Genomic DNA, 144,179 nt, shown 5'->3' with positions numbered 1-144,179 from the left:
CCGTATGCTTCATTTATCATGAAGACCTAGTGTTCGAGGATTAGTAACTATCAGTCTGGAATCTTCTTTTTTTTTTTATGATAGTCACACACACACACACACACACACACACACACAGAGAGAGAGAGAGAGAGAGAGAGAGGCAGAGACACAGGCAGAGGGAGAAGCAGGCTCCATGCACCGGGAGCCCGACGTGGGATTTGATCTCGGGTCTCCAGGATCGCGCCCTGGGCCAAAGGCAGGCGCCAAACCGCTGCGCCACCCAGGGATCCCAAACCATGTTTCAATGATTAATTTCATTAATTAATTCTTAACTGAGGCATAAAATCAAGTTTAAGCTTAACACTCGTAGAGAAATACTGGTGTTGAGGGGCTGTCCTGCTATCTTCTATTTAAAGACAGCACTGCCTTTTAGTAGAAAATTGGAGCTATTCTCCATGCCACATGTGATCACCAAGTGGTCTTCAAGTGTTCTTTAGAATCACAACTCTCTGTGATACAAATTGAAAGTGTGCTGGATACCTTATGAAGCTGAGGGTCAATATACTTCCTCAGAAATCTAAAAATTAAATCCTCCTAATAAACTGAGAAATCACTTCTGTTATAAGTCATAACTTAAGACATTACATAAAAATACAATACCATGCCAGGTTCTCAAACATTTCTATAATACCAAAATTAAACTTGTCTCCAGGATACATATTAAATATAATAAGGCAATGTTGTGTTTCACAAAAAATATGAAATATTAGAGAGCTGTGCATGTGAATTACTACAAAGATAAATAGTACTGAAATTTGAATTCTTGCTTGTAATATAGAACAAAATAGAACCCAACCCTATCCTTTTTGTCTCATACCAGAAAAAAATTTTATTTCATTATGACATAGAGGTATAGAGAAGGTATAAATGATCCACCAGAATATGTTAACATTTGACTCTAATAATATTTGCTAAACTATTAGTATCAGAAGATCAAGTTAAAATGTAATGTTTTGTATCTCAGAGTAAAATTATACTTATTTTTAGTTCTGTTCATATATTTAAATGAGAAATATATTGGGAAATAATTTTGTATATTCTATTTTAATAAGGAAATTATACATGATGAACATGGTTAATATTTTCCACTTTTTGTCAGTAAATAGAGTTTCCATTTATTTCATCAGAGGTTAGCGGAGGGCATTCGATTAGCTTATAATGCAGAAATGAAAAGTAGAATATAATTTGATCTTCTGAAGTTCATATATAACTTGTAAAGTTACAAAGTATAATACTTTTTAAAATTATTTTATTTATTTATTTGAGAGAGGAGAGCACAAGCTGGGGAGAGGCACAAGGAGAGGGAGATGGAGGCTCCCCTCTGAGCAGGGGAGCCCAATGTGGAGTTAGATCCCAGGACTCTGGCAGAAGCTTAACAGACTGAACCACCCAGGCACCCCACAAAGTATAATTATGTGTAATACAGCCAAAAACATTTGTTTCCTTCTTCAAAGAAATTGATGTTAAAATCAGGCTTCTAAAAATCAATTACCATTTTATATCTTGTATTCAAAACTATAATTTCCAAACAATTAAAAAATTCCATTTGTTTACATTTTACTCAGATATTAACGATTATTATATTATCAGGTACAGAAATTCAAAGTCTTAATGAATTGCCAAAATATGTAAATATTTGGATATTAAAAAGTTATATGCAACTGCTGCTGGGAATACACAATGGGGCAGCTGCTTTGAAAAACTGTCTGGCAGTTCCTCAAAAGGTTAAACAGAATTACCACAGAAGCCAGCAGTTCCACCCCTGGGTATCTTCTCAAGAGAAATGAAAACATGTTCATGCAAAAATTTGTATATGAATGTTCACATCAGCATTTTTCATAATAGCCAAAAAGTGGAAATAACCCAAATGTCCATCAAAGGATGAATGGATAAACAAAATGTGGTGTGTCCACACAAAGGAATATTATTTGGTGATAAGAATAAATGTGATACTGTTGCATACTATAACATGGATGAAACTTGAAAACAAGCCAGGTGAAAAAAAAAATGAGTCACAAGGACCACCTATTGTCTGATTCCATTTGTATGAAATGTCTAGTTTGGGCAAATGTATAGCAACAGAAAGGATTATTTGTGACTGCCTAGGGCTAGGTAGAGAGAAGTATAGGGACAAATGGTGAATGACTGCTAATGGGTCTGAGATTTCTTCTTCTGGTGACAAAAATGCCCTAAAATTGGTCTTGAATATGACCATATAATTGAATATACCAAAAATCATATAGTTGTTTTTTCTTTTTTTAAAGGAGGGCAGTAGCAATCTCTCAAAAACTAACCAGTTCATGCAAGTAAATCATGTTTCTTTTTTTTAATTTTTATTTATTTATGATAGTCACACACACAGAGAGAGAGAGAGGCAGAGACATAGGCAGAGGAAGAAGCAGGCTCCATGCACCGGGAGCCCGACGTAGGATTCGATCCCGGGTCTCCAGGATCGCGCCCTGGGCCAAAGGCAGGCGCCAAACCGCTGCGCCACCCAGGGATCCCAAACCATGTTTCTTTTTAAAAAGCCTTACACACTCAGATACAAGGATCTCTAGCACATTCAGGGTGGTGAAAAACAAAACAAACACAAAACAGTTTGCAATACTCCACTTCTCCAGGATAGTTGTACAGGCTACCATTCACGGTGTGTTCAGAAAAACAGACATTTGACTGAATTCTTTATAGTTCTTTTACTCTGAAAGGCCCATATGATCTGGCTTTAATAGATCTTGAGTTTTTGTATCAAAATATCTGGTCATCTGAAGAGTGATTGACCGACAAGGAACTAATGAGCATGTACTAGCTTCAGTTACATACGCAAGACTTCCCACATCAACAGAATGCATTTGAGGGTTCAGTTTAGGATTGGGTCCACTACGTGTTTTCATCTCACAGATAATCCATTCCAAATAAAGTATAAAAATTGCACTGCTACAACATCAAAGAAGAGGACTAAACAAAGATTAAATGGAGGTATTTGGCAATCCACTGTGCCAGGAGATGGAGACACAGATCTTAGTTTTGGCAGCTGTGTTTGTATACATTCTAATCCAGGCTGAACATTCAGACTCCTTACCAAGCTGAACACTCATGTGACTGGTAAGACTTTGGCATAAACACAGACAGTGTTATGTATATGAATTCCTTCTGCAGCCTGATATTTATGTCTTGGAAATTAAGCATGCATGTGTACGAAGGCAGAGTATATCTGCACATACATACAATATTTATAGAGTCTCTTCTTGCCAGCACTGGGCTAGGCTCTGGGGAAATGAGATGCATATTGATACCTATTTATAAAAAAAAAAAAACAAACCATGTGAAACATACAAGATGTTCTTTAACCATTGTTGTAATAGATCTCACCACGTATTCTTTTCCTTCATGATTTTAGTGCTAAGCACACTATAAATTATTTAATCAAATGCACAGAACACTAAACTCTAAATTTGCTCAGTTTTCATCTGTGCCTCTTCTACAGACGTAACTTTAGGTGACTAAAAGAGACCAGGGCACCAGATTTCTCTTTTGCCATGCTGAGGAGCTCTGACAATAAAATGTTTCACACGTGGGAGGAAGAAACTTTTGGCTCATTCTCAGATTTTTAAGGTATCTGAAATGATCTACTAGAGCAACTTTGGAGACTCTTTTGAGATGACGGAACTTTCTGCAGTATCCGCTGATATTCTGGAATCACAGCCCTCACTGAGATAAGAATTAAAGGTGATTGTATCAGAAATTCATATTTTTTTCCAGGAAACCCTCAATTCCAACAGTTTGGTCTGCAGCAGCAGTTGAGGTTCCAAGCTGCCAACAAATGAAATCAGTTCCACTTAGTGAAGCAGAAAGGGAACATATAAAAATGTCAGAGAGCTCTTTGAATCTGTGGGAGAGCCAGAGACCCAGGCTTAGCGGCTGCACGGCCAAAACCCATGCCAAACTTCTTTCAAGAAATTTCCTGTACCAGGTCTTTCTATGATGTCACCTCACACTCCCTCCTCAGCCCCTGAGCTCCCACGGTAACTGCTCTCACAGACCTCTGCAAAGACTGTTGGAGCTGCATCTGACAGGTGGTGCTTGGGTTTTATCCTCAGTCACTCAGCAACTTTGAGACTGAAGACACCTCTTTCCCCCAGATTTCTCAGATATCACAGTCTTGTGTTCCTCTCCCGCCTTCTTTGGCCTTTTCTTTTGAGTGCCCTCAGAAGGCTTTATTTTCCCTCCAGTATTTCTTAAATGTTATTATTTCCCAGCCTCTGACCTTGACCTCACCTCTTCTTTCTCCAAATACCTCTTAGGGCTTCTGCATTTCCTCTCATGGTTCTGAAAATCATCTAAATGATGACAACTCCCAGATCTGTATCTTAGAGATACAGCCTAAGCTCCTGATCTGTGTGGCCAACATTCACACTCGCATGGATGGCCTCATGGACATCACAGACTCAAAATCCTCAAAACCAAGTTCATAGTCCTCCCTCAAGGTTTGCCTGTTTCCACACTCTGTCTCTCTCCCATGAAATGACAACACCACTCTCTCAGCTGACTGGGCCAGAAAACTGCCATCGCCTTTGCTCATCTATTTGTCTCACCCTTTATGTCCGTCTGTATGCAGAGTTCTCCCTATTGATTTGCTACTTCAGTATCTTTCAAAACTGCTCACTTCTCTCCATCCTTGACGTGACTACTCTAGTTTATACCGTTACTGTCTCATGATTGGATGGCTGCCAGCCTCAGTGGCTGTCCTGCCTCCATTCTCGCCCCTTCCAGTACATTCTCTACACTGCAGCCAAGGGAACTTTCTATTATGCAAATTTGGCTACTGGCTTCTTTTTCTAAAATCTTTTAGTGCTGTCCCAAAGGTTCCAAGGATAAAGTCCAAACTCTTTAACATGTTTTAAGGTCTTTCACTGATCTTGTTTCTGCTTGCTCGTCAGCCTTAATCTTCACACACAATGCACCAGCCGTCTGCACTAGATGAGATTACATCCAGCTATATGTAAACACTGACCCAAATAACTGAAATTGGGGGGGGTGTCTGTTATTATTATTTTTTACCATATCAAGAAATTCAAGGGTAGACAGTTCAGGGCTAGAACAGTGACACCATGATATCATCAACCACCTGAGCTTCTTGTTATATCTTTCAACAACAACACCCACAGCTTGGGCTTTCCTCCTTATGGTTACTTCAAGGTTTCAAAATGGCTGCTCCACCTCTAGAAGTACATCCATATTCCAGAGAGGAGATAAGAGAGAAAGCAACAGGGAAAAAGAGATAGCACCTCTGTCAAGAGAGCAAAACCTACTCATAAATCACCTAAACGTCTGCTGATATGTCATTCATTGGCCAGAACTCTGCAAATGGCCCTTAATTCTACATCAAGCAAAAACAAGTAGGTTTTTGTTTTTGTTTTTGGTGTTTGTTTTTTATATCTTTTAACCTAGATGTTTTTCTCCTTTGAATAAAATCAGAGTTCGGTTCATAAGAAAGAAGTAAAAAATTACATATGGACTAAATAATAGCATTTACCACAGGAGCTTTCTCTGAATTCCTGAAATATGAAACATTCTCTGGAAGATCCTTTGGTCGTTGTCTCTGTTCTCTTTCCCCTGGAAGAGTTTTCCATGACACTTATTTGCCTGGCTAACATCTACTTATTCTTCAGGTCTAGCTTAAATGTCATTTCTTGTAAAATATCTACTTTGAGGCCCTCTTATTCTACTATCCCTCATATTCCAGACTAGCCTTCCTACTATTCTTAGCATGATTGACTTATTAAAATGTGTTATAATTTTCTCTTTAATGCTCCAACTTTTCCACTAGACTGTGCCTATTTTGATCACCACTGCATGTTTGTAGCACATAGTATATATACTCAATATAAATTATTGAATAGATACAAAATAAACATGAATAGGATAGTGACTGAAAAGATACATATACATTATACATTATAATATGTTTATATAGTCAACATTGTATAAAGACATCCAAAAAATTAGAACATGCTTGAAAATAAATATAGGGTGAATCCTATGAGATGGGTTAATTTTATTTGCAATTAGTAATACGCCCCTCTGCCCTCTGTCATGGTGCTAGGATTATCCTTCCCTGGGCTACTGGCTTATTTCTCTAAGAGGTATCATACTCAGGTGTTAGTACATTTAAAACAGATCAATGAGATTCAAAGGAGCTAGTTACTTTGAAGAAATGAACAACTACTATAAAGATCAGGATTAAAGAATATATCAGGTAATGGGTCAAAGGGGAGATTCTAATATTTCTCTCTCACTTAGGCAATGAACGCTTTCTAACTAGAACAAAATAGCTTTATTTCCACTTTGTGAATCCTTACTCAACTTTTAAACAATCAACTTTCAAATGTTATGCATCCTCTCACATTTGCCAATATCTTAGCACATACTAAATAAATATTTTTTGGATAAAATATGTACCAGGAAAGTGACATTTTCCTCATATTAGGAGAAAAATAATGGAGATTTATAAAACTTAGCTTAGAAATGCTTGTCTAGGGATTTTCATATGATATCATGCAAAATGCTAAGACTCCAGGCAGGCTTCTTAGGCTTAATTTTTTCTCAGGGCAGAATTTAATACTTCTTTGCTAATCACTCCTTATGATCTATACTGATGATTTAATACAGAAATCCTCCCTTTTGGCTAATCATGGGCTCAAAATCTAGATAAAGTACTAATGAATTAACGCTTTCTGAAAATTAAAGAAAAATTAAAATATAAACTGAAAAGTAAGATTCAGGACATGTTTATCTTTACTAGCCTCATTCTAATTGGGACAGCCATCAGAGAATAGGCTTTGGGAAAACAAGCCTCAGCTCTGAATCAAATAAACAATTTAACTCTAAACTTTCACTAATATGAATTACGTAAGGCACTAAAGTGATGAGATCTGGGCGAAACATTTGTATTTTCAATGAGCTATCATAAAGCCGTGAACACATGATGAAAACAATTAAATAAAGAATAATTTGAAGGTATAAGTGAGGTCAAAAGTCAACTTGTAAATAAACCATTTCTTATGCATTTTATATATCTTCATCTGAATTTCTCACATGCTGTAATATGAGGGGTTTCTTGGATTTTTCTGGGCAAATGTTTGTTACCAAACCTCAAACCAGTATTTCCCCATTTTTTTCTCTCTTATTCCATTTTTCCCCTAATCTTTATTCAGGTATAATTGGTACATGATATTGTGTAGGTTTAAGATGTACGTGTTGCTTGAAATACTTATATATTGCAAAATGATTACCACCTTTTTTTGTGGTGAGAACTTTTAAGATCTACTCTCTTAGCAACATTCAATTATCTACTACAGTATTATTAGCTACGATCCCCAAGCTAAATATTAGATCCTCTGAACTTTTTGTTTCCAACTCATTTCAGTGGGCTGCCACCAAAAGCTCAGAGCCCTTGTCAGCTCCCCTGGCTATTGGAAGGTCTACCTCCATGCACAACATTGCTTCCCATAGAACTTGCCAGACTCTGCCAGGGGAATTATTTTTTGTACTTTTATTGTTCTTTAATCAATTCTTTGTTTTGGATTCTGCTCATTCTCTTAGCCTGTTTTTCAGCTTTAATTTTAATTTATCCTCTAATTATGCTTATGACACTTCCAACTCAACTTCCGTGCTCGGCTGTGCTTCTCAAGTGCAACTGGTTCAGGGAATGAAGAACTTCAACTTTAGTTTCCTATCCTTATACTATTATACTGCCTGGTGTCTTAAAAAGGGTGCAGAGGTTAGTAGAACCTTGCTCAATATTTGTTAACAGGAGACCAAACTATTGGTACTTTCTCCCACTCACTATCCAAAATGTTTTACCTTTTCCAGTCCAAATAAACCCTTTCTCTTATTACTGAATCTCCCTCAGGAAAAAAAAAAAAAACAACTAAAAAGATCTTCCCACTAATAACACACAAGAGCCTTCTTCCCTCTTTAGATGTTCTTGCCTTATAAATATATCACTCAGGCTTGTCTTTGGAGAAGTCAAAGTGATACATGATAGTCCTGCTTCACCCAGACTGATTACTGGTCAGCAACAGCCCTGGCCTCTCAGAATCACTGAGCCGTGTTCGACGACACATGAACACCAAAGTGCTAAAGGATGCCAAGCCATACTCACCCCTCACCTTGTCCAGTCTCCTTTCTTAGAAGTTTTCAAGAACATTTTTCATGTTGAGCTGTTACATGGTCACAGTCTTCCTAACTTCTGAGAAATAAATGTATGGATGGTACATTGCTGATGTGCTCAGGATTTCTCAAGGTGCTTAAGCAAATCCCTTCCTCCTGACAAAGGCGGGGATAGGACAGTGGTACAAACTTAGTTGTGTCTATTGAAACTATCTTGATATAGGAAGACACTCCCATTTTTCCTGCTCTGAACTATATTCTGCATTTCAATTGTAGAAAAGGTGCTCCAATTTCTAGTGTAGGTCTGGGTAGTGGGGAGGTTTCATTACCAGGTAGAAGCACTGAGACTTTCATGGGTATTGGCTAATGCCAGGGCATAGAAGTCAGAAGTGTACGCTCTGTGTTCAAGTCATAGCTCAGCCAGTTTTACTAGGCTATGTGTTGGACATTATCAAGGAAGATAACAGGAAAAGACCTATGTCCATCTAGGCTTTTACTCTCTGCTTATTTATACAAGAAAAGTTAAGTTGTTGTATTCATTTGTACCTGTGAATGTGCCCTCTTCCTAAAAGGGTTCTTACAGATGTAACTAAGGCTCTTGAAATTGGATCATCCCGAATTAACTGGGTGCACCCTAAACCCAATGACAGGTGTCCTTACAAGAAGAAAAGACACAGTGAAGGAGGCCTTGTGAAGGATTGGCGATGAGCCAAGCAACACCTGGACCTTCCAGAATCCAAAAGAGGAAAGATTCTGCCCTAAAGTCTTCATAGTGACCATGACCCAGAGGACACCTTGATTTTGGATTTCTGCTTCCAGAACTGTGAGAGAATAGATTTCTGTTGTCTTAAGCCACCAAGTTTGTCATAATTTGTGATGGCCACCTTAGGAAACAACATACAATTTGTGAGAGTAATGAAATACAGTTGAATCATAAGATTTGCAATCCTCCCAACGCACCCTCCCTCCCAAGGAGGCAAGTGTCTTGTGTGAGCTATTATTTGCTCGTTTGTTTTCATTGTTTTGTGCTTGATTATGCTGAAGGGTAAAAAGGAGAGTAATGTTAAGAGTAGGAATTGGGCTAATGGCGGAGGACAGGGAGGGTGGGAAGTGAGAAATACAGCAGCTTCTGCGAAGAGCAGATTTGGGAGAAGGCCTGCTCTATGTTCTACTATATTAACCCCCTTTTTGTGGCCTTCTCAAGAGAACTGCAACAAACCCTAAAACTACTTCAAAGGCTTCCTGGAGCTGGGTCTTTGTCTCTTTAGGTTGTATTTCTACACTGAGATTAGTGTGGTGGTGAGGGGCACTTACATTAGGTTACATTTTTATAACCAGAAAATAAAGGTAATTTCTCTTTGACAAAACAAAATGTGTGTGTGTGTGTATGTGTGTGTGGTGTGTGTGTGTGTGTGGTGTGTGTGAACACCAGGGTATTCTTGATATCTTATATTAGAGATGGCTACAGATGTTCAAGAAAAGAAAAGATTCCTTTACTTCTACCCCGACCAGGATGCCCTGACCCATACAGACTGACACAGCCAGGATCTATGCCTCTAATTGAACAACAGATGTTTTCTGCTAGTCTTGAGAGCTTCTATCCCTGCATGATTTGCCTGGGAAACTGACCCTGAAAGTATTTTTCAGGGTGTGTTTCCTTATCTAAAAATGGAAATTGTGTTTCAGGGTGTGTTTCCTTATCTAAAAATGGAAATTGCTTGTCAAATCTGCCTTCTGGGCTCTGTATCACTAATTTAGTTATAACCTGCTGTAGCCTTGAGCAGCTGCAAATAGGCTCCCAAACTCCTTCTTTGGCCCCATAGCCTGAATACTTTAGCACTTCAAATGTGCCATAATCTACATGCAGGGTATCTCCCCAGTATTAGTAATATTATGGAATGGCAATATTACAGAACCCCTTAAGCCCCAGTAGCCAATGTACAGATGAGGCCCAAACATGAGACTACCCCTGCTCTGAACACTTTGCTTTTGCTAATTGCCATTTGATCTTGAACGAGTAAGGCCGTTGTGTTTACCAAATACTTACGTAGAGTAGGCTGCATACATAAAAATTCCAAGGCTAAGTGTGGAGCGACCTGTATAAAGTGGGGGACTGTATATTTTGCATGGGGCAACCTAGGGCCAGGATTTGCCACTGTGCCATTTTAGCCAACCACTGTATTAAATATATTAAGTGTGGTTTAGAATAAGAACAGTGATTTGTATTATGTGTACTCATGATATCTGACTACGGGTCAAGTAGTGCTAAAATAGATTATTTAAACCATTTTCTTCCCCTAAGTGACCATAGAGACACTTATTCTGGATTTTATCTCCTTCATTAATACAAAGCTATCATGGTGATGTTATATATTCACACTAAAATGGCACATGATCTCTAGCACACCACTTATCTCCACTCCAGACATCGCCTGTTCAGAGAATCTCCTGACTCCATGGAGAAGTCTAGCTATCTGATGTATAACTTCTGATTTTTAGAGGTGTTGTTCAGATACAGTCAAATCTGTATTTACCTGTCTACTGTTTCCCATCCATAGAGAAGTGCATAGACAAATAAGTCAGTAACTGTGCTCTCAAAAAGCATATGTAGAGGTACTGTGGTCTACATCCACCCACCCTTGAGTTAAAAAAGACAGGCACTTCACCCAGAGTGGGTTAGGCTCTACAGCAATTACAATGTCTTATTTCTCATATTCCATGAATTCTCCAGCTTCGCTGATGCCCTGAGGTAATTTGTATCTAAAAGAAATGATAGGATTGATATAAATACCTCCAGGACTTCTTCCCAAAGGCAAAGGGCACAGAAAAGAAGCAAGCTAGAGATGGATCATATAAATGAGCCTTGGCATCAGCTTTCGTCACAATCACCCTTTCCAAGCATCGGGTCCTTCTAAAATGAGGGAGACAGCCTCACTTCAATTGCCTGCCTGCCTTTTTTCATCTTATTCCCTGAACTCTATCTGATATGAGCTCTGTTATGCATAACAAACACCTAAACTGTTTTCCAGGAGATATATTGTTACTGAAGACTCCATATTCAGCTGCTATTTCCAGTTCATTGGAAAAGGAAGAGGTCAGGAGGGATTTCTACTTGTGTAGCATCTTTGGTGGGTCAATGTTCCATTGAAGACATGTCCCCATTCATCTCTCCCTTTGATGGTTCTAGGGAGTTGAGGGCCATCCCCCACTGTTCTTCCTCCATTGCAGGGATCATCCGTCCTCTGTGAGGAAATATATTATAAAATATATTCCAGCTACAGATCTAGCACAAGCCAATGCCAATGTCAGATAATTAGGAAAATTGAAATAATCTCATTCTTGTTTATTTGTTTATTTGGGAGTTGACATTAGCCAGAATAATTTGGATAACATCAACATTAATCTTAATTCATGAATTATTAAAACCTTAGACTGTGTCACAGTAAATTTGCAGGAATAATATTTTAATTCAGTACAGTTTGCAATCAGTATGGAAATGCATTTTATGATGAAGCATTTTTAATAAAGGTGTCATTTTTATCATAACAACATTAAACATTATCCTCCTAAAGAAAATGGACTTTGTCATAGTAACTAAATCAAAAAACTTGTTTTTTCAGAGGTTCTAGAAAACATTAGGACTGCTGAATTCTTATTCTGGTATTAGGAGAAAAATGTATTGGAAATTATAATTCTGAAGAGATGGAGACGGAATGAAATACATGCAAATACCATAGTCCTTTCTGTGCTGAACATGACATCTTAATACAGGACTGTTATTGTCAAATAAGACAGCTGATGTCAGTATGAAAGAGAAAAACACAACACAAGTTGCAAAGCACAAAGCAAATAAGACCTCTGATTTGCCTTCCATCGATTGCATTATACAAGGAAATTGCTAATCAGTAATTTCATTTCTTTGCTAATGCGAAAAAATAAATTTATCACTTAAAAATTCAGTTATATCTTTTGGTGCACTTTTGTATGCATTTCCGTTGGGTATATACCATGGAGTGAAATTTCTGGGTCCTGGAGTATGTATGTATACGCTCATTTTAATCGAAAGCAAAAGTTTTTCAAAACCAATGTATCAACTGAAACTTGAACGAGCAGTGGATGAGAGTTCTAGGTGCACCATACCCTCGCTAGTATTTTTACTTGGCATTGCCAAGTAAAAAATACTTGATTTCAGCCATTCCCTAATGAATACTGAAGTTGAAGCACTTTTTGTAGATGTAATGGCTTTCTTTATATTATTTTTTGTGAAGTGCATTTATAAGCCTCTCCCCCAACCCCGCAGGTTGTTTGTCTTACCCAGGGACAACACAGCCAACTGGAATGAATGGTCATTCTCCATATGCTGGGCATATGTAGGTCTTTGAATTCAAACTCTGTTCAAATCCATTGGGCTTAAAATAAATGTTAGGGTTTTTTCCCTTCTAATTCAAAGTAAGGTTCAACTTGATATTTTTAGTAGAAGCGTTGGTTGCTCTATACAACAGTATATGTTTACAGCTTGGAGTTCTGGGATATGGCTGGCAGGAAAACTGCTGCATGGCTGAATGATGAGTCTGCTGGACAGATGCTTAATGTTTGAATCTATAGTGGGTTTCTAACCATTACTGGAGGCCAAATGTTGCTAAAAATACAATATGGGGGCAATTTTCCTTACCAGGACTGTTAGAAGTAGGTGGTGTGAAGAATAATTCAATAAGCTACCGAGATAGGAGATGGAAGTATCAAGAATTATGCTTGAGTAAGTACAGATGATCTCAAAGTGACTCTCCAAGGCAGATGACTTCTAATCAACTGTATTTTCTGGTAGGAAACTGTATCATATTTTTTTCTTTTATGCTTTCTGAGAGCATATGTTTTTGCTCTGATGCATTCAGAAACCATACAGCTGTGCTTTCTTCTTTCTCCTTTTTTTTTTAACATTTTATTATTTATTAGAGAGAGTGAGAGAACCAGTGGTGGAGAGGGGCAGAGGGAGAGAGAGAGAAAGAGAGAGAGAGAGAAGCAGGCTCCTTGCTCAGCAGGAATCCCAACTCAGGGCCCCAACCCAGGACCCTGAGATCATGACCTGAGGCAAAAGCAGATGCTTAACCAACTGAGTCACCCAGGCACTCCTCTTCTCCTTCTTTTGGGCAGGCTACAACTCCACAACAAAACTGAATAATCATTTTAGGCTTTCACAACCTTGTAATCTTACTACCTCTCCCATCTAAGTTTACCATTCAATAGATATTAACTGAAATCCTTCTATATGGCTAGAAATCAGAGATAAGAAAAAAAACCACGAGATAAGCTACAGACCATAGTCAAATACAATTCACATTGAGTCACTAATCTTGCTCTTTATTAATTTTGTGAAAAAGTACTCTTTATATTTCTTTCTCACCAGCCTTAAGTATATTAAGCTTGCCTGATAAGATATTTATTTTTTAAAAGACTTTATTTATTTGGCAGAGAGAGGGAGAGAGAGCACATGCACACAGAATCAGGGGGAGTGGGAGAGGGAGAAGCAGACTCCTTGCTGAACAGGGAGCCCTACATTGGGCTCAAACCCAAGACTCCGGAATTATGACCTGAGCCAAAGGCAGACATTTAACAGTACTGAGCCACCCAGGCGCCCCTGATAAGATACTTATAAATACATTTTTTTATTATTTTTCATTCCATTATTATTCCTAGAAATAGTTAAATGCCTTCCTATAATATTTTTGTCAAATGCTCAAGTACTATCTTCATTAGTATATAGGTTAAGTTAAGCTTCTGTAGCAAGAAGATTCCTTTTTAGGTAAACATCCATTGGTAAACATCAGTAATGAGCCATGTGGCCACAATGCACTTCTAGTAAGGCTGAGAAACTTTAGTTTTATCTGGCCAGCCATGTATTTGCTAAAATTTGAGTCAGTTCCATGATTAGAAGGCATTAAGGGATAATGAATACTAAGTGGCTTCTACCATGACCTATTTGTATGGTAACTAAGTTATCTCCTGTCTCTTTTATCTCACAGACATCTTTTCCAAGAGTGAACAAGGTAAGAGTCCAATCCAGTTTAGCTCAAAATCTAGAATGTCTATGTTTCAGGATTTTTTTGTCCCTTAGTGCTGGTGGTTCTTGGTCATGCCACTTGAAAGAATGAAGAGACAGACCAGTTGAAGAGTGGTGGGCCACAAATCAAAGTTTGTTGAGTGATAGTACAAAGCTCCTGAAGAGGGAGGGCACCCAAGAGGGTTGCTGTTGGACTTTCTAAGTCTAGAGGTTTTTATGAGATTGTTGGTGGGGTGCTTTAATCTGATAAACCCTCCTCCCTGCACCTGTCACTCAATCAGGCTTTTGTCCACCTGCTCATCTACCTATCAGGGAGTTGTTCACATGGGAAACGGTGGAGGGATCCTTCTTGGGTGGTGTAGAATAACAGGATGGGGTCTTTTTCCTTTTAAGGGTAGTTTCCTCTTAGGAAGGAGGGCCCCTTGCCCTGCCTGCCTTTTCCAACTCTTCTCCATTATCTAGGTGATGCAAAATTATTTCCATGCACCCCAATGAGGCTTTGTCTGGTTCCTGTGACCCAGAAAGTAGTAGATACTCTCACTGTCATGCCTCCAGCACCCAAGTTGCCACTCACAAGTGCAAATACCCTGACCTAACGCGATGAAATAAAACCAGGAAAACTGCAAGAAAAATTCCTACTTGGATGTGCAGAGAATGGGAAACATACAGAATCACTTGTCTAGAGCAATGCTGAAATCTTGCTGGGCAGAAAGCATGAAGATTACCGTTATTCCTTAATGAAATCCTGCTCTGCTCTCTGAAAAAAGTCTCTTGTCCATTGTTTTCTTGGTCTCCAGGCTTCCTTCTGTGGGAAATTCTCCTCTGGCCATAATCCCCTGGGACACAACTACCATGCATATTGGAGAGCATACTTTCTTTTCCACTCTAAATGGGGTAATAGACAAGGGGTTCTAGGTTTTGAGCACGAGTATACAAGTTTCTGAGCTCTCTGCTGAGAGGATCTCAGGAGGTGCTTTATGGTTAAATAATCACAAGTGTGTGTGTACCAGACTTGTAAGTTCTTTAGTGGCATAATTGGCTCAAAACCAGAATTGACTCCTTGTCTACTTGGTTCCAGGTAGTTGTAAATGAAAGAAACCACAAGCAGAGGCTTTATCTGAATACCACCCTAATAGTGGTATCATCCCTCTCTCCCTTACATTTAAGAGCAGCTACATTGAGTGGAAAAACCCCCTTAATCTGATTTTGGATTGGCTCCCATTCCTGGTTGAGAACACTTAAAGGAAGGCTCTTGAATAAGGTCCTGAGTGACAACTTTATCTACTGTTATTTTGTTTATAGAAACAGTTGGCTTTTCCAAGTTACTAATCCCTTAGTCAATTTAGATTAAAGGCCACCTGCTGAGAAGAGAGCCGATTTAGCTCCCCTTTCATTTCTGCTCTAAACTGATTAATTCTTGCCTGACTTCATGTCTCTTAGAGCACATTGCTAAAAACTGCAAGGAACAGCCAACACACATTAACATTCTGCATTTTCTCAACCTTAGCAGGCATCTGATCTGCCTTCTTAGTTACCACTGGTAACAGTTTTATTTAATGTTTTAGCATATAAAGGATTATGGGCTTCTCAGCCTACAATATGTACTACTCCTAGCAAACGTTTTTGTTGTTGGTGGTGGTGGTGCCTTTTTTTTTTATTTTTTTAAAATTTTTTAAATATTTATTTATTTATTTATTTATTTATTTATTTATTTATTTATTTATTTTAGAAAGAGAACAGAGAGTGAGAGAGAGAGAGCATGAGGGGGGTCCGGTAGTGGGCAGAGGGAGAGGGAGAAGCAGAATCCTTGCGGAGTAGGGAGCCTGATGTGGGGGCTGGATCCCAGGACTATGGGATCATGACCTGAGCTGAAGCCAGATGTTTAATCAAGTGAGCCACTCAGGTGCCCTAGCAAGTCTATCATTAAAGCAGGATGCCATATGTTAGAACATTTTTATGAAAAACTACACTTCTAATAGAGGTTTTTATATTAATTAGAGTACAAGCTGAACTGTCCTATAGAGACTGCACAGTACAGTGGCTCGCCTATGACACAATGTTCTTTCTTTTTATCTATCAATCTTAAAATAAGTAGATCCAAGTCATAGTAGAGAAGGTCTGTCATCCACTACATGTGGCTTCTGTCTCTGGGCCCAAGGTAACCATTTAAGCTCTCATCACTTTCCAACTAGCGGGAAGGGGACTAGAAAAGTGGAGGACTAAGAACTTCCTTTTTAGGAATTGACTAGAAACCTGCCCATATAACTCAAAGAACTTAGGAGCATATGTCATTGGCCAGAATCTAGTCAGATGACAACACCTTGCTACTGGAAATGAGAAGACTGTGAACTATGAAGACATGTAGGTAGGTTTCTATTACTCAAAGGAAAAAGAGAAAAATGGATAATACGGACCAATTAGTGAATACAAATATCACATTAATATGTTTAGTTCCTCCTTTTCTTCTGTTTTTGACATCACTTTGAGGGAAATAGCTCACATATTTAGAAACAGTATTTTTAGCTCCCAAGTTATATACAAAATTATATATTTTCAATCTAGATTTCATATCCTTTGGATATTCAGGCGGTCTATCAGCACCAAATCACTATCAATAAAAGGTTTTTATTTGCAATACGCTCTGCTTTTTTGTTCTTTGTCCTTCAAGTTACACTCAATTTTTTTCAGAGCTAAAGAGAACACCTCTCAAAACTTCTACTTTCTGAATGTTCAATATAATTGCAATGTCTTACTGATGTGCTTGATGGGAGAAGACTGTTTCTGGGAAATGCAAAATGTGAGTGGATATATAAAATGGTTATTAACACTCCAACATGAGGTGGATATTTTTCTTCCAAAAAAATCCTTCCAAAAATACTCCTGTAAATGAAGGAATATTCCCTATCTTCTGCATAGGTATTTAATTTTTTACTTTTCACCTTTGCATCTGTAACAAATCTTATTGAGCACAAGGTACTTCAGATCAGTAAGAGTTTCACGCATTCACCTTTCTTTTTCTTCACCATCACCCCACCCTCCTCACCATTATTGTTTTATTTATTCTACTCTATCCTTCAGCTTCTGCCAACATCCCCTCCTTTTGACTTCTGGCAGTCAGCAGCCACACTCACCAGGGAAGGCTGTTTTCTATGTGGATTGTAAGGTGACTAGGCAAACAAATGCATACTCACCTACTAGAGAAACTGAGGTTAAAAAGTCATTAAGCGATTTATCTAATATACCTATCCCACTAGTAATGATAGAGCCAGGGTCCTTCCCAAGGTCTCTTTTAGTTAAAGCACCTATCAAGACCCAATGTAGTGTTCTTTAGTGTGGTGTTGGTGTTACAACCAATGACACTGCCTTCTGACAAAACAAAGGAAGTCTAATAGATCAGATTTATATTATGTATCATCGTAGGGATGCCCAGGAGGGAATCTGGTTCTGCTGAGACTGAGTAGTTTCTTTTCTGTGGGGAAAAAACATGCCTGGAATGAAATTATACCTTTTCCTTTTTGGTCTCATGTAATGATCATCCTTAAAGTCAACAAGCACTAAATACATTTAAAAAATTAAAACCCATAGAGCTAGAAATTTTAGGATCATAGAATATTTTAACTACAGAGTACCTGTAATCCTTACTAGGAAATAGAACATAATAAGTTTGCTATTAGTGTTTTTTCATTAAAAGCTGTGGAATCATTATTTTGTGGCTATTTTTGAGCTTGTGGCTACACATTCTTTTGAGCTTGTGGCAGGTTTGGTACTAGAATATGAAGTGATTCGCTCCTCTGCAACATTTACAAAATTCCTTGAGAAATATATTGTGTTTGGCTGCAGCCTCTTTTCCTAAGGAATATCATCATGGGAGCAAAAAGAAGAGGGTTATGTGGATTCTGTAGGGATGGTTAGGCATTACATAAATTTTCCGCTTTGAGTAACTGATGACCTCTTGGGGTCTAAAACATTACAAAGGCAAGTATCAAATACAGACTTAAATGAGCAGCTGATTCAAGGATTGTAAAAACAGATGTTATCTATAGTGCCCTTGTAAAGGCTCATGTAAAATAATACTTGACCTAATAAAAATATGACCTTTTTTGAAGTACTTTTATATTCAGAAGTCAAAATTTCAAATAATGATTCTTCTCGTTCGAACCTGGGTTGAATATTATGCACCATTAGAAGTCTGTTGGCTAACCTTGCTGATGACCTGCTGAGACTATTATCATTCTAGCAGTGTCTCTACTGTATCTTCAAATACAGGAAATTCACTGATATCCTGTGCCTGAGAATAGAAAAATACCATTCTCAAAAACCAAAGCTCAAAAATCTCTTATGAAATTAGATCCTTAGTTGTTTAAATATTTTTTTTGTGGCTAAACCTCAGTGATACCTTCTCCCTTGTCTCCATAATTGTCCCATATTTACTTTTGTCTTTCAAGTACTGTTACTATAATTGTACGGACAGTCCCCAGGATGAGGGATTGATTTCTTTCTGCCTCCATTTATAAGATTTCTCCATTTACAAAGGTACTGTTGGAGCAAGAACAGCAACTTTGCAAGAATTAGAAAAGAGAAGAAATGCTGACTAGATTTCCCTCCAACTACAATTATATTTATTTTCTATTTAGGAGGTGAGGGTCTAGGTTGAAGGTGGAACAGATGGAAGGGAGTCAGAATGGATGGAAGGTAGTCAGAAAATCTATCAGTTCCTCAGTTTTCCCCCAATATGCCAAGTGATTGGAATACTGATTTCATTTTATATCGTTCTACCCAGTGTAGTAGGTGGAATAACAAACCCTCCAAGATGACCACATCTGTCTGGAACCTGTGGATATATTATCTTACATGGCAAAAGGACTGTAGATGTGATTAAATTAAGGGTCTTGAAATGGAGAGACTATCCAGGAGAACCCAATGTAATTAGAAAGATCCTTATAACTGTAAGAAGGAGTGGAAGTAGGAAAGTCAGTCAGAGAATGGGATGCAGAGGTCAGGAAGGGAGAGAGAGAGAAAGGTTTTTTTTGAAAATGCTACACTGTCAGCTTTAAAGATGGCAGAAGTGGCCACGGGCCAAGGGATGCATGAGGCCATTAGGGACTGGAAGAGGCAAGGAGAGGGATTCTCCCCCCAGAGCCTCCAGAAGGATCACAACACTGATGATTCATTTTGTAATTCTGAGCTCCAGAGCTGGAAGACAATATATCTGTGTTGTTTTAGCCATGAAATTCAGGATAATTTGTAACAGAAGCAATAGGAAATGAATATACCATGATTCAGCAACATCAATTTTAAATATAGAATATCAAATTTAGTGTTTAAAACTAAAAAAATTATATACACATGTACTTGTATCCATATATTTCAGTATCTGCTAAATAATGAAGTCTTAGGTACAAGGTCTCTACGTCATGATGATAAGAATATGGCAAATTTAGTTAATTAATCTGAAGGTCTTATTTGTCCTTTATGGTGAAACATCATGTTAAAAAAAGAATGCAGCTATCTTATCATGTGACAATATCTCATTTTAGCTGACTTCCTTAAGTTTCTCTGTAGTAACACACTACTTTTTTTCCACTTTGAAATGTAGCTCTTCTAGGTTTGGGATTCTTGACCTTGGCAATGTTGACAGGTTGGACTAAATAATCCTTTGTTGTGAGGGGCTCTCCTGTGCTTTAGGATGTGTGGTGGCATCCCTGGGTTCCAACCACTAGATGCGAGTAGCGCTTGATGTTCCCTCGCTGTGACAGCCAAAAACGTCACCAGACATTGACAAGTGTCCGCTGGAGAGCAAAATTAGCTCTAGTTGAAAGTCACTGCTTCAGGTAGTACACAATTGTGGGCGGCCATCGATTAGCTGGAGTAACTAAACCAAACCAGGTCCGGACTTGCGTCCCTCATTCACTCAAAAGGCTCGGGAGCCTAAAGGGTGAATAGTTGGTTGACGCTTGAGAAAGGGCTTGAGCAATGGTTTTCAGAGCTTGCTTTTACGTGATTGCCCACATAGATACAATTTATTCTGGCCTGGTCATAAACTTAAATAAGGGTCTGTGCTGTCCTTATATAATGTCTGTTAACCATATATAATGTTCCTTCGAGGAATATACACCTGGAGCAACAAGCTTATCTATTGACCAGGACCCTAAATCTTCTGGTGCCTGTGGGTCTGTCTTGCATGCTGATAAAGGGAAAGCTTGGAGGGATTCACAAATATGCTAAGAATGGACCCTTCCTTATCTTTGTTTTGCTTATGCTATATAACATTGTAGAACCTTGAATAAAGCTGACACTGCTTGGACATCATCCACTGTGTCCCTCCTGTCCCATCTCTTTGCTTTTCCTTTTTTTTTTTTTTGCTTTTCTTTTATTTCCCCACCCCCTTACCCTCAGGACCCTGAGCATGTTGCCACAGAGCATGCAACACACAATTTGATGATGAATACCCCTTAAGCATCCACTAGAACATTCACAAGTATATGATTATATTGTTGGAATATTATCAGAAAGGCACAGGCTGTTGTGTGACTAAAGAAGGCCAACATCCTCACCAAAGCATTCTTATCATGGACACCCTTGGATTTCTTGCCTCACTGAGATCTTTTTCTCATCCTCTTTGCTGCCCCTCCCCATCTCTCGGGCTTCTGCATGATGGAATATCCTGGGACTCGGTTATCCTGTCAGATGCCTTCTTTATCTACACTCATACTCCATGTCATCATGTCTGCTCTCACATCTTTAAATGTATCCATACACTGACTCACAACAAATATATGTCCCTGGCCATGAATTCTCTATTGAACTTGAATAGCTTACCTGACAACTACATTGACAGCCCAGTAGGATAAGCATCTCAAAAGGAACATGTTCAACTCCTGTTTCCCAGTCAAGCTTCTCCTCCCACAGCATTTCTCAGCTCAGTAAATGGCAAGTCCTCTGAGAATCGTTTTCTCTCATTTTCTCACACCATTATCAAATCCATTATCTTCTTATCGGCTATATATTCCAGACATGTCAGAATCCAGTCCCCTCCTTACCAACTCCCATCAGCTCTGGCCTGGATTATAATCAAAGGCTCTTCACTGGCCTCTCCTTCCAGGCTCACCAACCTCACTCTCTTCTTGACTCAGCAGCCAAAGCAATCCTCTTTAAATGTGAGACAAATCATGTTACTCCAACATATCTCACCCAGAGGGAAAATTAAAATACCACAATTTCTATGTGATCTGTGCTTCTACTACCTTTCTGCCTCATCTCCCACATTTCCCCATCCCTCTGTAGCCACACGGGTTTCCTTACAGTGCCTTGAACAAGCCAAGCAGCTTCTTTTCCCTCTGCATGAAAGACTCTGCTGGATCTGCCCAGAGGTACGTCCACGGTATTAGTCATTAGCTATGATTCTCCAGAGAAAAAAATCCAATAGGAGGGATGTATGTATATGTGCATGTGTATAATTGAGAATTATTTTCAAGAAATTTGCTCCAGTGATTATGAAAGCTGTGAAGGCCCCTGATATGTTGTCTACAAGCTGGAGACCCAGGAAAACTGGTGGTATAAATTCCCGTCTGAGTACAAAGTCCTGAAAACCAATAGAGCCGATGCTGTAAATCATCATCCTAGGGCAGCAAACTGATATTTCAACTCAAGTAGTTAGAGCCAATTCAACCTTCTGCCATCTTTTTTTTTCTATTCAGGCCCTCCACAGATTGGATGAAGGGCCATCTGCTTTACCCAGTCTACTGGTTCGAATGCTAATCCCTTTGAGAAACACCTCCACGGACACACTCAGAAACAATGTTTAACCAGATATCTGGGCATTTCATGGCTGGGTCACAAAGTTAACCATCACAGACTTATTCTCTTACTTTCTTTAGGTCTCTGATCAAATGTCGTCTTAGAAAGGCCTTTCCTGTTCGCTCCATCTACAATAGAATCCCTCATCCCACAAATGCTATCCTCTCTGGCTTTATTTTCTTTATAACACTTAGTGCCGTACAGCAAGCACAATACATATTTGGTTATTTACTTCTTTTCTGTCTCCACCCACTAAACTGTAGCTCCATTGAGGACAGGGTATCCTTAATTATCTGCCCTGTGCTGTATCACCAGTTCAAGGATGTATACCATACACACACACACACACACACACACACACACACACAGCCTGGCATGTAGCAAATATATTATAAAAATCAATATGTGATTGCACTCTGTTGAACCTCAAATTTAGATGTCAGTATAAAATATTTTTTGAGTGAGAACACAGCCACATTTGACCTGCCTAGAAGCACCATTCTCTTTCAATATAAAACAGAAGTAAATATGACTGTATTTCTGTGTTTTTTTTTACAAACGAGTAAAGCCCATCTTTATTAACGTGGAGAAAGAGTGCCCTCTACTGTGCTGTTTAGATGTACACAGTTCTGAAGTTTTAAAACGTGCCCTGATTTTTGTTTTAATCAGGTGGTAGATCATTGTTTTAACGAATTTGAAAAGAGTTACAAATAGATAACATCCATTCTTATTGTTTTAAAGTAAAAATAGTTTTCTAGGATAAACAGAAAATAAATTTTAAGCTGTTGGAGTGTAGATTTTTTATAATGGAGCATTGACTGCCTCAAATTTGATTTGAGACTAGAATAGGACATGGATAGAAATTTTAAGGCCAAGGGATATTTGCTAGTTATCAAATACGTGTTTAAAAGACAAATAATTATAGTTTTCACTATTCCTGCATATGAAAATAATTTAAGTATGCTCCCTGTTTAATGAAGAGGGTTCTGGAGCTGGAGACAGCTGTATTTGATTTGCAGAGAGTTAGGGTTAGACTAGGTTTCTATCTTTGCTGCATATTACGATCACCTGGGAACATTTAAAGGCTATTAATACCCAGATAACTTTCACAAGGAATATTTCTTCCTTTTCAATCTTTGAGTCTTTTAGTTCTTTCTCTTATCTTATTGAAGTAGTTCTCCATGGAGGGGCCATTGTGCTTCTGTTTCCCCAGGGACATTTGGAAATGTCTGGAAGCATTTCCAATTGGTATACTGTGGGTAGAGGAGAGTGCTACTGGTATTGGGTAAGCAGAGGCCAGAGATGATACTAATCATCCTGTAATGTACAGGACAGCCCCCTTAAAACAAAGAGGTATCAAAATGCCAATATTGCCAAGGTTTAGAAACCCTGCCTTATTACCTCCAGTATGACCTCCAGTAAAATATGGAATAGAAAAAATAAGCACAAACAACTGTATTTTGCTTCAGATCCGAGTGGGAAACATTTGTTTCCCACTTTCAGATAGGATGCACTTTCTTTTCTTCTTTTCTTTTTTTCTTTTTTTTTTTTTTTTTTGCAAAAACCCCTTTTAAAATCGAGGAACTTCCATTGTATTTCTAGTTTGCTGAGAGTTTTTGTTATGAATGGTTATTGAATTTTATTAAATGCTTTGCTGCATTAATTCAAATGTTCATATGGTTTTCCCTTTGTAGTCTCAATAAAGAGAATTCTTGACAAATTTTTAAATGTTAAAATGTATTCCATGGATAAACTCCTTTGCTTTTGTCATACTGTTGAATTTGATTTGTTATACTTTAAAAGATTTTTAATCTATGTCTTGAGAAAGGCTGGTATGTAGTTTTTCTTTCTTATAATCTGCTTCTTTTTGATATCAGGGTATACTGGCTTCATAAATGAGTCAGGACATTTTTTTTTTAATCATCATCTTCTATTATGTGGAAGAGTCTGTATAGAACTGGTTTTGTTGCTTTCTTAAATGCTTGACAGAGGTCACCAGTGCAGTCCAGTTAAGCCTAGACTTTGCTAGGATATATAACTATGAATTCAATTTCTTTGGTATGCACACGTTTTGCTACTCAGGTGGCAAAATAAGGTGCTCCTTATTGAGTTAGCATTATTAGTCTCTGTCTTCCAAGGAATCTGCCTGTTAGTGTTAAATTTATAAGCATAAAATTATGTTTCTTATTTTTTTAGTGTCTACAGGTTCTATGGTAATAGAACCTCTTTTTTTCTGATTTTAGTAATTCATATTTCTTTCCTTTTCCTGGATGAGTCTGTACTAATCATTCCATCTCTCTTTGAGCTGTTTGCTGTTCCTTCAGTTTCTTAAGGTTGAAGCTTACATCATTGACTTAAGGCCTTTCCATTTATTCTGTTAACATTTACTGTTTTCAAGTTTCTTTTAAATACTGAGTTAGCCATGCTTTTGATATGCTGCATTCCAATTTTCACTGAAATAAAAATATTTTCTCATTTCCCTTGGGATCTCTCCTTTTATCCAAAGATTTGGAGATTAGCCAGATATCTCCCTGTCATTCACACGTAGTTTAACTCCACTATGGTTAGAAACCATTGTATGATTTTTCGATACTTTACACTTGTTGAAATTTGTTTTATGCCCCAGAGTATTTGGTGACTATTTTAAATGCTCTTAAAGAGCAAATATGTATATTTCTATTACTGGTGGAGTATTCAGTACCTATCAAGCAGGTTAAGCTGGTTGAGAACATTGTTTGAGATCTCTAGGTTCTTACTGATTTTCTTCTCATTGTACCAGCTATTGAGTGATGGATTTCCCTATTCAGATGTAATTCTGTTTTCTTCTATTATTTTCATAGTTTCCCTTTCACTTTAACTTTTTGAACTATGTAAACTTTATCTAGGTACATATACTAAAATGTTGATCCAACCTTTTCTTTTTCTTCTCCCAACACCAAAGCAGCTCACCATTAATATTTTAGGTAGTATGGTAAGGATGGTATTTCAGAGAAAATTATTTTAGAAAATTTGTAAAATACACAGCATACATTAAAAATATCTAATGTAAGTCTTTAAAACTAAAAGGGAAGAAATCATAGTGGAGAAAACATAAGACAGCAAGAGTTTTGATAACTCATTTTTGAACTACAACATATGTATCCTGTATCTATAGATATAGTTATATAATGAATATTATTCTTTTACTTTGACCAGAATTTCATCCCTCTGAATAATGTCCCTTGTAGAAGTTATTTTTGAAGCCACTTCTCTAGTAAACTGCAAAATAACACAAAAAATGGTAAGACAAAACAATAGTTCACTTTACATAGATTCCTTGTTTCCTGGTCTTTTACTCAGTTAATATCACTATCTGATTTCTTATTTAAAATTCCTGAGATTGGGGTGCCTGTGTGCCTCAGTTGGTTAAGTGTTTGCATTCAGCTCAGGTCATGGATCCAGTTGGTTAAGTGTCTGCATTCGGCTCTGGTCATGGATCTCAGGATCCTGGGACAGATATCCACAGAGACTAATATGTGGCTCCCTGCTCAGCGGGGAGTCTGCTTCACCTTCTCCCTCTGTCCCTCACCACTCATGCTCTCAAATAAATAAAATAAAATAAAAATTCCTGAGAATTCTACTTCTGACTAGAATACTTATTTCTGGTTAGCACTTCGGTTTCCTGGATTCACTAAATTTTCTTTTCTAGCCATACATTTCATACAAAAATGAGTGTGCTCTATTATCTGAAGCAAGGAAAGGTCCGTAAAAGCACTAGTATCTGAAAACCAACTATATTCGTTTCAGGTTTTTTTAAGATTTTATTTATTTATTTATGAAAGACGCAGAGAAAGAGAGGCACAGACACAGGCAGAGGGAGCCTGATGCAGGACTTGAACCCAGGACCCTTGGATCATGCTCTAAGCCGAAGGCAGAAGCTCAACCACTGAGCCACCCAGGAGTTCCTCGTTTCGGTTTCTCATCCCAAAAGTCTTTGAGGAAAATCAAAGAGAAGAAATAAATCTAAGGTTCATATTAAAAATTAATAAGCAATAGCTCTGTTCAAGAAAAATAGAAAGTTATAAAACTTTTACATCAATTAGGCTGTCTGAAACTGCATTTTAAATCCAGAAGGCTAATTTCTATGGAGGTTCACATATAATTTGAGTTTTAAGACTATCATATCATAGAACAACGATCCTTTTATAATCCACCAATCACCTTTTTGGAAGTAGATGGGTTTCCCTCCCCCTCATAATGATTTAATCTGATTTGCAGGTGTTTCTCCAAGCCATAGCAGATATTGGTGTGAAACTCCAAAAACAGCAACTCTCTAGCTTCCTTCCAGGTAATTTTTCTAAATCCTCTTTTTCCCATCTCTCCACCAGCTGCCCTCCACTTGACTAAATGTAGGGCTTCTAAGTCTTCTTGGTATAGCAGCTGCAGTTGCTGGTAATTTCTGGGGCCACCTCCAGGGTTCCAGCTGGGCACTGCTGCCCAGTAGACACATCCCCCACACAGGGCTTGCGCTGACGAGTGGCTGCCTCCTTTGGTGTCACCATTCCTGCCTCTGAGTACTTGGGTTTGGAGTTTAGGAAAGCAATCCTTTCACAGCTCAGGCTTAAAGCAGCTGTTCTGCTTAAGATGAATTGGTTCTAGTCCAGTGGTGATAGGAGAGAACCCTAAGGAGTCTCCCTGCTTCTTTAGAATTCAGGCACGCGAGAATGAAGCCGTGCCATCGGGCACACTCCCGCCTCTGCGCCTCGCACGATCACAGGCCCATTCCTTCCCCAAGTCTACGTTTCAACGTCATCTACCCAACAAGACCTTCTGTGACGACCCTATTCAAATTGCACTCCGCCTCACTCTCACGTATTATTTTCCTGTCCTCCTTCCCTATGTGTCTTTCCTCCATAGAACTTACATTCTAATACATTTTAAAATATAGTGTAGTCCCCATTATCCATGGGGGATACATTCTGAGATCCCTGGTGGATGCTTGAAACTAAGGTTAGTACAGAACCCTATATATACATTTTTTCCTATACATACATAGCTCTTGATAACTTTTTTTTTAAGATTTTATTTATTCATGAGAGAGAGAGAGAGAGAGAGAGAGAGAGAGAGAGGCAGAGACACAGGCAGAGGGAGAAGCAGGCTCCATGCAGGGAGCCCGACGTGGGACTCGATCCTGGGCCTCCAGGATCACACCCTGGGCTGAAGGCAGTGCTAAACCGCTGAGCCACCTGGGCTGCCCTGGATAACGTTTAATTTATAAATTAGCTCTTACAAGAGTTTAACAACAATGAACTAGAACAATTATAACTATATACTGCAATAAAAGTTATGTGAATGTGGGCTTTCTCTCTCTCAAAATATCTTATTGCACTGTACTTACCCTTTCTCCTGTGATGAGGTGAGATGGTAAGATGCCTACGTGATGCAGTGAAGTAAATGTCATAGCCCTTGTGTCGTAGCGTTAGGCTCCCATTGACCCTCTGAGTATAAGTCGGGAGGATCATCTGCTACAGAGCAGACCACAGCTGACCACGGTTAACTGAAACCATGGAAGGCAAGACTGAGGGTTAAGTGGGGACCACTGTACCACTCAGTGCCTGTGTTTTTGTTAGCTTCTTCCCTGGAATATAAACTCCATGACTGTTTGGGTTTTGTTTATTTCGTTCATGTTGGATTCAAAGATCTGAGACCCAGTAGATGCCTATTATAAAAAAAATATTTACTGACTGAAGGAATAGTCCCTGGAAGTGCAGCTTTTCAGGGCTTCCTCATCACTCATATAAGCTGCAGGTCCCCACAAGACCATTCACTTTCCGGCTATAATGATACTGGGCTCACTTCTCCATGCCAGGACCCAGTCTGAAACACATAACACCATTCATTTCCCCCAGAGAGATTATGAGAATTCCTCAGATCGCTCTTTGGCTACGAATCCCCTTTCCATGGAAATGTAGCTCCTGCTCCTCAACAAGCCACTTCCTAGCCTCCTGCCAAAGTTGGTTTTTGCTTTACTGGAGCTCCACCTTCTGCCCTGACTCCTGTTTTCTGGGGTCTGTTAAATTATTTGAACAGGAGGCCGGGAGACTGATGTGGCTCTAATACTCTGGAGACCTATGTAAGCAAACCAAAGTCTAAACCTATAAATGCCCCAAGGTTGCAAAATAAAAACCTGAGGACAACCAAGCACAAATAGCCAACTGGGCTTTAAGCCCAGCCAATCAACAATTTCCTTAATTTGCTTTACTTTTTCTCTATAAAAGTCTTTCCCTGAGCTCTGCCCAATCCAAACTGATTTTTGCTCAAATAAATTCTTGAGGTGTTTAATATGCCTCAGTTTATCTTTTAATGGGGCCCAACTTTCATATGCACCGGTATTTAAAATCTTTCATAATTATGTAACCTTGGAAAAGTTGTTTAATTTTGACTACTTAATGAGGATGAATTAAGAAATATTAAATTCGTATTTATTTATGCAAAAAAGTATTTAACCTTAAAACTAATTGTGTCATTAACTCGCACGTCATATTTAAATAAAATGTCACAACAAAAAACCTTTCCAAAAAAGAGATGCATTTTAATGATGAAAGACAGCATTAGTGAATTTTTTCGTACATAACCTTTGTGGTGTTAAACATGTACTGTCAAATACATATATCTAACCGGATAAGACTATAATTATTTTGTCATGAAAAAGCTGTGATTTCAAAGGCTTTTAAAAAGGCAAAAATGGTAAAGTTACTCTTAGAAATGACACTTAGGAGTCAATGATATCAGAGTCAGATTGGCTGAAGAAGGAAAATAACAACAAACTTTTAACCCTTCTTAACATAAACCCCACTGCAAATACACAATTCTTCACAACACATAGGAAAGTGAATAACCTCAAGAGGCATTATGGCTTAGTTCTCTCCTGTATTAACAAACTTGGCTAAAGGCTCCTGAATTATAAAATCCTCTGACAAATTCCCCCTAGATTATATGCAGCTTTTCACTTTTAAAAGGTCATATAAAAAGATATAAATCAGTTTCCAGCAGAGCTAATATTGGTTCAAAATATTACAAAATATTACAAAAATTTATTTAGGTTATTTTAAAATACTAATGTAAGAAAATTCTAGTTTTAAAAAAATTTCAAACCAATCCTAGGCATTAAAAAATAGCTATATGGCTGGCTGAGGTTAATTTTCTAAAGCCAAGCAAACAAAAAAACCCCTTTCTTCCCCTCAAAACAGCAATGAGACACTTGCTCCATAATATTTGTTTGTTTGTTTTCCTACAAAAACCAGTTTACCATTTTCTGTAATCCCAGCCTAGGAACCAGCCTGTGAATGTGGGTGGTTCATGGCCCTGTTTTACAATGACAATTGGCGTCCTCTTGTCTCTTCCAGAAGGGTCGGTCTCAAGATACATTTTGGCTATAAAGGATTGAAAGATAAACACATCACTAGTTGTTGGTTTTTAAATTTATTTAAATTCAATTTAATTAACATATATTGTATTATTAATTTCAGAGGTGGAATGTAGTGATTCATCAGTTGCATACAACTCCCAGTGACACTACATCAACTGCCCTCCTTACTGTCCATCACCCAGTTACCCCATCCCCCAACTCCCCTCCCCTCCAGCAACCCTCAATTTGTTCCCTAGAGTTAAAGGTCTCGTATGGTTTGCTTCCCTCTCTGTTTTCCTTATTTTATTTTTTTCCCTTTCCCTATGTTCATGTGTTTTGTTTCTTAAATTCTACATGAGTGAAATCACATGGTATTTGTCTTTCTCTGACTTATTTCACTTAGCAGAATACACTCTAGCTCCAACCACATCATTGCAAATGGCAAGATTTCATTCTTTTTGATGGCAAAGTAATATTCTATTACACACACACATGTGTGTGTGTGTGTGTGTGTGTGTGTGTGTGTATCCATTCATCTGTTGAGGGACATCTGGCTCTTTCCATACTTTGGCTTTTGTGGACATTGCTGCTATAAACATTGCAGTGCATGTGCCCCCTCAAATCACTATGTTTGTATTCTCTGGATAAATACCTAGTAGTGCAATTGCTGGGTTGTAGAGTCAGTTTTTTTTTAAATTTTTATTTATTTATGATAGTCACACAGAGCGAGAGAGAGAGAGAGAGAGAGAGAGGGGGCAGAGACACAGGCAGAGGGAGAAGCAGGCTCCATGCACTGAGAGCCTGACGTGGGACTCGATCCCGGGTCTCCAGGATCGCGCCCTGGGCCAAAGGCAGGCACCAAACTGCTGCACCACCCAGGGATCCCTGTAGAGTCAGTTTTGATTAAACTAAAATATTATAGAATGAAAAGTATTCCAATAAAAGTAATGAATCAAATTTCCATTGCCCCAAAGTAGCCAAATACTGTTCCATATGAACAATTCCTTATTGATTTATCTCCTTGCACATGACAGTCTAATGATTGCCTAAAAAATTTCAAACTTTATAGAACTATCCTTATGGCATAATTATTCTTGTACTTTTCAAAAATTAAAACAAAAAACTGTGCCAAAAAGAAGAGTACTACTCAAAAAGAATTTTTAAAAATCTAGGTTATGATAGTGATAGAGGTCTTACTATTTCTATAACAAAATAAATAAAATAAAATACTGTTAATTGAATTTAAAGTTTTCAGAATTAATTAATCATGTTCTAAATTAGATAACAAAACATTTTTCTTATTCTTATTATGAAATGCTTCAGTTAAAAAAAAATCCATTACTCTTTAGTTCTGAAAGTGAAAGCTTACTAGATTCCTCTCAGTTTTAATATGTAGTTTTGAAGAATGTGGTGAAAAGAACAGTCAAGAACTTAGTAATAACCACTCAGTGTAAATGTCATCACTGTTCATGGGGTCTCGCTTACCAGACTTCAGAGACTCTGTTCTCTCGACTTCATTGGCATCTTTGCCAACCCAAATAAAAATCTGAAAAATGAAACAATAATTATATGTACCGTTTGGGGAGTATCAGCTTGGTGTAAGCCCTATGCAAAGTGCCTTTACACATCGCTTATTTCATCTTCACAGCAAGTCCTGAAGTTAGGGATCCTCGTGGAGAAGGAGGTGCAGAGAAGTTCCATCATTTTCCCAATGTTTGCACTTATTAGGAGACACTCTAAATTGATAGCCAGCCAGTGACTCCAGAATTCAAATTCTGGTATTTCAGGTTTATATAGTATTTTCTAGTTTATCGACTTTCTCAAAACAACATATTGGCTGTTTTCTGCAGGCACCCCTTGGGGTTGTAAGGCAGTCTTGATCCCCATATTATTATTATCTTGGGGGGACCACACTTAGCTTGTTTGTGGGGACCTCAGACTCCCTTGCAAAACCTCTGTCTTAAGCCTGTAGTATACACCTAAAACTGTATCCTCTAACACTTTGGTGTAAGTGCTATAATGATTAGTTTTTAAATACTGAGGTTTTTTTTTAACTGATATAATTACATATTCTGTATGTATTCTTCTTGTCAAATGTGTAGGTTGTGAACTTCAATACTGAAATATCTCTATTACCTTATATTTAAATCACTTTAAAATAACTTGTTGGCAGACAAATTTTGACCCAATTAGTTTTGATTGTATTCTAATTCATACTGAAAGCACTGAAATATTTACTTGCAGGGCACAGAACAAACCATAACAGCACAGTTATAAAAATGAAAAATATGATTTAAAAAATGAAATGGAGTAAGGGAAATCATCTCAAGTATCTATGACTATAGAACTGACTACAAACGGAAATAATTAAATTCTCCTGATTAAGGAAATGCCATTCTTATTTTATAATTCTTAATAAAGAAAAGGTGTTTTATTGACATGACATTTTAAATTTCCTATCTACAAATAAGTGATCCATTCACCTGGAGAGAATCTATGACTAATTCCAAATTCACATATGGTGATTCTAGACCAAGAAGCCAAGGAGTAGTAATATGATCAAATGACTTTAGCAATTAAGAACAGACCCAGAATTAACAATTACTGGTGTTGACTCTAAGATGAGGCCTAATTCAGATATGGGTTTCTTTTTTTTATATATATATTTTATTTATTCGTTCATGAGAGACACAGAGAGAGAAAGAGAGGCAGAGACACAGGCAGAGGGAGAAACAGGCTCCATGCAGGGAGCCTGACGTGGGACTCGATCCCAGATCTCCATAATCACACTCTGGACCGAAGGCGGCACTAAACCACTGAGCCACCCATGCTGCCCCAAATTATAGTTCTTAATTCTTTTCTCCTTCCCTCTGCTGTGTAATTGTTCTATACAATTTAGTTCCTAATATATTTACTTTTCCCTTTCACTATTATCAGCTTACACAAAGGTTAAAACAATAACAAAAAAATCCAACTATCAGGCACAGCATGCCAAATCACCATTCATTTTCTCCCAAATAAAGATACACACAACAGTAACATATTTTACTGTTTAGATTCAAAACTATTCTGCGTCTGCTTCTTCCCCAGAGCAGAGGTCCCCTATGATGACTTCTTGTTAGATTTTAAGAAAAATTCTAAATCTTTCAGTCTTCCCCATGGCACTATACCCCTATGGCATTGCACCCACTAGTGCGTTTACTAGTTAAATGAATGGATGAATGCATGAATAAATTGGGAATGAATGAATTTTAGAAATAAATGAAAAATAGAAGTTTTTTGCCTAAAACTATACACCCACAGATGGTAGCCATAGAAATTTTCCACATTAAGAAATCAATTTGCTATATGTATTAGTTTTATTTTTTTGCCAAACTATGTTGTCTTTTTAAAATACAGCCTAAATCTATTTATTATTAGTCTTGTCATTTTTCAAAGTTGGTTTTGTCAGCTCCCAAGTATAAGCACAGCAAATATAGTTTTACCTGTTCCCAAGCATCTAGTAACATGACATCCTCTTCTGCTAAATCATCCTGGGTGAACTCTCCTGGAACCTCTTCAATCTGAAATGTATGAAAAAGTTTTATGATCAAACAGTGAAGCAATAACTTTTCTAATACACGGGTTACAAACACACTGTATTTTTTGGAGCACCACAAAAATAAAGCCTGATAGTCATTTTTTGGGTTCTTTTTGGATAATAAAGGTTTAGATAATTGTTTATCTGTTTACTCATGTATCACAAACTGATGGAATCTTATCTGGGAAGCACAGTGCTTAATATAAACACTGCACCAGAATGCCTTAGGTAGGCTATCGCCCATTTGTGACAAGCTGTTTCACAGATTTCCATTGACTTTCTAGTCCCTAAAGACACTGGAGTTTATGGTCTAAGTATTAAATTTGTCTTTTACTTTGTAGGTCAAGGTTATTATCATTATTTTTTAAAGGTTTATTCATTTATTTAAGAGAGAGAGACCACAAGCAGGGGGAGGAGCAGAGGGAAAGGGTGAAACTTCAGACTCACCACTGAGCACAGAGCCCTACTTGGGGCTTCATCCCAGGGCCCTGAGATCATGACCTGAGCCCAAATCAAGAGTCAGTTGCTTAACCAACCAAGCCACCCAGGAGCCTGGTCAGGAATATTGTAATAAGATCAATAGGTCTGGTCACTTTCTAAACCAACAATTTTTGCCAAGATGATATAATATTCCATATGCGAAGCTTTATTATAATTATTTTAAATGGTTAAATTGTGTTCTCTGTAGTTGACATTAAAGGTTACTGGGAAGGGTTAGTTTAATGCACCCACTACGAGTGGCAGATATTTATCTGAAGTCCAAAATTTTTAAAGGATTCTGGATAATGAACCCCCTGATTTTTAGGAAGATGTAGCAGATCAGATTACAGTTCTTAATTCTTTTCTCCTTCCCTCTGCTGTGTGACTCTGTAGTACAGTTGAGTAAGTGGAGGTGCCCTCAGCCTTGGCCATGTCATATTAGCAAATGTGACTCATCAGAGGCCCTCCTGCACTCCTGGGCTCAGTCACTGGAAAAACAGGCATGAATCCAACCTGTAGCCCAAAGGAGAACCTCCCAGCTGGGCCTGGCCCAGATAAATTTGGTCCCAGGCAACCTGCAGCTTCATATTTGTTGTAATCTGATAAAGCTTTGAGACTGTTATACAGAAAACAAACAAAAACTACTTACAGAAGGCAAAAACTTAGTTTGTATTATCTTTTTTATGGAATATTTACAAATCACAGAGTGATTTAAAAAAGCAAAAACTTTAAATATCACTCCATATAAAGCATTATTCTAAAATCTTTTATATGAACAACTAATTTCATATTCACACAACTGAATGAAGTGGGTACTAGGACTTTCCCCACTTTACAGATGAGAATACTACAGCACAGAAGAGGGTAAGTAACCAGCCTAAGGTCACATAGCCAGTAAGTAGTATCACCAAGTAAGTGATACTGCACAGGCAGATGGGATCTAAAACCTGTGCTTTTAACCCATAGGCTCTGCTGTCTTGTGTGAATCAATATGTCTAAAGTCTACTTTCTGATTATGATAGCCAGATCAAATACTTGTTAATGACATTTTTCCTTAAATTGTGAAGGGAATGGTCAGAGTTACAAATATCAAACAAGAAAATGAATAGGTGTAGGGAAAAGTATATTTCCCTTAAATATATTCATGACAAAAACAAAGACTAATAGATTTTTTTGAACCTGACTGAGAACAAAGCCTAGGTATTATTTTTGTAAAACCTATCTTCATTGGAAACAAGCATGTCATTTACAGCAATATTAGTATATAATACTAATAAGAAATTACAGAATGATTAGTTGAAAAAGAAGTTGTTTGGATGTCGTATCAAATTAACAGTTAAAATAGTAAAATAACATTATTTCTAACAAGTTTCTAAAATTCAGCGATTTCCTAGGAAGTAGTGAGCATAGTGAGCAATTGTGGTGCCCGGCAACCAAATATTTATCACAATTCAAATCTTTAATTTAAATCTTAATTTTTAGGTCAAATCACTTATAATCTTCAAATGTGGTTTAAACATGAGCAGTTTCTTCCTCAAAAAACCTAGCATGTCAAACAGAAAACAGAATTTTTATGGTTAAAGTGAGATGAGAGGGCTGTACTCCAGGATATCTTGGAGCCCAGGATAAAATCAGTCCTGTACACCAGATACTTCAAAATGTCTGGAATTCAAAGCCTGTGTGTGAATAACTATAAAATAGAATATTCTTGCTGATTTCAGTATATTTGCAGGTGTGTACGTAGCTTTCAGTGATTCTGCCCAATGATCATAATATTTTCATAATATTTCTAGGCAGTCAACGTGGTGAAACTTTTTATTCCCTGGGAAACTGAAGTGTAAAACTGACACAGTTTGATCAGAAACTACCATGGTTTCCCACAGAAAGTGTCAAATTATTAAATCAGTAAATCCAACCACATGCATATTCATACAGCAACAACCTCATGCTGACACAGGTGCAAAGTAGCTGCTATTTTTAAAAGCAGGTTTATTTATATAGTACTTTACAGTATTCCTACGTTTTGACATCCGTTACACCATTGACTCCTTTCCTGTGTATGTGTGTTCCTCCCTCTTTTATTGTAGTTAAATACATATAACATAAAAATTATAATTTTAATCATTTTCAAGTGTGTATGTATATATTCACATATTCTATAGCATCCACCTCCATTTTCATCTTCCCAAACTGATTTCCACACCTACTAAACATTAACTCCCCATACTTACTTCCCCTCACTTCTTTCTTCTTTTTTTGAAAACAGGCATTTATCTAATTTCAGAATTACATGTAAGATAGACCTGTTTCAGTTCTTTCCACAGTTTTGCTTTATTGCTTACCTGTTTTCCTATTTTGTTTAGGTATCTCATACATTTTTATTTTATTTCAATTCTATTTAAATTCAATTAATTAACATCTAATGTATTGTTGGTTTCAGAGGCAGAGATGATTCATCAGTCTTATATATACCCACTGCTCATTACATCACGTGTCCTCCTTAATGCCCATCACCCAGTTACCCTCCCCCCACTCTCCTCGAGCAACCCTCAGTTTGTTTCCTATGATTAAGAGTCTCTTATGGTTTGTCACTCTCTCTAATTTCATCTTGTTTTATTTTTTCCTCTCTTCCCCTAAGCTCCTCTGCTTTGTTTCTTAAATTTCACATAGGATTTTTTTTTTTAATTCTTATTTATTTATGATAGTCACAGAGAGAGAAAGAGAGAGAGGCAGAGACATAGGCAGAGGGAGAAGCAGGCTCCATGCATGGGAGCCCGATGTGGGATTCGATCCCGGGTCTCCAGGATCGCACCCTGGGCCAAAGGCAGGTGCCAAACCGCTGCGCCACCCAGGGATCCCTTCACATAGGATTAAGATCATATGATAATTGTCTTTCTCTGATTGACTTACTTCACTTAGCCTAATATCCTCTAGTTCCATCCATGTCATTGCAAATGGTAAGATTTCATTTTTTTGATGGCTGAGTAGTAGTCCTATACATATACGATGGAATACTACTCAGACGTCATTGACTCTTAAAACCACCGTCTGTAGAGCTAAGATTATCAACTGCCGTTTCCAGATAAGAGGGCTAAAACTGAGAATCACAGCAATGACATGGCTGAAAAGTGTTAGAGCCACACCAGAATGCCTCTCCTAATGTTGTTTGGTTCTACCCCAGTATTTCGCAAGATACTCACGACAAATCTTCCAGTTTTATTAGAGCAGCCATAAAGCCGAGGTGGGTGGTCTTCAGCCTGTGTTTCTAGCAGTGGAGAGGTCTGGTAGTCTTTTTTCCCTCCAAGGGAATTCCAAAATTCCTCTGTGAAAAACACAATGCGTTATCCATTGCATTTCCAGGAGCAGAGAGTTGGTCTTGCCTTATTTTTTTTAATAATAAATTTATTTTTTATTGGTGTTCAATTTGCCAACATACAGAATAACACCCAGTGCTCATCCCATCAAGTGCCCCCCTCAGTGCCCACCACCCAGTCACCCCCACCCCCCGCCCTCCTCCCCTTCCACCACCCCTAGTTCATTTCCCAGAGTTAGGAGCCTTCATGTTCTGTCTCCCTTTCTGATATTTCTCACACATTTCTTCTCCCTTCCCTTCTATTCCCTTTCACTATTATTTATATTCCCCAAATAAATGAGAACATATAATGTTTGTCCTTCTCTGATTGACTTATTTCACTCAGCATAATACCCTCCAGTTCCATCCACGTTGAAGCAAATGGTGGGTATTTGTCATTTCTAATGGCTGAGTAATATTCCATTGTATACATAATTGGTCTTGCCTTATATTAACAAATGATATTATTTCACCTTGACCTTAATGTCAAGAAACTACTTAAATATAGCAGGTATCTTCACCCACTTTTGCAACTAATGGAAGGATTTGTAATGCCCTATAACTGCTTTGAAGGTCTTATTTATGAAAATAATGAATTATATGATAAGCAATTGTACCAAACAGAAGTCCTGGCTAGTGTCCTTGACACTGCAGTACACACCTGGTTCCTTGCCTTCCTGAATCCTTGTGGTTTTGCATTTGAGGACACTTGCCACATACTCAGCTCCTTTCTCCTCCTCCTGGCTAGCGCCTTTTCCTATCCAGATGTAGCCATTGTTTTGTCTCAGTTTCAAGACAAAAACATCATTGGAATTCAAAGACTGTGCATCAATATCTACCTAGAATATAAAGAAAAATGACACAGTGGTTCAAATTCATTGCGACTCCCTCAATAAACATGTCTGAGAAACTGTGACCGGGACAAACTATCCATCGCCTTCTGTCCTGATCCCAGGGTGGCACTGGGACACCACTATGGCCTTAGAAATACCAGTAGCACTTTGCTCTGTATCACTTTAATGCTCAACTGCCTGCAGAGAGCAGCACAGGGCTCTAAGAATAAAAGTAGCCAAACTTAAGTAACAAGTAACAAAGATAATATTCAAAGAAACCATAAGAACAAGTATGGGCTATGATTGATGTTTTGAAAGTGGGGGTAATATGCATAAATGATATACATAAAGCAAAGATGTTCAGTTCTTCTCTCCTGAAGAAAGTTTTCCAAATAACCAAAGCGACACCTACCCAAAGCAATCTACAGATTCAATGCAATCCCTATGAAAATACCAACAGCATTTTCCCACAGAAGTAGAACAAACAATCCTAAAATTTGTGTTGAACTACAAAATACCCTGAATAGCTGAAGGAATCTTGAAAAAGAAAAACAAAACTAGAGGTATCACAATTCCAAACTTCCAAGGTATACTACAAAGCTGTAGTGATCAAAACAGTATGGTACGGTACAAAAATAGACACAAAGATAAGTGGAACAGAATACAAAGTCCAGTAATAAAGCCACACTTATATGGTCAATTAATCTTTGACAAAGAAGGCAAGATTATGCAATGGAAAAAAGTCTCTTCAACATGTGGTATTGGGAAAACTGGAGAGCTAAATGCAAAAGAATGAAATTGAACCACTTTCTTACACCACACAAAAAAATTAACTCAAAATGGATTAAAGACCTAAATGGGAGACCTGAACTACAAAATTCTTAAAAGACAGCACAGCTGGTCATTTCTCTGACATCGGCCATAACAGCATCTTCCTAGATATGTCTCCTGAGGCAAGAGAAACAAAAGCAAAAATAAACTATTGACACTGCATCAAAACAAAACAAACTTCTGCACAGCAAAGGAAATAACCAACTAAACTAAAAGACACCCTACTGAATGGGAGAAGATATTTGCAAGTGATAAATCTGAAAAAAGGTTAGTATCGAAAATATTTAAAGAACTTAAATAACTCAACACAAAAGAACAAATAATCCAATTAAAATTGGGCAGAAGACATGAACAGACATGTCTCCAAAGAAGACATCCAGATGGCCAACAGACACATGAAAAGATGCTCAACATCACTCATCATCAGGGAAATGCAAATTAAAACCACAATGAGGGATCACCTCACACCTGTCAGAAGGGTTAAAATCAAAAACACAACCGTTGTGCACTGTTGGTGGGAATGCAAACTTGTGCAGCCACTGTGGAAGACAGTATGGAGGTTCTTCAAAAAGCTAAAAATAGAACTACACTATGATCCAGTACCAGCATGACTGGGTATTTACCCAAAGAATCTGAGAACACAAATTTGAAAGGATTTATGTGCCTGTGTTTATTGAAGCATTATTTACAACAGCCAAATGATGGAAGCAGCCCAAGTGTCCAAAGATGGGTAAATGGATAAAGAAGAAGTGGGATATATATATATATCATTCAGCCATAAAAAGCAAGGAGATCTTGCCATTTGACAACATACATGATCTACAGAGTATAATATTAAGTGAAACAAGACAGAGAAAAACAAATACCATATAACTTCACTCATATGTGGAATTTAAGAAACAAAGCAAATGAACAAGGGGAAAAAAAAAGAGACAAACCAAAACAGATCCCTAACTATACAGAACAAACAGGGCTACCAGAGGAGAGGTGAGGGGATGAGTGAAATACACGAAGGGGATTAAGAGTACACCTATTACCATGAGTACCTAGTAATGTATAGAATTGTTGAATCACCATATTGTACACCTGAAAATAATATAATACTGTATATTAACTACTCTGAAATTTTTTTAAAGCTACCAAGGGACACCTAAAAAATCATAAAACAGGGACTGGAGTCCAATGTCGGCAAAGAAATAACAATGCAAATTCACTTAAGGGTTCTCTGGGCTCTGATAAATTGTAACTCAAATTGTGTAAGACTTTAGCAGATTAGTAACACAGCACTGATATGTCCCTTTTTTTCAACCAAGAAGCTGTGGCCACTGTCTGAGATCAGCTAGATTAGCATAGTTCTGCTCTCTATGGTCACAGAGAAATGAGAAGGACCTACTTGGGCCCAGGCTTTGGCCTGAAGGGGAGGCTGAAAGTGGAACATCAGGGCAGGGCAAGCATGTACAGTCACAGGCCAAAGGTCCTATGATGGCCCTGTGCCTTCATGCCTATAAACTTGTGATTCTGTGACTCTGTGTCAGACTCTGTGAGGACCTCTCTCTGACCACATGACTATGTGACTATGACAGTATATGAATGACTTTCTGCACCATTGAGGGACTCAAAGTGATGAAGAAGAATCAGTGAGCAAGCCTGAAATGCAGCAGCCATGAGAGAGGAACAAAATCAAGGGTGGGAAAAAAAAAAAATCAAGGGTGGTGTTCTGAGGCCAAGGGCAGAGGGCTTTTCAAGAAGGAAGTGATGCTGAGGTGCCCAATGATGGTGTTTGGTCAACTGAGTTGAGCTGCCATTAATTACGTGGACAGCTGGATTTCACCAAGTTCATCAGGACCCTATTCCCAGAAAGATCACTAAAGGAGGAAGAAATAGATACTGGAAGTTTTATTTTTATTAATTTTTTTATTAAAGTATACTTGACATACAATCTGTTGGAAATGTTAAAGATGTGTTCCAAGGGTTGATTACAATCATCCCTTTTTTGTAGGAACAAAGCCTTTTGGACTAAGAGTCAAAGGAATCTACCAGATGTGATGATGGAGACTAATAGGAACCAGGATTGCCAATTTCTCATCCAAATGTCTCCTTATTGCCACAGAGTGAAGAGCTTGGATGATAGACAGGGGACAATAGGCCCCGACACAGAGCAGTGTGACATCAGGAAGGTAGTTCCAAAATAGAACATTATAAAGCTTTAGCTTCCCAAGAGATGAAAATAGAAAGCTTTACAAACAATGATTCTGATGAGCACATTTCAGACAGGAGGGGAATGTGAAGGACAGTTTGAGAGGCAGCAAGCAAACAAAGGAACCACATCATAAGCAGCTCACATGTCTCATAAAAACATGCATGCCAGAAGAGACCAGGAATGCAAGGATTCTCACTGACTCTTCCATCTAAAATCAGCTGAGAGTGCCTGCAGAGGAGAGCTTAATGGTTGTGACAGATTAAAAATATATATATATATATATCATAATTGAACACATGGGAATCTGTGTACAGAATGTTCTAGATGAGGTCAATACATATGACAGCATTTAAATGATATGACTGAATGAGAATGCCATGGAGACGGCCAAGACTGAGCGTTGGGGGTTTGGAAGACACACAGAGGAGGAGAAGCAGAAACTGGATTGGCGTGAGAAGTGGAGTGAAAACACTCTTCAGAAGTTTGGAGGAAATCTTGATAAGTGTGGTGCTTCAAAGGTCTTAGAGAAAAAAACAAAAAACAGTGTTTCAAGAAGCTAGGGAAGAATGATTACGGCAAAGGCCATTGGAAGCTTAAGGAAAGAGGTCAGAAAGAGGTTTGACTCCGTTAAAGGCAGGCATGAGGTAACAGGCCATCAGTGGCCAGAATGAGAGGAGAAGGGACTTAACCATGAAGGGACAGGGAGTGAGTGAGGACAATGCTTTGAGGGCCTGTGCTCTTAAGCAGGACAGAGAAAACAACATGGCAGCTGGGAAGATCAGGGGTAAGAGAGTTTTTAAAGGAAGACAGGAGTGTTTTAAAGGCAAGCTTGCATTCTGAAGTAAATGATCCAGAGAGGAAGAATGTGCTGCTGATACAGAAGAGTAAGGAGATCACTGCCCACCATAATGATGAACTGGAAGTGAGGTAAGAACATGGGACCAAGGGAAATTCAGGAAAGCCCTTAGGAAGGCAAGAAGGCAGGGGTTATGGACAGAAGTTGGAGGTTCTGTCCTCAGCGAGACAATGGCTGAAGCCACCATAGAATAAGAGAGGAAGGACTGGCAGCTCCATGGATGGCGGCACCAGGAAGCTAAGGGAGGAAGAGTCTGATAAGAAGGACAAAAGTCAAAGAGGCAAGAGTGAGCAAGGGGAGTACCCCACCCACACCCCTACCTGGTAAGAGGACATTGGGGAAAAACAACTATAGAGGGCTGCATGAGACTCTGTGTCCTCAGAGGACAGTCACAGAGCAAGAAGGTAATGAGGGAGGCTGGTTTAGAGAAGAGGTTGCAGGTGGAGGGTATGCCATGACCTGCCCAGTGTCAAGGGCTTGGCTGAATGGATTGTGTGAAGGGGAAGGGTTGGCGGGTGGGTTCGAATGTGGGGGTTACAGAATGTGTACGGCAGTTTAGGTATGACTGGAGAGCCTTGAGATTTCTTTTTTTTTTTTTAAATAAATTTATTTTTTATTGGTGTTCAATTTACCAACATACAGAATAACACCCAGTGCTCATGCCGTCAAGTGCCCCCCTCAGTGCCTTGAGATTTCATTGGTGACTGAGGTGTCTGGGTCATGAAAGGTGATGGATTATCTAGAGGTCAAAACACTCAGCCATTTAAACACCTGGGCCTACTGGCTTGTCCATACCTGGAGGTCTTCTTGTCTTCTGACCTGTGATATGGGGTTTGAGTTCTTTGACAGCTGCTGTCAGAGACAGCTTATTTGGCTGGTTGAGTAATGGCTCTGGCCCAATATAGGGAAGCTTGCCTTCTGCATTTGTTACAGTTGTACCAAGAAGGGTTTTCCCTCTCAAATTTTCTCTGTGTGACCACCTGACCATCACCTGCCATCCATCTTCCTCCAGGCCTTTCAAGATAAAGCTTCAATTGCCTCAGGCCCTTGACCATTTGATCTGTTACATTATTCCTAAAATTCATTTGTTTTGATACAATGCAACTGAAAAGTGTGAGAGGCCTGGTCTCTACAGTTAACTTTTTACTTGGTTCTCCTGCTTTTGTTTTTTTGTTTTGTTTTGTTTTTGTTCTTATGAGAATAATGGATTAATTTTCAAAAGACAGAGAGTTTACTTAACAATTTTTTGAAGACTCATATTTGTTAATGGCTCAGGTCCACTGGGAAGTCCATAAATAGAGCACGTTTTATTGAATGCATGACATTACCTCCATGATTCTGGTGATGGATGCCAGGTTTCTCCGGACTTGAAAGAGGCGTGTAGGGGGAGCAGGTGCCTGACCTCCTTTCTTTGATGTTCCATTCTTGTAAATAATGAGCGGTTTGTCTTTGAACAAACTCAGCAGGTGAGCAGGCTCTTTGCCTTGGGAGACTCGGATCTGGGAGGGTGGTGGATAAAAGAAATGTGATGAAGGGCACAACGAAGGAGGGCTCTATTTCCACATGTGTTATTTTCCTTTTAGAAAACAAAACAAAAAATAAATAAATAATCCAGAGCAGGAGGCATGATGATTATCAGATAATATAGGTTAATGCTAATCAGGCACAGTGTTCTTTACTTGAGTCTTCGACTCCAGACACAGTACGCTGAGCCATTTCTTGTAGGAGGAAACATCACCCTACTGCACCACTTCCTGCATCCAGAAAGTATAAAGTCGTGAGTGTGTTCATGGCCATCTTCAAAAGAGAAAAAACAACAAAGTGCTGATGTAAGTCACTGTAAAAATTACTTTCTTCAAGAGCACCCACATTTGATAGCTGTGTAGTGACACTCTTGTTTCTGAAATGTTTTGGATCTTGTTCAGAAGATAAAGAGATGTGCATTTAAATGCTTCCAAAAATAAGATGACACCAAAGCACACTCATTACTTGTACATATCTACAACTATGAAATGAAAAATTATGATAACATAGCCTCTAAGCATCAAAATCTGGCAAAAATAAATACAATATGTTTTCTACTTTTTATTCATAGAAATGGTAATAGATTTGCTTAATACAAGCCCACTTTAAAAATATGTAATATAAGGACTTTTCAGGATAAGAAAATTGAAAAAAGTAAATGGTAAATTATTTAATTTCACCTATTAGCTTAACACCAGATATTGGATTAGAAATGAGTTTCCTATTTCTTTTTTTTTTTTAAAGATTTTATGTATTTATTCATGAGAGATGCAGAGAGAGAGAGAGAGAGAGAGAGAGAGAGAGGCAGAGACACAGGCAGAGGGAGAAGCAGGCTCCATGGACTCGATCCAGGGTCTCCAGGATCATGCCCTGGGCTGAAGGCAAGCACTAAACCGCTGAGCCACCCAAGCTGCCCGAGTTTCCTATTTCTTACATAAATTATTGATGCAATTGTTTACATAGTTCAACTTTTGTGTCAGTTCTCTATATTTTTTCAATTATTTTGCCCTATGCTAAAAATGAACTTACACACCTAGTGTGTCTTTTTCTAGAAGCCAAGTAAATGAGAATGCTGATGCACATACCATAGCAGAGAGGTCTAAAGAATGTTGAAAATAATTAACTTTCTTTCTTATTTTATTAAAAAAAAAATTTAAGTAAATTCTATCCCAATGTGGGGCTTGAGCTCACAACTGCAAGATCAAGATTCACATGCTCTACTGACTGAACCAGCCAGGCACCCCTTACAGATATCTTCCAATTAGTAGACATTCAAATAAGCAAGTAGTAACTTATGAAAATGTCTTTTAAGTCACAAGGTTAGCTAGGATTACATAAAAAACTGTTGTTGGCTTGGCATTTCCTGTAACAGTGAGAAAATCTCAACTGCCAACATAAAAAAAAAAAAAAAAGATGGCCAAAAAAAAAAAAGAAAAAAAAAGATGGCCCCTGATTAAGACCCATTTTCCACTGCTAAATTAAAATAAAAGAGATAAAAAGTAAGTTGAAAAACTTTCACTACTGCTAATATACACTACAAAGAATTTTAAAACAGCAGTACAGCACTGGAGCTGCTTATGCATTACTGTAAACTACTGCCATCTAGTGATTAAACTAAACGTTACCATTTCATTGTGAATTTAGGATTCAGTGGGCTAATTTTTTTTTCCCCCCAGTGGGCTAATAATTAATGGAAATTCATTCACTGGGCGTACCAAATATTTTACTACAAAAGACAGAATTTATAATGCACAATGCAGATCTTCAAAGTTTTTGCATATTTTGGTAAGGAACACTTTATTTTTATTTATTTATTTATTTTTTTTAAGGAACACTTTAAAGATCAATTACATGACACTGGTGTCAGTTCTTAACTAGAAATATTTCTTCAAGGGGATCCCTGGGTGGCTCAGTGGTTTAGCACCTGCCTTCAGCCCAGGGTGTGATCCTGGAGTCCTGGGATCGAGTTCCCATCGGGATCCCTGCATGGAGCCTGCTTCTCCCTCTGCCTGTGTCTCTGCCTCTCTCTCTCTCTCTCTCTCGTTCTCTGTGTGTCTCTTATGAATAAATAAAATCTTTTAAAAAAAATTTCTTCAAGAAGTGAATGTAACAGTTCATGGGAAAGTAGAGTTCAGTACATTTTAAAAATTCAGTCATCTTGCTAATTTATTAAAAAAAATAAAAAGTTTATATGAACATTTACATTTAAATTTAAATTGCTTTATATATCCATTAACAAGCACCAAGACAGGAAAGAAACCAGCCAGAAGACCAAATTTAGCGTCCACATCTTAGATTCTCTGTACTAAAATATTTGACTTACCTCCCTATTTAATTATTACCCTTTAAGAAGTAAAGACACATTTACAATGATTTGAAAACTGGAAAGTGATCACCTGGAAATAATAACTTGGGTAGAATAGTTTAATGTCAACTGTCAATTCTTTGGGTTCCTTAGATCTATTAATAGCTTTTTGTTTTTGTTTTTAGTTTTGTTTGCTCTCTCTTTTCCAGAATCTGAGTTGCAAAATGAAAAAGATGCAATATTTAGAAAATGTCAAATTCCCATCCCAACTTGAGAGGAAGGCTTTAACGAATCATCTGGCTAGCAAAACTTTAACTTGCGTGTACTCTGGGAGTAAAACTATCCCAACCTGCACAGCCTGTCCTCTGAGGGACCTATCCAACTGAACTGTCAGGAATGCAGATGTTGTCAGTTCGTCTCGTGTGGCATTCGCTCCTTGCCTGGAGGAACCAAAGTAAAATAAATTAGTTTGTATTTACGTTTTAAGACTTTCTAATGTAGGCATTTCAGAGACTTAAGTCATTATGAAAGATAAAGATGAAACCGTTTTGATGTGATATACCCACAGAAGCTATTGTTTTTTGAAAGTACTAACACTGAGCCATGGACTGCCCTGTGTGGTGCCTAGGACCACACATGATAATTATATTTCTGTCCTCATTTTATAGAAAAAAATATTGAGGCTTACCTCTTTACATAACATAGCTAAGTAATCAGGGCAGTCTCATTTCAAGTTGGAGCTGCCTATTTTGGGAAACCATCTCCACAGTAAAAATAATACATTTGAGTAGAATATGAGCCTCATCTGTTAGGCGGATATTAGAAGCGTCCTATCATTACATGAATATTTGGTGACCATAGTAACAAATGTCTGGACCCAGAAAAATCAAGAAAATAATCATCAGAAGTAGGTAGTGGAGTGGCCCTGTTTTGTCATTCTAGCGATTCTTTAAAGGAATTATCAGTAAAATCATAAAAGTGGCTGAGTTCTACCGGAGACCCAGATAATAAGGGCCAATAAATCAGTTCATTCAGTTCATTTCCAATTTCTCTTTCTAAGGTAGCTTGTGATTATATCTCCAAACTCTAGCTTAACCTGTAAAGCAACCTTTGGGAGATCTGCTTGTTTGATGACTTTGGGGGGGTCGGGAGGGAAGCCAAAGCATTGAGCAGTTTCTTTCTAGCCTATTTTCTCATCTCTGTCTCCTAGGGGTTAGCAGGAGAAACACTAATCCTGGAAATGGATTTGAGAAATTAACCAAGGCACCCAGGTGGCTTAGATGGTTTGGCATCCAACTCTTGATTTCAGCTTGGGTCATGATCTCAAGGTCATGAGATCAATCCCCACATTGGGGGCTTGAGAATTTCTGTCTCCTTCTGCCCCTCTCCCCCCACTTGCACACATGCTCTCTCTTTCTAAAATAAATAAATAAATCTTTTTTTTTTTTAAAGAAGTTAACCATATCTTTTCTTCTGAAATTTTAAGAGTGACCTACTTGTCCAATACCCAGAACAGATTAGCAATAACCTCCCATTCTGGGCAACACACACATATACATACACACACCCCAAAACACTGGGTACAGGAAACATGCTTTGTTTATTTCAGAATATTTCATTGCACCAACAGGGTGAAATGATATAAAAATGTTCACAATAGTGGGTGGGGGCAAAAAATAAGGGACATGCTCACATGAAGCACATATTTGAAAGAAAATAAAAAATGTTTTCCCTAATAAAGACACACTCATGAAAATATAGTCCTTTAATGCTAATAGCCTAAATTTTCAAGGAGCCTATAATGTGAATAAACACTTCTGTGAACCACCAGGACCACAGAGTGGGGAGTAACAGAGCTGTGGGTGACAGCTGGATCTGTTACCACTTGTCATTTCTCTGACACATCTGCAATTCCCTGACTTCTCCGTTTCCTCTTTTTTTCTGTAGAAAAACACTCAACTGACTATAGACAGTATCACCAAATTTTTGTTTCAATTCCCATTTTTTTTTACCTCTGAAGTATTTCAATAAGCAAACCTGGAAAGCCTCACCAAACTTCCACCTTTGGACACTCTCAATAAATTTTTCACTACTTGGAGCACCTGGGTGGTTCAGTGCTTGAGTGTCTGCCTTTGGCTCAGGGCATGATCCCAGGGTCCTGGGACTGAGTCCCGCATTGAGCTCCCCATGAGGAGCCTGCTTCTCCCTCTACCTATGTCACTGCCTCTGTGTGTCTCTCATGAATGAATAAAATTTTAAAAAAGTTTTTCTTCACTATTTACCTCTTCTACTCCATGGCAAAGTGACCCATGCACCCAACCACACAGATTCAGACCAGTTTGCTTTATGGATCTCTGATGCAGGGGGTTAAATACGCTACTGCAACTAATACATAATAAAGTTGCTCTTTGTCTCTAGCTTTGAAAATCTATGTTTGGGCGCTGGGGGTGGGGAGGAACAGTCTACTTTGGCATGATTTCTTCTTTATAAACTTTTGGCGCTTGTTACAAATTAAAAATAAATGCTGCATGAAAATGGAATGTATTGCTTTGAGAGATTCATCATTGCCATTGTTCAACAATATTTGTTTAATTTCAATTACCTGACATTCCAGAGAAAAGATCACTGCTGAAATGTTTTTTCACCCTACCACTTTAGAATATAAGTGGTTTCAGGAATAAAAACAATAACATATATGTGTGTTCAGTAGTTAATTCCAGTCCTTCACCTTCTGCTGTGCCTCCTGGACTTAAACATTTGCACCCCTGCACCAAAATTATCACATTAACTGTGAAGTTATTTAGTTTGAAAGATAATCTTCAAGAGATCTGCTTATTTTCTAAATATCTCTTCACTGTTCTCATAGAAGCTTTGAAGTCCTACAAACCATACAATGTTAACAAACTTCTGTATTTAACATCCATGATATTAAATGGCAAAGACTCTCAAAAGGACTCTCAGGTATCTAACTTATATTCTTGATATTTAATAAAAATCAATTCTCATCATAGAAAACCCAAACACATAAAATTGAAAAGAACAAATTAAATGATCTCTCCCTCCATTCTTGTCCCATCCCAAAGAGAGTAACTATTAAGAGTGTGGCATATTCTCAACTTTTCCCTTTGAATTTTTTACAGTGAGGGCCAAACCTGCTCTCCTCCTAAGTTTTCTATCTCAGTGAATGAAACACTACCCACTTGTGCACGGACTAGAAATCTGGGGTCACCCTTGATGTGGTCATCTTGTTTCCCATAGCCAGTCGTTCAGATGCCAACACCTTAATACCACACGTTGGTATTAAGTTCTCTCCCTGATGCTTTTAACACTCAGTTCTGGCCACATTCTCATTCAGCTGGATGGCTGCAACACATTCCCAATGGCCTCCCCTGCCAACGATCTTCTCCTATCAGGCCATTCTCATAGAGATGTCAACCAGAATAACTTCTCTAAGAGGAAAGCCAATCATACTACTGCCCTGAGCAAACTCTTTGGTTTCCAATGCCCTGAAAATAAAGTTCATGCTCCCCAGACACTTACTGGTTGGCTCCTTCTGATTTCTCCGATTTTATCTTTTGCTCCCTAACTTTGCATGTTACTAGTAGATGAGAGCATACTTTCTCTGCATTGCTTAGAAAAACCTCTCTATTTGCTGGCCTGCCTCGCTGCTACTTCTGCTTCTACTTTTAGATGGCCCTTCTTCTAGGAGCCCTAGGAGTGGGCTTAGAGGTCTTGTCTTGAGTTTCCCAAAGATAAGCTTGGTTTTATCTTAAAATACTTCATACTTTATTGAAGTGCCTAATCACCTGCTTCCTTTCAAAGTGTAAATTCTTGAAACACAGGTCATATATTTTTTTAACCACTCTATCTTTAGTATGTATCTAGCACAGTGCTTGCCACATAGAAAGTGTTCAGTGAATACTTTCAAATAATTTGAGAAATAGTAACTGCATTTAACATTGATCATCTGATTTCATCTGTTTTAGTTATATTCACATAGTTATGTAATTTACATAGATTGCAAATTGTTAATTTTTCAAAATGGTCTTTTGAATTCCTTGTTTAGTCTTTCTTGTTTGATCTAAGTGCCACGATCAATTATATTTTTCATATACAAAAGAGACTTAAGGGACACCTGGGTGGCTCAGCAGTTGGGCACCTGCCTTCCGCTCAGGTCATGATCCTGGGATCCGGGATCGAGTCCCACATCAGGCTCCCTGCAAGGAGCCTGCTTCTCCCTCTGCCTATATCTCTGCCTCTCTCTCTCAGTCTGTTTCTCTCATGAATAAATAAATAAATCTTAAAAAAAAAAAAGTTAAGACGAAGACTAAGAAACAGAATGTAAAAGAAAAGCTGACTGAGAACAACTGATTATCCCTACAAATGCCATGCTTTGCACAAATACTTTTCTGAGTTAAAATTTTGGAAGAGGAAATGCCAAACGGCCAAATACCAAGGTATAGCTGCACTCAGCTTTAGACTTAAAGAGAGCTATAGATCAAGGTGTGAGATGTTGCTTCACCAGTTACGACAGTTGTGAATGTGGGGTAAATTACTTAATCCATTTGATTCTCCCTTCCCCTTATTTTTGAAAATAACACGGTTGTAAGGAACAAACATAATAAATGGAAACATCTAGCACTTTGCTAGTACAAACACGCTGCTCCAAAAAATGGTTGCTATGAAGATGACACCTTAAACACAGAGTCAAGTAGCTAAATACATTAATGCTTGACAGAGTATGATGGGAACCATTGCCTAAGGCAGTGCAGTGCCTGTTAATCATGGAAGTGCATGTGAATCATCTGGTGATCTTTTTAAAATGCATGTTCTACTTTAGTGGGTCAAAGGTGGGTATTGGGATTCTACATTTCTAACTAGCTCACTGATGATGCTGATGCTTCTGGTTCCCAGACCACCCTTTGGGTACTAGAGCCTACAGGATAAAGATAATCATTCCATCTCCTGAACATGGTTGGGTTCAAGGCACTGGTCAATGTAAGTGGTAGGTGGTCACACTATAGGGATGGAGGTGAATCTGTCAACTGGCAGGACCCTCACCATGTCAGCAGAGACCTGAGTCCATGTACCACATAGGCAAAAGTAGGATTCTCTTCATCCCTGCACCTCCTACCCACACCTCTCAGTTTTATGATCTTCTTTGAAAAGGTTTTTCTTTTTTAAAGTTTTATTTCTTCTCAGAAATATTTTATTTTACCTGATTTCTGTTAACAAAAAATTTGAGAATCACACACTATATGACTTGTTGCAGAATCCTCATGCCTCGGATCCCTGGGTGGCGCAGTGGTTTGGCGCCTGCCTTTCGCCCAGGGTGCGATCCTGGAGACCCGGGATCGAATCCCACGTCAGGCTCCCTGCATGGAGCCTGCTTCTCCCCCTGCCTGTATCTCTGCCTCTCTCTCTCTCTCTCTCTCTCTGATGACTATCATGAATAAACAAACAAAATCTTTAAAAAAAAAAAAAGAATCCTCATGCCTTTGGAATAGGCCACCATGGTATGTATACTTAACTTACCTGATTGGATATTTCCCATTGGTCAGGGCCTTGGCATGGACTCTGAGTAAACTTAACCCTCAGTTAACTCAAATCATTATGCAAAACCATATAAGATGTGGATACACTGGCATTTTTTTTTCTCTTCTATTGCCACAAATTTCATGAGGACCAAGAGTAAAATGCATCATTTTGAAACAGGGTCATAAATTATATATATCACTTAGAGGGTTTGCCTCACTGCAATTTCACAGCACCAATTAAGATGGACTTCTGTGAATTTTAACAATAAGTATACATGGTAGCCAGTGCTGGCCAGCTGGAGTTAGCTTGCAAGCGAGGTGAAATATTCAACTACATACCCACTAAAAGAACACTACATTTGGATACCAAAATCTTTTTCCTAGACTAGAAAGAATGATTTTTTTGAAAAAGATTTATTTATTTATTTGAGAGAGTGAGAGCATGCATGAGTGGAGGGAGGGGCAGAGGGAGAAGGAGAGAATCTCCAGCAGATTCCTCACTGAGTGGAGGAGGCAGACCCTGGACTTGTTCTCATGACCCTGAGATCCTGACCCTGAGATGATGACCTGAGCTGAAATTAAAAGAGGCTGAACCAACTAAGTCACTCAGATGCCCCTAGAAAGGATGATTTTCATCTAACCTCTTCGTGCTTGTGGACAGGAGTTACAAAATATAGTCAAAAATCATACTGAAATAAAATTCCACATGCATGCTATACAAATCTCACTGGACTAACTATAGGATAATTCTACCCCATATCCCATGGAATTTAATGAAATGTCACTTTGGAGCAGAATCTGTCTTCTTTGAAACTTGAGATTTATGAAAGAGGAAAACTTACCATGTGTAGATAATCTGTCCTCCAGGATAGGTATAGAGGATAATGTAGCAGTCACCACCATAGAATTCACCATATGAATTCTGGTCAATTTCGACCCTACCATTATTTTCTACACGCCAAATCTGAAAGGAATGGAATGTGTGTACCAAAATTAAAATTTTCTTGATCTAATCGTACTTTTCAGAAGGCAAAAAATTAAAATTTTCTTGACCTAATAGTACTTTTCAGAAGTTAAAAAAAATTTTTTAGACCTATTGTTATGTTAAACAACTTTTAAATTACTTTTCTAACTAGTTTTCAAATTAAGCAATGAGAAGAAATTTTATCAGTTTGACAATTTTGTTGACTCATTTTTTAGGTGCTTATATTTTTTGCATCCTCCATAGTACTTAGCTCAGTTCTGAGCCTATTAATACATACCTACTGTTCGATTGGTTAGTGAAAATAACATGAGACTTCAGTGGAATAATGAAGTAAAACATTCAGCCCAGAAATATATTCCTTGTATAAAATATTTCAATCCTCTGGGAGATAACTTGTTTGTTAATTTTTTTTTTTTCCCTGCGCTGTAAGGCATGAAACCAATATCTCCTCAGGCAACAGTGACAGATTGGGACCAAATAATCAATATGCCAATTGCCTGAATATTTTCAAGAGGTGCCATCCAGACATAAGACTGAAAAGATAAAAGTAGGCAGAACCAGTTTTTTCTATTTTCTCATCCTCATCACAGATTAAAAACACTCCAAGTTGGAGAGATGAGAGGTTTAGATGAACCAAGAAAGTAACAGGAGAGAGCCTGCCAGGCACTTTGTGTCTGCATGCCCTCCTGGGGAGGGGAGAGGTAGAGGATATGCCCCTTGCTTTAAAATTTGGAGATGAACAAGTGGCAGTGCTTTCAGAGAGAAGCATTACATCCTGGTGAGCTGAGGAGACACAACAGCACTGCCAGGCTAAACCCAAAAAATCTAGAGAAAGTTTCCAGACTTCAGAAGTCCTGGGATGACTCAAGACATCTCAGAGACAATGTGACCTGACGAAGGGGACTGCAGTGTGATGCTGGGGAGCCAAATATGAAACAAGGCTCTCTGGCTGTGCTGAGCTTAAGAAAAACATTATCTGAGTAGGAGACAGACCCAGACCAGAAGCTGATACCCCTCGGACAATGGCCATAAGGAGCATTTGTCCCTTGGCAGTTCCCACAACACTTGGAGAGCTTAGATTCACACTTTGTGTCTTTGAAAAGAGGAAAAACTACTTCCTAAATCTCTCAACCATATACCTTGCTCCAAACACTGTAGAAAGCCTTGGGAATACAACGATAAAATATTCAATCCCTGCCCTCAAGGAACTATCAAGAGGGCTAGGAAGAAAAACGATCAATTCTGCAGTATTTTATGATGGGTTCTGTGAAAAATATTACTTATAGTTTGAGCACAGAGGAAGGCTGCTCCAGGGCAGAGGGAAGGCTTTTTAAAGAGATGCAACTTGTGACTGAACTGAATTATGAAGGAGTACAGGTGGAGACTTTAGCCAGTGGGAGAAGGGAGGGGAAGAGCCCTGAGGCAGTGGAAAGGTGAGGCAGAGAGGAGAGCAAGGATCGAATTATGAAAGTTCTTGCAGGCCCAGATGAAGATCAATGTTCTCAGGAAGACTATGGAGAGCCATTAAAATATTTTATGAGAAGATGTGACATTACCCAGTTTTTATTAAGTGAGATTACTCCACAGTAGAGGGTGAAGAGAGTTGAATTAAGGAGAATTATAGGGTGTTATTAGCATTTTTTTGGCAAAAAAAAGGGGAATAAAAAACAATTTGAATGCTCTAAAAATATCTGTGATTTTAGCACATGCCCATTTTGCTTTTGTGAATACCTGTAAGGTACAAGGAAAGGTCTAATAATGGTAGTTGGTACACTCAAAGCAATATGCCCTGACTGGACAATCCCAGTTCCAGGAGCAGGAGCAATTCTGGACCAGGAAAAAAGACAGCTGGGTTCCATATCACATCTCTGAGATGATAATGAAGTGATCTTGCACAAATCACCTAACTTCCTGGAATCTCAACGTACACATTGTAAAGCAGGATTGAAGGTCAGAGAGTATCTTTTCCGGCTTTAAATTTCCTGATTTAATATATAGTCACTGGCCATCTTTATTAACAAATAAAATTAACAAGTAAAAGTACAATGTTTGTAGTTCTCTGAAATTACATTTCCAGGTGTACTGGTGTAAGTGGTCTTGATGAAAACAAACACACAGAAACAGAAACAGCCACATACCTCCACTTTGCCGGAACCATCATCCACCATATTGTGCTGGGCAGCCATCTGTGGAGAAGTATGTAGTTTTGAGGCATCAAATGGAATTTGTTTTATTCGAGCCACTTTCTCGGTAACATACACTTTCCCAAAGCCATCACTCTGATCCTTCTCTCTCCAGTCCTTAAAGAACTGTTTGAAGATTGGTGTTTCCCCTCCTTCTGGAAGAACTTGAATCTAAAATTTAAAAAAATAATCATAATAATAGTTACAAAAAGAAAATAGAGGAAAATCATTCATCCAGTAGTGGAGAAAATACTAAGGAAATGAAAAGACTATCTTGGTTTCTGTAATGACCAATGGAAACTTAGAAGCTGGGATCCTTAAGTGAATGTAACATGGAAGGTTATCAGATATCAAGGTAAAACAGTCCAACGCTCCTTTCTGTCATAGTGAAAGTGAATGCACTGAATTTGGATGCTGGAAGAAAGAACAAAGTTCTCTCGTGTTACCATGACAGTCAAATATGTATGACTATTTTTCTCCATTGGGCTTATAAGAGGTCTGTAACCTGGAAGAAATGATCTCGTTATGTTCCTTGGGTCAGGACATAAAACTAAAGAGAAAGGATGAGGCTGAAAGACTCAGAAAAGGCGGAGTAAATAGGTGGCAGGTATCTAAACTGATGTCGATGAAGCCAAATCTTAACTGGGAATTAGCCCATGTCTGGACAACTTGCTCTACGGACTAACTGGAAAGTGCTCTCAGTTCACCCAGCTGTGGTTGATTATCTTCACTGAAATGCTGTGGAGGAAGTAGATGGGGTCTTTTTTTCATCATGCAGCTCCACAGATGGTCTGATAGGTAGTTTCTGCAAAATTCCATCCTCACAAAATTCCAACCATTCCCTACGGTTCTAGGGACACAGGACACAATGTGACACACACATAAGGGAAGGAGGACTTTCATGCATATGTTACTTTGAACCAAATTCTCTCATGAGTTTTGTAGAGATATGATGAGTTCCCATATTTTTAATTTTTTACTAGCCAGTTCATTTGCACACATACCTGGGTATTGGTGGAATAATTCATCTGCTTTAGGAACTCTTCAGCTGTCTTCATTGCAGCCTTTCTCTCCTGGGGATTAGCATCTTTACCTAAAATGGAGGACAGATAAAAAAGACAGAATCTCAGAGAGGCAAGATATCATATGATTAAGAAATATTTGTGCACCAAGCAATGAACATAATTACAACTTAAATATAACAATGAGAATGGAAAAATTTCCTAGTATGTTAAATATAGTTAGTAATATAATGATTGCCTTATATAAAAAAGACTATTTATATTGCCCTAATGCTTTCTTTAACACTATCATTCTTGACATGATACTAGTAGGAAGAAAATACGGTTTTGATGTCTGCATTTTATATGAGCTATTTACAGATCAAGTCTCAAAAAGGTAGTCTTTTTTTAAATCAGAAAAGATGTTTTCTTTACCTTTCCAAAGAAATAGCTGTAAATCTGAAGTGCTGCTACAATGTCAATGATATTTTTTACCTTTCCATACGAAAACTTGTTTTGCAGCACCATGATCCAAAATAAAGCATTCTTCAGAAAGCAGCATTGCCATGGAGAAGGGGTTTTCTTCTGCAACCACAGTCACTCTCATGGATCCACTGGCATCTGAAACCTAATATAAAAACCATGAGCTTGTTTGCAGATAATAAAAATGTTCTAAAATTACATTACGGTGATGGTTGTACAACTCTGTTAAACATAATAACAACCATCAGATTGTATGCTTTAAATGTGTATAGTATGTAAATTGTATCTCCACAAAGCTCTTTAAAAGAAAAAAAAATAACACAAATCCATGAGCCAAATTATACCCTAAAAGGTTTTTTAAAAGTTCTTTGGACAATCAATAAAACTAAAAAACAATATACTGAATAGGAGATGATATGTTTAGATGGCATATCTGATAAAGGGTGAGTATCCCAAATATATGAAGAACTTACATAACTCAACACCAAAAGACCCCAAATAGTCCAATTAAAGATGGGCAAAAAAGACATGAACAGACGTTTGTCCAAAGAAGACATTCAGATGGCCAACAGATACATGAAAAGATGCTCATCGTGCTTATTATCAGGGAAATGAAAATCAAAACCATAACGCAGTATCACTTAAACCTGTCAGATTGACTAAAATAAAAAACACAAGAAACAAGAAGTGATGGCAAAAATGAGGAGAAAAAGAAACCTTTCATGCACTGTTGGTGGCAATGCAAACTGGTACAGCCACTGTAGAAAACAGAATGGAGGGTCTTCAAAAAAGTAAAAATACAGCTACCATATGACCCAGTAATTCCACTATTGGGTATTTATTTACCCAAGAATATGAAAACACTAATTTTTCAAAGATTTTATTTATTTATTCATGAGAGACACAGAGAGAGAGGCAGAGACATAGGCAGAGGGAGAAGCAGGCTCCATGCAGGGAGCCCGACGTGGGACTCGATCCCAGGCCTCCAGGATCACACCCTGGGACGAAGGCAGGGCTAAACCACCGAGTCACCCGGGCTGCCCAAAAACACTAATTTGAAAAGATCTATGCAGCTACATAGGTTTGTAGCAGCGTCATCTACGATAGCCAAATTATGGAAACAGCCCAAGCATCCACTGACTGATAAATATATAAAGAAGATATGGTATGTATATAAACAGTATTCTCAGCCATAGAAAAGAATGAAGTTTTGCCATTTGCAACAACAAGAATAGATCTAGACAGTTTAATGCTAAGTGAAATAAGTCAGAGAAAGACAAATACAATGTGATGCTACTCATATGTGGAATTTAGGAAACAAAACAAATGAACAAAGGAAAAAGAGAGAGAGAGAAACCAAGAAACAGATTCTTAACTATAGAGAATAAACTGATGGTTACCAGAGGAAAGGGGGTGGGGATGAGTGAAATGGGTGAAAGGGATTATGAGTACATTTATTACCATGAGCACTGAGTAATGTATAGAATTGTTGAATCACTATATTGGACACTTAAAACTAACATGACACCGTGGAATTTTTTTTAAAAAAAGTCTTTTGGGGTAAAAGAACCATTAAAAAAAGGTTCAGCTTCAACACCAGACCTAAAGCATCAGAAAATAATCATAATAGTAATGGCTAAGGTTTGTAGAGATTTCTATATACTAGGCACCAAGTGATGAACTTTACATGATTACTAATTTTTAGAACAATCTTTTCAACTAGATAATAATCTTACACTCATTCTATATAATAAAAGCTAAAGCTTAAACATTTATTCATTCAACATTTACTGAGTGCCTACCATACGCTAAGCACTATACTAAGAAGGCATTGGCACATTATAGTCTATGCTTATAGACTGTTTTCAAATTAAATCCTGTAATTTAAGTATATTTTGTGTAAGTTGTCGAAGTAGATTTCTTCTGTCACAAATAGTTATTTACTTAGACTCCTGAAGTTTGGAAATAACCACAGAACATTTTTTTAGGGGCACCTAGGTGGCTCAGTCTATTACGCATTTACCTTTGGCTTAGGTCATGATCTCAGGGTCTTGAGATCAGGCCCTTTTTCCAGTTCCCTGTTTAGCAGGGAGTCTGCTTCTCCCTCTCCCTCTGCCCCTGCCTGTGTGCTCTCTATCTGTCTCAAACAAACAAATAAAATCCTAAAAATAAAAATTAAAAAGTACATTTTTTTAAAAGCTGGAGGTGGTCTTGCAAAATTGAAAGTGATATTAATGCCCAGGTTAGAATTCACTGTTTTTCAAAGGCCAGCTTGTTAGTTACAAGGTAATCACCTGGTACTTGAAAAATATGCAGACTCCAGGGTTCTCCCAAGATTAGTGGTTGTTTTGCAGCATTGTGGTGGGGTTTGAATCCTGTTTTGGTTTTTTTTGTTTTTTTTTTTGTTTTTTTTTTTTGTTTGTTTTTTAGAAATTGCCTAGGTGACTCTGCTTCCCAGCTATGTTCTGCAATCCCAAATTACAGTACTTTCAGACAGATCTTGGATTTTACATATAAGCAATATACTATATATCCACTAGAGGGAGCAATGATTCAGGATTAACATTTTCACATTTTAAAATATTTTAGTTCATAATGCTCTCCAAGAGGAAGGATGGTTTTATTTGATGATGCGGCATAAAAGATATTTAAACTGTTGAAAGGGGATTTTGTAAGCAGTAGTGGAAAAAAAAGTGCCATAAGACTTTACTTTCTGGGCAGCCCCGGTGGCTCAGGGGTTTTAGCGCCACCTTCAGCCCAGGGTGTGATCTTGGAGACTCAAGATCAGTCCCTTGTCGGGCTCCCTGCATGGAGCCTGCTTCTCCCTCTGCCTGTCTCTGCCCCCCCCCCCCCCGTCTCTCATGAATAAATAAAATATTTTTAAAAAATAATGAACTTTACATCTTTAAAAATAAAAAAAGACTACTTTCTACTATTAATTAATTAATTGAGAGAGAGCAGAGAGCACACGCACTGGGGTTGGGGCAAAGGCAAAGGAAAGGCAAAGGCAAAGCAGACTGTGCCCCAACACTCGGAGATCCAGACCTGAGTGGAAACCAAGAGTCCCACGGTCAACTGATTGAGCCATTGAGGTGCCCCGTGAAGTCTTTAGAATAACAATTGCTGTGTGACTTATATTAAAATCATCAGTATTTAGCAGAAGTGGTGACTACATTTTCCCTTGCCCTCTAGGAAGAAAATAATAGACTTCCCCTTTACAAAATGCAAGTTATTAGACACATTTGATCTTCATTCAGATCAGTTTCTGAGCTAGAAGTTCCCTTAAAGAAAAGCAAATGTAACTCCTTCCTGTGATGACTGATGACTACTTAGTTCTGCAGAGATTAACGGTCTGTTCCAAATCATGTGCTTGGAAAATTACAAGGGGTGGGAACTCTTGAAGGATCCCATTTGAGCAGTCTCTTCAAATGGTACATCTGTAGCTTCTGTTATTTTCACCAGCAATAAAATAATAAAATCATGGAGTCATAAGGAACATAAAAAAAAAATATTCTCATGTAATCTTTTTTTTTTTTTTTCAGATAAAAAAAACTGAGCTCCAGCATGGTCATATCTTGCCCAAGGTCATCTAGTGGGTGATCACCACAAGGTCTCCAATGCCCAGGATAGGGCTGTTTTACCCTGTTTCCTCCCAGCTGTTTGATTTGATAGCTTTGCCCTCCTGTAACATTAAAATAATGTGAAGATTTTATAGTTTATCACAATTTTATAAGAAAAAGTTTCCCAAGTATTTTTATTCCATGAAGGAAACATTTTATTGAATGTCATATATATCAAAACATATTGTTGCCAACTATCACACAACCCTATATAATTTTATTTAAGTTGTAGCAATCATTTCACTTGTTATTTGACATTTTTAAGAAAAGTAAGTAACAAAAAGAGGAATTTTAATAAGCACACTAGAGCAAAGAATGGATTCTGCCTACATACTTCTCTTTGAGAGCAACAAGAATTATCAGCTGTAGTAGAGTCCTTTCCAGAACAGGCCTCTGGGCTACATCCAGTCTAGTAAAAACAACAGAACTCACTAACAGTGAACTTACCATGTAGAGTTTGGCCATTTTCCTGTTAGTTATGTCTGCTACGATGTCGTCATCATCGTCTCCATCCCTGAGCTCAGGCTTTGTCCCTAAAACCTAGAAAAAAGTCACCAGATAAAAAGATAAAGATCTCTCACTAAAGGACGCAGGGTTTAGCTTTTTTTTTTTTTTAAGTAAACTATCTTATATTTCTAAAGACACAGATTATAAAATATTTGCAGTTAATAACGACCAGGCTCAAACATTTCTCACCAATCATACCACACTGGCCTTTTCCCAAGGATCAAATGAATCAGTTGTATTAAGTAAACAAACACTGAATTTGCCATGATGTGAACTTCCAAGAAAAGTAAAATCCTACACTTTGAAAGCACAGGTGTTCATATTATTTTAGACTAGTATGAATCAATTAAAATATGATTTCTAAATTCACTTCCATAACAGAATTTCTTCTTGTGACCTCCACTTCTAGAAGTAATCTATAGGTTTAATTGCAAAAATTTGTATCAAATTACTATTTGAGGGTAGAGTACCATTATCATTAGATAAAGGACAAATTCTTGACTACACAATGCTATTTCCTGCTACATATATGGCATAGTTTCTGGAGCATAAGAGATACTCAATAAGTGATTGTCAAATAATAAACAAATGTATTTATTCTCTGAATATATGATATAATTCAAATGTTCAAGTACATAAGGCATTATTAGAAAGTACATTTGAATGTGCTTTGATTTTCTACTCACTACAATCACAAAAATAGAGGTATACAAAGCAACCTGATTAAATTAATTGACACAAATATAATATGTCAAGGACAGGAAAAAAATATAAACTTACTCTAAATAATGTGACTTTTAGAACAACATAAGCATAATTCAAGTTTAGAACATGCAAAGAAGATATTCATTTAGATTCAATAAATATTTCATATACATTTCATATACAATATTTCATATACAAACACCTGCATAATGTGTTTTATTTCACTACAATACATTGTGTGGGGCAGCCTCGGTGGCTTAGTGGTTTAGCACCGCCTTCAGCCCAGGGCGTGATCCTGGAGACCCCAGATCGAGTCCCACGTTGGGTTCCTTGCATGGGGCCTGTTTCTCCCTCTGCCTGTCTCTGTCTCTCTGTGTGTGTGTGTCTCTAATGAATAAATAAAATCTTTAAAAAAAATACATTGTGTGAAAATACATACTGCCAAATATCAGGCAACAATAAAAATGTATATAAATTCTAATCCTTGTTAAAGTATGGACACTGCCTCCAGTTTAGAAACACATTACAGAAGTTATTTTCTCTGGGAACATGCAGATCTTTCTGTTGACACAGTGATCAATAAAACATTTTAATTATTGTATATATCAAATGATGATGATACAGTTTTTCTTTTTTGCTAAAAGTAGGATCAAGACAAAAATTAAAACACTTGCAAAGGTGCTTTTTTTTTTTTTAAAAAACAACTTTACTGTGCTAGAAGTTTGCATGTCTTCTAAGAGCAGGAACAGGCTCCTAATGCACCCTTTTGTGATTCAGCTTCAACCAGGATAGTAGTTTGGAATCAACAGTTTGGGTTGAGGACACATCTAATACTTGGAAGTTTCCCAGTGGGCCGAGTGAGTCTGAGATTTGGGACACACTCTAACTTTTAATTTTCAGACAACAATTCCCATATGAGCCAAGGATCTTAATTAGCCTCTCAAAGGATTGTAGCACAGTTGGGAGTTGAACCCGTGGGATTTACCAGAAACAGGCTTAACTGCACGGTAGGGGAATGATGTACATTGTCAGGTATTGCCAAGAATCATTTTAAAGTTCAGTTGAGGGATCCCTGGGTGGCGCAGCGGTTTGGCGCCTGCCTTTGGCCCAGGGCGCGATCCTGGAGACCCGGGATCGAATCCCACATCGGGCTCCCGGTGCATGGAGCCTGCTTCTCCCTCCGCCTGTGTCTCTGCCTCTCTCTCTCTCTCTCTCTCTCTCTCTCTCTCTGTGTGTGTGTGACTATCATAAATAAATAAAAATTAAAAAAAAATAAAGTTCAGTTGAACAACTAAGCATTTACCAAATACCTCTCTGGGGTATGAGTAAACAAATGAGTTTCTAATCACCTTCCCAGACCTTAAGGATACTATATCTTGCTTGGAAAGAGAAAAATAATTAAACATGTTCTCTTTATCAACTAAGCTATATATTTTGATCCTTGAAATAAACTATAAATACAGCTTTTTTTTTAATAGGTAGGATAATGCCTAAATTTAAAACATTCAAGTTCATCAAGTGATTAACATGTAACTTATATGATCCTTGGTGCATTAAAAAAAAACATATATTTTGACAATATAAAGAGGAAAGGAAACAGAGAAGTCTTATCTGAGAATGTTTCTTAAAAATTTCATCTATTGTCCTAGCCAAGACCTGTCACTCAAGCTTGGAGCCTCCCTGCCCCTCCCCTTCCTTCAATTATTTTCTGTAAATTTCCACTTAAAAGTATCATCATCCTTTAAAATGCTCCAGACTGAACTTAGCTTTTTTCTCTCTTTTCTTTTTTTTTTTTTTTTAAGATTCTATTCATTTATTCATGAGAGACACAGAAAGAGAGAGAGACAGGCAGAGACACAGGCAAAGGGAGAGGCAGGCTCCATGCAGGGAGCCTGACGTGGGACTTGGATCCTGGGTCCCCAGGATCACGCCCTGGGCTGAAGGCAGGTGCTAAACCGCTGTGCCACTCAGGGATCCCTGAACTTAGCTTTCCACAAAACTCACCATTCGCAATCCTCCATTTGTGTCAGTGAATCTCTATCCTATTCACCGGGACTTAAAATCAGGAGGTCAATTTTGGATACTTCCTGTCTTCCATATTGATCTCTTACCCTCATAGTCATTCCATTCTACTTCTTTATCATAATGTTCAGAGTCACCCTAATTCTCATCTTAGCGAAGTCCCTCACCACCTGAGTCAATTGGTGGGTTACACCTACTCCTGTCAGTTCCTTCCTGTCCTCAGGGCTCATCCCATTTTTTTTTTTTTTTCATCCAGAAAGTTATCCTGTACCCTGGCTGGGAGGCCCCTTATTTCACTTTGCTCCTAAGCTTCAAAAATATGACTTCGGGGATCCCTGGGTGGCTCAGCAGCTTAGTGCCTGCCTTTGGCCCAGGGTGTGATCCTAGAGTCCCAGGATCGAGTCCCATGTCGGGGTCCTTGCATAGAGGCCACTTCTTCCACTGTCTGTGTCTCTGCCTCTCTCTCTCTCTGTGTCTCTCATGAATAAATAAAATATTTAAAAAATATATGACTCCAGATAAAGGTTTCTATCTTAAATCTGCACCGGTGATTCTTAAAGTTCAATGCAGTAAAGCAACATGTGGGTAACCTGATAAAATATACACTCTCAACTGCCAGCCATTAGGTCAGTAGGTTTGGGATGAGGCCCAGGAATCTGAACTCCAGATGATGCCAAACTGGCTGCTTACTGACAGAGCCAAAACTTCTGTCTGGATTCCAAAGCCCCCTCAGAGACTGGATGTTACCTACACTGCATTATTTCTCAGCATTCTCTGCCCTCTCTCCTTCTCTCACCAAGCTGATATTTTCAGCATCCCTGGTGGGAACCACATACTTCCCTTCCCCAGAGCTTTACCGAATGCTGCTGTGGGTTGACTGCAGGTGGTAGAAGCAAAAACTGAACAATTATCCTTTGGCTGGTTCAGCCAATTATAATTAGCACAGTAATAGTTATTGAATTATTGCCTATTGAATGTCTACTATGAGTTACACACTGTATCAGGAGTTTGGGACACATACTGTTTTATCTTTATGAGGGATTCCATAAGCTAGATACTGTTATCCTCATTTTACAGAAAAAGTCACTGATGCTTAAAGAGGTAAAGTGATCGTCTCACAAAACTGCTAAATATTGAGGCTTAAATTCTGTCAGAGATCCCTTTAATGCCATAATTTCAATAACTTTAATTTTTTTTTTTAAGAGAGCCAAGAGAGAATGGAAGGCATGGAGGGAGGTGTAGAAGGAGAAAGAGAGAGAATCTTAAGCAGGATCCACTCCCAGCACGGAGCCCAATGCAGGGCTCAATATCATGACCCTGAGAGATCATGACCTAAGCCGAAATCATGACCTGAGCCAAAATCAAGAGTTGGGTGCCTAAACAACTAAGCCACCCAGGCTCCCCTTACTAGTTATCTCATTAATGAATGACCTTAAATCAAATCTTTTTTTTTAAAGATTTTATTTATTTATTCATGAGAGACAGAGAAAGAGGCAGATACATAGGCAGAGGGAGAAGCAGACTCCCTGTGGAGAGCCTGATGTGGGACTCAATCCCAGGACCCCAGGATCACGCCCTGAGCTGAAGGCAGGCACTCAATCACTGAGCCACCCAGGCATCCCTAAATAAAATCTTTGATGTGGGTTATTTTATATTTGTGTGAAACTCATGATTTTATTTGTTTGAAACTACCCTTTAATACCTAGTACCCTTCTTATCTAAACCACATGTATTGAAACTTGTTGATATTTATTACCTTTTATTGTGTATTACATGTCTTCAGCTAATGCTTCTCAAGTGCTGCTATGTGCCATGCCAGGGACTTTATAAATTTTGTTTAAAAGATGCTTACAGGAGCACCTAGGTAGCTCAGTGGGTTAAGTGTCCAACTCTTGCTTTCAGCTCAGGTCATGATCTCAGGGTTGTGAGACCGAGTGCAAGTCGGGCTTCACGCTGAGTGTGAGGCCAGCTTAGGATTTTCCTCTCTCCCTCTGCCCTTCCCTCCACTCTTGTGTGCTCGCTCGCTCTCTCAAAAAAAAAAAAAAAATTAAAATAAATTAAAAAACAAAAGATGCTTATATACCCCTACTTACCAGACACCAGTCTATGAACATTAGATTTAACAAGTCATTTCATCTACACATCAACTGGGCAGTTATTATCTCATTTGATGCTTCAAGAAACAGACTAAGTAACTTGTCCACAGTCATGTAGCTTACAACAAAGGCCAGAGTCAGGATTTGAACTCTGGCTCCAGAGCGTATGCTCTTAACTAGCATGCTGTGCTGCCTCTGTAGCCACTTCAAAAGGGTCTTTACACTTAGTTGTGTAGGCCTGGTCTCTAGCGATAAAACAGAATTGTTTCATAGCAGAGATATGTACAGGGACCACTCTTAGTTCTCTCTTTCTGCTTAGAGCAATACTAGCATGTCTACTGTGCGGCACATATGCTAGTTCATCTGGTGACCTTGCTCTGCCCCCCTCCCTCCACAGCTGTTCTCATTTCTCTCCAAATCCTCTCTCTACTCCCCTTCTTATCGGTTCTGCCCATGCTGTAGGCATGGAAGGCTGGCAGAGGGAAGTTCTTGTGTCACATCATGGGGCTGTGTGAGCAAACAGCTCTTCAAACAAGATAGGACAGTGTTCAATAACATGAAAGAGCTACCAAGGAATGTAAAATAAAACAACACTTCTTTACCCATGAAATTGTTAAAAGTTAGGAGGCAACTTATAACATTTGATGTTGGGAAAGCTTCTGTATTCAATCAACCACTCTAGTGAGAAGGCAAATTCTGGAAAGTGCCTAGAAGTAGGTAATAGAAACCCAAGAAACAGACCAATTATTTAACCCAATAATTCTATTCTGGTAGTTTATTCTAAGGAAATAATTAAAATACATGAAAGAATCAACCTAAAAATACATCACAGCATTTTACATATTAAAAAACAAACCAGGGCAGCCCTGGTGGCCCAGTGGTTTAGCGCCACCTTCAGCCCAGGGCATGATCCTGGAGACCTGGAGACCCGGGGTCAAGTCCCATATCAGGCTCCCTGCATGGAGCCTGCTTCTCCCTCTGCCTGTGTCTCTGCCTCTCTCTCTCTGTCTCTCATGAATAAATAAATAAAATCTTTTTTAAAAAAAATAATAAAATAAAAAATAAAAAACCACATAAATGCCTAACATGAAAGGGATTGATTAAATAAATTAGGGTGTATCAACAGAATGGAAAACTATAGAGACATTAAAATATTATAAAAATCATGTGATGGTCAAGAAATGTTCAGAATATTTCAAGTATAAATTTAGCTTGCAAAGCATTATCTACAATATGAAATCTTTCTTGTGAAAGCACAGAAATACATACATGAAAACGAAGATCAGGAAAAATTTAGTTACTTTTTTTCTAAAAGGTGGGACTTGAGGATATATTTTGTTTCTACTATGACTATGTATATTATGTAAAATTTCAATAATAAGCAGATATTTGTCTTTAATAAATAAAACTGCAAAAGCTTTTATTAAACAAAAAATACTGACATCTTGTTTTTGTATTTATTTTCTCTCCCCATGGAAGAAATAGTTGGCATTTCATTACTTCAAACACAGTAATTGTAACTCCTTTTAATTTATAATCTATCTTAGGTTTCTCCCTCAGGCTTCTTCACTCAGTTCATCAAAGCATAGTAACTATTCTTGATGGATCCTAAATGCTCTAGGAATTTTAGTCAGAGAAACTTTTGTTAATGTAAAGATCTACAGGTGGCCACCAGTGACAAAGGGGCCTTAATTTTTCATGAAGAAAGTAAATGATTCCAAAGGTCATGGGTGCTACTTTGTTATAGGTGTGGTATTAGAAAAAATGGGAGTATCTCTATCTTCTCTCTGTTTGTTAGTAACATAATGGAAATGTTTAACAACTTAAGACACTAAGTACATTAGAGAGGTTGGAAATTTGTGGGAATATAATTTTATTCTATGCCAAAGTAGAGCTTTTGTTCTGCTGTTCACTCTTTGTCTTCAAGAGGAGTTCAGTTCAAAATAATCCAGGAGATATTTATATTGAATCATTAGAGCAAGTACACCAGCTTGCTTTAGATTCACAGTCTTCCAGCTTTGGGTTTTCTGGATTCTCATGACATGGGTCTAGACCATCCTTAGGGTTCTGTGTTTTTTTCTCTATGACCCATGGTGACTTTTTCTTTTAAGACATAAATAGGCCTATTTGTAAGTTCATTTAAGAAAGAAGGACCAGGAAGTTAAAAAAAAAAATGCTCTCTTCATAATCTTTAATCTTCACATTTGCATCTGTCTTTATTTATTTTGAATCTTTTAGCCAGCCGCACCTATTTGGGATATGAAATTGCAACATTTCTGATCTTGCTCCCTCAAAATGCACTTTCTCTATTTTAACTTCCTACAGATAACTCAGGACGTTTGAACAAGTAAGTATTCAGAGTGAATGGTAGGAAAAGAAGGGATAATACATAGCCTGGAGGAAGAACAATATCTAACTTAAGACTCCAGATCACTCTGGATGAAAATGTTCCAATTGGTATCAAGTCCTCAAAGAATTTAACATAAAAAGTCTCATGTGCTTCTCAACTGTGATTTCAGCTGGACAGATTAGGAAAATGAGAATGAGAAAAGATAGGAATTTTGCCTGAAGTCCAAGTCTAGTAAATAGTAAAGCGAGGATGCAAACCCCAGGCCTCCCAACTCCCCACAGCATAGGCGACATCACAGTCTTCTTACTGTTACCACTTAAATACAAAGGAGGCTCTCAGGTCCCAAGAGCTAATGTTTTAATTACCCAGAAATTCTCCTGTCTTATTTCCCTTCCCTAACTGGGAAAAAAAAATTAGTTGATTGTTAACATATGGTGAACAGAAATAAACTATAAAGGCAAAATATAGCCTTGTTATATTGCTTCCAAGTAATTTATGGTGTAAGTCAGATAAATATTTGATAACAGGGAAGACATACAGAGATATAAAATCACAGGCAATTCTCAGAGAAGCTATGACCTCATTTAGCTAGCTCCACCTAATCTGGATATGAAGTTCCAACATTTGCTCTCCTGATCTCAGTGGTGTGCGTCCCTGCCTCTGAAACACCTCTACTCCATTACTGATAAATCAAATAAAAGGGGTAATTTAATACATCAAGTAGTGGGTAAAGTTATTTTAGACTGAAAGAAAGCATATTAAGTACGTGTTTGGATAAAAGATTAAAGTGATTTATGAGTCTGCAGGAGAGGTTTGGTTATTTAATAATCTGGGCCAGGAGTGTCCAATAGAATTTTCTGTGACTGAAATATTCCACATCTCTCCTTTACAATATGGTAGTCATTAGCTACCTGCAACTACTGAGCACCTGAAATATGGCTAGCATAACCAGGTATGGATTTTTTATTTTACTTAATTTTACTTAATTTAAGTCAGAATTTAAATAGCCATTTGTGTCAGCCAATGCTGTATTTGACAGTGTACCTCTAGAGGGCTCAGGGAATGCTGTGGCCTTGGACAAGTCACCATGATGCAGGTCTCATTCTTTGACAGTAGCATCAGGGTATTGGAGATGAGATTTAGAGGGTCCAATTTACAAGAAAGTTAACTCTTAAGTTATGGTAATATGGAGAGCAAATTAAAAGTTACTATACAATGGAAAGCTAACTTATAAGATACTATAATATGGAAAAAGCTAACATAACTTATGTATTAAAATACGTAAGCTAGAATGCCAACTTGTTAAATTAGAGCAGTTGTCTTAATTGGCTACATATTGGAACCATCTGGGGACTTATGATAACAAGTACTAAAGTCTGAATCTGAGCCCAAAATTCTGATTGAAGCCCTGGCACTGTGTATTTTCAAAGCCCTCTGGGCCTGGTTCTGTGATATATTCACAATTTTAGTGGCATCAGCTTTGTTAACCTGGCTCATCTATCTCAACATCAGGACAGGTCTTCTAAGCATTTCTGATGTTGAAATAGCTTCTCAGGGAACTCTTCCCTGGACAAACTGTCATGGCCTGGCAGTCAGGAAGCTGCCCCAGAGCAAATTTCAGGTAAAGATTTTAGCCCATCTACCCTTTCTAGGAATCATAAAATCTTTTTTTGTTTGGTTTGTTAAGACTGGAAACCCATTTGGACATTACTATGTCCAGAGTGACTCTGTGACTTTGTTTCCACCCCTAAAATGGTCTAATAATTAATGCTATTCACAATCATCATGATGATTTAGTGAAATAATGTATGTGAAGTGACTGTCACTGTACCTGGCATGTCGTAAGAACTCCCCAAAAGTTAGGTCTCATCCTTTCTCCACCTTTATATACATAGAATGAAATTTGCCTTGCTCGGACGGTCATTCTCTCTCCTTGGCAAGACGTTGCCATTCACCACTGTGATTCTTTGCATGATAATTTTACCATTGAATTTCTTGCCACATACCTCCCTGTGGACTTATGTTTACTTATTCACTTATTACTTGTTCATGTCTTGATCTAATGATGTCACTAAGAACTCCATATGTCTTGCCAGTGCACCCTTGTCAAAGTCTTATATTTTAGATTTAAAACAAGTTGAAGACAGTTCTAAATATCCCTCTTCAAGCAAAACCTGAAGATAGTCTCCTATGCATCAGCAAAGGAATAATTAATAATGCTGATAAGGAAAATAAGATCATCTCTTCTCTACAATTGAGATATATATGATACCATTAGTCTTTGGTTATGAAGCAGATTCTCTGGTCTTCCCATCTGTTTCAATCATATCTCCCCATTTAGTCCTGTACATATGATCTTATCTTGGTGAGTCAGCATATATCAGTTACAGTTTATCAGTAAGGTTTAGGTATGGAGTATCTATGATATATCCCATTGGAAAGGGTTGGGAGCTATAATGATTAGTAAGTTAGCTCTGGCCCCTCTCCTCAGTGAGCGGACGTTCAGTGCTGGGATGCTAAAGGAGTTTCGCCTGTCCTTGCATTTACAAATGCCAGTATAGGCAGTGGCTGCTGGAGCAGTCTGCAGAAAAAGATACTGAGGTTGCTTCCAAATTTAGTGAGGAAGTTTAACATGATCCACCAGTTATTACACTCATGGACAAATAAGAGAAGTAGCAGGACACATTTCATTTGTTTTCAACCCTATGAAAACAGCCTGGAAGGATTCTCAAATTCAGAGATGTTCAGAGAGTGTATCTTGTCCAGAGAGGATTGGCAGCTTCTCTATGATTTACTTCTTTCATCCATAAAGTAAAGGTATAGAGATCCCATTGGTGCTCTGCCCATTTCACCTTGGTCTACCTCAGGGGTCATCTGTAGTTAATTTCTTAAAGATCTAAGCCCTCTGCTCTCTGTTTGATGGCATTATCTGGCCACTGAGCTCTACTGTATGTTTCCACACAAAGGAAGGCTGGAATTCTGGGAAGTTAACACCCAAAGAGTGACCCCAGCCCATGAAGGATGGGAATTACTAGCTAAATCCTGCAGCAACCTCAACCACCTGTGGGCTAATTCTGAAGTGTGTTCCATATAGCTTCTCATAGGGTCCCTCTGGGACTAGCCCGTTTCCCAGGGCAGTACTATGTATTTACAAAGTATTGCCTCACTTTACTCCTATTTTCTGCTTCTAGGATCATCTTCCAAATAACCACCTGCCCCCAAGTCCTTGTATAGCATTGGCTTTCAGAGGAACACAAACCAAGACAGGATAGAACAGATCCATCAAGTCTACAGGGCTGTTGTAAGAATGAAATGAGCTCATTCTTGTAAAGATGATAGAAGAATGTTTGTCACATGATAGGCACTGGATGTTTGCTATGATGGTGGCTGTTGTCACCTCCTCTGCAGGAAAAAAAAAAGTCACAAATTTGTTTCTTAGATTATGGAATTTCTGTGTTAATGATAAGAATTACCTGTATGATACAAAGAAAGCATAACTAGAAAGATTAAGGAACAAACAAAACTCAGCCTGCTAGTGAGCCACTTGCCTTTATCACCACAGAACAAAAAGATGAGAGAAATTATGTCATCACATAGCAATAGAACCCCATGACAGTGAATATCACAGCAACTCATATTTAATTGTATTGCATTTGTTGCTTGCTTTGAGATAGTTTTTAATTAACGTATCTGTCTTGTCCATGCACTCTGTCAGACTTCATTAAAATCTACATTCAGTTGGGTTTGCTTTTTAGTTGCCAGTATTCATTGAAATTGGGCATTGGTAATTTAATTTCTCCATTATGCATGGCATAGTACTTCATTTCCCTGTATATCTGCATGGCTCTTATTTGCATGCACGTACTTTTATATTTTAATATTTTTAACAGTATGTTTGTATCTTTTTCCTGACTAGTAGAATGTTATACCTACAACTAAGGATTGCCTCTTGGTTTCTACTGAAAACATACTGTATTTACCTGAACAAATCATGTTTTCCTGAAAAAGTAACTTTAAAATTTTTTTTAAAAAAGATTTAATTATTTATTTGAGAGAGAGAATGAGTGAGAGAGAGAAAGAGCAAGGGGAGGGACAGAGGGGGAAGGAAAAGCAGACTCCCCACTGAGTGGGGAGCCCAAAGTAGGGCTCAATCCCGGGCCTCCAGGATCATGACCAGGGCCAAAGGCAGCTGCTTTTCAGTTGCCTGAGCCACTTATGTGCCTCTAAAATCCTTTTTATAAATAAATATGTATATGTGTATTTATACAGGTTATATATATATATACACATATATAGATCGAGATAAGATAAATGATCTAAAATTGCTTAAAGAAAACATTCTTACTGTTAGGTTTTTATTATATAGTATCACTAATATTATAAGAAACATGAGAAATATAAATAAGGAAAATTAAACCTGACATTCTAGTTTAATATTTATATTAGTTTATTAACTCCAATATAGACCTGTGGAGACAAAGATCTATCCTTCTATATAGTCCATCTGTCTTAGAATTGTACTATCTTATTTACAGGTCCTATCACACTATTCCCTCACTTCAGCTACCAACTAAAGGAAAAATTATCTCATTCAGAAATGATTGCCAAGAGGTATTAATTTGGGTTTGGTAAATAAAAGTGACACCTGATCAGTAAGTTCACAAGTCTTCATGTTGAACTTTGGTGTGACAAAGTAGATTATTTGAAATATTATATTGCAGCATATGGTAAACTATACTATTATTGTATCTTATCTTTGTTCAGAAGGTCCTGGGGCTCCTGGGTGGCTGTTGTGTAAGTGTCTGACTTGGTTTCAGCTCAGGTTGTGATCTCAGGGTCCTGGAATGGAACCCCACATTGAGCTCTGTGCTCAGTGGGGAGTCTGTTTGAGACTTTCTCTCCCTCTGCCCTTCCTCCCACTCATGCACTCTCTTTAAAATAAATAAATCTTTTTTAAAAAACCCAAAAATGAATATTTCAACTTCAACCACTGGATCAATTGGTGAGAAACAAAATGAGTATCTGAATTGAATACTAGAAATCCAAATAAAAGATTCATTAAAATAAATGACAACAATGAATGGTGCCTTGAACAGTGCCTGGCATACAGTGAACTATCAATAAATGGTATATAAAATTAACTCTGCCAAGAAAAAAAAAAAAGAAACAGAGCCATAGCAAGCACAGTGTTCTTGAAAGCATTATAACCCTGCAGCATGGCTACTTGTCAGTATAATTCTTCAGATTTTGACCATGTACTAAATATCATGGCTGTAATGCAAAAATGGAGAAAATGATTTAATTCCAATGCAGTAGAGAAAAGAAACAGAGAAAAGTATTTTCTGGCCCTCTGATATTTTCTAGGCAAGACTAAACTGAAGAGAGTGGCAAACATGTTGAATCCTTTTAACTTAAAAACCTTGAAATGGTTAAGCCCATAAATGGACCTTCTCTTTCTACATGGCTCTCATAATAATGTTACTTCGGTCAATGAATACTGATGAGCACCTACATGCCAGACACCATGCCGCTAGAATGGGAAATTACAAAATCTTTAAGATATTGTTTAATTTCCCAAAAATTTACAAAAAGACCCTGGAAAATAAAGGAGGCATAAACAAGGAAGCTAAAGCTATTTGAACAGCACACAAGGATAAGTGTTTCTCTGATAAAATCTTTGTCTCACTGTCAAAGTGTTTACTGTGTCTATTTACCAAATTAATATCTCGAGCTACTCAAATTTCTGCCCTTACAGAGCTGTGACTAACAATAAAATCCGTAAGAAGGCAAGAGATAATAGTTTACTGAGTGATTTGTATGTGTGTGGCTATTACAAACCCACAAAACAACCTTAGGTCTTACATTTAAGGAGCTCCAAATACCCACGTTTGTTCCCAGATGCTTTTAAAAAGCAATGTGATTTTTATTTTTGTATTACTTTTCTATAGATCTTTAGATCCTTTAAAAAATATTATATATTCATTGTTCTAAAATGGTCATGAGGGGGATTTTCAAAACAGCGCCCTATTTCTATACTTGGAACTTCTATGGTTCATTTGATACTAGTCTACAAAGATAAATAGGGATTGATGTATCTAATCAAAGATTATCCCCAGAAAATAGTTCCTCCCACTATCTATAACATCATGTCAAAATGATCATGCTTGATTTAAACATACAATAATATTTTAGTTAAAAGTTTAAAATGTGATCCCATGTAAATCCAATAAACCCAAGATTATTCTAGGAAACAAACATTTCCACAAATAAATTTTAAGGAATGTTGACAGAATTCTAAATTTCCAAATTCCAATTTTTTTCTTTCTTAATCATACTTTACATGCTGAAATGTATGAGTACTTCAAAGCTTATTATTAAATGTTCAAAATCACTCCTGGTTTTACTTTTCCATAAATTTATACATAAGAAGTTCGGAGGCATTAGTAATGTGCACAGTCTTTTGATGTTAAGTTTGGGGGAAGAATAAAACAAATACATGGAGTGATTCAAAAATAAAGCTCTATATGTGGGTAGTTCCTTGGAGTTCATGGGCCATATTCATTTTTAATCTAGTCATGAGAAGCAGCAGCACCGGGATGCGGGCCACAGCCAAGCAAAGTGGTCAAGGCCAGTGAACAGCCCTGTTGTGTGCTAGTCAGTGAGACATGTGGGTTTTTGTGGTTGCTGGACACTAAGTGGGGAGGTGACCTGACCTGGGAGGAAGGATTCTACCGATAAGGGTATCCAGCTTCAGCTCCAGAGAACATGTATTTTTACCACAGAATGAAAAGTTTTAGACCAGTTACTTATTTCTTACCATGCTACATGCTTTCACGTACGTGAAAGTACGTGCTGCCTAATACATGGGAAGGTAAATATAAACAATCCCAAGATTCAGTTGCTGCTTTCCAAAAGGTTAGTTGTAACTATCTGTCTGCAGATAGAAGACTAGTAGAATATATGAGTTGTCCCTTATCTAAGTATCAACTGCTCTTACATAAATGCAGTGGACTTTAAAACCATCAATAGTGTGGCTTTTTCAAATCTTCACCAACACTATTATCAAAACATAGGAAAGTTTTTTAAGAGGTACTGCTATCCTCCAGAAAACAGAAAAACAAATGTAATGGGTTTCTGGTACCATGTAGCTCACAGCAAATTGTACTACTTATCCAAATATGAATGTGCAATGAGTTCGAGTTGTAAAGGTGACACAGATATAAAGGCAGTGTAGCACCTTCCCTCAAGGAACTTAGAGTGGAAGTGATAACATAAATTTTATTTGGCAAAATACTTTGAAAAAATAGGACTAAAGTTTCACTGTTTGCCTAAATGAACATCTCTAAAGAGTAATTTAAGAAATATCTGCACTACTCAACTCTAGATTATACTCACAAGATGCTCTGCTGGGAACATCGTACATGTCCAATCAACTTGCCAAGAGAATGATTAAAAGGATTATTTTATTTTCAAGCTGTCAATTGTGACTTATAATAAGATGAACACAAGTCCCATGTTGGGAGAGTCTTTTGGAGGTTAATCTAGCCTACTTGTTATTTTTAGACAGTCTAAAATACATGAATTTAATCATGAGAAGGCTTCCAATAATGGTGGTATCCAACCATGCTTTCTGGTGTTTGCGGACCCTCACAATCTACTCCCACTTTCTGACTCTGTCTTAGCTCTAGTGTGTGCTTCTCTTCTCAATCAGATGACAAAGTAAGCAGTTTCTGAGCTTCATTGGGAACCAACCCAGTGTTCAATAAATGCTTATTAGCTGGACATAATATGGTATTCCAGCTTTCCTTCCGATCTTCTTTATTTTTGTCCAGAATCTGAAACAACGATTGTGCATGACTTTCCAGGGAGCCTTCACATTTTCATAAGAACAAGAAAGCTAACAGTTAGCAATAGAGCAGTTACTTAAAATCTTCTGTAGTATTTTTGCTGCCAGTATTCCACCATGAGCATTTATAATTATTATAGACTTCAGAAGTTCATTAAATCATTGAAAAAAGTCGTTCTGAATTAGAAAAATTAGTTGATTTTTGTTCTCATTTCAAAAACTTGCCTTTTCTGTATTCTCTTTTTGTTATCTACCAGATGCTGTTCTTTAAAAAATGAAAGTCTATAAAACAGTTAAATTATTGACCTTAGCAATTTTTCCTGAGGGCACTTTTTTTAGCTTGCCTCCTAATGTTTAAAGGATAAATAGGACCAATGAAGAAAGTCTAGAACCTTAGGGTTAGTGACGTATTTAATTCTCCTTCACATTGTTTATTTTAAATAGGAAAAGAAGAGCAAGAAAAAAAAACATTACATAATTAATGAGCAGCTTTCCTGGTAAATACATTTACAGTGAAGAAAAAACATGCACAGGGTAAAATGTGACTTTAGTTATAGGCTCTAGTTAGTTCCATGTACAGGATAATTTTCCTATTTAGAAATATGAATTTTTAAGAGTGCTAAAGACACAGATAAGAGGCTGAACACACACCCTATTTCCCCACAGAGTCTTGTGAACACATGCTCTCTCCCAGTCCTGTCTGGTGAGTGCCCCCTATTACTCTCCAGAGTGTTTTGGTTTGAAGGATTAATTTATGACCATCCTAGACATAAGCCATATTAAAATTTTATGAACATTACAGTATGAACGTAATAGTATGAAAAGATAGCTGAAATACCAAGAAATAAAGGTGAATTCTCCAAAAAACTCTCAGAAAAAGTATTTTTCAGTATTTATAGTATTGAGCACTTTGATGTGTTAGAAAGACACATTCTGAATATTCCACATCGAATATGGAGTAATGATGTAACCATCATGTAACTGGTTTCATTATGTCAAGTCCTTGATTTTAAGCTATTACTAACCTTCATATAGAGACTTTCAAAGCTTTTGAAGATAAATAACTTTAAAAGAGTCTTATTAAAAATGAATCACTTAAAAGGACAGTTTTAAAAGATATTTTGAGGGATCCCTGGGTGGCTCAACAGTTTAGCACCTGCCTTCGGCCCAGGGCGTGATCCTGGAGTCCTGGATCAAGTCCCACATCGCGCTCCCTGCATGGAGCCCTCTTCTCTCTCTGCCTGTGTCTCTGCCTCTCTCTCTCTCTGTCTCTCAATAATAAATAAAATCTTAAAAAAAAAACACAAAAAAATGAAAATCCCCTAACACAAAGACATCACATTTTACATTAAGGATGATGCCCCTTATCTCTATCACTAATGTTTTAAGATCAAAGTTATATTTTTACAATTTTCTTCTTTAGGTTTGTATTTCCTTTTTTTTTTTTTTAAGATTTCATTTATTTATTCATGAGAGACACACAGAGAGAGAGAGAGAGAGAGAGAGAGAGAGAGAGGCAGACACACAGGCAGAGGGAGAAGCAGGCTCCATGCAGGGAGCCCGACGTGGGACTCGATTCCGGGTTTCCAGGATCAGGCCCTGGGCTTAAGGTGGTGCTAAACTGCTGAGCCACCCGGGCTACCCTGCATTCCCTTTTAAATTTAACAGTGTAATATATTGACTGCTTAAACTTTTTTTCTCTCAAAACTCTGAATGAAATCCAATAAGCAAGCAAATGTATACACACAATAGATGCTAAGCCTGTGGCTTCACTTACTGGAACAGAGTACAAATGAGTTGGTAATTAAACACAGAAACTGCCAAAGAGACAAGGCAGGATCATAGATCATTGGAACCCAAAGGGACCACAGAAGCCGCTGTGTCTAACCCTGCACTTTACAAATGAGGAACAAGAAACAACAGAGGTTAAGGGACTTACTTGGGACACAGGAGGACAGAGGAAAAGCTACTCTGAGAGTTAGGGCCCCTTCACTACTCCACCAGGACGAATCTCAGTCCTCAGTCCACTCTTACCAAAGCATAGTTATTGAAAGGAGACATTACAATCAACTAGAAATGCATCTTATTTATAGATTTTTGCTTCCAAATATGAAATTCGGAAGACTTAAGTGGTGATTAACTCTCTACAACAGAGGCCTTGAAAGAATATTAAAAGTTCAAGAAATTGTTTTGAAGTTCTCAAAGTGTAACTTATTAGTGATGTTATTATGACTATTGAAACCCAGTTAATCCCCAATTTTGCTTTGTTTTTTTTAGTTGACCTTTTTTACCTGATTACAAAAGGAAAACACACAAAAAAATAAAATAAAAATAAAATAAAATACACATCTATTATAATAAATTTTGAAAATACAAGGACAAATAAAGAAAAAAAAACTACAAGGAGTCACATGCTAGGAGTCAAAGACAATACTGGTATTTTTGGCAATATTGCAGCATATTTCTTCCCAGATATATATATATATATATATATATATATATATATATATATATGAATATATATCTATATGCCTACTTACATATTAAGAATATATAGCTATATACTGACCTACAAACCTACACACATACATATTATATATAAAATTTTATATCCTGCCTTTTCTCTTAGCATTTGACCATGAATATCTTCCCAATGAATAAAAGTCATTTCTAAAACATCACTAACATGAAAGTCGTGTCCGGTGGTTATTAAAATACTAAAGTTTAAAGACATGACAATAAAATGATCTCATATAATTTTTGATCACTGGATTATGTAGACTATTACTATATCAAGTAACTCTAATGCATAAAATTTTCTAAACCAAAGTTATTAAAATCATGTTTACAAGACAGTGGTTAGAAAAACTTAAGTGCAGATAGCTAAAGTCATTGAGGAAAATGTGACATATCCCAAGAAATGAAAACTCACAGAGATACCACCTGCTACTATTAAGGCAGGAAGATTCAAAATGATATTATTGTAAAGTAAATCTTGACAGGGTTCTGTGAAGTCAGGTTGGAACAGTTAGTGCCTGATATACCACAGGTGTCCAATAAATACTGTTGAATGGACAAATGGGAATCAATGTACCAACAAGTATCAAAACAACTTGAATATGATTATATCCTTGAATCAAAATCTTAAGGGAAAATATAAAATATATACACTTAGGCACTCACTTCAGTTTTCTTAAAGGGGAAAAATTGGTTACAACCAAATGTCCAAGACTGACGTAATTGCTAAATAAATAGCAAAGGTATAAAGAGTTGTGGAGATAATTTTCAAATTAATTTAATAACTATACTAAAACCATATGCACCTTGCCAATAATTCTTAGTTTAAAATTACTGAAATATTTAAAATATTGGTATATTTATTCTCTTGGAATAAGATTTTATTTCATTCTTTTCATAAAATAATGAATGCTGAAATTGAAGACTATCACTGTATTAAAAAAATATATATTCAGAGGCTCACACGAATAAACTATTTTCTTTCCAAAATATGCTCTTATGGTCAATGCCAAAAGTGTTACCCATCTGTCCACCTATACGACAGATGATGGGAGTCAGAGCTTCCTCCAGTGGTCATACCACTGGTGAAAGAAAACAGTCATGACTTTCTATTTTCTCTGTATCATGACTTAGATAACCTTGATGTTTCCCTTACTTAATCTTAGCCTAGCCCCAGTATTAGAGAATTTGTTAAAACTAAAACACACACACACACACACACACACACACCCTACTTAGAGTGGTAAACCTTCAAAAAACAACACAAGTCACAATACCCTTCTGAGCTCTAATGGTTCACTTCCTTCTTCCACCACAATGAGTTGAGATCTTCCTTTTCTTTCATTGTCCCGAATGCCAATGGCAACCTGGCTTGCCTTCAGACGCTCGTATTTGTTGCACGAGGAACCACACCATTGGTAAATTTCCTAAAAGAAAGAGACAAATCTTTTAACCCAGAAATAGGTGGAAGACATTTAGCCCTGTTGTAATACCCAAGGTGATTAATTAGGAAAAAACAAAAAGATATAAAAAATAAAAGCTATCTATTATGGAGGCATATATAATTTTATGTATTTATCTCTCATTCTCTATCCTGTTGCTTTCAGTTAGCATGATAAAGTAACCTTTTTTTAAACATAATTTATCTCACCATTCTTTGTATATAATCCACTCATTACAATTTATGAAAGTAAACTAGTACGTATTACTTAAATTTAAAACAATAGTTTTACCATATTTCAGAAAGGTAGTCAAAAATCTACTCTAGTAATACACTCTTGATGATTATAAAAGCTGATCTAACACTTTTTGTAAAGCAATTTAATGAATCTTATCAATAGCCATAAAAAGAATTAAAACCTTTGACCCAGTAATATCACTGTCTGGAGTTCATTTTAATAAATCACTCAGAAAAATTAGGAAAAAGCCATATGTATACAGATTTTTATTGCTATATAATTATATTAGTGAGGCATTGGAAAGACATTAAATGTTCTATAATAGGATAATAATTACATATCACTATGATACATAGAAAAAACAGATAATACCAATGTTATATTTTGACAAGAAATCTATAAAAATAAAAACAAAATGACAGTTTGATGTATTCTAAAATAAACAGATTATATTAGCTGCAATTTAGATTAAAATAATGTATATTTTTTGGTTTGGGTACACTGTTCAGAGGATACAGAAAAATAAAAGAATAATAAAATATCTTCTCCATTAAATGTGGTCTTAATGAAAGAAAGAAAAATTCAATGGTACCTAGGCTTGGTGGGGGCATGGAAATGGGTATTATCACATTCTATTTGGGTTGTATAAACTGGCAGTCTTTTTCTAAAGAAGTTTGGTATCATATCAAAAAATTACATATGATTTTAGGATTATGAAATTCCAAAAAAAAAAAGGATTAGGAAATTCCATTTCTAGGGATTTATACTACAGAAATATTCAAACATGGTATACAAAAACAAAGAAAACAAAACAAAAACCGCACAAATGTCCATTAGTAGGGCGATTGTTATATACATGTCATTATATGGAGACTGCAGATTGTTCTTCGATGTCTAAAAGCAGAGAAAAGTGTTTAAATACTGACACAGAAAATCATTCAAGGTAAACCATCAAGAATAAAATAAAGCCACAGAATAGTCTAGTTCCATTTAAGTAAAAACAGAAACATAAGCTCTATTTCTGTGTTTGCAAATAAAGATTTTTAAAGATACACAGTTTTAACAGATGGAGAGAGGCATGTATACGTAGAAAGTCTTCAAATTTTATCTAGGTTGAGGGTTTTTTTCTTTTTTTAAGATTTTATTTATGGATTTGGCAGAGTGCGTGAGCACAAGCAGGGGGAGCAGCAGGAAGAGGGAGAGGGAGAAGAGACTTGGGGCTTGATCCCAGGATCATGACCTGAGCCAAAGGCAGACACTTAACCAACTGAACCACCCAGGCGCCCCTCTTTTTTTTAATGTCACATTTATTAGGTGCCTATAATGAGCTAGATGTTGGGGACAGAGAAAAGAGTAAGAGAAAGCTAGCAAGGAGAGATTGACATAGAGACAGCTAATGCTAATAATGTATTTGTACTACACTTGCTTTCAAAACCACACGGTTTCATGCGGTCCATCGTGGAGAGGTGCTTAAGCGTAGTGGTTAATTGTGAAGGACACAGACCAGGCTACAATTTACCAGCTGTATGACCTTGTGTTTGCAATTTTTAAAAGAGCACGTCAATTAACAACAGCAAAACAAACAGCACCCAAGCATCCAGAGAGAATAGCTCTTTTCTCTGATGATAAAACATTTCTAGTCCAGAGTCATTTCTTTATTCCCAAATACTTTACTGATTGCCTAAAACAGGCAGGCTCCCTTCTAGGCCCTGGGGGTTCAACTTTGAATCACATAGGCCTGGGGTAGTCTCTCTGATTTCCCTCACCCTCTCCAGGTTCCTGACTCACCTATTCCATATTCCTCTTCAAGAATAAAAGGCATTTTAGAAATTCAAGTCTTTATAAGAAATATAATAAAAAAGACTGTGCGTCTTGCAATTCCTTTCACTCTAGAATCTGAACTAGTCTACGTGGTCAATGGGGTATTTCTTTTCCATTTTGAAAAGAATGGTGCACTGCCATTGTTTTCTCTCTCGTTTCTTTTCTACATCTGGATATCTGAATATGAGACTCACATTTTGAATCAATCTGAATACTATGCCCAGGTCAGCAGTTACAAAAAGTGAGAACAAATGGTCCCCAGTGATCAGTCAGGGCCTATAACTGTGCATTAAAATCAGGTGGTAGAGTAGGAAGGTGATTTTAAAAATGCAGACACCTGAGCAGAACCCTGAGGGACTCTCAGGTGTATTCCCGGCAGCCCTGTTTTTTGAATGCTCCCCAGAAGATCCTAGCACTCAACTCAGGCTGAGAACCCCTGCTGGTGGCCTTGAGCACAGTGCAACTGGATGGCATTTACAGAGAATCTGTAACGTCTAATTATCCAGTACAGCCAAGCACGCTACTCTAAGTATACCTAGGCTTAGGCTGTTAGCTCAGATATCTTTCCTATCTTATTCCAGGAGATTTTGCTAAAAATTCTCTTCTCAGTAGGTCTGAGAAAGCAAACTTCCAATATTTGCATGACAGTGAAATATAGGAGGTAGATCTAGATTTCTAGATTTCTCAGACTTGTTAGCAACTTTCACTACTGACTTGCTCTGCGTTTATATAATTGTCCAACAGGTGTTTATGTTCTCCTCACCTCAGCCGTATAAATGACCTCTCATCTACTTCAAAGGGGTTATATAAAATCACACAAAATTTTATTAGCTTCTATAAAGCATTATGGAAGCTTGGTAAAATGTGTTTAGAAGAATTGTAGATAATATTTGACTAACACAATTATTATTTAATGTAGAATTTTACAATATTCCATGGATCCCAAAATATTTTCTATGACATTACCTTGGGCTGGGAGTTTTTATGTGCAGTATCATTTCACAGGTAACTTCAATTGTAGAAAATATTCCTCACCATTACTGACAGACCTCAGTTTCTACTTTTAAAATAGCAAAAAGAACAAAGCTGGAGATCTCACAAGCCATGATTTCAAAGCTACAGTAATCAAAACATCACCGTGCAGGTACAAAAAAAAAGACATATGGAACAGAACAGACAGCCCAGAAATAAACCCATGCTTATATAGTCCATTAACCTATAACAAAAGATGCAAGAACATGCTTTGGAGAAAAGATAGTCTCTTCAATGTGTGGTGTGGGGAAAACTGGACAGCTGCATGCTAAAGAATAAAACTGGACTACCTGCTTATGCCACACACAAAAACAAAGCCAAAATAGATTAAAGACCTAAATGTAAGACCTGAAACCATTAAATTCCTAAAGGAAATCACAGGTGGTAATCTCCTGGACATCAGCCTTAGCAACATTTTTCTGGACATGTCTCTTCATGCAAGGGAAAGAAAAGCAAAAACGTGTAATTGGGACTACATCAAACTAAAAAGCTTCTGCACAGTGAAGGAAACCATCGACAAAATGAAAAGGCAACCTACTGAATAGGAGAAAATATTTGCAAATGATATATCCAATAAGGAGTTAATATCCAAAAACATATAAAAAGCTCATACAACTCAACACCAAAAAAAACAATCTTATCTTAAATGGGCAGAGGACCTGACTAGACATGTTTCCAACAAAGATATACAGATAAATGGCCAACAGACACAGGAAGACAGACATGCTCAATATCACTACTCATTAGGGAAATGCAAATCAAAACTACAATGAGATACTGCCTTATCCCTGTTAGAATGGTTAGAATCAAAAAGAGAAGAAATAACAAGGATTGGCGAGGATGTGGAGAAAAGGGAACCCTCACTTGATGGGAATGTAACTTTGTGCAACCACTGTGGAAAATGGTATGGAGGTTCCTCAAAAAGTTAAAAGTAGATCTACCATGTGATCCAGCAATTCCACTGCTGGGTGTTTAACAAAGAAGAAAAAAGAAAAGAAAAGAAAAAAGAAAACACTAACATGAAAAGCTATGTACACTCCATGTTCAGTGGAGCATTATTTATAAAAGCCAAGCTATGTAAGCAAGCGACATGTCCACTGATAAATGAATAGGTAAAGAAAACATACACACATGCACTTATCATCCAGTCATAAAAAAGAATGAGGTCTTACTATTTGTGACAATATGGATGGATCTAAAGGGTAGTATGGTAAGAAAAATAAGTCAGACAGAGAAAGACAAATATGTGATTTCACTTAAATGTGAAATCTAAAAAAATAAAACCCACAAACAGAATCATAAACACAGAACAAACTAGTGGTTGCCAGAAGGGAGAGGGGTGGGTAAAACAGGTGCAGGAAATTAAGAGGTATAAACTTGCAGTTATAAATAAATCACAAGAATGAAAATTACAGCATAGGGAATAAATTCATTAACAGTGTAATAATGTTGTATGGTGACAGTGGGAAACTGCACTTATCCTGGTGAACAGTGTGTAATGTACAGAGCAGTCAAATCACTATGTTGTACATTTGAAACTAATATAGCATTGTATGTTAACTACACTTCAATAAAAAAATTTTTAAGTAGCAAAAACATATCTAGGAAATGCTCATAAAAATAATAAAACTGTTAAAAGCAAAATGTTCCTTTTTAACTCAAAGATGACCCAATTACCAAAGAAAGTGTTACAGAAAATTTCTTAATTGGGCATGAAAATGAATGCTTTGCGTTATATTTACTCTTTTATTATTTTCACTTAATTTTGTGCTATTTATATAAAAGTGATGCATTATCCTATTTCCTAGACTTAATTTTCAGGGGTTAATTCAGACAAGAAATACAATAAAATGTGGACTTTAATTATAAATTGCCAAAAGCCAGAATTGTTTAAAGAGTTATATTAATTTAAAAGCCCTTTTCTTTGGATGCTGCTTCAGTTTTTCTGCAAATATACTCACTCAATTATGGCAGCAACACATTAAAACATGCTTTAGATTTTAAACAAAATCTGTTTAGATTTTAAGTAGAATTTTAGCAATTCATTAAATGAGTAATTTAAATTCTATCATGGGTGGATGATGTGGTTAAGACATCTCATTTTAACAAAGCTCTACTGTGCTAAATAAATGTGTATAGTACTATTAATAAGCTGTACTGCCAACACTTACTCTATTTAGAGGTAGTTGGTTAAGACCACTTCACCACTCTGTATTTCCTTGAATACAAGGAAACTCTGTATTCAATTGGCCCTGTGCTTGAAAAATGCTCCTATAATTCAACTTACCCTGTTTTTTGGATAAAGCGAATTAAAACAAAACAAAACAAAACAAGAATGCTACACAGAGCTAAAAAATGCCTGAATTGATGTAACAGGTTGATACATATTATTACAACAAAAACTTATCATAAATGTTTCATTTATAATACTTTAATGGGGATTTAGGTAAAAATTATTTTGTAAATCTGATTTAAGCAGATGAGACCCTGAAAATTATAAAGCAAACATGGTTTCAGAGAAAGCTATTTACCCTCTAAGATGCTAAAAAATTTAACAACTCAACACTAAATATTAATAATACTTAGGGGCGCCTGGGTGGCTTAGTAGTTGAGTGTCTGCCCTTGGCTCAGGTCCTGATCCTAGGCTCTAGGGATGAGGTGGCACCCGGCGCCCCCCCCCCCCCCCCCCCCCCGCATTGGGTTCCCTGCAGGGAGCCTGCTTCTCCCTCTGCCTATGTCTCTGCCTCTCTGTTTTTCATGAATAAATAAATAAAATCTTTAAAATAAAATAAATAAATGTCATACTTATTTGGGGAGAGGGACAAAACCCCAGTCAATATGAAGTATACACTCAATTCAGAATGAAATTCACTTAAACTTTGCCCAAAATTTATTGATGTACATGTTGCCCATGAACAGCCTGTAGTTGAAGATTGTGAAATTATAACTATTGTATAATTGTATAAATTATTTATATATTGTATATTGTATTTATATCATTGTGATTGTATAATATACAGACTATTAAAGGAAAACAAAATCATTATGGATAACTGGAAAAGTAAATAAGGGAATAAAGACAAATCTGTTATGGATTTTGCTTGGACCACCAATAACCAGAAATAAAAGCCAGTGAATGATATTTATGGAAACAACCATACTGGGGATAGACTAGAAGTCTCTAAAATTTCCTTTAAACCATGTGGTCAGAGTTAACAAGTAAAACATCAAAGTACAGCCAAACCTCATTTGGGGGCAGGAAATTGAGCAGAAATAAAACAATGCTCAAGGACGCCCTTGGAGGGAAGCAAGATTTCAGAAGCTAAGTTTAAGGGAGGACCCAGAACAGCCCATGTGATGTTGACTCATAACATGTGCAAAGAATTCAGCATAGACCTGTTACCCTTTTGTTCTTTTCTAAGTTATTTATTCTAAATACATTTACAATTTTATAAAAGGAGAAGGGTGGCCAGACCTCTTCCTCTCCCTTGCCTCTACTGGCTTTACTTTTACTGTGTTTATTTCTCCCTTAGCTCTAGTTAACAAAATATAAAAGCTCATCCAGATATCCCTCTCTGCTGGAGACTCTCTAAGCATGACTTAAACACCATCATGACTTGTGAGATACCTCCAGGAATTTACCTTGTTCTATTTTTAAACTTTAAACCAGGGTGGGTTTTTTTTTAGTTTTTGGATGAGCAAGAGTTTATTTACAACTCATTTTGTTGTTGTACAAAGCCGAACCAACTCAGTATCATTCAGTGATGCATATATGTATTTTTATAAACACCTCTGATTATAGAATGGGAGATGAATGGAGTGGATATGCATGGCCACTAAAGGCTTGGTGACTGGAGAGGAAGGGATTGCATGTGAACCAGGGCAGAGCAGTGGCAATGAAGAAGACAAGAATCAAAGGATCGCTAGAAAGTCAAAGCCTCCAGAATTGTCAACAATGCCGTTGGAATGTGTACTGGAAGACAAGGAGAGGGGGACATGACTTGGACCCTTCTAGCTTGGCTGCTGGTAGTGATGTCACTTACTGGGACCAGGTGACAGCTTTTGGAGCATTCTTTTTTTTTTTTTTAAAGAGAGTGAGGCAGAGGCAGAGACCTAGCAGAGGGAGAAGCAGGCTTCCCATGGGGAGCCCAATGTGGGACTCGATCCTAGGACCCTGGGATCACGACCTGAGCCAAAGGCAGATGCTCAACCACTGAGCCACCCGAGTGCCCCTGGAGCATTCTTTTCATAGGGATAATGAGAGTTAGTGAAATCATGTTCTTTATATTCTTCAGAGTATTTGGAAAATCAAAGAAGTTTTAGTCGTATTTCATCACAAATAATTTCTGGCAGCCACATGAGTTGGTGACTTAACTATTTTTAACTGATCTACTGGTTTTTCAGATGTGTAGATCCCTAAATTTTTTCAGATCCCTAAATTTTCCAGTACCTTTAGATAAAATGACCTGGGGTAGGGCCTAAAAAGTACTCACACCAAAGTCCCATCTCAAAACTTTAAAATCAGGATCTTTAGGGATCTTATCACATGGGCATTAGTTATTTTAAAAAACTCTTCCTAATGTGAAAAACTCTTCCTAATGATTCTAATGTGAAACTATGAGAATGAAAACATAAATCCTAAGACCTTGGGAGGTGTCTTTCCTAGTGCTCTCATTTATTTTCCAACTGTAACGTGTCTGTGTCTTCATTCCAGCATTTCCTACCTTCTACCTTGTCATACTCCGGGCTGTGCATGTGTGTGTCTGTGCCTCTCGTCATTTGATAGGACCTAGAGGTCAAAAACTATCTGGCTTCCATCTTCATATTCCACCACTCAGCACACACTAAGTGCATAATAAATACCATTCATCCCTACTTTTGTTGCAGGGTAATTTTAGAGATTTACCATTATTATCTTTTTTCATTATCTTTCCTTTTTGTCTCAAGGCTTTCTTTCCCCTTACAAGTCTAGTGGAATGCATAAAGACAAATTTATTCAGAACAAAGAAGACTTTTGCTCACTTTTTTGTTCTAAAATAAGTATTTTTAAGTCATAGCAGAAATCAAAGTCCAAAAGTCAACATAGGTTGAATTTTATTTTTTAAAATTTTTAAAAAGATTAATTATTTATTTGAGAGAGAGAGAGAATGCACAAGCAGGCAAAGGGAGAAGGAGAAGCAGACTACTCAACAAGCAGGGAGCCCAAAGCAGGGCTTGATCCCAGGACCACTGATCACAACCTGAGCTGAAAGACATTCAACCTACTGAGCCACCCAGGCAACTCAATATAGGTTTAATTTAAAATAACCTGGATTTTGTTAAAGCTTTCTGAGGGAAGGAGTAAGGATGCAGCAATTTACAGAGAATTGGTCTGTACATCAAGAACCAGAGTCTTGATCTTAGGGGCTATAGTGTATTGCAGGAACCACACTGAAATGTCAGAAGACTGGTTTTTCAATTCCAAGAAGAGAAAATTATTGGGATTACAAGAGAATGGGAAACTTGATCAGATATAATTAATCTTTGAGAAGAGCTCAGTATATTTCCCTCCAACATGTTTGTCATATATTCATCTGTGACCCTGAGCATTAGAATAGAAAAACTGTGGGCAGTGTCTAAGCATCAGACCAATGGGCACTGGTACAATATGGGTACAGTGTCTTCACAATTGCATGCGATATGGGAAAAATAAGTCAGAATTCCCAAGGGGCTATCATAGTGGCTAATACAACCAGAAAGGGTCTTGGGATGCCTGGGTGGCTCAGCGGTTGAGTATCTGCCTTTGGCTCAAGGTGTGATCCCAGAGTCCCGGGATGGAGTTCCGCATCGGGCTTCCTGCGAGGTGCCTGTTTCTCCTTCTGCCTATGTCTCTGCCTCTCTCTCTCTCTCTCTCTCTCTCTCTCTCTCTCTCTCTCTGTGTGTGTGTGTGTCTCTCATGAATAAATAATAAAGTTTTTTAAAAAATAAAAAAAAGAAAGGGTCTTGCAATGGATAAGTAGACATATCAGAAAACCAAAGTAAGGCCAATGATATTTTCTATCACAAGTCTTGGGACCGAGGCCAAAGCCCAAAGCTCAAGAATGAATGAAGTGGCCGAGCTTCAATGAATATTAGAGAGCAGTGAGGACTAAAGACTGCAAACAGACTCACTTCCATTCTCAACCCAGTCCTCCATCCTCCAGCCATAATATCACGCACATATCCCCTGTACCTGAGAGATGAAAAAGGGGACAGGTGGGATAAGTTTGGATTGCATTAATGATAAACAAGGTTCACCTTACTAGAGCAAGATTATTTTATTTTTACCCCTTCTGTGGAAATAGAAGCTCCACTATGAACTCAGGTTTAGCTATAGGTGAAAAAAGAAAATTGTATCTCTATCCACATGACTGCATGAGACTGTATGCTTTGTGTTGGACAGATATACATTTGCTGAAACATCTGTTGAGTGAGTATAAGTTCCGAACCTTCTACTAAGGACAAAGTGAGTGAGTAAGGCTAATAAATGAATGGACAGGCAAGTCTGCAAGGTGATAGGAAATATGAGATAATGGCTTGCCTAATTCTACAGGGGTGCAATGTGGGACAGAGGAAGGAAGGAGGAAGAGGCCAAGGAACACATCATAAAAAAAGCAGTATCAGAGTTGAATATTTAAGGAGAGGATTATCAGATGCATACCAAAGAAGCGATACAGAGCAGGAGTGGATTCTCCGCAGAGGAAACAACGTATGCAAAGCAAAACCATGATGACCTGAGGAAGAGAGTAGGCCTAGCAACCGACTGAATGGGCAGCCCTTGGGAGAAGTCATCTGGATGACTTCTAGATTTGGAGTTTGAGGTCTGAATGATGGGTAGCTCCATTCAACATTAGAACAGTAAGAGGAGAAGCCATTTTGGAATGAGAGCATGAAGTTGATGAGTTCCATCTTTATTGTTGAGTTTGAGGTTCTTGTGATACACACAAGAAATATCTGGGAGGTAGTCGGAAACACTGACAGAGCACAGGCAAGAGGTCAGAGTGAGACTATAAAATTAAGATTTACTGATGGGTGAGTAGTTCAAGTTTTGGGTGAAGACTAAGTTTGCTCAGGAAGAATGTATAAAGAGACAATGATCAAAAGTGGAATCCTTAAAAAAATAAACAAACTTGAGGAGGTGGGCAGACCATGCGAGAAGAATGAGAAAGAATGGCTTGAAAGGGAGGAAAAGCAGAAAGCCAGGGGAGGAGTGAGGCTGAAGTAAAAGGAATAATAAATAATGTCAACTGCAGCACAGGAATGGAGTAAATAATGAACCAAGGGTCCACTGGATCTAGCAGAAGGCATTGCTGCCATAGGATGGACAGATGCAAAGTAAGGGTGGGAGTGAAAGTCAGGAACCGTGGGTTGCAGACCAACATGCAAATGTGGAAGTATAGACTGCTGTTTTCAAAGCAAGGAACAATGAGAGAGGGGGCTATAGGTTATAAATAGCAAAGTGAGTGGGGCAAAGCTGCATAACTGACCAAACAAGTTAACAAGGAAACAGAACATGCCCAACAGCACAATTAGTAACTCACCACAAAAATCCCTCCTCCTGTGAAATCCAACTCTCCACTAGTGGCTAGCTTGGACATATATTTCTAAAAGAGCTCTACATCCCAAACTTTGAGCTTCTTGACTCTTTCTATTATCATTCACATTCTGTAGTTACTGATGGCTTTGCTGCATTATATTTTGAGGTGACTCTGTTAGTCATTTCCACAACTACCTCAACTACCTCATAGCTTTAAAAATAGTGAGAAAATGATTATCAGTAAATTCACAAACATTAAAATACACTGCTCAAAATCACTTCAAAGATTTGGTAAATTCCAAATTGCTAAGACTGAGCCATGTTCCGTATTATTTTCTGAGGATACACTAAACATAAGATAGCTTATCCAAATCATCCTCTAAAATGTTGATGATTTCTTATTTTCAAAGTGATTAAATGGTTAATTTTATAATCTCATACTTTTAATTGAGGTGGTTACAGGGTCCTATCTAGGAGATATTGACTGTATTTTCAAATCCTATAACGGAATCCCTGAGTGGGTCAGCGGTTTGGCACCTGCCTTCAGCCCAGGGCGTGATCCTGGAGCCCGGGATCAAGTTTCACGTCAGGCTGCCTGCATGGAGCCTGCTTCTCCCTCTACCTGTGTCTCTGCCCCTCTCTCTGTGTCTTTCATGAATAAATAAATAAATAAAATCTTTAAAAAAAATCCTATAACAGCATATGTTTCAAAGGTATATGGCATATCATATTAATGAGAGTGATTGTTGATCAAAAAGTTGACTTCCTCAAACACAAACAAAATATAGGATCTAGGTTATATCCATAACCTTAGTTTGGGCCAGCTGGCACTAGTTGGAAGAGAGCTTTGATGTCTGACCTACTTTTTTCATACCTGGATAATAAAACAAACTTGAAGAAATCGCAATGGCTTCTTTTTTTACTCTCTGATGCAGAATCTAGTTATTACATAACCCAATAACTGCTACTGAAATGTTCTGGCAGAGAAAATTTTGGTCTCATATCATTCTCTGTTTACTGTGTCACACCCCAAAAATAAAGTCTCCAAGGTAATTGCAAGATCTTATCACCATTTAGAAATTATTGACAACATACCAACTGGTTAAAGGTTAGTAACACACAAAGAGATCATGTGAATAAATGAAAGTGTATGAAGACTGCTTGAATCCTACCAGGGTATCCCTTTATGGTACAGTGTACTTCTATAACATAAGAGATAATCAACTATCTCTGCAACAAAATCATTCCAAATGTCTCTAACCAGGCATTAGAGCAGGAGACAACTTGAAAAGTCATTAAAGGTAAACTATATAAACTATATAAAATAAAGGTGATTTACTATTAAGAAGATAAATGTCCTTGAATCTCAAAATAAAGGCTCTGTCCCTAACATATGACCCTGTATTTATGGGTCATACTCCTAGGGCAGACATCACCTATGGGAAGACAATATGTCAGTGGAACTACAATCTGCCTACCATAGCACCCAACTATCTAAGCCATTGTGGAAGCTCCATACTTCATTAACAATACTACATTTGGAAGATTTTAAGCTAGATTAGACATAATTCTGAATTGAGCAAAATCTGAAACTGTTGCAAGATACTCTGTTAAAGAGCCATACCATTTTATATCCTATCAAGTTAGCTTAGGGTAGTGAAAAGAATGTAAATAAACTAAGAATAGAAAACCCCACATCAGACCCAGGTCACCACTAAACCTATATTAATGCAAGTGACTTGCTTACACCCTCTAGGCTTTTTTTCTTTTGTGAAACCATTACGACAATTGTCATTTCCAGATGTGACTCTGTGTCAGAGGAGACTGAATCATAGTCAGCTAAGGGTAGAAGTACCATGAGAATCAGAGGCGAGATGAAAACAATGAGGAAGTTAAGGCTTTGGAGAGGTTAATGGCTTGCTCAAGATTAAAGAGTAGGTGGTTAGAAAGCTGAACTGGCAGTCATTCACAGTAATTAAAGAGATTGGTGCATGTGTGGAGCAATTTACATTACACATGAAAAGTTATTTTAAGAAAGAAATATGTTCAAGTCATGGCAGTGATGAGTTACATTATCAACGGGAAGTGTCTCTTCTATTTAGGGGCCCCAAAGATCATCTCATCAAACACTCGGCTTTTATAGACAGGAATCTGAGATTGAAACCAGCTTGGATAAAAAAAAAAAAAAAAACAGTCTCTTTTTTCTGTGAAAAATACTATCTTATATGTTACATTATCAAGGGAAAAAGAGCTATAAAAATATAAGTGGTTGAGATGAATGTTGAGGTAGATAATTAATTATTATGCATAGGCTTGCGAGATTCCGGATGCTGTAAGTGTTTTTGGAACTGTGTGGCTTGATGATATGTGTGGGCATGGATTTGTAGAAGTTATGGTGTTGGCTGCAGAACAACAGAAGGATGGGACATTATCTGTTTTCTGCCTCCATCTGAGGGTCAGGACTTAAGCCGATTAGGAGAATGGGTTAGCATTTCTAGTTGAAAAGAACTTTTCCAAGAAATTCATGGCGGGATGCAGGACTGTGATACCGCCATTGTAAGGGCAGATATCTAAGTGTGACATGGAGAATTGTACTGTACTTCGGGCATTATTAGTATTATGATCTCAACTGCACACAAAACCTGGTGTGATCCAAGATAGTCGAATTATACTTTAGCAGTCGTAAAACTCTAGGTGTATCCTGAGAGAAACCCACAACGTTTATAGCTTGGGGCCATCTTCCAAATGATTTATAACCTTCGGACACTTAATCTCAGTGCTGTTGCCAAATTAAGATTGCCTTAACAGAACCTTGACTGTGTAGCTTCATTTTCAAAACCCTTAGTATCCGTTTCCTAGGCATGAGGAATAAATTCTTTTGGCTTTTGTCTGATGCTCTTCCCCCCAAATACTGCCCCTGGAGAGGCAGTAAAATGCAACATTCAGGTGGGAATCAGACCTCTCCAGCCAGGCTCTAATCCTGGCTTCACTGCTCATTGGCTGTGCATCCGGAAGCAGATCCCCCAGCCAGTGCAAGCCTCAGCTCCCTGAAGCAGCACAGGTCAGAGCAAGTCTCTGTACAATGCTCGGCCCAGAAATATTATTGACGACAAGCAGGATGATGATGTACGTGCTGTGAGAGAATGATGACCAGGAGGAGGAGGAGGGCAACACAGATGTGCTCTGTGCTCTCCTGCCTTCTCTGCTTTGCCCATGGGTTCTCAGTGGGAGGGAATGCCTTTTATTTCTACTTTATTTTAATTCTACCTTATAAAGTTTAAAAGACCCAACTTAAATCCCACTTTCTAGAATCTAGCACAGGACCTTGAAGCAATACTTCATTTCAAGATTAAATAAAGATTAAGAATAATATACCTGAACTTAGAGGGGTCTCTTTTCCTTGAAGAAAATGTAAGTCGATATTGCCCAACCTATTAAGATGATACTTGATATCTGTACTTGTGCCTTTTCTTTTAATACCCTTAAATAATAAAAATTTATGAAACAGTATGGTGTAGTGTATGTGTGATCTAAATACTAAAATATCCCCTAAAAACCCCTCAGGCAGGCTGTTTAGATTCATCTTGGGTCCATTTGAAATTCTAGAAACTGCTTTCCGGGGAAACCAATTTTCCCCTCAAGTAATGTTTTCCCACACCCAATTAAGGACAAAAATAATCAGCGGAAGCTCTGTCCAGACAGAAGGGTCAGTGTATGAAAAATTATTCAATATGTGTTCTATGCTAGGAAGAACTAAATCACTTCTCCATTCTAAACCTATCAAAGAAAATAAAAACTTTGAAGTCCCACTTTGTGTTATTTAAATACTTGCCAATTGGTCATATGATATGATTGCCTCTCACATAAACAAGACCTCTTCCCCGTGTGTAGAAAAGGTGATTCTCTTCCACGGCACGTACATCTTACTTGATCTGAAGACAATTCACTTCCCTTTAGCTGTCTGCATTTGTATGTAACACTTACAGTGCCAAGATCAATGATGAAGCAGTCGCCCTTGTTGAAACTGTCCCAGGTGAGAGGAACTTCCGTGGCCCTGACCACTCTCCGACCTTTCACATGCAGGAGCCTCTTAGCAGTCAAGTCATTCGTGAGAACATGATTTAATCCAGATGCCACACCTCCAGCCTGATCAGTAGGAGGAAGACAAAGAAAACAAAACAAAACAAAACAGATAAGGCTTCTAAGTAGATGCAAAAACATACAAAACCTGGTATGGTTATGTGTGTATATGGCACATATACCTGGTCTGGTATATGTGCCAGAACTGTCTGTCAAGCCAAGATAAAATAGCCACCTAAGAGCATGTGAAAAACTTAACTATGCAGAAGAGAATACCTTGGTGAATCAACACTTCTTTTTCTTTTAAGGCCTTCTGCCCCTCCTGTTTTAATCATTCAATTAACAGTGTATGTACTAAGTGTATGTATGTACTAATTAACTTGGTATGTACTAAGAACCGTCAGTGTATAAAACCTGCTACATAAATGAACAGAAGTGGTACCTCTTGTCCTTTGGGAAGGAATGATTCTAAAACCATTAAGTGAGAGACAGACAAGATTCCAGGGAAGAAGAAGACAGGAGGATAGAAGAGAGTCAGAGGTAATAAGAGCAAGTGAGGAGAGAACAAGACACCCCAAAATTCCCATGTCCACACAGTGTTAGGGTAGAGAAGAGGAGCGGAGTGTAGTCAAATGTGGGTGGATCCTATAAATGACCTTTTTTTAACATTATAAAAAAATTTTTCCACTGGGCAGCTCAGTGGTTGAGCATCTCCCTTTGGCTCAGGTCATGATCCTGGGGTTCTGGGATCAAATTCCACATCAGGCTCCCTGCAGGGAGCCTGCTTCTCCCTCTGCCTGTCTCTGCCTCTCTGTGTGTCTCTCATGAATAAATAAATAAAACCTTTAAATTTTTTTTCTTTCTTTCTTTCCCTCTTTCAGTCTCTCTCTCTTCCTCTCTCCCTCCCTCCCTCTCTCTCTCTCCCTCTCTTTCTCCCTCTCTTTCTCTCTCTCTTTCTTTCTTTTCTTTCTTCATCAGGCTTAAGTATTTATATCCTAAATTCGGTTGCACATTTCCAAACAAAACAAAATAAAACTATATTCAATTTAAAAATGCTAAAGAAAACAATTAACTGTATCAAGTACATCTTCTTGCCTTATTTGAAATCAGCTTTTACCTTTTCACTTCCTTTTTTTAAAATTTTTTTCTTTAAAGGTTTTATTATCATTTCTTTAATTAAATGTTAGAAAGGATAATCTTAATTTCCACAATTAATTATGAGGTAATGTGCATAGTAAAGATGCAATGCAAGCAAATCACTTTTATTGCTCAATGCCTCCTACAAAATATGGTAAGAAAATTAGCAGTATAGGAAATCTGTAAAATGATCCAATTTTCAAGTTTATTCATAGGGGCACCTAGGTGGGTCAGGTGATTAAACATCTGACTCTCAGTTTCAGTTCAAGTCATGATCTCAGGGTTATGAGATCGAACCCCAAGTCAGGCTCTATTCAGTGAAGGATCTGCTTGTCCCTCTCCCTCACCTTCTCTCCCTGAGCTCTCGCTCTCTCACAAATAAAAGAATTAAACACTTTTTAAAAATTATTCATAAACATATAGAGTAAATCCAAAGAAAGAAGTTAAGCTGTCTATGTAATCATTAAGACATTCTTGAAATTTCCCCGGACTTTAAATTGCCACCATTCCCCAAGAAAAGACCCTCATGAATAGAAAGGTTTTATTACTATAGGCTAAATGTTGACTGTAGGACAACCATAAATTTTATGAAATATATAATAATTCCTCAATCAATAATTTCATCAAGATTGTCATAAATGAACAAACTAAGTATTATACAATAAAAATAAATCAAGTTTTCATCTATATACTACTGCTCTTAGCCATTTCACCTTTAAAAAAAAATAAGTACATTATGATCTGATAAACAGAGTTAAGAACACTGTCATCTGAAAAAGTCATAAAATATAAAACAGACTAGACTGAGGATACTTAACCTACTGTCACATAGTGAATCATCAGTGAAATCTAGTCTGTGAACATTTAACAGTATTTTAAAAATTAATTTTGTCTTAATATTTGATGTGAAAAAGGCACAAAAGAAAACTGTAAGTTTCATATACATTTGTATTTGATAGTAAGTATTTCTGGAATAGTGCTTGAATTAACCCTAAAAACTCCCAGTCTCTTTCTACCTTCTCAAAGCAGAATGAAAGCAAGATGGATAACCCTTTATATCAGTTACACTATAAACATGGTTTTACTGGCTGTTAGATGTTTGATGGTCGCTATTTATAATCATGGCTAAGAGCTGGGTCTTGCTCAGCTTGGGAAAGAAATTTAAGATAAGGAAGTAGTGGGAAATAATTATCCTTTAGAACTCTCTCAACCCCCTAAAATACCCCATTAAAAAAAACCCTCAGATCAATTAAATGACATAAGAAGACGGTGTTCATGTTGCCTAGCTGAATCTTTCCCTTACACAGGATAACTAAATATGGCTGTTGCTGACTTGGTAATAGGTTTTGCCAAACTGTGCCCATTCCAAACATACACAATACTCTGTTTCATAGAGTAATCTTAAAGAAAACATGCATCCTGGTATTTGAACCATTTATTTATATTGAGAGCATCATAGTATGATTACCAGCTTAGGCACTGAAGTCAGATGGTCACCAGGTCATATACCAGATATTAGACCTTATTAAATAACATAGTTTCTTACACCTCTTGTTTATTTATCTTAATAGGATGTCAATGATAGAAACTGCACCATGGGGGTGCCATTTGATGAAATGAGATGATATACATGAAGTGCTTAGCACATTCTTATAAGCATGAAATTAAACACAAGAGCATAGCCTTTGCTATTCTGGGGCACCCGGGTGGCTTAATCAGTTAAGCATCTGACTCTTGGTTTTGGCTCAGGTCATGATCTCTGTCATGATCTGAGGATCGTGAGATCAAGCCCCGTGTCAGGCTCTAGGCTCATAATGGAGTTATCATGGAGTTTGAGATTGTCTCTCTCTGCCTCTGCCCCTCCCCCTGCTCTCTCTCTCTCTTTCGTTCTCTCTTCTCTCCCTCCCCCCGCATTGCCTCAAAGACTAAAATATAGTCTTTGCTCTTCTGGGTGGCAAATTATCTTTGCTTCCACATTTCCTATTGAGTATTTTGCAACTGCACATATTGTAATCTGCTCGATGTCACTAGTGATAAGACAGTGAACTAATTTTCTTGCTGATAAATTTGACCTCCATTCGCAAATACCTTCTTTCAAAAAAAAAATGCTGATTTGTAGTGATTTTGATATTGATAATTATAATTATCTTATAACTGTAAAATTGCTTTCTTATATCCACTTTTAAATATATATCCAGAAGTTTGATTTCAGAGGTCCTGCTAATAGCCAGAAGGATTAATATCACAAGTTCCTACCGACTGTATACGCACTATGTATTTTATTATTTAATTTGATCCTTAATCCTTAACAACACCTATATGAGAAAGCTGTTGTTACACCCATTATACATTTGAGGAAACTGAGCACAGAAAGCTTACACACTTGCCCTGAGGTAAACAAGTCATATGTAGCAGAAATGGGTTCATAACCAGGGTGATATCATAGTACACGGTTTTAGTAATTACAAGACCCAGCTTATTCAAAATGCTGGTTTCACTGACATAAAAGAAGTTTTAGGATCATTTGACATAAACTGTAGGAACTAATGCAAATTAAATAAAATGAGAAGGCATATATAGTTTCATATTTGGGACTGCTCATAGCCTAGAGTAAAAAAAATGATTTCACAAGAGAAGAGAACCTATTAAGTATTTATCCTCATCTCAATAGCATCACAAACTATTCACTAAGGCTCTGATCAGGTAAAAATAGAAATAAACCACGGCATGGTAATAGACAGATTTAATATATATACTCAGAAGTCTAGTTTACCTCTGACGTTTACAGTCTTCAGTAAGCTAATATGCTCAAAGGGCGAGGCGGGGTCTGCATATCATCTGTTGGAGCATGTCTGATTTTGAAAAGGATTGCTTCTGAAATGTTTCTCTAAGGAGGTATTTCTGAAACTAGCTGGGCACTCCTGGGAACAGGGGGATTGTGAAGGATGGCCAGTCTACAAGGCTCACGGAGGGAATTCCAGAAAAAAAAGGCTGTCCTTCACTGAAGGTTGCCTTAAAAGGAAAGAACTATTTAACTTGTTTGTTTTTTTGCTTGCCTTTTCAGAAGTAAAGCAGTTGAGAATTAGTATTTCAGGCCAAAACACATATATTGTGTTTGTGGCAATGTATGTATATTCGATTTTATGAGGCTGAACCACATATATATTCAACTCAATGGTTTGTTTCTATTTCTATCATTTCCAAGATCAAACCAACTTTTTGGGAAATGTGTGAATAGTCCTTTCTATTAACTGGAATTATAATTGTTATAAATACTGAATTAAGATATTCTAGAATAACTGAGATTCCCAAGTCTTGGGTTATTTGTGGCAAATTCAGAGGTTCTAGAATATCATAAACAAAAACTATTAATAACTAAATTGCCAATATTTATTAACTGAAGTAACTCCACAAAATTTTAACGGGTTTTCTTGTGACAAAATTATTGCAAGCTCCTAACTTTATTAAAAATTAACCTACTAAATGAAATCAAGTCAGAGTATTTCACATATTACACCCATGTTCCACAAACATTTATTGAGCACCTACTATGTGTCCGGCAGGTACCGGCATATATCATTAAGAAAACAGAAACAAAAACAAAACAAAACAACAACAAAAATAAACCCTACCCTCAATGAACTTTCATTCTGTAAAGACATAAGATGTAGATGGATAGGAAGAGAAAGGGGGTCATAAGAGAAACAGTTCAAGAGAGCTGCTTACCTTGTATTTCAGACCTCCTTTGAAATAGCCAACAAAATCAGTAGACTCGTAGCCCTGCAGCTCTCTGCTCTGCACTGGCTTGCCGCCCAGATAGTCATCCAACTGAACGGTAAAGATCGCAGCCGCCGTGCTCTCATCCTGAGTACACTCTTTTCCTGAAACAGCAAAGGACAGCACCTCATTTACCAAGCAAGGAAAAGGATTAAGGCAGAATTTTTGATAAGATAAAGCTCAGGGACACCTGGGTGGCTCAGCGGTTGAGTGTCTGCCTTCGGCCCAGGGCATGATCCTGGAGTCCTGAGATCGAGTCCCACATCGGGCTCCCTGCGTGGAGCCTGCTTCTCCCTCTGCCTGTGTCTCTAATGAGGTTTAGAAGCCCTAACAATACTACAGTTCACATGAGATCCCAATTGAATGTATTCACCAAAGCTGAAGGGAGTCAGCCACATTAATGAAAGAATTGTATTTCTTCATATTCCTCTCTCTCAAAGGGAACCTGTGTAGCAACTTATCTTCTCAGGACAGAAAAAAAAAATACACTAGCTATAAGAGTATTTGACATAGTATCAATTTTGTAACTTGTTGTGGTCAAAGGAAAAAAAATACATATGCAGTTTTGCAATGTGAAAGAACACTAGTGCCATCCTGTCCACCTTCCCATCCATAAATGAGATTACCAATAAAGACACAGATGTAGATTTGCACAGATGTTTTAAGAGGGAAGTTTAAATCAAAGTTAATATCAAAAGTGTTAAGGACAATTGTTTGGCAAAAACATTCTTACTTGAGCACAAGTTGAAACACAAATTTCTTTAGACAGATGTAAATGGCCAGGCATGCAATTAATGAATGACCTAGAAGTAAATTAATTAAATTATACTATCATTTGTTGATGCTTGTGTACTGCTCTGGGCCAAGAAATACCAGTATGAAGAAACTAGAATCCCTGCTCTAAAGAAGTTAAAAGATCCCAAAGAAGCCAATACCAACCTCTGAATGTGAAAACCAGAATCCAATTCAGTGATATCATGCATGGTGATGCAATTTTAGCAATGTTCAGAAACATATGAACTTGCTCTATGAATTTTGCTTATGACCTCATTTCTTTTCCCTCTTCCTTTTTTTAAAGATTGTATTTATTTATTTGAGAGAGTGAGCGGGCAAGAGAGAAGGAGCAGAGGGAGGAGCAGAAGGGGACTGAGAAGCCAATTTCTTGCTGAGCAGGGAGCCTGATGCCTCATGTGGGCTGATTCCAGAACCCCAGGATCACGACCTGTGTGGAAGGCAGATGCTTAAACAACTGAGCTATCCAGGCACCCTTATTTTCCTTTTTCGGATGCCTTTTACCAATGACTTTTACTGATCTCGTTCAGGTTATGATACGTTCTTTGTGTTATTTTATATTATATTGCCATACATTATATTTGTACATATGCTGCAAAATTCCTAAAATTGTTTTGGGGATGTGATGACAGGCACATGATCTCTCCGCTAAAAATTATAGAATGTTAATAAAAAAACAAAGACCTTAATAAATATAAAAGCATAATGTTCATGGACTGTAAGATCCAATATAACAAAGATGTTAATTTTCCCCGAGTTGACCTACAAGCTTAACATTACTCCTATAAAAAAAATCATAGGAAGATTTACTATAGATTACATAAGTTTATTGTAAAACTCATATGAAAAGGCACAGGTCCTGAAAGAGCTAAAACATCTTGACAAAAATAAGCTCGAAGGAATAACTCTATTTGATATTAAGGTTTTACTATACAGGTACAGTAATTAAGACAGCATGGTATCGGGAGAAGGAGAGACATAGATCAACAGACCAAATCTCCTCCACTGGTAACATCTTCCAAACTATGGTACACTTCGGTGTGCTACAGTGGACTAAAGCACAAGCATATAAGCACAGTACATCACAGAATACAAAACCCAAGATACTGATACAATTCTTTTTTTCATATTTCCCCAATTTTATTTGTATTCATCTATGTGTTTAGTTCTCTAAAATTTGATCACATATAAACTCATGTATTCATCATCCTAGTCTAGATACTGTATAGTTCTATCACCAAAAAAAAAAAAATCCCTTATGTTGCCATTTTATAACTACCACATCTCCCACCTACATCACCCAGCTCCCTACCCCATCCCAAAACTCTGATAACAATAAATCCAAAATTCTATGGAACTGAACAGTATGGAAACTTTTGGCTTTTCTTTTTTAAGATTTCTTATTTATTTATTCATGAGAGACACAGAGAGAGAAAGAGGCAGAGACACAGGCAGAGGGAGAAGCAGGCTCCATACAGGGAGCCCAACATGGGACTCGATCCCGGGTCTCCAGGATCACGCCCTGGGCTGAAGGCGGCGCTAAACCGCTGAGCCACCTGGGCTGCCTGACTTTAGTTTTTTTCCCCTCATTCTAATCTCCCGAGGATTCATCAGAGTTGTGTATATCAATAGTTTATTTTTTAATTGCTGAGTAATAGTCTCTGGGATACATTTGCCACAATTTGATGAAATCAGTCACCTGTGGAAGGGTGTCTGGGCTGATTCAAACTTCTGTCTATTCAGATAAAGCTACTGTGGAATTCGTGTGTAGACTTTTACAAGTACATAAATTTTCATTTCTCTGGAATAAATGCCCATGAATGCAGTGCTGGATCATATGGCAGTTTCAAGTCTAATTTTCTAAGAAACCATCAAACTCTTCTTCATAATGGTTGTACCATTTTACGTTTCCCCCTTAAGCAATGTACAAAAATCCAATTTCTCAGCATCTTCGCCAGCCCTTGTATATTACACATTCCCTGACTTGTACACTGTATGCTGTAATCCAATTCTTGGGATTCCCAGTGCCTTGGATAGAGCCTAGCATTGACTAGATATACCACAAATGTTTACTGCTCTCAAATACATTTATGCAAAATTAAAAACTGGAAAAGAGAAACAATGAGGTGAGTGTTTGTAGCGCAGGTCCAGGATGTGCAGAGTAGCTCTATTATTAGCTGTGCTCAGAGACATGATGCTCTAAATAATGAGGGGTAGAGGGTGGCTGCTTTTTTTTTTTTAAGATTTTATTTATTCATGAGAGACACAGAGCGAGCGAGCGAGAGAGGCAGAGACACAAGCAGAGGAAGAAGCAGGCTCCATGCAGGGAGCCCGAAGTGGGACTCGATCCCAGGTCCCCAGGATCAGGCCATGGGCCACAGGTGGTGCTAAACCTCTGAGCCACCCGGGCTGCCCAGGGTGGCTGCTTTTAAACTGCTAGGTACAAAGCTGAAATGGTTTTTATGGAAGGACCAGTGCAACAACTTGTAAGTCAAATGCGACAATTTCTTATTTGTAAAGAAAAAAATAATACAGAAGCAATCTGAGATATGCACAGGTATTATGGAAAGCCTTTGAGAGAGAGCAGGAAAGAGGATCCTCCCTCTCCTCTTCTCCTCTGTATGTCCTGCTGCTTCTTGTGTGCCCTTTGCTTCTCTTACCTGGCCTGTTTCTTGATTTTTATCCTACGTACCTTTCTACCCTAATCGGATTTTAACTTCGCTCCCCTTCAGCTTCCTTCCCACTGATCCTTTAGTTAAACTGCCTTTCTCCCTAAACTTTCCACTCTTCCCCCCTGGAACTTTTCCTCAATCTGTCTCTCTGATTAATCATCATGAATTCATCCAAATTTAGCTCTCAGGTTAGAATATTCTGGATGAAATCCAGCTTGCTTCAGGGAACTAAAGTAGGAAGGGCTGTAGAACAATTCCATCTAACAGCTCCACGGACCATTTTGTGCTAAACTTTTCCACGTTCCCCAAGATTTTCTCTCGGACAAGATCCCTTCCAATTACCCTTTTCTTTTTTTTCTGTCAAAGCTTCTCTCCTCCCCTGCTTCCCCATAACTGCAGATACTGTCTCTTTCACAGTGTCTAGCATGTTCTACCTGTGTTGTATCACTTTTTATCTTCTTGTATCTTTGAGATTATAAACTTTCAGAGAGGGTTCATAAACTATTCATATGCAAAAATGCCTTACACAATGCTGGGCACTTTCAATAATTACTGAATGAATTAATTTATTAATACACTATTAACTTCAGTTTTAGATCATTAAAATCATGAAGTGTGGGGCACCTGGGTGGCTCAGTTACTTAAGCATCTGCCTCCTGCTCAGGCCATGATCCCAGGGTGCTGGGATCCAACCCCATGTCGCCACATGGGGGGGGCACATGGGGCTTCCTGCTCAGCGGGGAGCCTACTTCTTCTCCTCCTTCTGCCTACCACTCCTCTGCTGGTGCACTCTCTTTCTCTGTCAAATAAATAAAATCCTTAAAAAAAAAAAAAAAGACTGAAAAAAGTCATAAAGTGTTTCTGCCCAAAGCATTTTCTATTACAGTTTTCAAAATTGGTGAACACTAAATGAATAATTGAGTTAATGTGAATCTGTAAGTCCTAAAAAACAATTTGCTTAATAAGTGAGTTTCTTTGCATAAGAAAGAACCTATAGCATAAACCCCCTCCTAAAATAAACAAAACCCACAAACTGTGTTCAAAACTTCTTGCAGTCTTCTGATAAAGTCAAACTTAACTGCTGTCTACAGCAAGATATGAAGTCCCTTCACATCTCAATTCACCAAAATTACAAATGGGGCATTTCAGACACTTTGATTCATTCTAGATCCAAGTTCTGAATAGAAAGGCCAAGTTGAGGACATTACTATTTTATCTGGCATCATTCATTTATAAACATGGTCTTATATTAAGGTTTCAGTGAATTCTGGTATAAGATATAAATAGATCCTGTCTATAACAGGAAAAGTGACACTACACTGGGAAGCCAAAATGTATCTGGAATTCAGCTTAAGCTTCCTAGGGTAAGCACAAAATCTTAATATCAAACGCTATAATAAAAAATCCTTCTTCCTCTTTGTATTTCTCATTTGGAGTGTGTTTCAGGTAGTGTGTTCACTACCATTGGGAACATCACTCCTTAAGGTTTCCTGCCATTTTATTTAAAATCTTCAAATGTCAGAAATAAAAATGATGGCTTTTCAAGGACTGTGTGTGTGTGTGTGTGTCCAAGGCAGGCAAGCTAGTTTTAAAAGAAGGCAAGAAGTCTCAGATAATCGGCACGTTGTTAGATGGGGTGTGCCCCCTGGCACAGGATCTTCCAGGGAGAGGCTGGACATTCAGGATGTTTACGAGTAAAAGTAGAAGGTGGAAAAAGTAGAGCACACAAGGCCCAGTATTCTGACAACCTGGCCCAAGTGCAGCCCAAAATAATTACTACTCCTGAAGGAGCTGTTTTGTTTCCCACTGTATCCTTGTTCAAATAGCTAAGTAATAATAATAATAATACGATTACAGTAAAGCAACTCATCTAAAAAAATAAATATGCCATATCAAGCTATTCATTTATATTGAAAATATCTATTTTTTTTTCTCCTTTCCATCCAGGATCGCCAACATCCCGATCAACAGGAATATTCTGTTAGCCACACGTGCGAGCAGTATGGTGCAAGTGGATTCTGATTTAAAGTCGCCCAGACCATTAACTGCCGAAATTTGTAGAGAAATAGAAGCCGGGGCCCAAGGGCAAAAAAATAAAAATGAATTAATTAGAGAAAAGGGCGGCAGGAGGGGGGAGGTACTTCTCGCCAGCTGCGGCGGATGCCTACCAACTCGTCTGACTTGGTCTCCTCGCCCACCGGGAAACCAGGACTGAACCTGTCGGACAGCAGGTGAGCGGGCAGGTGAGCGGGCAGGTGAGCGGGCAGGTGAGCGGGGCTCGGCCGCAGCCTGGGTGCGCTAAGCAGCGGGAGGGGGGCGGCAGCGGGGTTTCCAATCTGGAGGTGAAACGGGGAGACGCGAGAGGAGCCAGCCTCCAAGCCCCGAGATCCGCCCGGCGGAGGTCCAAGCCCGCGGGCTCAGGCTGCTCCCCACGTCCCCGGCCCCGCGTTTGCAGGCGCGCCCGCAAGAGCGGACTCCGGCGCGAAGAAGGCGGCCAGCCCCACGGGGGCCGCCCGGAGGGGACCCGACAGGCGCGACGGGTCCCCGGGCCCTCCCCACGCCACCCCGCCGCACCCCACCTCCAGCCTTCAAATCCCAGCCTCCCCGCCGCCTCGCCCCTCCCCGACCTGTGCGCGTCGGGGTCCCCCGGCCTGCGCACCCCCCTGAGCCCCCCAGGCCTGCACCCCCTTACCCAGCCAGAGGTGCAGGCGGTAGGTGAAGCCCCGGCTCGCCTGGGCCTCGTGCAGCACCAGGTTGGCATCGCCCTCCGCCCCCGACTGCGCCGCCCCTGCCTGCGCGCCCCCCCCCCGCCTGCGCCCCCGGCCTGCGCCCCCTTGCCTGCTCCCCCACCGCCTGCGCTCCCCCTGCCTGCTCCCCCAGTCTGCTCCTCCTGCCCGCTCCCCCTGCCTGCGCCCTCCCTGCTTGCGCCCCCCCGCCTGCGCTCCCCCTGCCTGCTCCCCCTGCCTGCTCCCCCTGCCAGCGCTTCTCCCTCGCCTGCGCTCCCCCTGCCTGCTCCCCCTGCCTGCGCTTCTCCCTCGCCTGCGCTCCCCCTGCCTGCGCCCCCAGCCTGGGCTGCCCCCCCGCCTGCGCCCCCCTGCCTGCGCCCTCCCTGCTTGCGCCCCCCCGCCTGCGCTCCCCCTGCCTGCTCCCCCGGCCAGCGCTTCTCCCTCGCCTGCGCTCCCCCTGGCTGCGCCCCCAGCCTGGGCTCCCCCCCACCCGCCTGCGCCCCCCTGCCTGCGCCCTCCCTGCTTGCGCCCCGCCGCCTGCGCTCCCCCTGCTTGCTCCCCCCGCCTGCGCTCCCCCCCCGCCTGCGCCCCCTTACCCAGCCAGAAGTGCAGGCGGTAGGTGAAGCCGCGCCTCGCCTGGGCCGTGTGCAGCACCAGGTAGGCATCGCCCACGTAGAAGTCGCCGTGAGCGCTCGGGGGCACCGGCACCAGCTCGAGCCTCTCCACCCGCCAGACCTGCAGCCCCGCCTCCTTGCCGGCTCGGGCGAACTCTTCGTGGTACAGCCCCTGGGCCATGGCTCCGACGGGCACTGCTCGGGGAGAGGGCGCGGGACCTCGACGACCTGCAGGTCGGACCGAGCCGAGACCTGCGCCAGGGACCCGGCCCGGCGCGACTTTATAGCTCTCGCCCGGCGGGGAGGCGGGGCTGGGGGCGGGGGCGGGGGCGGGGGCGGGGGCGCCTTGGCGCTCGGATCGCCGCGGCGGGTGCCGAACTCCCACGCCCTGCTCCGAGTTAGCAGGAGAGTCCCGAGCTCAAAAATCGTGAGACCCGGAGGCAATTTACAGAGACTCCTGGAAATGCCTTCTAACCTAAGGACATTTCTTTGCTGACAGTAAATGGAGGAGATCAGCAACTTAAACTCTGGTGGGCGATCCTTTTTTAAAAAAAAGAGAGGGGATCCCTGGGTGGCTCAGGGTTTGGCGTCTGCCTTCGGCCCAGAGCGTGACCCTGGAGACCTGGGATCGAGTCCCACGTCGGGCTCCCTGCATGGAGCCTGCTTCTCCCTCTGCCTGTGTCCCTGCCTCTCTCTGTGTATCTAATGAATGAATACATAAAATCTTTAAAAAAATAAAAATTAAATAAAAATAAAAGAAGGGAAAGAGAGAAAATTGGCTGTCTATGTATCACTAACTCCTTCATTTACCGGCCAGTCTCTCCATTCCTGATAGCCGAAATTTCCGTCTTGATCTGTGCAATTTGAAAATGCCATGAAAAACGTGTCAGGTTTCTTGGAAAGGTGAAAATCTGGAAGGCTGGTGGTCCTAATGCAGAGGACAGAGCTCTCGCAAATGCCCTGGGGTTCAGGAGCTGTGGTTAAGCTCTTTGCCACCTGCTTTCTTTGGCCTGGAAGGTTTCTGAAAAAAACGAGCCCTCCTCCTGGGGTGTTCTCGCGCTGCACAGGGTCTGTGCTAATAGGCGCAGTTTGCCTTGTGAGTTACCTGGTACCTGGCTTCAAGCGGCTGAGTTCTCATTGTTCACCCTACAGTTTTTGCTTTGGCAGCACTATACCATTCGTGTGGAATTTTACTCTTTACTTTGCATTCTTTTAACCGAAGCTGGTATGGCAAAGGATTTTGTTACTGAAAAAGCAAATCGCTCAGGATCTGAAGATTAAGAAAACTGATTTTTATGCATGTGCATTTTCTTGTACTGTTATCTCAAATTACAAGAGTCCCCAAAAGGTCACTAATAATGTACAAGTCAATTTTTCCTTGATTAATTTATGTTTGTATGTAGATATTAGGTGACTATGGGAAAAAATTCAAAAGTACAAAGTTGTGAAATACAAAATTTCAACTGCCACCCAGTTGCTTTCCCCAGAAGCAGCTAAGTTATCAACTTCTTCTGTATTTTTCCAAAAACACTCTTTTATCTACAAGAATATAGATAATATAGTTATTTTTTTCTCTAATAGAAATGGTACTATGCACACTGTTCTGAAACAATATATCAATATATATTAATACTCAATGCTCCTAGAGGTGCCTTCTTTACTCTGTGGTAAATACTAATATCATCTTAAAATGTACTGTAGCTTCATCTGACCAAGTTCATAGACACTTAAATGTTTTCTATCTTTTGCTAATACAATGTTATAAACACCATTTTTAATATACTTTTTTCTACTCATGCATTATTATAACTGTGAGTTAAATTCCTAGAAATATAATCGCTGGAGGGGTTGGAATTAAATGATTTTGATGATAGTGATGATAATTATGAAAGCAGTCATTACTCTTTATTGTTCTGCAGCGGTGGGCTATGGTACATCAATTCCTGCCTACATCTCTTAGTTCTGAGGCTTTCAGCAAGTTAGTGAACTGTAGTAAGTCTCAGGTTCCTCACCTATAAAATGGAAAAATAATAGTATTCACTATAAAGACTGTTATTTGCATTGAATGAGATGACACAAGTAAAGCATCTGTATGTGTTACATAGGGAATGCTCACTAATCATGAGCTACTATGGTAGGCTTCCACGTAGGCTTTCTTTTGCTTCTCTGGGTACTTTCTCCATCCTTCTGATCCTACAGTCTTCTTGTAGGGATGATAACATAGACTAAAGCACTGGTCTTTCATGACCACTAGTTTAGAGTTTGGTTGGTAATCAAAGTGGGAGAGGAGAGCAAGGTCAGAATATTTATTTACTTGGTTTCTTCTACCAACAATCACTAACTCTATGTGGCTTTCTCTCTCTCTCTCTCTCTCTCTCTCTCTCTCTCTCGCTCGCTCGCTCTTTGTTTCCAGCAACCAGGTGCATTATAATTCTTGGTTTATCTGTCCTACTTCTTTATATAGCCTACAAAAAAAGAAAAAAAAAAAAGCACAACTTCTGGGATTTTCCTGTTTTGTGAATATCATGTGTTTATAGATTGAGATGCTGATTGATAAATATTAATAGCTATATTCTCTTTTTCCCCCTCCTAACCAAAACAATAATAGGTAAGTATAATGAGGCTCATTTTATAGATGAGGGAACTAAGTAAGGCTTTGTGATTTGTCAAAGGTTGTCTAGCTAGGAATGGCTGAGGAGGAATTCAAGCTCAGTATGTCTCATTCAGAAGTACATTCTATTTACCAAAACTCATTCTCTCAGTCCAATGATTTGTCTAGGATTTGCTCACATAAATATACTTCATATTTTTATTTCTTCCAGTTTATACCCCAAGAAGCATCTGATCTAATATGTCCCATGTAGCTCCAGGAAGTTTAGTCTTAACTGAGCCATTATATCTCTCGGTTTTCTTTTCTGTACAGGAGAAAGACTTTGTTCTCTTCCTTCCTCTTGTGAAAAATTATGAGAACTGATAATCTGGATACAAGATAATGTAAAAATCAGATTCATCAGTTCAGTTTCAGTTTCAGCAATAATTCCTTTCCGGTTAGTGAAGGGATTCCTTTTAATGAAGTAATAAAAAATAAAAGGAAATGATTTCTTTTTAGTGAAGTAATTGAAAAAAGAACTTTAGTATGGATAAGCAGAATTTCCTCTTGCTTAAGCAGGACTAGGGTAAGGCAGGTGAAGCACCTGCCTGGGATGCAAAATATAGGAATGAAACAGAAAAGCTCAGTGATCAAGACCAATCATCTCTCTCTCTTCTTCTTCTTCTTTTTTTTTTTTTCCAGAGAGAGAGAGAGAGAAAGAGAGAGAGAGAGATGAGGGGCAGAAGAAAGGGAGAAAGAGAGTCTCAAGGAGACTCCATGCCCAGCACAGAGCCTGATACAGGGCTGGATCTTATGAACCCTGAGATCATGACTGAGCTGAAATCAACAGTTGGGCTCTTAACTGATTGAGCCACCCAGGCTCCCCAAGATCAATTATTTTTTTTAAGGCAGTATCATAACAAATCAAAATTGATGCAAAAACCATGACAAATATTAAAAGTTTTCAAATTAAGGTAGAATTGATAATAATGCTATCTGGGGCCATGTTGGAGACTAAGGCAGAGGAAAAATGCTGATCTTCCTTTACTTAAAATTTTGATATTTGGTTTGTCTTTTTTTGCATTAATTTTAGTATTTTTACAAGTAACATATTGAAATATTATTGATTTTGATGAAATCCTTTTTCCATTTCCCTTAGATTTTGTGCCTGAGGTAACTCACTTCTACTACATGAGTTCTGTCCTGACTAAGCAGCCTCCAGACTTCAGTTTGCAGCTTCTTGTTAGACAGACCTCCCTAAATTGATCCTGCCAAGATCACGTTCAGCTTGTCCAAAACAATCAATCTCATCATTCTCTCCAAACATGCTTCTCCTCTTCTTCCTAATTTCATTAACATGATGTAATTTTGACTCAGCGTTCTCATTTTGTGTCCACAGTTAATCAACCAGGGTATCCAAAATGCTTCTCAGTCCATCCCAGTGGCCTACTTTCTTGCTCTTGCTTTGAGTCTCATCTTGAGGAGAGGTATGCCTGGAAGTGAATGGCCTGGTTTATTTAGGCCTTTGAAGTAGGCTGAGGAATGGCCCCTGCACTTTTCAACTGACTGAACTTGGACACGTTACCTAACATTACTGTGTCTCATTTTTCTCACTTGTGGAATGGGAATACTGATTTTAAAAAAAAATACCTCATAGGAGTGTCATGATTATTAAGTGAATAAATAGACACAAACTTGGAATCACCCCTGACATATAGGAAGTTGAATTTCATAAATTCAACTGAAATTGATAGTGGCTAATCCACTCTCTAAATCCACTCCTATGAGAACAATATTTGTAATTCTGAAGGAGATAAGGACTGCCCATTTTCCATACAAAAAAGTTTCCTAAAACCAGATAACAAATTCCCTTCCATGTCTAGATTTTCTCTCTCTCAAATTCTAGACTCTTAAGAGTAGAATATTTTCTCCCCTTTGTGTTATAGTACTTTTTCCATATCTGTCTTACCAATTCTTTACGTTTTAATTAAAGATGCATCGATTCTAGGGCGCCTGGGTGGCTCACTCGGTTAAGTATCTGCCTTTGGCTAAGGTCTTGATCCCAGAGTCAGAGCTGGGGATTGAGCCCCACACCTGGCTCCCTGCTCAGCAGGGAGCCTTCTTCTCCCTCTGCCCCCCCCCCTTTGCTCATCTGCATGAGCTCTCTCTCTCTCAAATAAATAAAATCTTAAAAAAAAAAAGAAAGATACATAGATTCAACATCATTATTACCCTGGCTCCACTGAATTTCAGCATCCTGCATGCTTCCGGTGATCTTGATATGCAGTACATTGCAAAGTGTGTTTTAGCTCACAAGATTGTAGGCTCACTCACAGACTTGTGTCTCACCATTTTCTTCTCCGGCCTTAGGATAACACATGCTCAATTGGTGTGGTTGAATAGCTTATTTTGGACTAAATGACTTTTTATTATTATTTTTTTTTATCCATTTACAAATACTCTCTTAGTCCAGGTCTGAACAACCAAGGTAAGTAGGTCTTTTACTGAAAATCCCAAGGTGTGAAGACTGTGGTTAAATTCAAGACAGGTGTTCTTCTAGAAGGCTAATGCTCAGGGGAAATGTTGCACAGTTTGATCCTTGAAATAAATAACAATGTTCAAGAATATAATTGATTCATTGTGCAATGAGTTGGAATGAGTTGATAAACCAAAAATAAAAACATACTAACAAAAAAAAATTGTTTCCAAGTGATCTTCATTCCTCAAGGTGCAGAATCTTAGAGCTCAGAGGATCTTATTTCCATCACTGAATTGTGACCACAAAATTGTGGAAATTAAATATATGCAAAAGACAGGAAGTGTATATATATTTTTTTCCAGGAGAGGGAAAGTCTTTAAAGTTGGTATTTATTTGCTTTCTTTTCTCTATAAATGTATAATGTCATTAAAAATACAATTGTTTTATTGGTAGTCCTGCTGAATAGCAATAACTTTTGTTTGATTTACCAAATGATTTAAGAGTTTAAGTATGGAACCCGGCATCAGAAGAGTTGAGTGTTGTGAGGATTAAAAGCAATAATGTATGCCAAAGCTGTGAGAACACAATCAATAAACACAGTTAATAATTAGCAAGATCCCTTAGCCCCAGTACCTATCAAAGCCATGTGATTATTAAAAGTGAAAAATGCACTCTAGGGAAATTGTATTTAAATTGTTCCTGATTATACTAGACAAACTAGAACTTCAAAAAAAATTCACCTTTTTCTTTTTTTAGTTTCATTTGGATTATACAACTTTCCCTTTCGTTAATTAATTTAAAATTACACATAATACTATGATGACATGGTCACGTCTCAGTACCTTGGCGAAGGTTTTATTGGTTTTGAATGATTGCTGTTTTGATAAATCATTCATTTCTTGTAAAACTACTTACTGCCCCAGGTTGATTCAGCAACTTCCTTTTTAATATCTTCATTATACATAAATCATTTATTATTTTTATTGTATAGGAAATAGCTAACCCCTGCAAGACTGTTGAGAGGAAACCCCATCATTATTTTAGTTTACATATTAGAAAATGCTTATGACAAAAAGAAAGTTTGAGAATCTAAAGTCTCATGGAGATTTATGATGTAAAATGATAATTTTTGCTTTAAGTTTACGTTTATGCAGATAGAGATATAAAGATAATTCTGGTTTTAAAATATGATAAGATTGAGGCTAACGTGCTTGAGACTAAAGTAGCTATTTTTTTGCCTGATTTTTCTAAATGTATCTATTTATTAATTATCACAATTAGCATTTCATTTAGTTTTGTTTGTGTGTAGCCGTGATTTGACCAGCCTTGAGAAATAATTTAGGATTTTCAAGGACTATGTCAACAACTACTTAGAATATTTAAATGTCAGAGCTGTATGACCATAGAGAATGATGGAAATCAAACATGATCAGATCATCATTTTATGTGCAGGTACTTACAAAAATAAGGTTAATTAATTCACTTAAACCAAATACCAGGTTGTTTAAAAGAGTTAAAGGCAAGAGGCCTGGGTGGCTCAGCAGTTGAGTGTCTGCCTTTGGCTCAGGTCATTTTCCTGGGATCCTGGGGTCCTGTGATGGAGTCCCACATCCCGGTCCCTGCAGGGAGCCTGCTTCTCCCTCTGCTATATTTCTACCTCTCTCTCTCTCAGTGGCTCTCATGAATAATTAAATAAAATCTTTAAGAAAAATAAAATAAAAAATAAAAGTTAAAGGCTTAAAAGACCTGCTTCTCACTGACCATAAATTCTTCCTTCAGCAAATTCTATCCTTGACTTAACATCTCTTTATTTGAGTTTAAATTAAGCAATTTGCTATTCCTTTGACTCTAGCTTCCTCTTATCTTGATACTTTGAGGCTTTCCAAAAATCACAGGCTTCTATGGACTACTCAAATTGATTGAAAGGATTTTTGAAGAGTTTGTTGTTTTGTTTTTGTTTTGTTTTTTTTGTTTTTGTTTTTGTTTTTTTTTACGTATTTCAGAGAACACTGTTCTGAAGCTGGCAAAGCGGAGCCTCATCACTTCCAGGTCTGCTCAGTCTCTCTCCTGAAGTGACAAAGATTAAAAGTAAGCCATTCCATAATTATCCCCTAGATCCTTGGTGCTCATGCTCCCAGCTGAGGCTCACTGAGGAAAAAAGTGGTAGGCAGTTTGTTTCACGAAAGAAATTGTGGGGCATTGTGATACTTGGGAGACTTCTGAAAAGCAAGAATCATTCTTATTTTTCCCACTATTTTTTAATTTTAATATTTATTGTAAATTTTTCTGATTACAATAGTTACATTTACTGAAGACAATTTTGAAAGTATCAACTACAAATAAGATTCAAATTATCTCTAATCATACAACCCACAGATAAGTTCTGATAACATTTTAAACAAAATTAAGATCATGATATGAAACTCTACCTTTTTAAATTATTATTATTCATGAGAAACACAGAATGAGACTCAGAGACATAGGCAGAGAGAGAGGGAGAAGCAGGCTCTCTGTGGAGACCCCAATTTGGGACTCAATCCCAGGACCCTGGGATCACGCCCTGAGCCATAGGCAGATGCTCAACCACTGAGCCACCCAGGCATCCCAAAAAAGAGTAGTCTTATATGGTTTTTAGAAGAATAAAAGGGGGCATGATTGGAGAATACTTTAGAAGTATCTATCACATTTTTATTTTTTTTAAAGATTCTATTTATTTATTCATGAGAGACACAGAGAGAGAAAAAGAGAGGCAGAGACACAGGCAGAGGGAGAAGCAGGCTCCATGCAGGGAGCCAGATGTGGGACTCGATCCCAGGATTCCAGGATCACACCCTGAGCCTAAGGTGGACACTCCACCGCTGAGCCACTCAGGCATCCCATCCATCAAATTTTTAAAAAGAAATATAATTTGATCCATCAGTTTCACTTCTACAAATCAATTCTTCAGAAAGAGTGGTATTCATATGCAAAGTTATATATAAAATCCTGTAGGTTTAAATACTATTTGTAAAGCAAAAAGCCTAGAAAGAAAAACTAAAAGTACATTAATGTAAGATTAGTACATCAATATAATGTGTCGGAAGGCAGCAATTTTTCAATTAGCAATAATCACGCCTCGGATAAACTTCATTGGCTATCATACTGCCACTGCGCAAAGCTAGGCAGCAATTTTTAAATGAGATAAATGTTTATGTACTTCCCTTTAAAAAATAGTGCATGGTAAGTACAAATTGCAAGGTAAAAGCAAAAGGGTTACCATTTTGGTTCATGTACGCATATTTACATGTATGTATATATGTGTATTTATCTGTATACTTATGATAATGATGATGGTTATGTTGATACTAATGATATAGCAAATATATACTGGCCTCCTACCTTGTGCTAAGCCCTATCCTAAGCACGCTACATGAATAGACTCAACTAACCCTTAAAAACTACCCTACCAGCTGGGAATTATTTTTCTCCCTTTTTGAAAGACCACAAACAATTTACCCAAGACACACTGTAGGTGACAGAACTGGAATTGATTTCAACGGTTTGTGTTCAGAATTGCATCTCTTAAACCTTTCATTGAAATTCTCTGAACAGGTCCAGCCTGAAACAGGGTGACAGACCACACAGCCTGGTTAGAGTTGTCAAGCTCTCAGAGTCTCACAGATGCTAGATTCTCCTCTGAGCCATCCAGGAATCTTTGGAGAGCTCTTGGCATTTTTTTTAAAGACCTGGGCTCCTTTTCTTCTCCAACAATATGTCATTGGAATCTATCTTTGATGTCTTAATTAATACCTCTAGGGAATAAGATGGAAAGTCAATGAATATGATATATTAAGGCCCTATTAGATAAAGAACAGCTTTTGGGGAAAATACTGGCACTTATTTGGTAAGAAGCTTTTTATTGGAGCCACAATGATATCGATTTGAGAATATTAATAATTAAGAACTGAAAGCAATGAGGAGAAATGTTCTACATTTGAGTACAGTTGTACAGCACAGCAATTGTGAGCCAGAGATGAGCTTGTTCACATTCTTACAATCACATTAACAATCGATAAAGGCCCACGTGCATAACCTGCTGCTTATATTTCTCTTTGAAAGTTTTGAGCAGTCAATAGACTACTGCCCCCCTCCCCCCAAAAAAACCCAAAACCATTAAATGACATTTTTGTCAGGGTTATATGAGATTATCAAGCACTTATTTTAGGAAAAAAGAGCAGTGATTTCCAAGGCTAATTCAAACCAGATGCAGTTTGAAAGTCAAAGTATGTTCCAATGAGAAAACTGTCTCTTTCAGGGCAATTCAGAATCATTCAACTGTGCAAATACATGCTGCATATTTGGCTTCTGCTGTACAACAAATGTGTTTTTTAAATTTCCTTTCAAAGCGATTCTTTGGCCAGTCATACATATCTATTGCTATGTATTTTAAATTAAATGTAAATGGTATCTCAGAGCCAATAATAATTAAAGTTTACTGGGCACATTCTATAAATATGCTACTTCCTTGTTATGTGCCTTTTATGAACAATCTATTTTAACCTGTACAACAATGAGCATGTTTTTACATGTATGTGCTCAGTATATATTCATCATCACTATTTTACAGATGGAGATGTTGAGGAGGTCACTTATTTGTCAGAGGACACACTGATTATAAATGGAACATCTGGAAATAAAACCCAGGTAGCTTTATTTCATTTTTAATGCAAATTCCAGATTCCTAACTACTATACTCCCTGCCTTTAAGAGTTACAATCATGCAGTAGGCAGGAAACAGCTTTTAAGTGTCTTTTCACCTTTAATTTTATCATGGAAAACTGACTTTGTGGAACTGTATCCCCTAAACTACTAAGTATTTGACCTATTTATTTGTCTATAAAATTTGACAAACACACAAAACAGCTTTTTATTCTCCTCTTTAAGTGGAAAAATGTCTTTCCATGTTTTCTAGAACAAGATAAAATGTAAAGCCAAAAAAACTTCCATATTTTTAAATGACTGTGGAGGAACCTTCGATTTTTTTCATTGGTTGAAATACAAAGTAAAAATACTCAAGTGTCAGACACTCCAGGTGGCTCAGCCGTTTAGCGCCGCCTTCAGTTCAGGGCCTGATGCTGGAGACCTGGGATTGAGTCCCATGTTGGCCTCCCTGCATGGAACCTGCTTCTCCCTCTGCCTCTCTGTCTGTCATGAATAAATAAAATAAAAATCTTTAAAAAAAATTCAAATGTCAAACTATTTCTGTTTTCCTTTTATTGTAGTAGAACTTTAAACTTTTAAATTTCAATTTCATCATTAAATTTTTAAACTTCTCTTAGCAGATGGGCAGAGCACTTTCTGCAGAAAAGATTCACTTTTATAGTTTCAGCATCCCAAGAGGGAAAGTGGAAAGCTATAAAAATTGAAAACCTGTCCTGGTCATCCAAATGACAGAAAAGTCAACCTCCTGATGACCTTTTGAAAGATGTGACTCTTTTCTAAATAATAAGCTTGGTTTACTTGACCTGACAAGTAAAGAAGCCATCTAGTTACAGGGTCATATGAGGAAAGCTGCTTGGCACAGACCTCCAGAGTGGTGTTCCTCAGACTTTCCACAGTCTCAGATTTTAGTCTCATTACTTGAAATAATTAAATTGTCACAGACCTTAAAAAATACATGTTACTAATTTTCAACTAGTATTTTTTTTAAAGATTTATTTATTCATGATAGACGTAGAGAGAGAAAGAGAGTCAGAGACACAGGCAGAGGGAGAAGCAGGCTCCATGCCGGGAACCCGACGACGTGGGACTCAATCCTGGGACTCCAGGATCAGGCCCTGGGCCAAAGGCAGGCACTAAACCGCTGAGCCACCCAGGGATCCCCTCAACTAGTATTTTAGTATAGAAAATTCCCTGAAAACAAATGACTTGGTTTAAACTATGTCAGTAACATTTACAATTTCACTCACTAATCTCTTTTCGGGCAACGTTTTTCTGCAATGTGCTTTGGATGTTGCAAACAAACCAAAACCAAAACAGAACAAAAAATTTCATTATTTTCCATTGCAAGTTTACTTGATTTTAATAAATATTCATCACTTCCTGGTTTAATCTGGAAATTGTTCAATGAAAGAGAAAGCAAGATCTGTAGACAGGAGGTGCCCCACACAAATTCAGGGAGGAAAAAACTTACTGATGATTACCACACGTAAGAAAACGTAGCCCACACCTGCCAGTTGTTTTGGAAATGAGAGACATGTCAAGCCATACCTCATCCTGAATGCGGCTGGCCTTTTGGATGGCATCATAAACTCTTCCTAATGTATCCAGCCATGCAGCTCTAGGAGCTTTATTCACGTCATAAATATTTCAGAAGGCATTTATAGCAAAATCATTTTTTAAACCATACAAAGTCCAAATTTATTATGTTTTTAAGAAAAACATTTTATAATGGGGAATCGTAATCTTAGACAAGAGTTGGCCTAAGAGGATAGTGAACCCCTATATGCTAACCACTCAATATCAAAAACTATTATCACCTTACCAATTTCCTTTTATCTTTTTCTCACCAACTACTTTCCTGGAGGATTTTAAAGTGACATTGTATCATTTTATTCATAAATATTTTACTATATCTCTAAATGAGAATAGGATTTTTTTTACCTTTTGTCTTTAAGGAATACATACATTGCATTTTTGCCATTGTTTAAATAAGTATTGAAAGCACATAATAAAGGCCATTATGTAAGAGGATAGTAATTAAGACCATTAGAATATAGCTGAAAGGGAAGAAATATTTTCATTTTTTTTTTTTTTTTGCATTCTCTTACTTTAAGTACTCACTAAGCTTCTCCCTCTTTGCTGTTTCTGTGATTCAATAAGAAAATACATTTTGGAGTCATTATAAGTTTTGGAACTAGATCAAAAGAAAGGCCAATACATGCAAGAGAAGGCATATTTTCCTTAGCAATCATTGAATATTTTTGTAAGGCTGCAAGATTTCAGGTCATAGAAACAAGTATTTTGCTATGCATTCTTATGCCAGATAGAAATAAAATAGTAAATTAGTAACCCAGGTTTTACAATTCATGTGAAACACTTCCTGAGTTCAATGTTTTCCTTTTTGTCACACAGCTAAAAGAATATACAGGGATAAAAGGAATTAGAACCATTCTCTTTGTGCTATTCTATAGGTCTCCATAATTTCTTTAAATTTCTACATATTTTTATTATAATAGATCTAAATTCTACATAACATTATGTATTGATACACCAAGATTAAAAATATATATATTAGGTAGATGACAGATTTTTAAATTTTTAAAATCTTTGTTGCTATTTCTATTTTATTTATTTTATTTGCCTTGGGATTTTTATCTCAGGTGCACAGAATTTTATCTCAGGTGCACAGAATTGCCTTGGGTCATAGCAAATTTTTATTGTCAACCAGTGTTTTATTTCATGATTCTTCCCATTCATTCCTCCATCATCAATCCCCTTCCCACACCCATCTGGCACCCACTCACATGCAGTCCAAGCAATATTCCTCATAGTTTGTGGCCACTTGTAAATATGTTTGTCCTGGAAACTAACCAACCAGCTTCCTTCCTTACTTCCTTCCCTCCTCTTTCTTTTATTCTCTTTTTCTTTCTTTCTCTTTCTTTCTTTCTTTCTTTCTTTCTTTCTTTCTTTCTTTCTTTCTTTCTTTCTTTCTTTCTTTCTTTCTTTCTTTCTTTCTTTCTTTCTTTCTTTCCTATTCCAGAGAGAGCACAAGCAGGAGGGGCAGAAGGAGAGAAAGATTCTCAAGCACACTCTGTACTGAGTCCTGAGCCCAATGGGGGGGGGGGGGGTGCGGCTCAATCTCACAACCATGAGATCATAACCTGAGCTGAAACCAAGAGTCAGTTGCTCAAAAGATTGCACCACCCAGGTGCCCCTGAAATTTATTTTTAACATAGTATGCATTTAATGACATAAATAGTGTCACATTTTGTTTCTTACTATTTTATTCAATTGTATAGTTTTGAAACCTGGTTACACAGCTATTTCTTCCATGCTGCCCATTGGCTCTGACACTGTACAGTATTCCCCTCGTGCATATCCAGATACCACATTTTACATATATAGGTATCTATTTTGAACTCCTGGCTTGCCTTCAACTGCTTTCTACCACAATATGCTTTGATGGTTATCATTGTTTACGTCTTCTGGGGCATCTGTGAAGCGCATCTCTGGAGGGTAGACTCCAGAGTGAGAGTTTGGGGCACAAAGTATATGCCTACAATTTTACCTAAATATTGCCAGATTGTTTTCTAAACAGCTACATTGTACTACGTGTCTCAATATTATATAAGATTTCTCATTTCCCCACATCTCCATCAGCCTCTGATATTATCTCTCAAATTTTTAGCTAGCTTAGGACTTTACCATTGTAGAAGAGCAGCAGCAGTCACAGTGGTTCAGAGATTAGGTGGGTAAACTCAAAGCTATCACAATTGGATCCAGATTCCAGCTCTTATCATTGAACGCTTGTGTAAAGTTCTGTTCCTGATTCCTTATCTGTAAAATGAGATCATGATAATATCTAGCGCATAAAGTTGCTGTAAGAATCAGGGCACTTTATATTTTAAAAGCACTTAGAATAGTGCTTGGCCATAGTAAGTGCTCAAATATTGCCTGTTCACAAAGTTCCTCCAATGAACAAAAGGCCCCAGTCAATGAGCACTCTTCATATATTTTGTGGCCATTCAAATTACTCCACAGCTTTAAATTATTTTTCTGTAATATTCCTTGACATTATTCTTGATGAGTCCTTCGTCTTTATATGTATTCTTAACATCCTTAGTTATTTGTAGAAACTGAAAAGATTTTTCACACAGTCTACCGTTGATGATTTAATTTTGTATTTGTCATCCTATTTTGAGGGCACATCTTTACTTCAATGTAGTAAAGCTATCAATTTTTCCTTTTATATTTCATGCTTTTTTTGGTATTGTTTAAAAAATCTCTTTCGATCCTGAAATCACAGACACATTCAATTTTATTATTTATAAAATTTATTAAAATACTAAAAAAATTATTTATAATTACATTATTTTAATTCTTTTGAATTTATATTTCATTTTATATAATCACATTCTTCTAATCATTTCATAATCTTTTTGGATTTTCTTACTGAGACAATTAGATTGTCAGTAGATTTTTAGACTTTTGATTTTCAGGTTATCATCAGGAAGTAATGAGTTTCAATTCTTCCTAGCAATTCATACTTTCTATTTCTTTTTTTTTCTTTTTGGTCTTCTCGTATTGTCTAAGACTTTCTGTGTTCTGTTGAATAGTAGTGAAATACTTGGTCTATATTTTTTTCCAATCTTAAATGAAATCCTTCTAAAATTTTTTTCATTTGATGTGTTATTGCTATAATTTATTATTTTGTCATTAGAGTAAGAAAATCCCCTTTCTACCTAGTCTTTTAAGAATGCTGAACATGTGGGGATTTTATTTCTTTTTGATCTATTGAAATTATTATTATTTTAAACAAAACACATTTTTATTTCGTTGGATAAAATTTTATTGATAATATTAATATTGCTGTTCACAAATGAAACTGAACCAAAGTTTTATTTTCTTAAACTGTCTTTATTGGTATTTGTATGCTATAATAGGCTCATTAAAATACTTTAGCAGCTTTTTTTTTCTGTTTCCTAGACAAACTAGCCTATGTTTACATGGTAAAATTCACATGTAAAACTTCTAGGTAGAAAATGTTTTAAAGCAATGTTGTTTATTTAAAATACATTGGTCAATTAAGATTTCTATTTTTTCTTTTTTTTATTTCTATTTCTTCTTGTGTTAATTTTGACACTTTATATTTTCTAGAAATATATCCATTTGCTTTGAATTTCAAACTTATAGACATTAATTTATTTAAAATATTATCTTTGATTTTTCAAATATTTATGTAACTACTGGAATCAAGAACTATATATTCCCTAGAGTCCCATCGTCTCTCAATCTCTGTATTTGATTCTAAGATTAAAGAACAACAGTGTGGCTAAAATAAATCTAAATACATGTCAAATCAATTTACTATTCTTCAAAAATTAGGCAACCTCGTCCAGTTAGGGCCTAGATATCCTGAAGTTTGTAGATGTTTGAATGGTCTCTATGGTTTACTTTATTTTATTTTATTTTATTTTATTTTATTTTATTTTATTATTTTTTTCTTGGTCTCTATGGTTTAGATGGTGAGCTCATAACTCCGATTGCTTGGATTCAGATACCAGCTCAGCACTGAGTACAAACAACCTTGTCCAAGTTTCTTATCCCTTCCATACCTAAGTTTTCCCTTCTTGAAAATAGAAATGATAAGGATACCTGGGTGGCTCAGCGGTTGAGCATCTGCCTTCAGCTCAGGATGTGATCCCAGGGTTCCAGGTTTGAGTCCTCCATTGGGGTCCTACATGGAGCCTGCTTCTCCTCCCTGCCTGTGTCTCTTCCTTGCTCTCTGTGTCTCTCATGAATAAATAAACAAAAATCTTAAAAAAAAATGGAAATGATAATAATAGGGCCTCTCACAAATGATTGTTGTGAAATAAAACTGGAAATACATATGAAAACATGTACACAGTATATGCCACACACAAAATATTCAAAAGTAATCTGCTTATTTGCAATTTAACCAAATATGAAAATACAACTTTGTATTTGACATTTTTTCTTTCATTCAATGTTATTATGAAAAACTTTCCAATAACTCCAAATTTTTCTAAATTATAACTTTTAGTAACTTCTAAAGATTATCATATTTTTTTTTACCATATATTGGAATTGTGTAGTTTCTACTCCTTTAATTTTGAAGGTGAACCTATTATTGGAATAGGAGTACAAAAAATAAAACCACATGTATATTATATACATACATAAACTATATATATAGTCATATGCAAGCACACAACATATGGGAAAACACAAATGTATCATATATTCAATCATGAAAAGTCTAGGAATAAGAATTTTTTTAAATTCTGAAATACTCTTGACCAAGACATGACCAAATGCCATGATTACATCATGTTCCCAGAACAGTAGATTAAACTTATGTTAAAAGTTAATGTTGGGCAGCTCCGGTGGCCCAGCAGTTTAGCGCCCCCTTCAGCCCAGGGTGTGATCCTGGAGTCCCGGGATCGAGTCCCACATCTGGCTCCCTGCATGCAGCCTGCTTCTCCCTCTGCCTGTGTCTCTGTCTCTCATGAATAAATAAAATCTTAAAAAAAAAAAGTTAATGTTCAACTGATTTTTAATTTTACATGGAAAAATATGTGAGAATTGATAAGAAAATTCTGGAAAAAATATTTAGTGAAGACCTGTCATAGCAGAAGTTAAAGGGAAAAATAATTATCATGATAAAAGAAGCATGTTACAGATAAATGAATAAATAAGTAGATTAGATAGAAAGCTAAGAAATAAGAATTTATGTATAATAAATATGATATTTTGAATCAATATTTATGGGTTATAGAAAAAATCATATTGAGAAATATGGCTATCATTTTGGGGAAGGATTCATATTTCTACATCATATGACAACACAAAATATGTTTCACATGGACTAAAAAGATATAAGGAGACAATACAAAACTGCCAAATTATTACAATACGGCATATGTGAATGATATTTAACGTCAGGTTAGAAAGGACTTCCTAAGGAGAAATAAAGGAGGAAAATAAATGATACATTTGCAACCCATGTGAAAGCAAAAATATTCTTCATCTGCAAACTATGAAAAAAATGTGTAGTTCAGCGGACATTGATGCAAATAAAATAAATATGAAATTCTGCTCTTCCACTCTGGGCTCAGAACCGGTTTTTGGCGACATGGCTAACCGTACCAAGAAGATCAGAATCATAGGTAAATACCGAACCCGTTATGGTGCCTCCCTCAGGAAAATGGTGAAGATGATTGAAATTAGCCAGCACGCCAAGTACACCTGCTCCTTCTGTGGCAAAACCAAGATGAAAAGGCGAACTGTGGGCATCTGGCATTGTGGTTCCTGCATGAAGACGGTAGTGGTGGCACCTGGACGTACAACAGCACTTCTGCCGTCACAGTAAAGTCTGCCATCAGACGACTAAAGGAGTTGAAAGACCAGTAGAAGCTCCACCATTTGAAACATTGGTAGCCTCTAATAAATGGGTTAATTTATGTAATAAAATTTTTTAAAAACATGAAATTCCCATAAGATATATAAACAGGTTAAAAATACATAGAAAGGTGCTCAACCTCACTAATAATCACAAATACACAAATTTTCAAAAAATGAGATAAAATTTTCATACATCAGATTGGAAGCAATTTGTTTTTCAATGAAAGATTAACATTAAAAAAAAAAGAAAGATTAACATTCAGTGCTAAGGAATGGGAAAATAGATACTCTTACATTGTTTTAGAGAATGCAATTTTTTTAAAGATTGTATTTATTTATTTGACAGAGAGAGAGAGAGAGAGAGAGAGAGAGAGAGAGAGCGCACAAGCAATAGGAACCACAGGCAGAGATTGGGAGAAGCAGACTCCCTGCTGAGCAGAGAGCCCGATGAGGGGCTGGATCCCAGGTCCGCGATATCATGACCTGAGCTGAAGGCAGCTGTCCAACTGGCTGAGCCACCAAGTGCCCCTAAAGAATATAATTTGTTAATATCTTAACATTTTTTAAAATGTAGAATTCATTTGACCCAGAAATTCCACTTTTAGAAATCTCTCCTACAGAAATAGTGACAAGTACATATAGAGAACAATATGCATAGAAATGTGTTTATTGATGTATTATTTGAATAGGTGCATTTTAAAACAACTAAAATTATTTAAGTAGAAAATGGCATATTAACACCATGAGGTTATTATTAATTTTAATGAGATAAATCTATGCATACTTACCTGAAAGTTGATCATAATCTATTCATTTAAAAGCAAGCCACATATAAGTGTGCTCTCCATTTAAGTTGAAATGTGTGTGGGTTATATTTGTGTGTGAATAAGAATAGGCATTAATTGAGAATTTTACTCTCTGGCAAGAATTCTTTCAAGCAGTTTATTTACATTAACTCATTTAATCGACACACCAGTTCTATCATATCAAATGTCAACCCTTGAGAGACAAAACTGAGCAGCCGAGAAACCTGCCTGAGGCTAGACAGCTAGAACTGGCTGGGTAGAAAACTGAATCTAGTTGGCTCTAAAGCTTGTGCTCGTAAGCACTAACATGGAGAGAGGTGGATGGATGGATGAACAGAGATAGACAGATGGGAAGACAGGTGATGCATGAATATGTATCAACTCAAATATTTGAAAAGAATATGCATCAAATTTTTTAAATGTTGCGACCACTAAACGTGGGTTTCCATGAGCCAAAAATAGGCATTCACTCCTTAAATAATAAAATGTTTGTCAAAATGGAGAGCAAGAAAGATACGGTTATGTGCAAGAACAAGAAAGATATGGTTATCCCCTATAATTTCACAAATAAAAATTAAAGTTAAAATCATGGCATACTTTCAAAGATTCTAAAACAACATGGAATTTGTTCATGTCCAACAAGTCTGGATCTCCTAGAGGGAAGGATGGGATTTTTGGAAATCCTATATTGTTTACAGCCCCACACACCCAGTGAAAAAACATATATTCTATAGGCAATAAATTACAAATTAAAAGGTAGAGTTTGGGGAGCATGGGTGGCTCAGAGGTTGAGGGTCTGCATGTGTTTCTAATAAATAAATAAATACAATCTTTAAAAAAAGAAAGACTATTCATTTTCACAGGTCTTAGTACTTAGTGCTATCAATTTAATTAATGCAAATTCAATGGGTATGAAATTGTATTGCATTTGTTCTTTGTTTTTAAAGATTTTTTTATCTATTCATGAGAGACAGATTCAGAGACAGAGACATAGAGGGAGAAGCAGGTTCCCTGCGGGGGTCCCATTGCAGGACTCATCCTGGGATGCCAGGATTATTCCCTGAGCTCAAACACTGAGGCATCCAGGTGCCCCTATATATATATTTTTAAGATTTTATGTATTTATTTCAGAGAGAGAGAAAAAAATAGAGCAGTAAGGAGGAGTAGAGGGAGAGAGAGAAGCAGACTATCCGCTGAAAAGGAAGCCTGATGCAGGGTTTGATCCCAGGACCCTGGGATCATGAACTGACCCAAAAGCAGACACTCAACTGATTGAGCCACCCAGGCACCCCAGTATTTGATTTTAATTTCCATTTCTTGGCTAACAGTGAAGTTGAACACATTTTAAAAATATTTTTTGGCTGTCTTAGGTATTCTATAACGTTTATTTTCATATATATTTATCTTTTGTATGGTTTCTTTTTCTTATATTTCTTTAATTATTGTGTATATTAGGAGTATTAATTCTTTTTCTCATATATGAGTTACAAATAATTTGTCCCCGCCTATTGGTGGTTGTGTGTAGATTTTTTTTAAGTGGGCCTTTCCAAATTGACAAAATCCTCTCATATTGTCTTCTAACCATTTTATAGCTTTGCTTTTGCTCTTTAGATATTTAATCTACATATAAAGTACTTTGGCATAGGGCAGCTGTAAAAATATAGCTTATATATATTGGGTAGCCAATTTCCTCAGTGAAATCCCTGTGAAGTCAGAGCTAGAAGATGAGAGACGGATAAGACTTTAAGTATTATTTGGTCCATAGTCCCATATTTCTATTCAGATGACTGTCTCCAAAAAAGAAAACCAAATAATTTACCCTAGCCTAGGGTGATATGATTTTAAGCCTTGAAGGTTGGTCTGAAATTGCATCAGCTGGCTAGACCATCTCTTGCCATGATATTTCCTGCCACATGGGTCTGTATTAAGGAATTTGGCTGGTACTCTTTTCATGTTTAGCTTCCTCTTTTAAATATTTTTGCCCTTAAAAAAAATATTTTTGCCCTTGCTTGAAATCATAGGTTTCGAAGCAGTATTTCAGATAGATAGGAATGATTTTCTGCACTCTTTTTCTTTTTAAAAAATATATATATTTTCAAAGCTTTAAAAGAGTTTCTTCAATTTTTGGTCTGGCTCAACCCTTCTTCTGAAAATAATAAAGTTTATGATTCTATCTATAAATGTCTACCAGACACAAAGACGTCCAGCCCCCCCCCCCCCCGGGTGAATACAGGACGTTTGATATTTCAATGCTGGTCAAACAGAACATAGGTGGGGAGTACATAGGGGAGGGGAGGAGGGCCCCCTGCCTCTTAGGAGGGGTGGCTTGTGAAGGGGTGTATGTGGGGAGGGGGTTCTTCAGAAATAGTCCAAGGAGTCCTCAGCAAAGGGGCCTGGCCTGGGGTATCATGAGCACCCAACATACCCAGTCCTTGGCCTAAGTTGGGGTCCCCCATAGGGGGTCTGTGGAGTCTCACTTTTTTTTTCCAGCTCTTTTTGCTGGAATCCACACTCCCAGCATGATGGGGGACTTGGTCCTAGTGAAGGGTCTGCGGAGCCCCCAGGAAGCAGCCCAAGGTTGGGTCTCCAGCTCAAGGCCCACGACCCGAGGAGATGGAAACCCCTTGGGATGCTGAGGGCAGCACACCTCCTTCCCTTTGTTTTGCAAGGCAGGCTCAAGTAGGAAAACATGTAATTTGATTCCTAAACTACATATATATATACATCTTTTTTTAAAAAGATTTTTTATTTATCTATTTATGAGAGACACAAAGAGAGAAGCAGAGACATAGAGGGAGAAGCATGCTCCCTACAGGGCGCCCAACGTGGGCCTTGATCCTGGGATTCCCCAGAGCCAAAGGCAGATGAGATGCTCAACCGCTGAGTCACCCAGGCATCCCATCTCTCTGCCTATGTCTTTGCCTCTCTCTCTCTGTCTCTCATGAATAAGTAAAAAAAAACCAAAAAACAAACAAACAAACAAACAAACAAAAAACAGTACAGTATTATGCTTCAGTAGGAATCTGGAAGGAAATGAATAAGCTATATATAAAATTTAAATTACTGAGGAAATTTTCCCTGTGAGGGGACAAGTATTAAATAAATACCAGCCTAATGCAGCAAGTGGAGCTAAGAAAACAAGGAACTGTTATAGAATGTGTACTCCTTTTCCTAGGAGATAATTCAGAACTAATACAGCATGAATAGAGATAAATGTATGGTTTTGAAAACACTATTCAGAAAGTAAATATATATACACATATGTAAATTATATAAGCCTTCAAATAAAGAAAAACATTAACTGAATAAGCAAATAACAAAATACGGAACAAGGGAATAATAGATAGAATGTCATTAAATGAATTGGGAGACAAAGACATGATTTACAAAACTGAAAGCTGTTTTTTTTTCCCCTAAATATCAGTAAGCCAGACATACATTTAAAAAACATGGTCTGGGAAAAAAAAAATGGTCTGGGAAATGGGAACAAACAAAGCACAGAATGAGATAGGTGAAATTACTTATGCTGTAAGTAACAATTTAACAGTGCATTAGAAAACCAAGTTGGAAAAATAACATAAAAACGTAGAGTGACAAAATTAGTAAAAGATGGTAAAGCAACTTAAATAAATTAATGGCCACTAAATATATCTTATTACTAGTTGGGAGCTTTCTGTCATAGAAAGCACCAGACAAGGAGAACTGTATAGGTAATTCCTCCCACATATTCAAGGAACCATGCTAATTTCTAGTTTATACAAGTTGAACCAAAACATAAGAAAAGAAAAAAAATGCCAAACTATTATTATGGTACATTTTATGAGGCCACATTTTATTTCTACTGGCCTTATATTCTCAAGAAGATTTTCGCCTTGAAAAACCAATATGCAAGGACCTTTTTCCTAATTCCATTTCTATTTCAATTTTCTATTTGAATGTGAAAGGTCTTCCAAATTATATTCTGTGATAATGAAAATCAAAATTAATCCCTTATGGTTTCTTGCTATGAAATAAAAGCAATTTACAAACCAAACCTATAATACAGAAATTAAGGAGAACAAAACCATTGATTTTTATTACACTACAAAAAATTATTGTGGACTTTTTTCCCTTATTAATTTTTGATTTATTGTTATTGATGTATAATTAACACAGTGTTATTAATTTCAGGTGTGCAACATAATTGTTTTTTTAAAGGTTAAAGAAATAGTATGTTCCTATAATTACAGAAACCTTTTTTTTGTATCAATTCTTCCTACTTATTCTACTCATTCTAGAAAATATATTTTTCTGGTCTAAAGGATATGTTAATGACATATAATTATATCATTGACAACACTTTAATTTGCTTAGCAAATGTTTAGCTATTTAATTGATATGGGTTGAAAGAACTGATTTTGAAGTCATCTCTGTGTATCACATAGTGGTTAATAGTTCAGGCTTTGCAATTAAGAAACCTGGATTTGGGGATCCCTGGGTGGCGCCGTGGTTTAGCGCCTGCCTTTGGCCCAGGGCACGATCCTGGAGACCCGGGATCGAATCCCACATCGGGCTCCCGGTGCATGGAGCCTGCTTCTCCCTCTGCCTATGTCTCTGCCTCTCTCTCTCTCTCTCTCTCTCTCTCTCTCTGTGACTATCATAAATAAATAAAAATTTAAAAAAATTAAAAAAAAAAAAAAAAGAAACCTGGATTTTATTTCCACTAGTTTCCCCTTAGAAGCTATGTGTCCTTTAGCAAGTTATGTAAATGTTCTTAGACTCCACATCTCTAAAATGGTAATAATATCTTCAAGAATTTTTGTAAGAATTAAATCAGATAACTAATATAAAGAGAATGTAAAATATTTCATTAATGACTTGTTATACTCTGTTAAATTGATAATAGTTTTCATACCATGAGTTAATAAAGTTTATTATAAAAAATATTTTTTACTTTTTCTTTTTTTTCAATGTACCTACTGGAAATTTTTGAATTACTTACATGGCTGGTATTTTATTTCTATTGGATGGTGATAATCTAGAGAATATGGCCTATTTACTGTTAACTAAGGCCCAGACTCTGTTAAGATACATGTTAACTGGTATATTTAGCTGTAGTAGGAATATAAATGATTTCTCTCAGGTAGAAAATATAACCTACAGTTTATGAATTTATTGCCCTGAAGGACGGCAAACAGTTTTATAAATAAGCTAGGAATCTTATTACAACATTTTTAAAAACATGTGCATAAGTATTCAGAATCTTAAAATGATCTTTTAACCAGCTTTGTCATCTTTGTGATGCTCTCATTAAAAATTAGTAAACCTCTAATGATTTAATAGATGTAGTTTAGAAGAGATCACTCCCATTAATAGTACACATGAAAGTCCTTTTAGACTTTCCAAAACTATATTTTGATAGAAAAAAAAGTTCTCATTATGCTTAAAGTCTTTGAATTAATTTGGCTTTTACAAAAGATCTTTCTTTTGTGAATTAGTTGCAGAATGTTTTTTTTTAATCAAGCTATGATATGATTTAACATTGTTCTAAAAGTCACTTTACAATTCACAAACTTGCAAAAGATATACAACCAGGAGTTTATGGTGTGACCTTTATCCATTGCCTACAAGGATGTGAACACAGTATCATAGAGATTTATGTTAATTAGACTACTTCCCTCATGCATCTTTGAGCAGTTAATCATTAGTGTTCTCAGCAAGCCTTAACGCTAAGCCTGAGTTTGCCTGGCAATGATGAAAAGACATAGCAATCATTGAAATGCATGCATTTTCCCTAAAAGCTTCATTTTTGACCTCAAGGGATAGTATTTCCATTTCAAGTACAATGTATAAGAATCTTAAGATTTCAACATTCCTGACAGAGGCAAAGCAGTGTAAGTGCATACTATTCCACAAAGATATTAATTTAGAAATCAGTTCATTTCTACCTATTTTAAGGTAGAAGAGAAATGGTACATAGAATATATACATACTCTAGAACTCTTCAACTGCTGTTGGACAACTTCAGCTTCATTGGCTCCTGTGAGTAGGAATCAGTCATCTATGCCTTATGTAGCTCTCAGATTATTGCAGTGAAGTCATCCATTCAATGAAGTTTTAATGGGCATCTACTATATATATCAGCTATTCCACTTAGCACTGGGGCACAGCAGTGAACACTAACAAAATCTGGGGCTTTCCTGTTAGTAGGGGGACCCTAATAGCTGAAGAAGAGTAAGCGAAGACAGTAGTGGATGAGCTCAGTCAAATAACCAGGAAGAGGGAGCAAAAGACCATGTGAGATATTGAAAGAACTTTGGCTTAAGATGTAAGAGTCATTGGAGTGTTTTAAGCAGAAAAAATGACATATTAGGAATTGCATTTTACGAGTCAAACAACTCAACTATTCTGTTTTAAGGGAAGGGTGGGCCTCCAGGAGACCTACAGACAGGAGGCTATGGCAATGATTCAGTCAAGAGATAATGAAGATTTTGACCATGTATTCACTAGACATGGTGCAGAGTAGTTGAGGTTATAGTAAAATGTGAAGTAGAAAGCATAAGATTTGTTGATATGTGGTGTGAAATATAGAGACAGAACGACTCCGTTTTAGTTTTATTTCTTGCCTGAGCAGGTGAGAGAATGGAATTGCTCCTTAATGAGATAGGCAAGACTATAGACTATGGGAGTATAGGGCGGAATAACAGGGCTCAGTTTTGAGCACGGTAAGTTTGGGAGGACTATTAGACGTCATGGGAAGGTGTCTAGTAGTCTGGAGTTGAGAAGAGATACCAGGGCTAGGGATATACATTAGGAAGTCTTAGGCATGTGGATGACATTTATTTTATTTTATTTTTTAGAGTTTATTTAAATTTAAGTTAATTAATATATGGTGTATTATTAGTTTCAAGAGTAGAATTTAGTGATTCATCAGCTGCATATAACACCCAGTGCTCATTACATCAAGTACCGTCCTTAATGCCCATCACTTAGTTATCCCATCCCCACCCCCAAGAAATGTGGATGAGATCACCAAGGGCTCATATAGATAGGAAAGAGATTGGGGCCAAGAAATGAGCCCTGGAGCATTCCTGCCTTGCTACTCAAATCCTGAGTAAATTTACCTATCTGATGTATTTAATCCAGTATCTGCTACATCTGTTTTTCTAAAGAATACATTTTCTTTTCATGGACTATCTATTACAATTCCAGGGAACTTGAATTATGCAGAACATCCTTGGGGAAATGATGTAACTCATTGCCTCATCTTTCCACTTAATGTTGCTTATGTAAACAAAGCTATTAAATCCTTATTTTACTTCATTCCAATTAGTTTCCATAGTGAAATTAAAGGAGATAGGATAATTCATTTGATAAAAATGTGAGTGGCATGAAGTTCTTTTCTTTTCATTTTTTATTTAAAATGAAAATTATCAAATCTTGGTCAGAAACAAAGACATTTCAGGGTTTTTTTCTTTCCCACCAAATTTTTAAGCAAAATTTTAGAAAATGATTTTAATATGCTAAAAGACTCTCCCTTCTGTGCCACCAGAACTATAAATTATCTGATCATCTCTCTTGATGATCTTCAAGAAGGACATGTTTTGCCTCAGTTGGAGATCTTCTCTTTTAGTATGTTTGAATATGTCAAATAAACTTCAAAGATATATTGGGAAAAAACTGAAAAATAAAGATTCAGATTCTGGGACACCTGGGTGGCTCAGGGGTTGAGCATCGACCTTCAGCTGAGGGCATGGTCCTAAAGTCCCAGGATCAAGTCCTACATCAGGCTCTCCTTGAGGAGTCTGCTTCTCCCTCTGCCTGTGTGTCTGTCTCTCTCTCTGTGTCTCTCATTAATAAATAAAATTTTAAAAATCTTTTAAAAAGTTCATATTTTGATTCAATATGACATAATATGCAAGGTAAATTTGTATTGTTTCAGCCCATGCCACCTTGCAAATATGAACACAAAGTTTATACATCAAACTTTTGAGTTTTTGTGGTTTTTTTAAAGAAATAATACTATTATAGATCATTTGCATCCCAAGATTTCTAAAATAAAACCTACTTCTAGGAACAACTTAACTTTAGAAAAACATCACTGTGCACAAATTAATCTCCATTTTTAAAATAATATTCCACTAGAAATGTGCCCAATTTATGTGAGATACTTCAATTCTATTTGCTACATTGTTCTCTATTTTTTATGTCAAAATTTTTTATCTTTAACCAACTATAGGTCCCCAAAAGATATAATATTCATACTTTAAAAGAATATATGCTATTTAACAGAAAGTTCTTATTAATATGAAGAATGCTAACAAAATTCACAGTGCCTGTCTTAGAGAAGCTTGGTGGTCAAATTTAGTAAGCATTATTCTTACTTACCTGCATCTTCTTAGCTTAACCTGAGACTAGAGCATCTCTTTAACTTTGAGCATTAATGGAAAGTACAACTTTTATCAGCTTTCCACTCAAAGGTACAAGACCTAACTTTCACAAATCCCAAGTGTGATAACAGCATTCTCATCTATGTTGCAACAAAGCAATTTCAAGTTAGGCAACTTTAGTTTGAAAACCTTATAGTTTTAGAACTTTCTTATGACTTTAGGAAAGTGCCTATTTCTGCAGAATCCAGAATGATACCGAAATCCATAGATGCTCTCCTAAGGAAATGCACAGAAGATGAATCTCCCTCACTCAGGAGAAATTTCAGGAAGCCCTATGATGTTTCAGTCCATCAGCTATCTAAACAATCAGAAGAGAAATGTGAGACCAGAATTTCCTAAATCAGGTTCTATAAATGAGGGAAGTTTACCTGGTATGTCATTCTCAGGACCAGAAAAACTTGACTGCAAATGCTAGATTTCATCTGTTCCCTCCTCTTATTTTATTATAAGGCCATTCATTTAAAACCAAGCTCATAATGGCATGATAATAAGAGGAAAAGCCGAACATTACAACAATTATAGGAAATGAGAACTATATTGTGTTAGCCATATAAATTTATTTTTGGCTATTTATCAGCAAGTATGCATATGCATTGTGATCTGAAGCTCATTGTGTTTTGGTTCCTCATGGTGAATAAATGTTGTGAACATTAAGTTCCTAATGAGGACTTCAGTTTCCTAGTTCATAAAATTAGAACCATGATGATGAGGATGATGAGGAGGAGGGGGGAGAGGAGGAAGAGGATACTGAAGTAAACATCGTGGTTTCAGGAGGTAACTGAGTGAAGGCATTGCTATGAAAGTGATTGTACATTGTGGAGTTTGATTTGTAAAAGATGACTGAACAATGCCAAAGTCAAGGACTCCTAAATATGTCATGTCTCACACAGTTAAAGATCTCCCTTCCTTTAGCAGCAGTAGGGTGGAAGGTACTAAGGAATGTTACAATAGACCATTTTATGTACAATTTCCAGTGATCTATGTCAATGCTTCACAAATGCGCCTCAACTATTTTCTTCTATTCACTTATTAAGCAAAGTTTTTTTAAGTACCATGCTCCAGGCACTCACCTATAAAATAAAATGAGGCAAGAGCCTGGCTCTGAGGTTGATTATTACTTAGCTGGGGAAAGAGGCAGTACATCATCTATAAGTGTGCAATAAAAGCTATGCTAGAGGTATGCTCTGGGTGGTGTCCCCCCACTGCCCGGATGGATGAGGGGTATTCATATAAAATAGGTAGGTAGGAAAGGCTGAGGAGGGATGTTCACAGACAGACTCCCAGGAAATGGCTTGAAGGCATTTGAGGAGTTTGAGAAGAGTGTGCTCCAGGCTTCTCACTTAGGTGAGCAAGATAGAGGCTCAGTAAGGCAAGGAATACAAGTGTTAACAGCAGGTAGAAGTGGGATCTTTCCTGTTGTCTTGAAATGAGGCAAAATCCCAAAGCTGAAAACACAAGGAGAGAAGATGCTAAAAGACATATTCCACAGGGTTTTCTAAAAAGTAGATGGGCCAGACCTGTTACTCTCACCCTCTACTCCACCCAAATTCGGTACATGATTAATACTCTGAAGGCATTTTTTTTTTTCTTTAATTAGGCATCATTACCCTTGGAGGGAAGCACTGCAGAGTACCCATTCTGGTTCCTATGAGAAAGGAAAGATGGTGATCCCTGCAAAGCCAATTTAAAAATTCTCAGAATAATCATTATAGAGAATACAGATGGTGGTTGCCTACAAGAGGAGAAAGCTGGCAGGTGTGGATGTCTTCTTGCTGAGCTGCAGAAAATGCAGAGACCATGGTGGTGTCCCTCAGCAGAAGGTAGTATGGCAGTTCCTGGTGGAGTGGTTTCATCTATATCTCCAACATTTCAAAGGGTGTGCATTTGATCATAGAGAAGGGTCTAGAGATTAAAAGATGGTAGTCACAGTGTCAAGGTGAGGAGAAAGGAAACTATGGGACCATCCACATGCTCACTATTTGGTGGGCTGTATGGAGTGTTCCACGAACACAGTGGACTCATAAGAAAGCTCAGCTCCAGCTATCTCGTGGGTAGTCCTACCAAGAAGGCTGTCTTCATGGGACTTGGGTCTACCTGTGAGAGGCAGTAGGACAGACTGCTGAGGGAGGGAGACTGGACATTAGTCCTCACTAAAGGACTGTGCAGAATGAGATCCCTGGGCAGGACAAAGAGGGATGAACAAAATGGACTTCACAAGCAAGTCACTGTTCCGCCATCTGCCACACAGGCAAAGGCCTTGTCTGATTACGGCGATCTTTTCTACCTGATGTTTTGGTCCCTGTTCCCCCTCTTTGCTTCTCCCGCTTCTCCTTTAGGCACCAGCACTTTGGAGGTAAAAGGCAGACAAAGAAGCAATGGAGGGTCATGGGAAGAAGATGTAGAGAGAGAAAAAAAGGAGACAATGTTTCTTTCCTTCCTGTGAACCCTGGAGCCGCAGGACGAACTTTTGTTGAGGAGAGCAGAAGTTCTTAGATTAAAGCTTTAATTCAGAACAGATGAGGCCTTTTTACTTACTTATTTACTTATTTATTTATTTATTTATTTATTTATTTATTTATTTACTATCACCTGGTCAAGACTTACTACATTTCCAGGACCTGGAAACTCCTCATTGTACTCCTTCCCTTCAAACCAAAGGACACCAACTCTTTGATTTCTTGCACAGACAAGTGTTTTCTTCTATCAAATGGAATAACTATCTGTAATATATATATATATATATATATATATATATATATATACCATATAATAAATATCTATCATATATACACTATATAATAGGTATACTATGTAATATGTATTGTATATAATGTATCTGTACTCTTTTTTTTTTCTCATTAGTATGTGAGACTCATCCATGTAGTTGCAATTTTCTTTGCCATATGGTAATCCATTGGGTAAATAGATCACACTATATCCATTTTACTACCTACTGGCATTAGGCTTGTTTATAGTTTGAAGATTATAACAATAATTTTGCTATGAATACTCCTGTACATATCTAATAGTGCATGTGTATATACTGTGTATATGTCTTAGGTAAATATACTAGGAATGAAATGTTGTTTCATATGTTATATACACATCCAACCTTAGAATATACTGCCTAATAGTTTTCCAAGGTATTCATCTCAATCTACTCTCCTCAAGAAGTATAGAGGAGTCTAGTTGCTTCATATCTTTACCAATGCTTCATCTTTTCTTTATCATTTGAGCTCCTCTGGTAGGTGTACAATGGTATTCCACTGTGTTTCTGACGCATTTTCCTGACAACTCAGAAGATGAGCACATTTTTGTAAGTTTGGTCATTGGATAGTCTTTCTGTGAAACCCCCATTATTTTTTCTTGAGTTGCTTGTCTATTTCATATTTATTTGCATGAGTTCTGTGGCTGGCTTTTCACTCCCAAATTGTGTCTTTTGGTGAATGGAAGTTTAGAGTTTTAATACATAGAAAATGTTTATAATTTTTTCCTATATGGATACTCCCTTTTTTGGGTCCTGTTTAAGATATCATCTATTTTCCTGAATTTATTTAGAAGTATTTTTTCCTCTCACATTTGAATCTACAATCCACAAAAATTGATTTCTTTATGGATGGTAGAGGTAAGAATCATATATGCTTTTTATCCTAGGCTGAGCTTTTTCATGGGTGAGTGTGAATTGAAATTACAGAAATGACATTGCTGGTATAAATGAAGTGATTGAAAAGCTGTGGGATCTCCCAAAGATGTTCTCAAACTTAGGAGAGAAAGATCTAACACAGCACACTTGAACATCATGTTTGAGAAAAATAAAGCCATTTTGCTTGAACTATCACAAGGTTCAATTTGCTAAGTATATCAAATATTTTTTAAAGGAACAAAATAAGAGGAAACTATGATTTCAGATTAAAATATTTTTATTTTGAGAAGCCTGATATTAATTTAGATTTGCTCTTGAAGTTAAGCGAAGATACTTCCCAGTGGGAGCAGCTCGGAAGGGTGAGGTTCTGGAGGAGGCTGGAGGCCCTTAATTCATAATGCTGCAGTCAGCAAGAGTCTGTGATTTTCTGCAATCCATTTAAGTAACTTGGTGATGGACTGCCCTGTCATTTTCTTTGTGACTGGAGCCTGTTTGGTTATAAGATAGCAATTAGGATGGAACCCCTAATTACTAAGCTCAAGTACAAATCATCTATCTAGGAGAAGCCCCTGCTATTACTGTGGTGGTCACCACTTCACTGCACAGCAGGGTCTTTGCAATTTGAAACAATCACTTTGTAAACTTTGTAAGAATAAGTCTACAACCTATGTCATTCATACCAAGCACTTGCAACATAAAATAATTTTTTTTCCATTTTGTCCAGTTTACTGGACACCGATCTCTTCTTTACATATTCATCTATAGTCTGTTCCTCTCAGATAGCTGTCTACTGACTATTGACTCTCCGGTTCCCCTCATTACATAAGTCCATAAGCAGAGCCTCTCTCTCTCTCTCCTCTTCCCACCCCCCAGCCCTCTTTTCTTCTCTTTATTTTCAGTCAACTTTTGACTTGACTAGTCCCTAGATACTTTTTTTGTAGATGTAAGATGTAGAGATTTTTTTGTATTGTTTTCTTTTAAGATTCATTCATTCATTCATTCATTCATTCATGAGAGACACACAGAGTCGCAGAGACATAGGCAAAGGGAGAAGCAGGCTCCCTCTGGGGAGCCTGATGCAGGACTCAATCCCAGGATCACGACCCCAGCTGAAGGCAGACGCTCAACCACTGAGCCACCCAGGCACCTCAAGATGTAGAGTTTTTAAATTTTTATTTCTAAAACACCTAGTAATCTAGTAATCACTGTTAGTGCTATGTCCCACATGTTTTACAAAGTTTTGACTTCTCTCAACAACTCAATGAAATGGATGTTATTATTATTGTCATTTTACAGATGAGAAAACTGAGCCATAGTCATTAAGTAACTTTCTATGGTTATACAGAGCCCTATCTCTATATTATCATTAACAATAATAATCAATGATAAGTCAATCCAGAAGATATGAGAGATTTTACCAGCAGCTTATATATAATACCCTTTCACTTAGCTCTCTTAAAACCTAAGAAAGATTGATTCAGAAATTGTTAGCAAATCATTCAAGATTATGTTTATAGGTGATTTGGTTAAGATTTGAAGCCATTTTGACTGAATCCAAAACTCAAACTCTATTCACTATGTTAATATGCTCCCCCTTCCCACAGACCATTGACAAGCACATAAAGAGAGGTAAGAAAAGCTATTAATTGACTCAGATGCCTCCACCTTGTCTGAATCTAAGGACAGTGCCTATTATTCCCATTTTACAGCTGAAGAACTGAGGAAGAGTGTGATTGAGTAATCTGCCCAAGATCACGTGGCCAGCCTGAGATTCAAAGCCAGGCTTTCTGCCTTCTAAGGTCACTATACTAACTGCCTTCTGGTGTCATAGTTTAGGCTTTCCCACAAGCAGTACTTGGCAAGGATTCTAGTGAAAACATAGGGGGTCCCCAAGTGAAGGTAAAATGGTGACAAGGTAAGCATGTGACCAAACGAGACAGGAAGGAAGTCAACAAATTGCAAGTCACTACTGGACAACTGGATTTTGGCCCCCTGGGGGATTTCTGGGGAGCAGCAGTGCCTAACAATCACCCCCTTATTACTTGAGGGCTGCTGCTGGGAGATGTGACCCCCAGCACTTCTGACTAGCTGTGGGCAGCTCCAGCAGCCACAGATAGCCCTGGGCAAGGACATACAGATGCTGACTCTTGGCAGGTTGGCATGTGTTCTAGAATGATGAAGTCTGAGGGGATCTGGGCAAAACCTGGAATTGTGACAAAGTCACTGGTAGTTTTCCAAAATTCCATTGAATCTTGGAGAAATAATAATTTATCTGATCAAAGGACTGGATTCTCTCAGACTCCACTTAAAATGATTTAAGCATCATGCAAATACTTCATTTACAATTCTTATGATGGAGCTTCTTTGGATAAAGTACACATTATTGAAAAAAGTCATTTGAGTACCAACTCTAACAAATTAATATAACAACAAATCTTGAAGGATTTGCCCACCTGTTCTTGCATGTTTGGGTAAACTTTTCTTCCACACGATCCATAAATGCACTGTACACATCTCGCCGCCTTCTGTGTCTCTTAAGGAAGATAACACAAAGGAAGTTAGCAAAAGCAGACATGTACTGACTTTAATTGTCGTTTGTCTTTTTAAAATTGCTATTTAATAATCTTTACTTTAAACACTTGTTCCATATGCCAAATGCACATCTTGCTGTTTTTGAACATACAGGGATACAAAGGAGCCTTACTTATCCAGGGTAGAATTTGAGCCATGGTAAAAGGGTGTTTTCTCAAAATCTTTTGATGAGGGTATGACAAAGTCTTCTTGTCAGGTCTTCTTCCTGAATGCAGTTCACTCAATGGGCTGCTCCAAATGGGGTGAGAGTAAATTTTGGGGAAAATTCTTCGCACTATTCAGGCTTCAATCCACCATACCAACTATCTTTGTAATAATAAAAGAAAATCCAAAATTCTGGATAATTCACTGTTTGCATTTTTAAGAAAAAACAGAGATCTTTCTGCTCTACTTTTAGAGATAATATCTTTCCCTATTTATGCTAACAACAAATTAAAAACTCCTGCATTAAAGCAATCATTAATAACAGTGTTGGAGGGACCCCTGGGTGACTTAGCGGTTGAGCATCTGCCTTTGGCCCAGGGCATGATCTCAGGATGTTGGATCAAGTCCCACATCAGGCTCCTTGTGGGGAGCCTGCTTCTCCCTCTGTCTGTATCTCTGCCTCTCTCTCTCTGTGTGTCTCTCAAGAATAAATAAATGAAATCTTAAAAAAAAAATTCATAAACCTTTAAAAAAAAATAACAGTCTTGGAGACATTTCCCGACAGCTGAGGAAGAGAAAGTCAAGCTTACCGTGTATGAAGCGGATTTAACAGGCCACGGGGCTTTTAGTAAAATTAGCTTTGAATCCCAGGTGCATTCATGAGGCTTGTAGGTGATGAATTTTTCTGTACTGTTCTTCTGTTTATCATCTTTTGGTGAGTGGTGCCCATGTACTACAGATATAGAGACAAATGAGAAACTTAGAAATTATATGGGTCTTTATTCATGATATTTCTCAGAATATACTTGGGGATCAGGGCCCAAGATAGATAAATTGATGACAATTTATAATGCAAATCCAAATAAAATTTTCCTTATCTTGCCCACCATTTCTACTGGAATTAATGTCAACCTTCAAACTTCAATTCAAATCTTACCTTTTATTTCCCTGGAAATTTCTTTTTAAACTTCTCAGTAGTATTTTGTGACTTGACTGACATATTTTGCCTTCTACCTTAAATTTTACTTACACATTTCTTGAGATCGGAGACTGGATCTTATAAAGTATCCATGATATTTTTTTCCACAGTTACTTACACATAGTACACATAAGAAAAGTTGACATGTCCCATTTTAATTACACACATAGACAAGATTTTTGTCAATATGACCCGTGCTAAAATGTGTATATTACTTACAAATAAATTAATTTAATTTTGTAATTATAAAACTACTTGATTGTCATTTTTAAAAGAAGAAAGTAAAATTCAACCATTACCCTATTACTCAGGGACAATCACTATTAATATCTTATTTTTTTGTTTATAATTAATATAAAATTAGAATATGTAAATATAGAATGCATGTATGCATGTATTATCATCCTTGTCAAAATAAGGAATGCTAGATAACTCAGTTAACCCTGGACAAACACTGTTCAAATAGCACCATGATAATAATTGTGTGTGTGTGTGTGTATTTCCACGTACCAGGTAACATGTGCTATATATACATTATTAACAAAGTGATCTACATATGTATAATGTATTTAATGCTCACAATAATTCTATGATATATATTCAATTATTATCATTCCCACCTACAGATGGATAGACCAAGAGATAGTTTAGGTAATTTGGGACAGTTTGCTTCCTGGTCTATACTCTTAAGCATTTATTCTATTGATTTTCTATACAGAACACTTTGAGTTAAAAACTCAATCTCCAATAATATATTTAAAATTGTAGATAATGAAGCAAGTGGATTGTTCCCATTAATTAACTGGGCATTTAAAAAATTTACCATATTAGTAAAGATGATAAGTTTAAAAAATCATTTTAGTTGTTTGTTTTTACAAGTATCACTGTTTTTTTAAAGATTATTTATTATTTATTTATTTATTTATTTATTTAGAGAGAAAGCACAAGTGAAGGGAGGGACAGAGAGAGAAGAAAAGAGAATCTCATGCAGACTCTGCACTGAGCACAGAGCCCAACATGGGGCTCTATTCCACAACCCTGAGATCATGACATGAGCTGAAATCAAGAGTGTGAGGCCCAACTGACTGAGCTAATCCTAAGTATTACTATTAAGATAATGCAGAAAGTTTATTTTTTGTTTGTTATATTCATAACTTTATAATGACTTACCTGTACTTAAGTGTTTGGACTTAAATTTTAATCCAAAAGGATCCCTTTCACAAGCTGTCACGAAGTTTGGTAAATTACGTTGGTACTAGATATGTAAAGAGAAGATTTTACTATTACTAATAAGTATTGTTTACTACTGACATTGTATTTGATTTTTACAAGTATTGTTTATTTCACTGGCAAAATGCAATTGTGATGATTTTGTTATAGCATTTACAACTTGCAAATGAAAATTTGAAAGAATAATCTAATTCAAGATACTTATTGTATAACCAATTCATTTTATAGTGGAATAGAGTACTTCAAATATCCTAGTGTGAATAAATGACATAATATTTTTAACAGCATGAAACTAAAAGAATCCATTCAAAATTTGCATTTATTTTCAAATGAAATAGGGTTACATGTTATGTTTCTGGAGCTGAGTTTATTTCAAGGACATAAAAATATTTAGCAAAGCTAAAATAACTTACTGAGACTGGCATAGAATAATTATTGACTGTTTTCAGTAAGCTATACCACAAAGTGCTTTTTTTAGATGGCTTAAATTTTTTTTAAAAGATTTTATTTATTAATAGTGAGAGAGCCAGAGAGAGAGGCAGAGACACACTCCATGCAGGGAGCCTGATGCGGAACTCGATCCCCGGAGTCCTGAGCCAAAGGCAGATGCTCAACCGCTGAGCCACCCAGGCATCCCTAAATGACTTAAATGAACTAATTTATATGAACTGAAATAGAATTTGTACACTTCCAGAAACTAATCTTAAAAAATCACAAATGTTTCTGCTTGAAAGCTGAATCAATGTGGCACGAAAGGATGAACTCAGGCAGAGGTTAGACAGTCCTCTTCTTTGTGAGTGATTCTAAATCCTGCTGAAGCAAACAGCAAAATATTAAAAGTCCCAAAGGAAACTCCAACACAAGATTTATCACTCTTTAATCAAATAAAATGTAGAGCCCCGTTCATTTAAAAAATTATACTGACATCTGGTGGTTGCACAATTTATATTGCACTGTCTCCAATACACTTTCTCATAAACACAAATTAATTCAGCTAAAATTAAAATATCCCCCATTCCTTGAACTTTACTCACTTAAGTTTTGTAATTATAACTGTAACTAGAGAAATTCTTGAATAAACCAATGACATATGCTATTTAATTGACTTCCTCTTGTCTCCAAAAGGTAATATATTTCATTTACTGAAAATAGAAGAGTTTGGATGCCCTAAATGAGTAAAGAAGTTTATGGATCAAGGCTTCTTGAATTTTGTAGCTTTTATCCTAAGACCTCCTCAGAGTTAACACTCATTGAATACCTCAGTATTCCAGATCCTGTTGTAAGTACTTTGTAAATAATCATCTCCTTCATTAGTTAAAAGAACCATATTAAATATGAAGTAGTGTTATTTCATGTTATAAATAAGAGACTTAATAATTTGTCCAAAATTATTAGAAATAAAAGGGCAAGGAGAGATAATCTAATCCCAGAGGCCACATTCCTAACTGCTTTCTTATATTTTCCAAGAAAAAATTTATTCTTTTTATAGCTTTTTTTTTTTGTATTATCAGTCCTATTGCTTTCCTCATTACTGAGCAAGAGTCTATTTATGCATTAAATTATAGGCCTAAGTAGAGGATATATTCATTTTCTATAGGAATTATATTTTGACCTCATTTGCATTTCCTTAAATATATACTCCTCACCACTATTTTAAATTATAAATCTAGGGGATCCCTGGGTGGCGCAGTGGTTTGGCGCCTGCCTTTGGCCCAGGGCGCGATCCTGGAGACCCGGGATCGAATCCCACGTCGGGCTTCTGGTGCATGGAGCCTGCTTCTCCCTCTGCCTGTGTCTCTGCCTCTCTCTCTCTCTCTGTGACTATCATAAATAAATAAAAAAATTAAAAAAAATAAATTATAAATCTAATTCTTGCTCACATATTGTTTAAATTATTAATCATTAGAAAGACTCGTTAAAGTAATATAATGCCCCCTTTGTCAATAAAAATAATGAATTTTTATTTATTTATTTATCTGTTCATTCTATGAATTGATTTTATTACTTTTTAGATTGTAAACTGGCAATTGAAGTCTGTTTCCCAGTCATATGTAAGTTCCAACTGTTCTAAAAACTAAGAAAGTCCCAGAGTCATTCATTCCACCTGGCAGAGAAAACTGTATCATCAACATCAGCTGAAACATCAACCAAGATCTTATCTCTCTCCTCTGTCATTTGTTGCTAAATCTGAACTATACTGTTCCATCGGAAATAAAGATGTAGATTTATAATATTATATGCACATACCTTTTTTGCCCATGTAATAGTCACACTTAAGAAATGAATAAAAATAATATATATTTTCCTTATCTGTTTTATGTTATTTTGAGTCAAACACACTTCTGTACCTGTCGAAAATCATGTGGTTTTGGATTGAGGTATACACCATTTGGATATTTTCCACTCTTCACAAACATTAACTTTGCTTTATGTGAATCCAGATGTGGGAATGTAGTTATAAAAGGAGGGGATTTGACCTTCTTGGAATGATTCCTTATGTTGGGCAGGTGAAGCATTGTTTCTGGAAAATTACTTTTTTTCCCCCTCCCTTGTTCTTCCTTACTAGTCCTTGATGATTTTTCTGGAAATCTCAAAGATTTATACAGTTTATAACTGAAATCAGGAGGCTTTATTTCCCATGCGTTGACTTCCATTTTAGATTGTGGTGGCTGTAGGACTTCTTTTTTTCCATTTGGAATTGAAGTCTTGTATGGGATGCTGCATACTTTTGTGACATATCTGCTTCCGTTGCCTTTCTGGGAATCCAGATACATTGGGCTGAGAGTGTTTTCACATGTAGCAATCTGCAACAGACATGCCATTTGGTGTCATTTGCCACTATAGCAATGATAGATTGGATATTTTTTCTCCAGGCCAATGTAATCTCTGAAAGATTTATGAATCAGGAAAACAAAGCTCAGAAATGATGGGTGCATGTGTGTGGAATGGGAGGGAAGCATCATGGCTGCTACAAGCATCTATTCAGCACCCTGGTCCCAGCAGTCACTATGCTAGGGGCTAGGAATTCAAAGATCATTAACGTGAAATCAATGTCCTTAAGTAATGAGGGGCTACTTGGGAAAAAGACATGAAAGAAAAAAAACAAAAACAAAAAGAAACAAACAAAAAACCCTGTATAATGTGATAGATATTACAATAGTGCTGTGAGAAGCAGGGAGAGTGATGGGCTAACACTATCAGGAAAACAGAAGTGATGTCACAAGAAAAGTCATTTGGACCAATCTTGAAGGGTAAGTAAAAATGTTCCAGGCTGCTAAGGAAGTAAACAACATTTCACCAAGGCACAAAAGGTATGTAGAATTTATTAAAAACTATTTCTAGGATATCTATGGTCACCTAAACCACCACAAGTGAATCATAGCTTTTGCCACTGGAATCTGTGGATAAGAATCGTGGATTTGCTTTTTGCTGACCAGTGGCAAGGAAATTGTTGGCATATTTCTAGGATTTAATGTATTTGTCAAAATGTTACTAGAAAATGCTTTTATTATACAATATTTTGTATAATAAAATAATGAATTGCTTTTCAAATTCTAATCTAATTTTTTTTTAAATGACTGGCTCATTGAGAGAAAAGGAAGAAGTACAATGTGGTTGGCATATAGCCTATGTATGTGAGGAGACAGTGGAAATACTATGATATATAAAGCCAGAAAAATTTTTTGGGCTATATTAGCAAAAGTCATTCGTGGCACATCAAGAAGTTTTAATGCATCGGTGATAATACAAAATTACTTAACCAAGATAAGAAATATAAAAGGAAGACTAGGGACGCCTGGGTGGCTCAGCGGTTGAGTGCCTGCCTTTGGCTCAGGGCGTGATCCCGGAGTCCCAGGATCGAGTCTCGCATGGGGCTTCCTGCCTGGAGCCTGCTTCTCCCTCTGCCTATGTCTCTGCCTCTTTCTTTCTCTGTGTCTCTCATGAGTAAATAAATAAAAATATGAAAAAATAAAAGGAGAATAGTTTATGGAAAAAGATCATAATGA

General features: G+C 37.6%; 2 protein-coding genes, 1 non-coding gene and 1 pseudogene across 3 annotated transcripts; 1 reads left to right on the top strand and 3 right to left on the bottom strand.

Annotated features, from left to right (window-relative positions):
* Positions 1–28,615: 28,615 nt before the first annotated feature.
* On the bottom strand, positions 28,616–105,432 carry SCIN (scinderin). The gene is made up of 16 exons (XM_055314833.1): positions 105,137–105,432; positions 98,300–98,454; positions 93,341–93,502; positions 78,547–78,696; positions 59,674–59,766; positions 55,619–55,751; positions 55,127–55,215; positions 54,078–54,293; positions 51,797–51,918; positions 45,767–45,857; positions 42,917–43,087; positions 37,530–37,707; positions 36,717–36,838; positions 32,942–33,019; positions 30,942–31,002; positions 28,616–29,481 (listed from the first exon to the last, which is right to left on the bottom strand). The coding sequence occupies exons 1-16, from the start codon at positions 105,333–105,335 to the stop codon at positions 29,354–29,356; spliced, it is 2,148 nt and encodes a 715-aa protein (XP_055170808.1). The 5' UTR covers positions 105,336–105,432; the 3' UTR covers positions 28,616–29,353.
* Positions 105,433–113,241: 7,809 nt separating this feature from the next.
* LOC129503010 (U4 spliceosomal RNA) lies at positions 113,242–113,382 on the bottom strand. The gene has a single exon (XR_008663100.1). It is a non-coding gene; the product is annotated as a U4 spliceosomal RNA (small nuclear RNA).
* An 8,698-nt stretch (positions 113,383–122,080) lies between these two features.
* LOC129502962 (60S ribosomal protein L37a-like) lies at positions 122,081–122,358 on the top strand (annotated as a pseudogene).
* Positions 122,359–133,806: 11,448 nt separating this feature from the next.
* LOC129502734 (uncharacterized) lies at positions 133,807–142,853 on the bottom strand. The gene is made up of 6 exons (XM_055314503.1): positions 142,521–142,853; positions 140,113–140,197; positions 138,554–138,696; positions 137,681–137,760; positions 137,259–137,430; positions 133,807–133,929 (listed from the first exon to the last, which is right to left on the bottom strand). The coding sequence occupies exons 1-6, from the start codon at positions 142,824–142,826 to the stop codon at positions 133,807–133,809; spliced, it is 909 nt and encodes a 302-aa protein (XP_055170478.1). The 5' UTR covers positions 142,827–142,853.
* Between the last annotated feature and the right edge of the window lie 1,326 nt (positions 142,854–144,179).

The sequence above is a fragment of the Nyctereutes procyonoides genome, unplaced genomic scaffold (genome assembly GCF_905146905.1).
Source record: "Nyctereutes procyonoides isolate TBG_1078 unplaced genomic scaffold, NYPRO_anot_genome, whole genome shotgun sequence".
NCBI lineage: Eukaryota > Metazoa > Chordata > Mammalia > Carnivora > Canidae > Nyctereutes > Nyctereutes procyonoides.
The sequence above is the reverse complement of the archived record's forward strand: the minus strand, read 5'-3'. Positions and strand labels throughout refer to the sequence as shown.

Coding starts and splice junctions, on each gene's coding strand:
- SCIN (XM_055314833.1), bottom strand. CDS start 105,335: ATGGCCCAGGGGCTGTACCACGAAGAGTTCGCCCGAGCCGGCAAGGAG. Junction 55,752..59,673: donor AAATGGCCAAACTCTACATG/GTAAGTTCACTG, acceptor TTTTTATATTAG/GTTTCAGATGCCAGTGGATC. Junction 31,003..32,941: donor TACTAGATGCTTGGGAACAG/GTAAAACTATAT, acceptor TTCATTTTTCAG/ATTTTTATTTGGGTTGGCAA.
- LOC129502734 (XM_055314503.1), bottom strand. CDS start 142,826: ATGGAAGTCAACGCATGGGAAATAAAGCCTCCTGATTTCAGTTATAAA. Junction 137,431..137,680: donor ACCCAAACATGCAAGAACAG/GTGGGCAAATCC, acceptor TCACAATTCCAG/GTTTTGCCCAGATCCCCTCA. Junction 133,930..137,258: donor AGCCCTCAAGTAATAAGGGG/GTGATTGTTAGG, acceptor TTACCTCCAAAG/TGCTGGTGCCTAAAGGAGAA.